This window comes from Drosophila guanche, unplaced genomic scaffold, assembly GCF_900245975.1.
Source record: "Drosophila guanche unplaced genomic scaffold, DGUA_6, whole genome shotgun sequence".
Lineage (NCBI taxonomy): Eukaryota > Metazoa > Arthropoda > Insecta > Diptera > Drosophilidae > Drosophila > Drosophila guanche.
The window spans coordinates 5,149,793-5,293,971 of NW_022995745.1; the positions used below are offsets into that span (position 1 = coordinate 5,149,793).

Genomic DNA, 144,179 nt, shown 5'->3' on the forward strand with positions numbered 1-144,179 from the left:
CCCCATGTAACGCAAGCCGCTTACGGGAACGTGTGTGTTTGACTCTCCCTCACTCCACTCTTTTCACTCTCTCTCCTGCTCCTTACTCTATCTCTAACTGTGTGTGTGTGCCCTGGGACATTGGCCGCACGTATGCAAATGTGGCTGCGGCCTGCGATATCTGGTATGAGCCGGCGGTCGCCTGGGTGGATGGGTGGCAGTGTGGCAGGGTGGCAGGGGGTGTTCGGTGCGACGTGCGATGTCAGACGGCAGTTGACAGCATGTTTATTTGTTTGCCTCAGCCTCCACCTACATGCGGCAGCATGCCACATGTGGCAAAGAGCTTCCCTGGCGAGTGTCCAGAGAGGTCTTTCAATGGCCTGCCTTCTTATTCAACCGACTTAATCGAGTGTGTGCGATGCTCTCGATAAGTGAATGCATTCATTCATTAGATGTGTGAATAGTTCCACAAAGCAGTTGCAAAAATACGAGCTGTCAGTATGCAAATTGCCGCAAATTGAGTGTTATAAGTGAGTCTATTTATTGGGTGTTTAAACTTGGCTGCAATCAGTTGAAAAAACTCAATGAAAAGCACTCCGACATATGCCAAGATCTGCCAGAGGTCAGCTAATCAGTATCAGCATTCCGTGGCATTGCTTTTGCAGCTTTTGGAGAATGTTTCTTAAAGCCATAATAAATGAATGTCTCTTGAATCCTTTACATCATCATAGAAACAGGTGGATTAGTAGATATTTGTATTAAAAGTATAACAGATTGGCGATTGTAAAATGTATTTCTTCGAAACGTTCAATGAATATTCAAAGAATTACTAAATTGCCGCTCCATTAACCCATTTCATGTGAGTATTTTGAGGTATTTAAAACTGCACTCATTACCTTGATTGGCCAGCACAAAGGATGTGCAAATGGAGCCATGAATTATTCAGGGTATCTGCATACATCTATGACTGCATTGGAATCTCAGATGCCAAAACGAAACGATACTCTCTGGCTGGCAGAGCTCCCACCCGTGGAGTTCAGAATGCAAATGGGCAGAATATCCCCCTACCCGCACCCATCCTTATGCACAGTTGAAATACGAACAATTCCCGAGTTTCTCTCTTTTGTTGACCTGGCGACGTGGCACAGGGACTGCCTCCACGGAGATATCTTGTGGCGCCACCGCCAACCCGCCTTCACACATGTCCACTCGTTGGTCCGACAAAATGCTGACTACAGGACATGCGCATCCTGCATTGTGAGTCTCATGTGAGTCTCTGCCTGGCCTGTCTGTGAGTGTGTGTCTGGAATGCGCCTCCAACTGTGTGTGTGAATTGTTGTTGGCTGTCAGGACTTTTGGTCCATTTAACATGTCTCATAATAATTGTGATTGGGGTTTATTTTGCATTCATTTGAATATGAATTAGCAACGTTTCGCATTTGAATATCCCAACAAGAATAGTTGTGAATAAGTGTGTCTGACTGTCTGTGTGTGTGTGTGTGTGTCATGGGTGGGTGGATTGGGGGTGGTTGGGTCATCGTTGAATGGACTGGAATAGAATAGAAATTTTGCCAATTTAGCTAAAAGGGATACGACCAGTGGACACTCACACTCGCACACACACACATGCGCAGACATCCTCGCAGCAGGACATTCTAGGTGTACGTGTGTGTGTGTGGCAGCTGGCCACGTGAGTCCTGAGTCTTGACTTGGGTGGTTGACACTCGTTAAGACGCAGAAAAACTATGCAACATTTTTTACTGTCAACCGCCCAACCGCCCAACTCCACCTCCCATGTCCCTCCTGCTCTTCTGCAGTACGGTAACCCAACAGATTTCCACTCGAAACTTTCCTCAAATTGAAAGGACACGAAGCGGCATGGCAGGGACAGGGGCAAAGGATTGCTTTGAGACAGCTCTTTCCGCCGTTCTTGCTGTCTTCTATGTCTCTTGTCTCTTGGTGGTGGAGAGAATTTACTGTTATTAATTAGTGCAAAACGGCCCTTGGGGGCCCCTTTCGGGTTGCCCTTCTTTTCAGTTTAGGGTTCGTGGCTCCGGGCTCCGGGCTCCGGGCTCCGGGCCAGCCCTATCCCTGTCATGTGGCTTTCCTGATTAAGGATATGCCCGGCTGTACGAGTAGAAGGTGCTGGCAGGCAGGGAGCTCAAATGATTTTTGCGGAATGTCTGGCCAGCCAAACGGGTGCCACATGAGTTGATTCATCTGTGAATGTTATTCACTTTCAATTGATTGTATTCAGTGAGTGAGAGTGAGTGGGATGTACATCAATCGGAATCGAAATTGAATTTATTAATTTCAGATTCAGAGATATGAGTACGATTATGAGTCCGATTCACAGGATTTTTACTGGCAAAACAAGCGGTCAAATGATGGCGGTCAAGTTTTTGTCTGTTAATCTGCGATCTCCAACGGATTGCAATGAGGATTTTCGCTCGAGGGTCTCTCCCTCAATGCAGTTCTCTGCCTTTAACCCAGTCCAATTTGCAGTGCTCTGGCCCCCTGTTGATTCTGTTTCGTTTGTATTGCGGTGAATTGTATCAACAAAATGACAGAAATTGTTTTAGAAAATTGCCCATCGCCCACTGGCAGCAGAAGGTACAAAGGACACGCACACAGGACACAGACTAGACACACACAGGCCAAATGGCAAATAGAGCGCATAAATATGATGAGAGCACTAGCAATAATTTCAGTGACTGTTTTTTCGTTGTTGCATTGTGTGTTGTGTGTGAGGCGGACAACGGGATATCAATCCGCAGATACATGCCCTTTCACACTGCACGCTGCATCCCTGCGGCCACCTATAACTATCCATATCTGTCCTCACCATCCCCTCTCTGACACTATCTGTTCAGGTTGTGCGTTTCCATCATTGGCAACACATTAGATCATAAATAAAATTAGAGCGCGCCGCTTCAGAGGCGACTCCTGTCCATTAGGAGCGCATCGATATCAGATACGCCCGGTGTCTATCCATCTCTCTCTCTCTCTCTCTGCCTGTCTGTCTGGCTGTGTGTGTGTGTGAATGGGTTGTGTAATATTGATTAAATTGGTGAAACAGTTTTTTTTTCTTTTTAAATTACTGTAAAATTTCGCACACTCACCCAAAAGGCACGAAGAGTGGTGGCTGTGCCCATGCCATGCCATGTGGATGTGTGGATGATATCCCATGTCCGTGTGTCACCCTTTCGGCCATTATCCATTCGATTGCTTGCTTCTGCTGCTGCTAATAATATTGACACAAAGGATACTTTCTGGTCGCGCACTCCACACAAAAAGGTATGACAGGGAAAAAAGCTGGAAAGCTGCTACAAAAAGGAGCAGGAGCAGGAGGAGGAGAATGAAATGCAACAGCAGCAGCAGCAGCAGCAGCAGCAGAGGAGGAGGAACGGCTTTGATCGGTGAAGTCAATTGTAACATCGAATTGTTCGCATTGATAGATTTTGATTTATTTGCAGTTATTTATAGGCCTTCAACTCTTTCTCTATATCTCCCCTCCCCTCCTCTCACCACCCCGCTCGACCACCGACCGATTCGCGTGAGTGTGTGTGTTTTTGGGATGACTCGACGGCTCATTGGACCCGTGAGTGAGTGAGTGAATGGGAGGTGAGTGGAACTTCAGTTGCGACATAAGATTATCCGTTCTTATCCTCGATTTTTGGTTTTTACCCTTTTAGTCGCATTGGACAGCACAGGATTCGATTCGCACAGGCACACACAGACAGGCAGGAGAGACAGACACTCAGCATGAACGTGCAGAAAGGATACGGCACCCACCAAGGTGGTCCACCTCACCCGATGCTACGTGCTGCACATGGTCCACATGACATCTGCATATTTCTCTTATATCTTCGTTTCTTCTGTCTCTTTTTTTTTTTCCTTTTCCCTGCTTTCTTTTTTGTTGCTTTCTATATTTTCCTTCAACTGCAACTCATTGCAGGCACATGACTCGCAGCGTGCGAGGGCTTTTCGTATAGTTTTGAAGGGGGGAAATGAATGTTAGAGTGAACTTTGAGTAGCACTACTGAGTACTGCAGAGATTGATCAGAGATCAATGGATAATCTCTTATATGCGCATTTTCTATAATATTTGAGTATATTTGAGGCGTTGTTTCAGTTACTCAATTTGTGGATAGTTCTCCCATGAATTTCTGCATAAACATTCGTTAAGTTTGTCTGCAAGGAATCAGTCTTGAAATTAAGTTTATGCATCTCAATTCCATTCAAACATTAGTCCAGACTTTATGCTTTATATGAATTTATTGACTCACAACTTTAATGAATTTAATTTGAAATAAAAGCTGTTCTCTTAGCTGTCTAATGTTTGCCTGTTCCTTGTCTATTATTCGTATTTTACGTTGCTTAAATCGAAACCAGAGTGCACAAGTACAATCCTTGATGTGCTGCCTAATCCACTGTGCATGATAATCTTCTTGTGAATTCTTGAGACTTCTCTCGGACGGCCTCTGCGATGTGCTCACTAATTGAAAATGCTCATGCAGCGCACCGCTCAGCGGCGGTATCTGTATCTGTGAGATGCTTTTTCTGCACTCGTATCTCGTGCATCTTTGTGGCTGTGGCTTTTCATCCTTCAGTCCCCTTCATCGGGGCAGGGGCAGGGACTGAGACTGAGACTGGGACTGGGACTGGTTCTGGGGCTGCCTTTTACGACTGACTGCTGGGCATGCAATGGAAATAAAAGAGCGGCATGGGCGTTGGGCGATGGGTCGTCGTCTGTCCAGCCTCGAAATGGGTTGCTCCTCCTCCTCCTCCATCCGACAGCTCGGGAGTTATCTCCACACATCATTCCCAGCTACATCTTCAGCTTTCTCCCTCTCTCTCTGTGTGTGTGTGCTTATTGCATATCCTTAAGGTAATCACATTCACAATATAATAAAACCATGTGGTGGCGTTTCTTTTTGCGTTTCAGCCCAGTGCCCGGTTCGCCCTTCAGTCACTCTGCACCTTCTGCCGCATCCTTTGGCGTCCTTTTTTGGTCTGCAGCGCTTTTGAATGGGTTGTCCTGGCCGAAACGGCCACAGGACTCGCCTGTTGTTTTTGTTTTATGTTTTTTGTATGCGCTGCTCTGCGGTGGTGTTCTCTGCTCCTTGGACCATCTTTTTTCTTTTCGTTTCGTTTCGTTTCGTTTCGTTTATTTTTTGGAAAAACTTTGTTGGTATCCCAGCTACAAGTCCCTTGGGCAGCATTTACCACCCCATTCACAGGCGGCCCTTGAAGACAACCCACGCACACACACACACACACACACAAACACACACACACACACACACACACACACACTTACAGATACACCTCGTTTGAAATTCTTATTCTCCAAAATGGACATATGGCCACTGGCCCACACTCACACTCGCACCCTCCAAATTGGGTGTGGGACTTCGCCCACTGTCTTATCCTCAGGACCAGCTCATTCTCATTCTCAGCTCTCCCACCCCATTCCTGCACCCACATCTATCAGTATCTCTCGCCTCTCTGTGTGTGGGTTTTAAAACCTTAAACAATTTTGGCAACGGCTTGCGAATAGACTGTAAATTGGGAAATTAATGGCCCCGTTACAGCTCGTGTATTGTTTTTTAAAGGGTTCTCCCTTCCGTTTTTTTTTCTCTCTCTCTCTCACTCTCTTCCTGTGGGTGTGAGGTGTTGGCCTGGGGGAGTGAGGCGTGTGTGGCAGGCAATGCCAATACTTGGGGCTTGCCTTAAGATGATCCAATAATGCACAAGTCGTTGCTTAGGGATTGCTGCCAAGAAATCAGGGAATCTAAGGGCCAACTACGTGGAATCTGCATGGAATAGTTGAAAGTGATTTTTCATTGTTTATAATTATAATGGCTAAGAACTAGCTTCTGCTGGAATAAACAATAAACACCGCTCCACACACGAGTTTTTGGTAAATTTATAATTATTTTATTTAAAAATATGAAGCTCCTCTTGCAAAGCTCCTAATTGGTTCTGATTTTCGGGTAATGAGCTCTCAGAGTTCTCTCGAGTTTTTTTAAAAGGAAACGGAACTGATGTGTCTCTTGCTTGACCAATATAATATGTTACCATTCAACTGGCCCTTCATTTAGTTGCTTTATTTATTTTTCTATAATACTTATTTGAGTACAAGTTATAAAACTTTGAAACGTACAACAACAATTTTTGGGTTAGTTTTTGTCTCGGGCAAAGTACATTCAAAAAGTTGCCGTTTGTCGCACAGTGTAATAAATGGAGTAAAATGTTGTGTAAGTATCTACAAATTTAGCAGAGCACTTGCTGTAAATATTTGTGTGTTCCGGTGCTTGATTCCGAACACAGTTTGAATACAACTGGTCTCCATTTGCAGGCGGATTTACTTATGGAAGGACCAATGTCCAGAAAAGTTTTCAAAAAATAGAAAGCAAAATGCTACTGACAAATGTAGAGATAGAGCGAGACACAGCTTATAGCTGAAGACATATAAATAAAGATATGGAAAGTTCCAGAAATATAAGGAGACATGAAGAAAAATGTGACGGCAGGGGAGGGGCGCAAATAAACAGCAAAACATAAAACAAAAAAAATAAAAATACAAAAAACAAAAATACAAAAAAAATTACAAAAAAAAAGTAAAATAATAACCCAAAGGAAAACAACATTTGCAGATATTTTTCCCCCTTTTTTTTGCCAGCCTCCCCATGGCGGTGATATTGGAACGGGAAAATTGTATGAGATGAGGGGCCGGACAGGGCAGGGCAGGACAGGACAGGATACGCACACAAACAAACCAACCGACAAGCAAACGAATAAATGAACGTAGATATATCCACCAGAGCCCAGTCCCCCAATCCCCCAATCCCCCAGTTCCCAGTGCTGTACCCTGGACCCCCATGCCCAGTACCGAAGCCCGAGCCCAAGTCCAGCCCCAATCCCATAACATTGGCAACATACAAGGCCATAAACTCACCCACACACGTACTCTATATGTGTGTATATGTATTTAGATCGAGTCAGGGTGATACATATTCAGATGCAAAAGAACGGACGATGGGCCCCTGGACCTTCCCTTTTTGGGGGGTGGAACTGCCAAACTGTGAACCGAAAGGATGGGGACAGAGGACAGGACAGGACAGGACAGGACGGGGGATAGCCCTGGCACAGTACAGGACGATGCAGGACCTTTTATATTTACATGTCTTAAAATTTTAAAAAGGACTCTGCCACACACACACCCACACACACACACACACACACACACACACTCATAGAGGAGCACCGGCAGTGGGGTTGGTGGCCTTGGCATCTGTTTTGCATGCACCGAGAAAAATAAAGCAAATCTTTTGTCTGATTTTTGCACATTTGCACAAACATAAATGAAAGATCTATAATCTAAAATTTAGCAGTTATTTCTCTCAGCCCAGAACAAAAGATGCAAGAAATCTAAAAAGAAAACTTCAGAATTGTGGGACTCAATTCTCAAAGAAACTAAAGACAGTGCCTGCTGCGCATTCAAACTACAATATTGCCTTCTTCTTTGCATATCCATCAACTCATCGTAATCATGGCTATATTTTTTCCAGTGTTGCATGAGAACCAGTACGAGTATTCGTGCGGCTTGCCTTTTTCGGGTGTAGTTTTGACAACCAAATTGTTGGCGTTGTTGTTGTTGTTTTTTTTTTTGTTTGGATGGAGGGGCGCTGGGTGGGTGGTACATTGTGTATGCATGTGTTTTGTGGTCCTTTTGGGTGCCACGGTCCAAGGAGTCAAGGGACACAACAAGATAGAGAGCAGAGAGCGAGCGAGTGAGGGTCCCAGGGTTTGCCTTGGTTCCGTTTCATTAGTTGGACTCTCGCTTTGGTACGTACACGTTTACCTTTTACTCCCAGCCAGCTGGCCTCGATGGGAGCTTCGCGCACACATGTGCAAAGGGATCCACTCACACATGGGAGAAGGATCCTTGGAGCCGGCTTGCGGCTCCGCCGAATGCCGAATTGGATTTATACGTGTATAATAAAAGTACTTGACGGGAGGGCCAAAACACTAAATGACTATAAAAAGCACTTTGAAGAGGGTCAAATGGAGATAAATTTGTATACACACACACACACACACACGTTCATATTTGTGTGTGTGTAAAGGACATGCGACTTTGCGGAAAGGATATTTGCTTGTATCTAATGTGTTTTTATTCTTGAGCTCGTTTTCGTCTTACATTTTTACGATTCGGCCGGTCACTTCGGACGGTTGCTTCGGACGAGGGTTAAGCAAACAAGCACACAAACACTACCACAAACACACTCGCAGTATCCAAATGTCCATGTCCTTCGTGGGGAGGAGAGGGTTGTTCTGTCACTGTGCTTGTGTGTGTGTGTGTTCTGGGGGTGTGGGTAGCGGCCGTCGAAGATGGGATATTTTATGGCAACTGTTAAAGCTTTTTGCGGCAACAAGCATTTTCTTTTTTCTCTTTCCTTCTTTTTGCCTTTTGATGTCACATGTCGGACCGACGGCGACCAATCCTCTAGATCCCCACCACCGACTCGGCCTTCCATTCCCATCATTCACTTATTTGAATAGCTGTCCCTGCCCCATCGTCCATTTCCCAATTTGGGTTCATTTCGCCATATGGGGGGAGATATGCTGGGATGGGCGGGCCGACCATTGAATGCCCTCGACCAAAACCGGTTAATGGGGATATTGGGCTCATTTGGAGACTCATTGAAACGCGATACACATCAGAGTTTTTCGGGGGAATTTCAATATGTAGAATAAGGCATTGACTCTGAGGAATATAGATCACACAGAACCTGTTAATCGATATTAGTTTTTGTAGTATTTTGTTTATTATTAACTCTGGCTAACTCTACTAATTCTGGCATGTATTTTAGTGTCTTTGGTTAAGTAGGTACTGAAATGATGAACCTTTTCACGGAAAGCCAAGTTATGATTATGATTAAATCGTAAGAGTAGAAAAACTCTACTGGCTCTAGCTCTGATTTCCTATCGGTTATAATCAAAAATATTTATTCAAGTAATAGTTTAAAATTATATTTAACATTTTGAAGTTCTGTTTCTCACATTCAATCAACATCGTACCACTCAGCTCAGTGTGGAGTTTAAGTTTTAGGGTTATTGACACTCCCCCCGAAATATACTAGGTCAGATGACCCAGCGGTTTCCCCACCATCCCAAATCCATCTGCCATATAACTCTTTGCCCACCGAGAGCTGTCCAGAGTCCTCTGGAGCACTCGTCGCGAAAGTGGAAGGCGCGAATGAAATTCGATACTTTTTACCATTGGCCATTGGGCTTTTTGCATCGATTTCTAATTGCGATCTGTCAATTATTTGCGAGAGTTATGGCCCAGAAAAGTTTTGGGACCAACCTCCCGCCGGGAATTGAGAACTGGACGGACAGGCTGTCCTGGCCGTGGCCGTGGCCCTGCCCCATCTGCCAAATGGGCAGCGTGGAAAATTGTGCAATTTTAATGCTTTTTTATGGCTTATAAAAAAGCAATAACAACATTGACAGCAATCCATTGAGACGGTGTGTCCGGGTGTGGGCATGCCTCATGGCTTATGCGTCTGAAACTCGATACGTTTCGACCTCCCCTCCACTCCACTCCACTCCACTCCACTCCACTCCACTTTACCTCACTCTCTCCACCTCTCAGCAGTTTTCCTCCTGTGAATGGTTTTCCCCTCGTTTGTTACTGTTTTTCGAGGTTGATTTTGACGGACAAACATGATTAATTTTAGCGTTGATTTGGAGAGCATTTGCCAGTTGTCCTTCAAGGAGAAAAGTGATCAATCATTTGAATTTTCCGTCGCCGACTTTTCCGCCGCTAATGAAAAGCCTAATTGGGGTTCTGCCATTTGGCCTTCTGTCCAGACGAGTCGAAAGTGCGTTGCCACTGACCAATGGTCAGGTCAGGTCGTAGAGTGTGTCTCAAGGACCCTCGCGGAACCCGTTTGCCCATCTTGAGGGGTTGATGCCCGTCTTGATTCTGCTTCTTGGGTCAGATGTTGCAAGATCACGTTCTCCTGGTCATCTTGATTAGCGCTGAGACAAAGTTCAATTCGATTAGGGGTGAAGTCGATGGCCAGATGACCAGCTGAATGGGAGTGGGGGAAGATCTTGGGGGGTTGCACGGACACATGCCCGACACAGACTCGTTCTCGTATTTTCTCCGATTTTTCTTGGCTTGAGATATTTTTTCGAAACGCAAACCCAAACGCAACCCTCACCGCGCAACGAATGTCCACAACTGAGGTTGTTTCTCAACTCTCCCGCCGATCGCGCAACGATCAGCGATCCGTTTTGACAGTCACGTCCCGAATATTACCGCCAGTCCACGTTGCCAGGGGTCACGCGGCAGTCAACTCCCCTATTTGATCGAAATCTCGCTTAGCCAATCGCACAGAGTCCCGCCAGAGCTAAGGGTGGCTCGGCGATCCTTGAAGCCGTTCCAGAAAATGCCAGACAGAGATGACTATAGAGTGAAGCCTCTAGGGGGTTGCAGCGAGAGAGCAGCCAATAGATCTGACATTTCAGGTAGAGTTTCATTTGCTTTGAGCATTTACATAATCGGATTATGTTACAGCGTCTGCCACACGATCGTTTGTGCAACATCTGCACTTAATTCATCAATTCAAATTTACATTCTGAAGAGTTGCAACAAAAACGAAACCCAACAGCTAGTTTGGTGTTTGCTAATCGATGGGTAGGCTGGGGGCAGGCATTTATTTGAAATCGAAACCCATATGAAAATTTGAAAGTACTTAGAGCAGACCCTTCTGTGGCGATATCTGAGTAGTCAGAGTAGTCCGAAGAGACGTATATCGAGTCTACTTTTCTTCTTGAATGTGATATCCTTATTTTAACAAAAATTCCATAGCCTATTTTTGTGGGGTGGCGTAGAGAATTCCCCTGCTTCCGGGTATGCCATATCAATGGGAATGGAACCTGAAATCATGCCTAGCATTCAAGATATTTGAATATCCTTGAGCTGGGCATCAAAGTGATGTGTGTGTGTGGAGTGTGAGGAAATGGCAAATGTTGTCTAGACCTAAAACAATGAAATTCTGAATATCTGTTTGTGATTTGTTTGGAATACTTTTTCCAACCCAATCCCCGTGCTCCTCCCCACACATGCACACTTCCGCCGCCTTGGAGTTGTTATTTAAATATTTTTCAAGTAGTCTCAAATTAATTTACACCCAATGCGCACACACACACACACACACACAGCTAAAGGCAGACACAGGACACACACATGCATGCCGTGAGTGCCATCAAGTGACAATTAGAAGGCAAAAAACACACACAGTAAGGACTCGCACAAAGACAGGAGGCCCCCACTCTTCGCACACACACGACACACGAGTGTCGCACACGGACACACATCCTTTTTGCGTGGAGAGACAGAGACAAAGGCATGCATGGCTACAGGATGGCTGCTGGGGAAAACAAAAGGTTAAATTCGCTTTCAAATGGTCAGAATCCTTTAATGAGTGTGAGTCTGGGCCCTGGGCCCTGGGCCCTTGGTCTGGGTGGATTTGGATTGTCGTGCTCTGCTCCGCTCCTGATGATGGCGGACAGGCAGGCGCACTGAGTGGGTGACCAACACAAAGGCAACGACTTTTCTTTCTCTCTCTAGCACTCTCACACTCTCAAACTCTTGATGTGTGCGTGCGTGTGTGTGTGTGAGTCGTCCTGCAAAAGGGTTATTGCTGGCGGCAAGTAAACACCACCGGCTATTCCACAGGCGGACACATGGACACACGGACACACAAAGTGCGGTCCATCGAGCCGTAAATCCACCCGCTGCCGCCATTGTGCCTGCCTCTGTTCTTGTCCCAGTATTGCTTTCTCCCTTACTCTTTGCCCAAGTCCTGTACACTGTGGGCTTTCACCCACGAAGCTGAACGGCGATTGTTGAATGACTTTCAAGATGTCCGTTGGCACTGGGATTACCAATAATTAGCCATGGACTTAGCTAATTTGGGATGTATTGTACGCATCCAATTTGAGGGCTTACCGGCAGCAATTGTTCCGATTGGATTGATCTACTCAGAGTCTGTCTCTCTGAATCCCTGAGAACTGTATCACTCAAGGTTCTTATGGTATATATTTGAAGTGAATTAATAGCCACGAATCCTGATGGATTTGCACGATATTTGATGGCCCTTCACTCAGGCAGCGGCTGGTGTTGGAGCTCCTGCTGCAGACTACAAGCGAATCGGTTTGAATTCAGATTTGGATATGGGTTTGGGTTTTTTGTTGGTGACTACTACGATAAGTGCAATGAGGAGAATATGTGGTGGTGGTGTTGCCAGTGGCAATCAGGTGAGCTTTGATCGCTTCTTGGCAATCGCATCCTCAACGGCACGCAGCTGCTTGAGCAACTCCTCTCTTCTTGAATGCTTGCCGCCGCCATCCTTATCCGTGTCTTTGTCCTTATCCTTATCCTTTTCCTTGATCTTATCCTTGATGGGGGAATGACCACGCTTGTTGTCCGTTTCGCCTGAGGGAATTGGTGATAACAGCGCAGACACACCCACCATTGTCGATGGCTTCTTAATCTCAATGGAAATCGGCGAACGCTTTTTGGTCGCTTGTTCAGCGGCTATACAAATTGAACAAAACATGATGTAAATTCTTCACTTTTCTCTGAGTAACTTTGAACTTACGCTTTTTAATTAATTTACGCTCATTGAGCGCCTTGTCTGTGGCCCGTACACGCTTCTGCGGCGACTCCAACGATGTGGTTGACGATGAAGACCCCGATTCTGAATCTGAATACGAGGTATCCGAGGAATCTTTGACCAAATCAGAACGGAAACTTAATTAAATCCATCGATTGTAGCTATTGCCATGACTAATACCTGATTCCGATGATGTGGAGCTGCGACCCCGTCTCCTCTTGTCGAACTTCTTGGGCGAAGGCGATGTTACCTTTTTCCGCTTCGAGACGGGACTGATACGCTTTTCCAGGCCAGCTCCTCTCTTGTAGGACGGTGAGGGGCTTGCCTCTGTGGATGGGCACAATAGAAACAGAATTTAGCACAACATTTTCCCCAAGCCCAGGCCCCAGGCCTTTCGGACGCCTGGCAGAGGCGGGCACCTTGTGCGAGCCACCGCCGCTGCTTCTCTGGAAAGTGATCTGCTTCAGTCTTAAAAGGGGAAACCTCTTAAGAGTGTCTGGCTGTATATTTGAACTGAGACACAATTATCGTTTGACCTGTTCGCGATTGCTAACCATTGACGCATTGCTGATGGCAAAGGAGGCCAACTTTTGCATCTCAAAGGAGTTGCTGTTTAGTTTCTGAATGAACTGTGGCAATGAACTGTGAGTCCCGCATCGATGATGGCCTGGACTTGTGACTCGTTGCCCAGAACTTGGACTAAATGTAGGACACCACCCCCAAGCTCCATTGCAATATTCGCTAAGGATTATGACAATCCCGAAAAGCGCCTCAACCCAACCTAACCTAACCTTCTACTGGAAGCCATAAGATAATCATTGGACTACTACTCTTAGGTGGGTTACATTATGTGAGCATTGCGTTTGGGGAATACTCGATGAAAGCTTCCAAATAAATCTGGCACTGCCGATGGCTGCTGCTCTTTCTCAAGGTACACAAATGGTATTCCAATATCATTTGGACAGTGGAAAATGTTTCGCTTTATGCAATTGGCATCGCAGTTGCGATGGGGGTTGGTGCCTCAACTTTATAATGAGAGCAAGGAACACACGCGTGCCTCAAAATATTTACACACAATGGGCCAAGGAAGCGGGCAGGGTAATGCCATCCGAGTGATCCGGGGATGGTGGATGCCAGGGGGATGTCGACTGCGGGCTGTGGGCTGTGGGCTGTGGGCTGGCCGTTGGTCGGCTGGCCGGTCATCCAGAATGTTGGCCTTTGGTAATTTGTTGAGCTTCAGCTTTAAATTCAGGACATTTGATGCTTTTTCCGTTTGTCGCATTTGCAACCCTCGTAGCAAACTTGTTTCTCCAGGGACTCTCGAGTGGGACGGGAACGGGAAGGGGAACGGGCCCGTCCCTGACTGGCAGGAAGGGAGCGGCTGTCATGGCGGACCAGGTCCAAAAGCAAGGATCAGAGCCAGAACACGACCAGGAAACCAGGCAAAGCGGTGATTGTTTTAAAACATTTCACGTTTCGATCGCCTTCCGTCTTCAGCTGCCAGAATGGGCATAAAGAGAGTCGGAAAGGGAATACGCATGGAAACAGGAACCAGCCATGGCCATGCCATGATAGAGACAGAGGCACAGGCACAGGCACAGGCACGCACGCGAAGATTAAAGGTTACCACTCGTGACCTTGCCGTAGCCTAAACAGAGTCCTGGAACAGGAGGCAGCCAGCAGCCAGCAGCAGAAAGCAGCAAGCAGCAAGCAGCTTGTGGCATGTACGTGCTCGTTGTCGGAGCCTCTAAGCCGGGGCCAACCCATTTGAGTGAGTCGTAAATCAAAATGAGCTGCATAAATGCCTACAAAATGTTTCAATGTTTTCGATTATGCCACCGCATCCCGATAAACATTTCGATAACGCCATGAACTCTGCTCTGGCCGTGGACATGGGCCGTGCGATCTGCCTTCTGCGATCAGTTTTATTTTTTACAATTTTCTATTATTAAGGGGCGGTATTTGCACATACTTATACTCCATACTTTTATTTAATTATTGCGTCGGAATATGGGGGATATTTGATGTAGAAAATTGGCCGTTACCGGACATGCAATTAAGTTTCCATCATTAGATGATTCTGTTTCAATTGAAGTGGAATTCTTTGGGCAGTTGTTGCAGCGTTTTGAAGCTGCATTTGAGTCTTCGTTTTCACTTAGCTTAAGCCTTCTGTCAGTACATGAGGCGTATGTCCTGCGAATTCCGAATTTTCTTATAGTTTTGTGACCACAAATATTCGGCATTCGATCTTCATGGCATTTACATCAGTGGTACATCAGCAGCATACATCAAAACTTAGAATTTCGCTTTGACTCGTCTGTGAGTTGTTTGTTGATTTTTGCAACTTTTCGGCAAATATTCAAAGCCTCTCCTCAAACCTCAAACCTTCTACACACAAACATACATAAGCTTCTATGTAAAAATATGCATATGTGTATGTGTGTATGTGGGTGGGTGGGTGTGTTTGTGCCCAGGGGCGCATTGCCAACCTAGTCAAATAAAACACTTTCTAAAATTTGACTTGGGCAGAAACCGCATTCATTACTCTTAGCCGAAGTGGCAAGTGGCAAAGGCAAGCCGGCAAGGATGCCCCACAGCCAGGAATTTACCGTTTTTAATCTCATTTCAAAAGTCCCTGCCACACACACACACACACACACACACACACACACACACACACACACAGAGACTGTGGGTGGGGCGGGGGGAATATGTGTAAATATGAGCATTGGTCCAAGTCGGCTAGTGCGGCAAATGGTTGATGGAAAAATAAGTTGCTGGTCGAGGGACGGGCTTTTGGTGTGGGCGGGGTCTGGCTGGGACTGGGGGCTGGCACTGGGGATAGATTGAAAATGATGGTCCGACAGATTTTGAAAATTACCAGCAACGGAGGCCAGAGGGCAGCCGACTGCCGACAGCCGTAGACAGGAGAGTCTTCGAGGCAAGTAGCGCCGGCTGCCAAAGGGTAGTAAACGAAACGAGAGGACAGAGCTGGGCAGGACAGGACAGGACATCTCCACATCCACATCCACATCCATATCCGCATCCACATTCACATCCACAGCCAAGTGGCTGGAGCAGCGGCGTTGCTGGTTTTCGTGGGGAAGGCGACCGCAGGACCTGAGCCTTGAGCCGGGTAAATATTTGTGGTTACCGAAAGGATACTTTTAGCTATGCGTAAATTCAGAAAGGCAAATTGGCAACTTCAGAGCTGCTGCCCCAATCTCCGTGTGTGTGTGCGGGGGTTGTGCTTGTGCTTGTGTGTGTGTGTGTGTGTGTGTGTGTGTGTGTGTGTGTGAAGATACAATATCTTCTGGCAGTGCGATTGCGTGGGGCATACAAACAAACACCAGGCAGGCCAGAGACACATGGGGCATGCCCCCTGGGCAGCCAAAAAACCCAAGACCCAAAACCCAGAACCCAAAAACCGAACCGAACCGAAAACGAAGCAGATTGAAATGGTTTCCCGACAATCCCCCGCTTGAACCCTGAACCCAGTTGCCCGTTTGCGTTGCTGATTTCATTAAGACGGTGACCAAATAAAATTTATTAATCCTAAGGCTAATAAATAGTGCGACATTAGCAAAAAGGCATCCAACCGCAGCCAGTCAGCCAGGCCCGGCCAACCGGTCCATGTAGGTCCTGCAGGTCCTGTCTCCTGCTTGCTGTGTGTCCTGTGTCCTGTATCGTGGTCCAGGCAACAGGGGTGGCTCTGTGGAACTTTTGCTGTGGAATTTAGCAGATTTTTGATGCTGTTTTTTTTGTTGGTGCAATTTGGTGGCAATTGTCCAGCATCAGTGAATAGCGGGGTGACGGGCTGTCGGGGTGTCGGGATCAGTGTTTGGGGTCACAGATCAAGCCAATTAACCCCACTGATCTCGGATGCTGCACAATCTCCACACCCAAAATGAGACAAAAAACAGGATCTCTTTTTTAACATCATTTTGAAGGGGAACTTTTGTTGGCTTTCGGCTCGTTGACCCTTTCATTTCAGGGGCAGGCCACAGCATCCCAACGCCCAACGCCCAAAATACTTCACATTTTCATGCCCATCCCAGGGGATAAGTCGAGTGTGGAATTTAATTAGTGTTCAAGTGCGCTAAGGGCTGGGGGGAGGAGCTAATGAGTTCTCAGGTGAGCGTGTGCCCTTCCCACGGACCCATACCCGTACGTGCCACAATGAAAATCGCAGCTCAAATCCATAAAAATTGCAACATGTGCTGCCGGCAAAGTTAGTGCCATAGGCACGAGCCATCCAAGTAAATTCTGTCCAAAATGTAACACTAATTTCGCAATTAGACTTTAATTAAGGCCCGCGACAATCGCTGTGGCCGTTGACAACCCTTTCTGTTTTTTTGTTCCTTTTCCTAATTCCCTCAAATGTTATCTCTTTGGGGGATTCTGTTTAAATTTTGTTTGGGTATCTTTTCTGCTTCTCCGAGTATCTCCTTCAATCTGAAAAAGTATTCGTGCAACAAAGTGCAACCAGCAGCAACAGTGAAGGCAACAATCCAAGAGTCCAGCAGGCGGCAAAGCTCTGCCGAGGTGTGTGTCTCTCCCACACTCCTTTGACGGCAGGTGGACAAATGGATTTTCCAAATAAGCGAAGCGATGCAGCAGCAGCAGCAGCAGCAGCGATGGGAGGGGAGGGCGGTGTAGTGGGGGACAATGGCAAAGCCAACTCCGGGATTGCATTCGTATTCGCGTTTTGTTGGAAAACTCCAAAGAACAACAGCAACACACCTATAAAAGGGCGGGGAGTTGGGCTGGGTGTTGCGGGGTGTTTGGGGGTTTGGGGGTTTGGGGGTTTGGGGGGCTGAAAAAGAATGCAAACAACCGAGTGAAAAGTTAGAGAAGTCATTGAATGTCAGCCATGCAGCAAGTGAACAGAGCGGGCAGGAGGGAGAGCTGGAGTGCCGTGGCATGGAGTGTGGCGTGGGCAGAGGGGCGAAAAGTTGCACTCTCCACTGGCCAGGTTTGCCGATGCTGGCGTGACAAAAAGGGGTTCGAGGGGGGGGAGGGGGCAGAGCTAGACATTCACACAGGAAAATCCCCACACACACACACATTACACTGGCTTAATGATTCTTTTATTCATTATTTCTCTTTTTTGCAACTCCACCTCGCTCGCTCTCTCTCTCTTCCACTCTTTACACTCTCTTTGTGCGTGTGTGTGGACAGTGATGCAAAGTTAGCCACTGCTGCTAGTGGCTGGGTAGTGGTAGTGGCAGTGGGGAGGAGGATGCCCTGGGGCAGGTCTTTGCTTTGGGCATTGCCCGGGTAACGCCTGGGAGCAGCTCCGCTTTGGGGCTCTTATTAACGAACCAGCGAGTGCGCGAACGAGCGTGCCATGTGTCCTGCATGTGTGTCCTGTGTGCATGTGTGGGTATGTGAGCGGGGCAAAGACAATGGGAGGACGGAGAGTGCACTTGCACTCCCCCCCACACACCCACACACCCACACACACGGCCAGGCAGACACACAGACAGCAAGACAAAATTTTGCTCGCACCGAAAAGGATGCATTGAAAGGGACCTCGACCATCCGCTCTCTCACTCTTTCACTCTACCCCCTGCCCGCTATCCCGCTTGCACGCTGCTCCTCCCTCGCCACGGCTCCACTCATTCGCTCTTTATACCGCCACAAAGGTTCATGGACAGTATGAGAGTCCTTAGCTGGCACAAAAGAAAGGCTTAAGTTTCCATTTGGTCTCTAGAGCACGATATCCAGCATCAGGACACACACACACACACACACACATCCCATGCATGTGCACATATGTACAGTTGTACATAATGGCCATGTGTGTGCCTGTGCCTCTGTCTGTGTCTGTGTCTGTGTCCTGCATGTTTTGGTGGAGCTATTACGTGGCCTCATGTGGAATGAGGGGTGGCCAGGGCCCATTGCCCATTGCCCGAACAGTGGCCGTAGTTAGAGCCAGGACCAGGACCAGGCGTCAGTCCGCGTCTGAGTCCGGGCTTGGGCTTGGATCCGGGTTGCCGCCGACGCCGCTTCCCTTCTCGCTCTCGCTCCCGCCTCTCATTTTGGTTTTTGGTTGCCTTTTGCTTGTGGTGGCAATGCGCGTGCATCCTTTACGGTTTGTTCATACCCTGCACTCGAGCCAATGCGTAGGTCAAGGGCATATCGGTTCTTCCTTGCGATACGTGACAGAAACACTCGGTAAAATAATCTGCCCTCAAATACAAATGCTTTACTTATCCTATGCATATCTGTGCAGCGATTCCTCTTGCAGGTTCAAATCATCTTTTAGCAATCTACAGAAATAAGGAATGAGCCTATTCGTTCAGCAAAAGCATAGAAACAGTTGAGATTCCATAAAAAACTCTTGTTTAATTAATAAAATGTCTCAAATAATAGGACTGACGATCTCTAATGCAACTCCTCCAAGTTGCATTCTCGAATTACTTATAGGGCATCCGATGGTTCGCAATTTTCATTTCAATTACTGGCGAATATGACTGTGCTCTGCCTTTGGAGCCGTAGACATTTGTTCTTTGACTTTCTTTGCTTTCCGGGTTAGACACCCACGTTGCCCATTCCCCTCTCTCGAGGCACTGCCTAACCAAGACCAAGATTCCTCATTCGCGTCTGTGCAGAACTTTGCGGTATCTTTCCAATGGCATTGGGAAGCCAAAGCCAAAGTCAAAGTCAGAGTCACAGTCAGAGTGAGAGTTGAAGACGAGACTTGTAGCCGTAGACGAAGACTTGTCTCTGAGACTGTTTTTATTGTTTTGTTTAAAAAACGAACAAAAACATGGAGAGTAAATGATGAAAACAATGCGAGGGAAGCGTGAAATTTTTGCGTATTCTTTTTTGTTTGTTTGTTTTTTGAGTAGTTGCGTGCTCGTTAGAGCTGAAGCTCTCGGGCATAGGATCTCCTCAGAGGATCTACGGGGCATTCACTCGTAGTATTTCTTCTCCCGGTGGAAGATGATGATGAAGACGACGATGCCGCCGCCGCCATGTTTGTTCAACTGTACGCTTATTGTCGGTCCCCGGGTGGGTGTCCATGCCAGTGCCAGTGCCAGTGGCAGTGGTCGCACACAGACGCCGCCATTTCCCCCGCTCCGGCAAGGGTTTCAATTAAAACATCACCCGCCCCGCCCGCCACTTTGAAATTATTCAAGTGGTCAGATGGTGTTGTTCATTATTTCTGTAGTTGTTTTTGTAATTGTGCACACTCGATGGGGTTGAAACGAGTTGCAAGGAAGCAAACACACACACACACACACACTCTTACAGACAAACGTACATCTAACCGTAAAGAGGAAAAGAGAAAGAGCTGTACGTCCTGTGCGTCCTGTGGGTCCGGATACCCAGACTCCGGTGCTGGGCAGAAGATATCCTCGCACTCGTACATGGCTGGCTACATCCGCTCGCTCGCTCGCATTCACATTGGTGGCTGGGCTGGCTGTTCTGGCTGTGCTGGCTGTGCTGGCTGCAGGAGTGCTTCAATTCGAACATAATAAATTAATTTATCATCAGAAAAGAATCTCTGCGAGCTAACAGTAAAAGTTTCACCCTTACGGCATGCGGCCACGCACACGCACACACTCATACGGGACGCATGTGTGCGTTACCCGTTATATATCACACACACACACACACACACACACACACGTACTTGAATTAGTCGTTGCAGGAACAAATGTCGCCCATCGCCTTCACACATCCTCCAACCAGGCATCAGGCTAAGAGCCAGCAGCCAGCAGCCAGAAGCCTCCTCCACACAGCCCCCACGAACCTCCAGCTGCCAAGAGAAAGCCACAGACCGAATCGCACTCCTTGTTTGGGGATGAGGTTTAAGGTCTGACGCCGGGCCCATGCAAATGGAGAATGAATAATGCGCACCAAGTGGGGTCCGCGTCCGCATTTGGCAAAGGAACTGTTATTAATTGCCCACCTTCAGTCGCTACACAACACTCTGCCAGGGGCCAATACATTCAATACTCTGCTCAACACTGCGTCGTGGTAGACATCCCATAAGACAATGATACAAGTCTGCGAGTAGAGGAAACGAAAAGAAACTTGAGTTAATTATCGAATTCAATTTAGACCTTCCCACAAGAAGTTGCTCCGAAAATGTGCCTTTCTCTCTATATCGGAATACACGATTATTCAATTAATATCTTACACATTTTTACATAGAATCTTTTCAAAACATAGCAGCAAAAATGCAATAGAAATTATTTCTCTAACGATATAAAATACTTTGTATCTTAATTTTATTTATGATATTATTGGATATAGGATTTAAATGAAAGAAAATAAATAACTTTGGGAATCAACTAAAAGTATTCAATTATAGAACTAAATTGAGGAGTTAATGCGCCTTTTTGTTACACTTTCCTACGTATAAAATTCAAACATATTTATACAGAATATACATTTTAGTAAGTAAATATAAGACAGTCCCATGCGCAGTGTAAAATGTGAGCAGATGTAGCACGATTCTGAGCTGACTAACGCGTTGAAAGAATCAGTGGAAAAGTAGTCTTGAAATATCTTTGTAAGAACAATAAATGAAAAATCATCTATTGACATTCTGAAGAGCATGTTAAGTATCAAAGGTATGTAATTCATATGGACTACGTTCGAAAAGTAACAACTACAACAAATACTCTTTGAGATGTTCTCTTGTATTCTTCACTGTTCCTGTAATTTGTGCATACTTACATCTGTTTCGAAAGTATTTTTAATGCATCAATAGACAGCATACAGCATACATGTTCTGAAGAATATTTCAGCATCCTCTCTACCAATATAATGCCTCTCTCTGTTACAACAGACAGACCAATTCGCATTCCCTTTTTGAAACGAGACTTGCTGCAGTCTCTTCCCCCACAGTACTTTTGGCTCACATAGACTGTGTATCATTCGATGGCAGTCCGTTTTTACTGCTAAAAGTTAGTTCGATTTCCATTTTCCTTGTGTTCCTTCTAAATTAAGGTGTTTATACAGATGAAAACGTCGAAATGGTTTTCGAGGGTATGTGATGCCTGTTACATGAGCTTGCACGGGCATAGCATACCTCTGCTCCATGCCAGAGTATCGTGTGTGTGGAAACTATTATTTGCAGACCCCTCCCACACACCCATATCCATGTGTGGGACCAACCCACACCACCTTTTGGTCAACTACCCCCTCCCTCCACAGCCAGCAGGCATTCCTCATGCGAGCAGTTGGCTGCTTGGCTCGATGTCCGTTTGCAACCACCCGCCTGGTGGCGAGGCAGTCGAACATGCTCGACAGCGAACCCCTGTCGGTATGTTTGAGCAGGTTCGCACTGCCCACTGGGCTTGTGGGCGGGAGGGTGTGTTGGTGTTTCAGCTTGGTCTTTGCTCTGTCTGCTGCTGTCGTTGGCAGCGCTGCCGACGCAGCATGTGTGAGGTTCGTTTCAACTCTGCTCGCAATCGTACATATGTACGTGCGACTTTGGATGCCAATTGAAGTTTCCGCACACATGAGAACTGTGTTGGGGCGGCCAGCGGCGTGGGGATTGGTCAGTGGCGCTGGTCGAGTGTGGCCGGCGTGGGTCAGTGGGGGACAGTGTGGCCAATGGCGTCAAGATTGGGTCACTCAACTTTCTCTCTATCGCTTTGAGGGCTGTAAGGCGGACACCAGCATGTGTGTGCGTGTGCGTTCAGAGAGCAAACGAACGGAAGAACAAATGTATGCACATATGCACGAGTGTGTGCGTTTGTTGAGAGCGACATCTGGTGGTTGCTTCCCCACGGTATGCAACCGTTTACGGTCGATCGCGAACGATCTCTGCTGCTGAGCTCTGCTGCTGCCTACTTTTAGGGTGTCTTGCTATAAAGTTTATGGCACCTCACCTGGAAAACGAAGAAAAATAAATAACACACATCTCGCTTACAGTTTTTGCAATTGTATTTTTGGTTTTTTTTCTGTTTTTGTTTTTTTTTCGTATTTTTGTAACACAGACAACTATTTTGTAATTATTAATTCTTAAATTTGTTTGTTTTTTTTTTCCATTTCGTATCCATTATTGTTACGTTCAAAAAATTACACACATTTGAAAAATATTTTTTTTTTGGTTTTTTTTATCGGATTTTCGTTTTTGGTTTATAAATTTGACTCCTCGGCTTCCCCATTGCTATTGCTCGGCCAAACTGACAACAACAATAACCCCCGTGCTGTTGCTCGGGTTTTTCCTTTTTACTTTCCTTTTAATCGTCTCTTTTTTTTTATATTTTTTGTCGCTTACGTGGGTTTTTTTTCGTTTATGTAGTATAAAGTTTTTTTGTTTGTATGTTTGTTTGGGTTTTTTTTTATAGCTACAATTAATTCTCTAAGATTTAATGATAGTTTTTAGTTTGCTTGCTGCCTATTTTTCGTTTCGTTTCGGTTTCGGTTTCGGTATCGGTATCGGTTTCCGTTTCAGCTTCATCCCGTTTCTCTCTCTGTGTTTTCTCGTTTCTCTCTGTGGCTATTTTCGTTTCGTTTTTCTGTGTGTGGAAATCAAATCAAAGTACAAATAAAAAGGATCCATGTGCTTCCTGTGTGGTGGAAGGGGGGTAGAAGGGGGTGGTTCAAATAAAACATAATTTGTATGGTTTTTTTTTGTAATAGTTTTTCATGGGTTTTTGTTTTTATTCAGTTTTCGCTTCATATACGTTCTATTTATATATCTATAGGTGTACTCGTATATCGGGGTATACTCTTGTCGGCTGTCTCTGAAACACAATGCATTAAACCTGGTTCCTTAAAGTTATCTCATCTCATTTCATCTCATCGTTATCGAATTCCATAAATTGTGCACGGTAAACTTCGTTGAGAATTGCAATGCAGCAAATCCCCGTGTTATTGCAGGGCCTTCGGGGTCCTGTCCTTCACGACTGGGACTCCCAACCATTGGCACTGCCATAGCAGGGGGATTTATTTTCTGTGTGTTGGTGGGGGGAGGGGACTGATGGGGTGGTTTTACGGGACAAACAAAGTGTTTAAACTAATGTCATTTGTTGTTGCCTTTGAATTTTGCTCACAAACATTTTCTTTCTACTAAAAAACAATCAATTAAATATTAATCAAAATTTGGATCTCAATCTTTTCCTTTTTTTTTTGTTTTTGGTTCAATCAAATAACGAAAATCAACAGCAAAAAAACAATTCATAAAAAAATCTCTCTCTCGTCCTCGTCCGTATTCTCTGAGTGTGTGTGTGTGTGTGTGTGTGTGTCGCCGTCTCTCTTCTGTCCGTGTCTTTCCGGTTCCGGTTGACCTTGTCTTTTACAGTAGGAAAACGCATCTCATTTCGTTCCTCAGTTCTTCAGTCTTCTAAAATCTAGTTGTTGTTTGTTTGTTGTTGCTTCGGTATTTTCTCGTTAATTGCTTTCCTTTCCTTACTTTTTGTTTTACTCTTTTTCCTTGCTTTCACTTGAAGTTTTACGTACAAATTTGTGTTCGCCTTTCAATCATTCGCATTCACATTCACATTCACATTTCTAATTTGCATTTCGCCTCAATTTCTTATGGGTTTTGGGGGCTTCCTTATCGTTTCTCTTGATTTTTCTTGTATGCTTTTCTTATGCTAAAATTGTTTAAAAAAAATTTGTGTTTTACATTTATATTTATTTATGTATGTAAAAAAATTTGATTATTTTTCGTTTTTTGTTTTCTTTAAATTACATTTAATAATAGAATTTATGTCTAGGCGCAAAAAAAGAATTATCGAAAATAAAGTAAACTAGTGGGGCACGGGACAGGGGGCAGGGTCAGGGTCAGGGTCTGGGTCAGGAGACTACTTCTGCTCAACGAAAATCGAATAAAATTAATAAACGACAATCGGGTGTCAGAAGTGGTGGAGGGTCGAAGAGTTTTTACAAGTGCTCGCCCCTTTCGGAGCTCTAGATTTACTACACAAAAATGTACATCGATAAACAAAAAAAAAAAAACATATCCTTCATTCGTTTCATACACAAACACACACGCATATCGCATATGCGATCTCCACTATACATATATAGTTATATATATATATATATATATATTATATATAATATTCATATTAAGTTAAGTTTTAGAGTATAATTTTTGCTTATTTTTGCGGCTCGCTGGGAGCCTGAATTTTTTGTCGTGGTTGATTTTTGTTTCTCGGTTACCCCTTTTTAGTTTTTTTGTTTTTTTGTTTAGTTTTTCCTTCTTTAAATGTAGTTGTAGTTGTGTGTGTGTGTGTGTGTTTTTTTTTTGTGGGGTTTTTCAGGGATTTTCTTGGTTTTTGGTTTTTGTTTCTCACCCTTTCTGCTCTTCATATACAAATCCATTAGCTTAGGCCTAAAAATACACTGGAAAATGTGTGTCCACACGATTACTGGCTACGCGATTATCCTCGCTCTCCTCCGCGATGACTTTCGATTATCCATCGTGAGCGATACATACATATAAATATACAATAAACTATCCATCTAGTTTTTAAATTACAAGCACAAAAAAATTGGGTGATACAAAAAAAAAAGAGATATTTCTATATATTTAGAGGGTAAGTACTTATGATTTCACTTTCGTTTCGTTTCGTTTCGTTTCGATTTGTTTTTTAGGGGTTGGAAAAAAAAATTGGAATCTTTAAAATTATATTACATAACGGTTATTGCTTTGGTATTAAATGCCTCTGGTCGTGTGTATGTGTGTGTGTTGCCTTTTTTGTTGTTGTTGTTGCTGTTGTTGTTGTTGTTGTGGTTGTCGCCTTCAAGGAGCTTGGCTGAGTGCAGCTGGCGGTGTCTCTCGTGGGGTGCGGTGGCATGGGGGCAATCTTTTTGTAAAAGTTGCAGGGTATCCGTGGCGGCTGCTGCTAACCGTAACTTGATGTCAACCTGGGGGCAAGGGATAGGGAAGGACTCTATATACACAGGACATGCAGTTGTGGACATCTTTAAAAGATGCGCGACATGATGCGACTGCGACTGCTGCTGCTCGCCAATTGGTGAAGCGTTGGCGGCGGTGCCGTTACCAGCGGACCCTGCAGCTGCAGCTGCGGATGGGGATGCGAGAGCGTTGGATGCTGATGTGGATGTGGATGTACCGCATGTAGTGGCAGTTGTTGCAAATGAGGGTGTTGGTGTGGATGCGAGTGTGGATGCGAGTGTGGGTGTTGGTGTGGCGCGCTGCTCCAGCTGCTAAAAAGTCATGCCTCCTCCTTCAGCGAAATGGGATGAGCGTTGAGGCTGGAGGATGCATTCGAGTCGTTGTCCCCGCTAACGCTGCCCGGCAGCGACAGGTTGTGGCCCCCAACGGAGACTCCAAACTGTGGCGGATAGCCGACAACGCCCATGGGGCAGCTGGGCGACAGCTGCGACTGCACGGGCATCTGCTGCTGCTGCTGCTGCGACTGCTGCTGCGACTGTTGGTGCTGCTGCTGCTGCTGCTGCTGTTGGGCGGCCTGGGCATGCTGGGCGGCTGCCTGGAGCTGCTGGGCGGCGGCTTGGGCCGCTTGGGCAGCGGCTACGGCATTGGCAGCGGCTGCCGCCTTGCCCTGATTCACCACACACTTGCGCATGTGCTTCTCGAGGGTGGAGGGGACGCTGAAGGGCATGTCGCAGAAGCGGCATCGATACACATCCTTGCCGGTGCGTCCGTGCGTCTTCATGTGGCGGGTAAGCTTCGAGCTCTGGGCACAGGCGTAGGAGCAGAGTTCGCACTTGTATGGCTTCTCGCCCGTGTGGCTGCGTCGGTGGACCGTCAGGTTGGAGCAGTTCTTGAACACCTTGCCGCAGAACTCGCAGGTGTCGTTGCGCTGGCGACTCTCCTTCTTGAGCAGCGGTCCCTGGATGAGCGCATTGGCGCCGCCCAGGCCCAGCGGCTTCAGCTTGAGGTTCTCGAAGAGCGCCTCGTTGCGGTGCAGGGCGGACATGCCCCACCAGTCGCCGCCGTCCATCTTCATGCGCTTGCTCAGCTCGAAGGGATTGGGGAAGGGATTGAAGAGCGGCACCTGGCCGGGCCCGTCCTGCGGCTGCTGGAACATGTTGCAGTTCTTGGCGAACTCATCGCGCAGTCGGAGGGCGGCCACGGGCAGGCCGTTCATCTTGTCAGCGCCACCCGCTCCCGAGCCAGAGCCCGGACCGGAGCTGCCGCCACGATTGTTGTTATCGACGGCGGCCGCGGCGGCTGCTGCAGCGGCGGCAGCTGCCACGGAGGCGGCCTCCTTGCGGCCAGACTCCTGCAGCGCCTGCTTGTACGCCTCACTGTACTGGGCAATGTTCGAGAGGCCGAACTTGTCCATCAGCTCGCCGACCAGGGAGGTGGCGCCCGAGCTGGTGGTCTTGGGGCTCTGGCTCTTGCCGTCGATGCGGTTGCTCACGCTGAGATCCTCGGCCTTGTAGTCCATGTCCTCGCAGTCATCCAGCTCGTCCTCGTCCTCGTCGTCGCCCTCGCCCTCGCCATCGGCATCGGGATCGATGTCACCATCGGGATCATTGTCCCCATCGGCGTCGCCCATCTCCTCCTCGGACTCATCCGGATTCGGATCCTCATCGTTGTCCGCCTCGTTCGTCTCCAGCGAGTCGGCATTGCTGCCATCGTCCGGGCCATCCTGTCCATCCTGATCGTCGCCAGGACTGCGATGCACCCGCATGTGCTTCATCAGCTTCTGGATGTGCGAGCACTCAAAGTCGCAGGCGGTGCACTTGTACGGCTTCTCGCCCGTGTGCGTCCTCTGGTGGATGATCAGATTGTTCTCGAAGCGGAATTTCTTGTCGCAGTAGCTGCACGCATAGCAGCTGGCCTGCTCCGCAGCGCCCCCTGCAGCTCCTGCTCCTGCTCCTGCTCCAACTCCCACCTGTCCCAGGTTGAGGCTGCCCTTCGATGGCGGCGTACTGGCCGACCGCGGCGTGCTTGCCAGCGCGAGGCCCAGGCTGCCCAGGCTGCCATTCTCGGAGCCCGCATCGCCGCCGCTCTTCTCGGGCGGTGTCAGCGAGTGGGGACGCTGGTGGTGGAGATGCTGCTGCTGGGGTATCTGGGAGGGCGATGGGCTCGCAAAGTGCGGCGATTGCTTCTGTCGAGGACTCGGCGAGCTCGAGTTAACAATGCTGCCAGCTCCAGGGCTTGTTGTGCCCGCAAGCTGACGCAATCGCTGCGAGTAAAAATCCATCTGCTGCGGTTCCAGCTTCAAGGAGCCACTTCCTCCTCCTCCACCCACCAGACCAGGCGTGGTGGCACCTCCCGACTGTTGTTGCTGCTGCTGCTGCTGCTGCTGCTGCTGCTGTTGTTGCTGCTGTTGCTGCTGCTGCTGGGAGCTGAGCGACGGCGGTGGCAGGGCGGCGGGTGGCACGGAGCCACGCTGGCTGCCGCTGCTGGAGCTCGAGGGCGGACGCGGCTCGCCACTGGCGACGGTAGGAACATTGGCGGACACCTGCCCGTTGGCATTGAACTGTGCCTGGGCGGCGGCGGCGGCTGCTGCCAGATTGAAGCCGTGATGCCGGAACTGTTCGCTCACCAGCTGCTCCATGCGATAGTGATCGGCGGGCGAGGGGCGGCCATGGCCGAACAGTGGCGCCACGCTAGGAACTACATTGCCCTGTGCCAGCGCCGGTGGCAGGGGCATGCGCAGCAGCTGGAACGGATTGGCATGCATCGCCTCTGGCGGTGCCAGCAGCGGATGATGCCGCATTCCGGCGGCCATTGCCGACGCCAGATTCTCACGCTGTTGCTGCTGCACTCGTTGCTGCTGCTGTTGCGCCGCCTGCTGCTGCTGTTGCAACTGCAATTGTTGTTGCTGCTGCTGCTGCTGCTGCTGCTGGGGGGACGAGGCGCTGATGCTGACATTGCCGCTGGCGTGGATGCTGCTGGTGCTGCTGTTGCTGCCGCCGCTCGTGTTGGCCAGCGATGCGGAGGATGTGGAACTGACGGAGGTGGACATGGAGACGGCGGCGACACCCGCTCCAGCGGGGCTGCTGCGCTTCAGCGCCGCCTCGGCGGGCTGCGGACTGACGCCAGCCGCAACGGCGGCAGCGGCTGCTGCAGCGGCTGCAGCTGCGGCCAAAGCGCTGTTGTTGAGGGCGGCGGGTGTGGCCACAGTGAGTGTGGCTGTGGCTGTGCCTGTGCCTGTGGCTGAGGCGCCACCAGTGGCCTCCACGTAGATCTTCACGCCGTGCGAGTGCTGGACATGCTGGATGAGGCGCCACGCGGATGTGTAGCGGGTCTTGCATGTGGAGCAAGTGTAATTGCTGGGCTCTGCAACGAGATGAAGGGGGAGAGGAGAGGAGAGGAGAGTACTGTGATTAGTGGCAGAGTCTAGACCGCAGAAATATTTGCAAATATTAATTATGTGTAAATTTGGGCAGGGTGTGGGAGGGGGGACATGTGTCTGCGATGCGGCGGAGATTGCCAATATTGCGGAGGATATTGCCACACCGACACGTGGGGCACGTCCTGCGTCCTATGTCCTGCGTGTAGTTTTCGTTGCGGTTTTGTCGCGACATTTGTAAATTTGCCATTAAACATGGGGCACGCTCGGCCACCACCCCGCAGCCACAGACAGCCCAACATGTCACATCCTGTGGCAAGTGGCAAGTGGCAAGTGGCAAGTGGCATGTCCTGCCAGGGGGACGCAACAGATGCGCCAGCGGGCAAAATGAGAATTTATGAAAAATGTAAAAATTTCTAATAAATAAAAATATATAAAAAGCGAAAGGCGCTTCCTAATCGAAGCCGAAATGGAACCACATGTCGCCAGGACATGGCGGTGGCCAAGGTGTTAATGCTCAACTATTGCCGCAGGGGGAGGGGCAAGGGGAAGGGGCGTTGGATGGGGGATGAGGGATGAGGGCAGCAACTACCCCCGAACGATGCGCGGCGACATTCTCTGCATTTAAATGACGCTTTAAAACGGTTTGCTGCCAGCAAGAAAAAAGGAAAATTCCCAAAAATATATAAAATAAAAATTGAAAGGAAGAGGTAGAGGAGGAGGAGGAGGAGGTAGAGCAGTAGTGGAAGGAGCAGCTGGAGTGGGGAAAAACGCCTGTCGCGCACGAGACACTGCCACGGGGTTAAGCAGGACACGCATTCTCCACACTTTTCCTTTTTTTTTTGTTGTATTATTTTTGTGTGTGTTTTTTATGACGTTACGCGCGGCAGAACGAAGAGCAAGAAGCCAGCAGGCAGCAGGCAGCAGGCAGCTTCCTCTGTCAAAGGTGAGGCATGTTGAACATGATTTTGTCGCGACCCTTTTCGTGTGTGTGTGTTGCGCAGAGGGGATCACAGGGATCACGGGGATCGACTGGCCCCGCATGCCTCCTGCCGCACGTAGCGTAGCAGGAAATGCAAATGAATCTGACAGACAATTCATCCTTCGGCTTCATCCCTTTATTATTGTGCCAAGGGGTTGCGCATGATCAGCAGCAGCAGCACACGATCCCTGCTCGCATATACGTATGTATAGACCATCATCATTATCATTATCGGCATAAAAAAAGAGGTAAAAGTTGTCGAAAAACATCGGGCATTTGATCCCCGATCAGAGCCCTTCTTCTGACCCGCGTAAAGCACGCGCCAAAGAGGATGCGCCTGCCTGGAAGGCGGGAAGGTGATGTGTTCCTTTGTTCAGCGAGTGCCACGAGCTCTGATTCTGTTGCTGTCAGCTGCTCATCTCAACTCAGAGCTGGGAACTCAAAACTCTGAACCAGAGACAATCCCTGGCTGCCTTTGCCGCTGCTTTGCTGGCGTGTGGAGTAGGAGGACCGACTCAAGTGACCGTAAGGCGGAAGCTGGTGGCAAACAAAGCCATCAAGTTGCCACAGGAAATGGCAAATTGACCGCCTGCTTGTCCGCTTGGTTGCCTGCCAGCACCCGCTCCCGCTCCCGCTACACGTTGCGTATGAGCGATGCGGAAAACGGCCAAAAAGGAGAAAAAAAAAAAGGGTTCCCCTGTAATGGGATAATTGTTGCAGCTTTGCCAACTGTCAGCATCCCGGGGGCCATGAACACATTTGCATGGCTCTTGCTGGGAGATGCGAGGCGAGGCGAGTCGACCTTTTGCTTAAGCCCTTGGCTGTATCCTTTTCCGCTTTTACTCTCTCCCCATGTGGCACCACAGACACAGACAAAAGGAGCCAGCAGCTCTAATCCTTTGAGGCCGAGGGAAGGACGTGAAATTGCATGAGCTCTGCGCATTAGCCATTGATTCGGAAGGAAAAAAGCAAGAGCAAGAGCAAGAGCCAGGGAGGGGAAAGGTACACTCTCTGTATGAGGGGATCCCATGTCCCGCGTGTCCCGGGGTCAGTTCTCTCTTTTTTTGTTGTTTAGATGACACTCTGGCTTAGTGCCAGCATGAGTCAATAATTGAATGGCCCGATGCTGTGGTTAAAGCCGCATCTATGCATCTCTCTGACCCTTAACCCTTTTGGCGACCTTCACTCGAGCCACTCGCTCCCACTCCTGCCACCATCACTGAGGGGGGTGCTGGGACGAGTGCTGATGGTGTTTCATTGTCATTGCGGTCGCGACATGCTGTGTGCCAGCGAAATTGATAATTAGCACTCACACTGCCACTCACATTTGCTGCTGTGACTCGCTGACAGGTGGAACAGCGAGGAACAACGTGGAAGAGCGTGGCAGAAAGGCAAAACAGGACATGTTGCAGCATTCGCAAGCGAATATCCATTTTGTTGACAGTTTGTTCGTTTTATTCATTCACGTTTTTTTCTGCTGTTTGTTGCTTTTTCTTTTTCTGTTGTCCAGGATCAGATCAGACGGACAGATGGATGGATGGATGGATGGATGGATGGATGGGTTGGCTGTTTGCCTGTTTGCCTGTTCGGTTGCCATGGCATGGCGTGCCCCTTGGCCTCGCTCACTCTCTCTCTCTCTCTCTCTGTCTCTTCACGTTTATAATTACCAAATGGCCAACAATGAATGGCCCTGGCAGGGGGGGTGGGCGTCAAAGGAGTTGGGTTGGACAGCCAACACAGCAAAATAAAACAGAAAAAATCAAAGAGAGAGAGAGAGAGAAAACAATGCGTAATTAACGCGGGGATCCCCCAGTTGTATCCTCTTCCCATCACTTCTAGCTGTTTTGTGTGTGTGTGTGTGTGTGTGTATCTGTGCGTCGGATGGCTGTCAGTTGTCGTTGGTCGTTTCGCTGCTCCTTCATCCATTGTCGGAGTCAAACAACTTTGTTGTATTGTCACTGACTTTTGTGTTTTGTTCTGTTGTGTTTTTTTTTTTTGTCGTGTTCGCAGAAAAGTTCAAGGGTTAAACTGCTGCTCGTCTGCTACAAGCTGAAGCTGAAGCTGCGTTGACCGTTGACCGTTGACCACTCTGCCACGCGACCGTTTACCTGTGCATCTCGATGCCTCTGACCTCTGACCCACGCAACGCACACAAAACACAAAACACAGAGAGCGCGAGCGAGATCATGGCACGTGTCCAGCTGCTAAAAGCTGACCCTTTCCCTCGCTGTTTCACTGTGATTCTTCGCCCGCTTTTGTGCGTATGTCAAGTCCAGTGTCCGCAGTGCCGCAGTGCCACAGTGCCACATCCTTTGTCCAGTCAAGTGGCCAGCATCCCCCTACCGTGGCACATTCCTTCGCCTGTCCAGGCGGCGTTCAAATTGCCCTCGAGGCACAATCTCACTGCTAGAGAGAAGCTTTGTTTTGTCCTCCACTCTCCGCTCCTTTGGTCGTGTATTTTTATTGCTGTCTTTGGCTTTTCATCATCATTTGCATTGAAATGTCAAAGTCAAAGGGTAAGGGCAGTGGCAGGGGCAGGGGCAGGGGCATGTTCATGGAAGTTCAACTGCAAATGGAAGATGACAGTGGGGGTTGCCCTTCGGGAAGCTTCGATTGTCCCTGTGTCCCTGTGTCCGAGTGTCCCTGCCTCTGCTGCTGCTGCTGCACTCTACTCTCACTCTCTCTCTCTCTCTCTATCAGAGAGTTGCTGCTGCTGCTGCTGCGCTTTGATGTCCGTCCATCCCAGTGGCCGCATCCGTATCCGCACTGCTTTCTGCTTCCTTCTTTTTTCACTCTCTGTTTTGCTTTTTTGTGTGCTTCTCGGACGTACTGCAGCTGCAGCTTATCGCTGAGGGCCCGCGGCCCGATCAGCATTGCGACTTATCCACTGTGCCGCCCCTTTGTGTGGCACACACATCAAACACATTTTTTGCCCAGCTCCGGCACATACAAAAATTGTTCCCCATCTCTCCGCTCTCTGGTCAAAACTGTCGCCCGCGAACTGGACTGGGTGGCACTTTGTGAATTTTAATTTTGCCACCCAAATATGCGGCAAGAATGGGCACGACACGCACAGGAGGGGGGGGGGGGGCAGTGTACTTTGTGGCATGAGGACACTCACCTGTGTGGACTGTGTTGGCCTCGGCATCGACCAGCTCCATTTTGGGCCGCTTTGCCAGAGGCTGGCAGTCGGCAACGGATTGCTCCTGCTCCTGCTCCTGCGATCCTGCGAGATGGGGCATATCCTCGTCAGGGGCATACGGCTCCTGCTTGACCTTGGGCGTGTGTGGATGCTGCTCCTCATCGAGCAGATCGCAGCTGCTGTCGCCGCCCGCCTGCCGCTCAATGGCCGCCGGACTGCCGCGCATCGATGCCTCGATGGTGGCTGCCGCCTCGCTGCTGTCCTTGGGCGTTGTGTTGTCGTTCTCTGTTGGGGGGGGAAAGAGCGGGAAGGAGCTGCGTCAGTACACAGAAGGAGCTGCAAGAAGGATTCTCCTTTGATGACTCACCGTCAACGAGGCGCTTGGGCGTGCTGCTGGCACCATCGGCCAGCAGATCCGCGGGACTTGGTGGCGGGGTGTGTATCCTGGAGCCGCTGGCTGTGCTGCTGGCTGCCGCCGCTGCAGCTGCTGCTGCGGCAACGGCCGCTGCTGTGGCAGCCGTGGCACCAGCACCACCACCACCACCACCGCCGCTGCTGACCACCACGGATGGTGCGGACTTGCGGCCTGTGATGGGTATGGCCGAGATCGAGGGCCGGCGATTGACGAGGCTCAGGGGTCGTCCCTCCTCCGCGTCACGGTCCATTTGAGGACCCTGCGTGGAGCACTGGCCATAGTTCTCCTTGTTGCACTGCAGCACCTTGTGCTGGATGAACTTGACAATGTCCGAGAGGGCGAATGCCTTCTGGCAGGCGCCGCACGTGAGAATGTCCTGTGCGGCAACCGCATCGTTCTCTGTGGAGTCAGAATCTGCAAGGAGGATGGGAATCGGCTTAATGGTTGCTCTCGCTACACTTTCAGTTCATAAATATTCCCCCAATTCCGCCAATTGGCCAGACCCGTTTTATGGCCCATCGAATGGTGGGCCATCAATTCTGGCTTAATTCCAGAACGAAGCAAAAGGAAAGGGAGCGAAAGGGAAGGGGAAGGCACACCAAAGGAGGATGCCATTTCGGCGGAATGTGGCATGTGGAATTGAATTTACTGTATCCTGTCTCCAAGCTATGGTGGGGATGGCGGGTTGCAAGGAGTTGTCTCTAATTTAGTTCCTTTGCTGCTTTGCCTCTTCATTTTGTCACTTTTATGGGGCCATGTCCTTTGGCGGCAGTTGCGAGACTTTAATAATCACAAGCACCAATTCTGATGCAATTTTCCAACTAATTTATCGACTGTTCACCGATAACAGACATATTTATCGATAGTTTCGTTTTGGTTAATTGCAAAAACTGAAACCAGGACAACCCTCCGCCTGCTGCAATTTATTTACATATGGACAGGGGGGAATCGCTCTGCCTCAGTCTTTGTGGCAGATAAGCAGACACGACATGCCGCATGCTGCATGCTGTAAGCAGTCTAAGTGGGGGAGGGCAGTGCCCTGTGTATGCACTTTAATTTATTTGCCTCTGAGCTGGGCCTTCCGCCTTCCGCCTTCTGCCTAAATGCCACAAACAACAATAAAAATGCTGAACGCTGAGCGGAGGGAAGGGGAACTTCAGCGGATTTCAGGCCGCACTATTTGCATACACATGTGTGTGGCAGAAGGGGCGCCAACAGTGGTTCGGTTCATAGATTTTGGTGGTGGGATCGATTGTGCATAGTTTTGCCCATAAATTCCAGTGGCTCAGCCCAAAATTGCTTCCTCCTGCAATTAATTCGAGGCGCAATGAACTGATTCTTGCCACTGGCACAGAAGCGACTGCTGTTGTCATGGCGACTTATCTGCCCCAGAAATTAGCAACACCAGCAACAGCAACAGCAACAGCAACGAAAACAAGGAAAGTCTCGCAATATATCCTGCGGCTGTCCTGGCAACTTTTGTGTGTGTGTTGGTTTTCATCGATGGAACTTGATTGACCGAACACAAAAACTTCTGGGCAGAGCCACAACCCAAATAGAACGAGGACACCAGCCCCCCGGGGGCCACCGTCCGTTTTGGCACAACAAAACTTCAAATCGAAATCTCACACAAGTTTTTCCATCTCCTTTGCTTTCCCTTTGTGGTGGAGAATATTTTTTATTGTTCCAAGATACACACATATATATTTATGGGTCTATGGGGTCTATGATTATAATGAGCTTTAATCAATGTCCAAAGGGGGAGGGAGCTATCGATGTCACACACTCAATTACCGCATGTCCTGTGTCCCACTGCCAATCAATTAGGAAATATATCTATGAATTATTGACTCCCTGTCGCGCCTGCCACTTGTCCTGCCTCCACCCTCATGGCTTATGGCTCATGGCTCATGGCTCATCCCTTGTCCATTTTTTATGTCCAGTTTGAAGCAATTTGCGGTTTGGCCCGTGGCCTCTCTGGGTTCCCTGGGTTCCCTGGGTTCCCTGGGTTCCCTGGGTTCGCCAAACAATAACTAATGCGCCCTAAGCATTTGATCATCTCTCATGGAACTTTGCCATTGTCCGTGACCGCACACACTGACTTTTTCCTCTCTCTCTCTCTCTCTCGCATATATATTTATTTTCCTTCGTTTTTTTGTTGTTATCAATTGATTGTTCGTCCCGTGCTCTATCCTGGAGGGGAGCTGACACGCATACATGTGACACGATGTTGTTTTCGGTAATTTTTGCTGATTGCCTGGGTCTGGCCACAAGTTTTCGCTTCATTTCGATTTGATTCGGTTTTCCTTTTTTTCTTAGGTTTTTTTTTGGTAAAAAAAAGAGAGAATATGTTTCCCTTTTTTGATGCTGATTATTATTGAATTTATTGATTGGCGATCATTGGCGTGAAATCGATGCGGCCTGCAATTGGCCCAGAGGACAGAGGCAGGGACCCGGCCTACCTGGTTGTTTTTCTACCTGCCAGCCGCACGTAGGCGTAGGCGTGGCCAGAGACAGTGAGATGGACACGCTGGCACAGTGGCACAGTGGCACAGTGGCAGGGGGGCGTTGCCTGCTATTTGCCTAAGCGATTAGATTAGATGTTTGTCCAGAGATTAGCCCGAAAGTAGGGGTTAAGGGTGGAGTCCATGAGGAGTCCATGAAAGAACAAAGACAGCAAAATACTTATTGACAGCCGCAACAGCAGCGACAGCAGTGGCATGCAATATTGCGCCGCCAGCTGAAGAGGGTAAGCCGTTAGAGCAGCTGGCCAGAGGAAAATAAAAGGTGAAAGGGTGGTGCTGCTGCTATTTGTGGAGCTGTCAAATGTCAGACAGCGGTGCTGACAGTCCGCCTGACACAAGTGTCAACAGCACCAGGACCAGGCCACTGCGAGCGAGAGTTTTTGTCTCTAAGCCAGAGCCGTGGCCAAAAGTCATAAATTGCATTAGCTTTTGGCATAGAGGGAAAACCCTTTTCTTTCATCTCCCTAATCGAAGCCAAAGCCGGCGACCCTTGACCAGATTGAATTGAGAGACGAAACATCAAATATATTTCCAGCAGAGTGTCATAACTGGTGGCTGTCGCATGGGGAAACGAGTATTTATTGTATTTATTGATGCTGTGTGATGTCATGGGCAAACTGCCTTTCCCCCCTGCTCCCTGCTCCCTGCTCCAGCCATTCCTTCGGGATATGTGTAATTAATTCATCCACCCTCTCGGCTAGCACGGGGATCCCCTTTTTGGCTGGATATATTTATAAATTGAAGTGCCGTCGATTTGTTAGCCGCGTCTCTCGGCTTAACCGAAATATTTACGAGCTGCTACTAGGGGGGGGGACCTGGGACAGGGACGAGGACGAGGCCCATTCACTGCATTAGATCCTGGATGGAGCAGCAGCCCTCAAAGTAGCACAATTAAGAATTAACATATTAATAGAAGTTTTGCGCAAATTATCAGCAACAAGAAAATATGAATCTCCCCATAGTCAGAGACACTCCTTCGGCTCCCTGCCTCCCTGCCTCCTTCCTTCCTTTCCTTCCTTCCTGTGTGTGTATTTTTGTTATTTATAACATTTTCATGTTATTGAGTGGCGAGTAGTTGGAGGCGTGGCGAACAGAAAACAGAAAACAATACGTTGATTGTGCTAATTTATGCCCCCATTCGTGGCACAATCCACACAAGCAGGACAGCAAGACAGCGTCGAAGGATTTGCTTTTATGGCCAAAAGGTTGTGTGGCAGGAGGCCTTGGCTGGTGGGGAGTGTGGGTAGGGGGCTCTATTCTAGTGTGTATAACGCCATAAAAACCAGGCAGAGAGCCGCAAGCCACATGCTCGTCGGCGCTGCTTTTAGGTGCTTCTGTCCGCAAGGGAAAGCCAGATGAAAAATGGCGTCACGGCCACAGCGAAAAACTGGACCAAGTATCGGATGGAGTCAGAGAAGGAAAAGGAATCGTAGCTCAAGTTTTGCTCCAGAATATGTTGGAGGCAATGGAGGGATAAACAACTTGCAACCACTTCAATCACTACAAAAATTTTGCCACACACAAAGGCAGCAAAAGCATTGATATCCGCGAATGGGAAACCAATTAATATATGACGCCAAGTGCTGCTCCACTTCGTTGTCTTTTGGGTTAAATAAAAACACAACAAAAGGCCCTCAGAAATGCTGTGTAAATATTCGAAAAAATGGGCCTCGGCCTGGGCCTGGTGTGTGTGGTTTTTGTTTTTTGCTGGCCAACTCATTTAAAAAACACCAAAAAACAAAAAACAAAAAAAGGTTAAACAAATTCGAAAATTCTATACGTTTTTTTTCTTGACAGATAACAACACACTGTGTGTGCGGGGGCGTTTGTGTGTGTGTGTGTGTGTGTGTGTGTCCATTACCCACACAAATAAGCAATAAGTTTACTTTTTTTCTTCTTATATTTTTCGGTATTTTGACAGTGACAAAGCGACGTCAGCAGCAGCAGCAGCAGCGCCACAGAGCGCGGGGCAGCTGGTAAAGTAAAGTCGACTTAATTTGTTTAAACAAATTACACACACACACACACACACACACACACACACATGTTTGTATGTATTATCAGCGGAATGGAAAGGTGTTTAGCAGCTGAAACTATAACAAACACAGCAGAGCAGGGGAGACTCCCCGTGCCAGTCCCAGAGAAACTCCCACATAAAGTACTGCCACTGCCCATATCCCGCCACAATGATTCCTGTTGTATGTTCCTCGCTCTCTCTCTCTCTCTCCCTCTCTCTCTCTCTCTTATCAACGGCAAAAGGCCCTTTGCAAAGTGTTTTAGCATACAAAAATTTGGTTTTATTTGCCCAATGTCCGCCCCGAGCTGTTCCGCTCCTCACAGCTGGAGCTCTGGTGCTGGTGCTGGTGCTGCTGCTGGAGCTGGAGCTGCAGTGGTGCTGCGGTTGAAGCGTTGTGGTCTGCTGTGGTTCAGTAGGGTGGCAAAAGAAGCGGTTAGCCAAAAGCTAGAGCGCTGACTGCTGATAACACCCGCATATGTGCGTTTGCCCCACGATTGCACGATTTGGGGTTTTGGGAGCGAAGAGGGAGAAGTGCGGACACAGGGCACACGGGTAAGGTAACGCGTATCTGGACAAACAAACAAGCAAACAAATGAACAGCCCAGCCAACGGACCCCGAACCCATACCCGTACCCGTACCCGTAAACGTAACCGTGGCTATGGGCATTGGGATATGCCATGCCGCCAGGTTGAGTGAATGAGCCATATGCAAATATGGGCGGCAGCGGTCGCGGCCTGGAATCAGGCATTAACATTATGGTACATGTGTTGTCGTGTGTGTGTGTGTGTGTGCGTGGGGCAAAGCTGGACACACATGGCCAACTGATAAGCCCAAAGGAAATGGGAACAAGGCAAAAGACACGACTACAAAAATGAAGTAAAAAAAAACAACCCAAAAATAAACCAAAAGAAATGCTCAATAAAATTAGGAATACAAAATTAAAATCACACAAATAAATAGGAAAATTCCTAGATTCCTGCACTTCCTAGACAACTCAACGATAGTTTTATGCAAATGAAAGTGCTGCAAAGCTAAGCCTCAGGACTGTACCGCTCTGGGGTGACGGGAGATCGCCAGAGCAGATTGCAGTCAATGTGCACTGCACCTTTGATGTGGCGACCATCTGTATCTGAGAATTCTGTGTCTGCTCTCCGGAGAGTGTTCTGGACATGGGTCTCTCAGCGAAAGGAACCGACTGGGCTCTGTTTGCCCAATGCCAATGCCACAGAATGTATCCATTGTTGTGCGTTGTGCGTTGTGCGTTGTGGCTGAGGTACTCTCATTTTTTCGTTGATAAGACATGTGGTTTGTGTAAGTTTTACTTTTTGTCGCTAAAATATTTGTATTTGTGTTTGTGTTGTGAGGCAAGGTGCTTCGAGGTGGCGGAGTGGGGCAGTGTGTGTGTTTTATTTCCCGAAAGTCAACGACAGCCAGAGCCACAGCCAGAGCTACAGCCACAGCCACGGACATATGTAAATAGCTGCGATCTATATACGAGTGTGTTTGTAGGTAGGCAGAGGGTACGGTAAGGTAAGGTTACCCCTCGCTTCTGCAATAAGTAGGTCTACGTACTCCCCATCGGCTCAGGCTGTGGGACCATGGATGTGTGTGGTTGTGGGTGCGGGCGTTGGCTTTTGCTGTTGTTGTTTCGCTTATCAAAAATTGTCCGCACATTTGCCTGTTGTATCTATTTGGGGAACCACAGAGGCAGAGAGACACAGAACAGAGTCAGAGTCAGAGACGTAGCACCGGCAAATGATTAAAGAGAGAGAGAACAGAACAGGAAGAAGAACACACGGAGCGAGTGGGGGAGTTGGTATGTTCCAAGAAATATTTCCAAGAAATTCTGCGGTTATCTGCGTCCGTGCTGGGGGACACGACGATACATGCGTTGTGTTTTTGTCGCTTATTGGGAAATGTTCTCGGACCGATATGATGGTATCGGACCTCCAGCCCCAGCAAGCCAATTCTTCACTGGAGCTCGTAGAACCCCCACATGGTAGGGCTATATTTTGATGGACACTTACGACTCAGCGAACGGAATCCATGATCCTCACTGATCGACAGCATTTTGTTGTACATTTTGTATGGCGGCTCCTTCTGCTCCACAAAAAAAAAAAGAAAAGCAACGAAGGATTTTCGTTTTGTCTTTTGTTTTTTGTGTTTTTTCCTTTTTGGATTGCTTTTCGTTCGATTAACACATCACAAATTGTTTTGTTTTTAATAATTATACAAAAAAAAAATTGTCTTAGTTGTTGAGGCACTGGGGGGGGGGGGGGGGGCACACGATCGTAGGTAATCCAATTGTCCTGCGTGTGGTGGGAGCTTTGAGCGAATGTCTCGTTTCGGAAACACTTTCACGGGCAGGCGACACGAATCGGTTTCAATCGGTTAACGGTTAACGGTTACGTTTCTGTTTGCCACAAGGATCTCAACTCTCCGTTTTTTCGAAGGAAGCGCATTTGGAAGGGCAGAGCGCGTGTGTTGTTGACCCCTCAGAGGCTTCACGTGGACTGACAATTCGATGTCTTCCTGTGACGGTCGTCCACACGGTCGAGTCGAGGTCTCAGTCTCGGTCTCGGTCTCAGTCCCAGTCCCAGTCCCTCAGGGCACGGTCCTTCCTCTCCCCACACCCCTCCGCTCTGCCCGTATGCGTGTCTGTGTGAGAGGCTGTGCTGCCGACGCTAACGCTAACGCTGACAGAGGCAGCAGCGGCAGCAGCATACGTTTTTTTTTTTATTGCTCTGGAAGTCCGGGGGCATCGGCAGAGGAGAGCGACAACAAAAAAAACGTGTGGTAGCCACCACTACACACACGCACACACATGCAGAGGGGTTGCTGCATGCCACTGCCACCGCTGCTGCTGCTGCTGCTGCTGCTGCCGCTACCTCTCTCTCTCACACTCTCTTTTGGCTGGGCATGTGTGCGTGCTGCGAGTGGACCTCAAGGAAACAGGGGGATGAAAACATCTTTGGACCGACTGGCCGTCGCTGTCAGCGCCAGCAGCGACTTCGACTTCGACTTCGACTTCAGCGTCGCTGCCCTGCGTTGGCGCTCTCTCTCTCTGTCTCTGTGCTCCCTGACCACCCCCCTCTCTCGGGAGTTACTATGCTCTACATATGAGGACCGTCCGTCTGCTAATCGCTGCCCAGAAAATTGAGTTGTTGCTGCAGCCATTAGACGACGGATGGTGGGGGAGCCACCACAGAGGGTTAAAAGAACTAACCCAGAAAAGAGTGACAGCGGCAGACAGAGAGGGAGGGAGAACGAGTTAAGAGACCAACATACAATGACCAATGGCAGTGGACGGCCACGGGCCAAGCCAAAAGGGCAGTTGTGCCCATCCATTGGGGATGGCCAGTGGCCACACGAAAGCAGATGGGGAAAGGCCTTCAACGGCACCCAATGGAACAGGCCAAATGTTCCATTTAGAGCTCTTCAATTAAATAAATCAGCTTGCAGTAGTTCAAAGAATCGTTGGGAACAGTTTTTCACATACAGCTATGAAAGCATCATCTAGATATATCTTCTGGATACCTCAATCTATCCTCAATCTAAATAACAATATCACTTGGGGCGTTATCTTATCTCATTGATGGTAGAGTCCAAGTCTTCTAGGACCTCCACTTCAAACTTCTAACTTTGGGATCATATTTTCCCATTCAAGATCATATGATAGCCTCAAAGAGCATCAGACATTTCCAACGTACATGGTTCAGTGAGCTATTTATGGAGACAATGCTCCACACAGATCCTGGACTGCTCTCTCTCTCTCTCTCTCTGCTTTGCTTGGGATATGCGCAGCAGCAGCCTCCCCTGAACCCCGGGGATCTTTTGTGTGGAATGCCGCATCTCGCGTCGCATCTCGCATCTCGCATCGCGGAAGCTGCGCAATAAGTGTGGCGACCAGCCCTTCTCCCGTGCTCAGTTCCCCTTCCACAGCGCCTTCTCCCATTTCCCTTTTCAGATCTCCTTGCTCTCATGTTCAACATTTTTTAAGAATAGATGCTGCCACAGAGAGGGGAAGACACAGAGTAATAGAGAGAGAAAGCCTCCTGTTGCCTCCTGCTTTTCCATTGTGGTGCTGGAAGGTGGCTTCTTCTTTTGCTTCTTTTAATCCTTCTTTTATTACTGCTTGGTCCATCTTTTACTGCGGGTCCCATTTGCCTTTAACAATTCTAATTCTTATATGAAATGATTCTTCAATTCGATTCTTTTGCTTTGTCTTATGTTTCTCCCAGGATCTAGCTTCTTCTGCCTAAGCTTTAATGGAACAATCCTTCCTCTTCCATCTCAACTGATTCACTTCATTTCTACTCTTTCTTCCCCAGCTTTTACTTCTTTTCCTGCCCTTTCTTCACCCCTTCCACATCGAATTCTTTCTGCTTCTCAAACCATTTTCTGGTTTCTTGTTCTTCCCCTTCAGTGCCTAATCCTTTCCCTTGTCAGGGGGTAAACGGTTTTTTGTGTGTTGTTTTTTGTTGTCCTGCCTGTCGATCGAGTTTTTTGCGCGCTCATTTGGCTTACCCCCGAGACGGGACGGCGGCGCCTGCGCAGATGCGAAGCGTGTAAAAGGATGCTGCTAATGTCCTGGCACTCCCTGCCGCGAGGAAGGAGCAGAAGCAGGAGAGCCTAGCATCGCGTCTCGGCCTTTGTGTCGTTTAATCAAACGCAATTCATCGCAGGACCAACGCCGGGAGCTGTAGGGAGGAACCCAGGAGTAGGGTGGGTGACAGCCCAGCACAGCGGCCCGCGTTCCTGTCGCTTGTCGCTTGTCGCCTTGCAATTATTTTTTATGCAATTTTTACCGATCGGCCGGCCGTTTCCTTAAAGTTTCCTTTTTTTATTTTCGCCTCCTTTTCCCATATTTCCTTTTGTTCTCGGCTTGTTTTTTCTCCTCCTTCCTGTGTGTGTGTGTGTGATTTTTTTTTGCAACCCCCGAAGGAGGTCTCTAAGGATCGTCGGGGACGAGTTTCTTGTGTGTTTTTCGTGTGTGCAAATTGTGCGCCCAGGTAGCCCTCGTCCTCTGACCAAGTCCTGTCCCCCGTGTGTGTGTGTGTGTGTGTGTGTGTGTGTGTGTAACGGCATTTTTTTTCTATGCAAATTTGGGTTGTCCCTCCCGTGATATTAATTTTTTATGCCCCTCGTGCAGTCCCGTTTCCGCATCTCCGCCCCACCCCAGAAGACGCATTTTTTTCTTATTGTTTTTTTTTGCTCGGGTCCTGAGAGGAAGTACCCGTTTTTTGTGTGTCAGTCGGCATTTGGGTTCCCTTTGGGTGGTGGCCAAAAGATTTTCCCAAGATATGAGGCCGCGGGTATGGGGTGCTCGATGTGTCACATGTGTGAGGCAGGCAAAGGAGGGTCCTGGACCGGAATGGGACTTTCGGAGTGGGAAAGCTGATGCTGCCGGCTGCCGACTGCCGGCTGCTGATGCTGATGCATTGATTACCGTCGCTTTTTTAATTCAATTCAAACAATGATGCAAAAAGGAAGATGGGAAGACAGGACTCACAGCCACCCCAGACCCAAGACGGGCAATTGTCGTTACCCTTACCCCATGCCACACGTTTTTTTGTCTCTTGTTTTTCTGTTTTTTTAAGCATATATTTTTTGTTGTATTTGAAAGTTGATCGCTGCATAAATTTCACTCTTTGTTCTCTCTGCCCAAGTTTTGGTTTAAATGAGCAAATCCTCATCATTTCGTTCAACGAAAATGCATTCGTTTTTAACGGAAAATTTATGAGCATGAACTGGAAAAAGGGTTACAGGCCCTACGTCCTGGCCTGTTCACCCATTGCTCCTTTTGCTCCTTTTGCTCCTTTTGCTTTTTTTCTGGTTAGTTGCGTGTTGCAGATAGACATCCATTCTGTGGTGATGGCCTTCGTCTCGAAGCGGATCTTTTTTGTGCATTTTTTGTTATTTTAAACCAAAAAAAAGAGCGGCATATGCAAATTTGAGATCTGAGGTTTAATCTGGCGGGTTACGGTAACGGTTTTTGGGAGTGAAACGGTTCAAAAGTTTACTGTCAGACAGGTTTTGAATAGACAGAATGCAAATGTTTGTTTGTACCGAAAGTTTCTCAATTTTCCTGAACCAATTATAGATCTGCAGCAAGAGTATCCAATAATCGCAGGAATTTCCTTCAAAAATGAATAAGGAGCGTAGATAAACCTCAAGCATATGCTAATGGCATCAATTTGCTGCACTTCACATGCATTTGCCACCTTTAAACAGTGCTCTGGAAGTGCATATTCGATGTTCAATCTGCTAATACCATCAGAGACATCAGAGATGGAAGCAGAGGGAAGGGAGACAGGGAGCTGGAACCTCTCTTGACCCACAAGAGAGAACCTGCGCTGGCAGGTTGTCTTCTACGTAGGACTCTATTGTTGTTGTGATTGGATTTGTCATCTTCACGCTTCTTGTCGGCCGAAATCAATCAGAGAGCCCAGGCCAGAGACACCTTCGAGAGGCAACGGCTGAAGCGCTGGAGGAGTGGGAGAAGACTTTGCTAATTCCCGAAAATAAAGTGAAACACGTCACACAACAACAACGAAGACCGATACACACACACACACACACAAAACAAGATCGTATAGATCGTACAGATCATGCATAATAACCCAGGGAAAGAGCAGAAGAAAAGAAGAAACTGAAATTATTATTACTTTTTTTTTTCTTTCATTTTTTTTTTTGACAATTATTGTTCAAGGTGCTCCTTTCACCGCACCTCAACCTCTGGCTGTGGCTCTGGCAAACGATGATGATGATGATGATGAAATGTTGTCGTTGGACGTGGACACAGGTCGGTCCCAAAAGGCCGGACAAAACGTGGGACGATGGCAGGGAGAGAGAGAAACACTCACACACACACATGGATTGGGCAGAAAATCAGATACAAAACACGCAGCAGCAGCAGCAGCAGCGATACAGATACAAAGGCTATCCCAAAGATGCGACCAGAAAGATATAACAAAACAGACACACACACACAGAGATACAGATACAGATACAGATACAGGCTGTGGGGCACTAAATAGCTGCACGTTGGACACTGGCACGGTGCGTCTTGGACATGCCAAACGATCGACAAGCGAGCGACAGAGGTCGCCCGGTTGGTCTCTGGGGAGCAGAGAGCTCTCCACGCAGATTGTGCAACACAACAGCAGTATGGCAGCAGAGGGAACAAAGCACCTTCTTGCCGGGGCAAGGCGACTCAACTCAACTCGACTCCAACGCCAACGCCAACGCAAACGCAAACGAAACTTTCTTCACTTTTGCGGCTTTTGTTGGCCCAGGTAGCAGGCAGGCAAACGGACTGGTGCGGAGTGGAGCGTATGAAGACAATTACTCAAGTGACATCTCCATCGCATCATCTGCCATCTGTGGGTGGGGGATCTCGGACCATGCGACGGACGTGCCCATGCCTCTCGCACACGGCTGTGTGCCCCATTTCGGATTTACGGCTTGGGGCGTCGCCGCTGTTGCCAGCTTCAGCCTCAGTCTCAGCCTCAGCCTCAATGCGGTTGTTCCCGTGCGGTACGTGTTTGGCATATTGAATGGCCATCCGTACATATGGATGTCCGTCAGTCAGTCAGTCTGCGTTCTCCGTTTTGTCATCTCTGAAAAGCCACAAAAGCGTAGAGAAATCATGGGAGCAGGCTCTCCTCTGGCATTTAGGTACATCTATTGGCTTGTTCTTGCGATAATCATGTGAATAAAATGAACCAAATTCTACTCCTTCGCAGCATCTGGGGCTGCAGTAAGGATTGCTATCTAATGGGCGTGGCATTGTCTAGTCCACCCACAAGACCGAGGCTCCGTAATGATTTATCCGCAATAAAGGTTTGCTATTGTTTTAGCCAACAGCCAGGGGATGGACACACGCACCAGAGGACGTCGTGCCAGCAGCTCTGTGCGGCGGCACTGACCAGGCCAAGACGCTGACAAAAGCAGCAACGCCCACGGCAGCAGCGGCCTCTCGTTTGTCGTCCAACAGTCACAACAGAAGCTGGAACAACAAAAACAAACGACAGACGACAGACGACACACTGCTAAGGGCACAGGGCACTCGGGAGGTAGGTTGCATCCTTCTCGTAATCATAAATAAATTGCATCTGTGGCAGGGGCAACAGCCATCATCATCATCATCATCATCAAAAGTGCGCAAGCCGACGAGCGGAGAGCCCTAAAGGCCAATGATGCGACAAGTGGCGCCTCGAGAGCTGCAGCTAGAAATATTTCACAAATAGAGCACAAAAACTAATCGAAAACCAACAGCAAATCGATAAGCAATAAGCAAAGCGAATTAATAGAACCCTCCAGAGATCCATTCAGCTGTTTCTCCACACAACTTTGAAGACTTATCCTACGATCGCAGCAATTCAATTTATGTCCAATCTCAGCCATCGGAATCCTCCCCTTAGACTCCTCTCCGCGCGGTTTCCCCACCAAATCATTAATCAAATTATTGGCAATCGAGTATCGATCGAGTGCTGTGCATCGGTTGCATATCGAATTGTCTTTGGCCCTCGGTTGCATTATTATGTCATGCCATGCCACATGCCATGCCACATGCGGGTGCATGCACCCAAAAAGGGTTAAACCCCGCACCCAACGAACCACTCCAAAATTATTAAGCTAATTTTCAGTTTTACAATTTAATTTGTTTGAGTTTCCACATGTCCCGCATATCAAGAAATTTATTACGACCCGTTGTCCCTGTCCCTGTCCCAGCCCCAGCCCCAGCCCCAGCCGTTGCGCATGCGTCGTCCCTCGTGCCTATCAATTGTCACCTTGGGGCGTGGCTATCTATCTATTTGGGCGTCTTATCGCTGGCCGAATGATTCAGTCAAGGCAAAGCCCGTGCCCGTGCCCGTGCAGCCGAAGTGGGTCAGGGAGCAGACGGCTTGGCTTGGACATGCGTCAGTGAGGCGCTGCTTCCGGCCAGACTCTGCCTCTGCCACTGCTTTTGCCTCTGCCTCATATTTCACGGCTGAGTAGCAGCGTGCTCCCCCTTCCCTTCGAGACACACAAATCCCGAGCATGGGGGGAGTAGGCTGAAGGCAGGGGAGGGCTTGTCTAAATTTGGCATTAATTGCTTGGAAAATGTCGCTCCAAAGAGGAGCCACCACCAGCACCAGCACCAGCACCGCCGACGCTCTCCCCCTGGTGCTCGTGCAGCGCAAACTTGGAATTGGAACTTGCAACTGCAACTGCAACGTCGTCGTCGTCGTCGTCGTCGTCTTGAGGACAATAAAAGTTCGTGAGAACTTGATGCTTATCGAACACTGAACTTGCAGACAATGCCAACCCAATGAAATGGCGAGTGGGCAGCGACAGTGGGGCTGAGGCTGAACAATCTGCAATGCAAGGAGTGGGGGCGGTAACAAAGGGGTGGGGGGGGGGGATGCATCCATTTCCCCGCTGCTGTGATTAGCCTGGAAAATAGGAAAATGGATCAAAATCAGAGTGCAACGAAATGAAATTTCCCACGAAAGGAACCAACTCCATCTCTCTCGCTATAGCTGCCCTGCCCTGCCCTGTCCTGCCCTGTCCTGTCCTGCCTGCCCCTTTCATTCGCCACGTCACTGTATCCTTTCTTTTTGTGTTTTTTTTTTGCACACACACACACACCTTTTCGCTCGCAGGACTCTCTTAGGTCGTTCGCCTTGCAGTCTCTCGCATTCGCACATTTTGCTGCGACAATCCTTAATCCTTTTTCTCACGCACCAAAAAACATTCAATAAAAAGCGAGAGCGAGAGAGGGAGAGAGTGAGTTCTCAAGGATCCTTCTCTCGATCGATGACACGTTGCAAATATTGGACAGGACACACAGCAGCAGCAGCAGCAGCATTGTCCTGGCGATTTTCGCCACAACGGAACGAAACCCTCAGACTGCGATCCAGGTAGCAGTAGCTGTGCCACATCTGCATCCTCATGCCTCAACAATGGCAACACGCAGCAAAATCTGAATCATGATCAATTCAATTATTGGTACTCCCCGATCGAAGGAATCGGAGGAGCCGAAGCCGAAGCCGAAGCCGAGGCCGTCACCTGCTGCTCGCCGGTCCATTCCGTTCCTCAGTTTTCCCATGACAAAATATATTCCGCGGACAGCTCTCCCCTCGCTCTAGCTCTCTCTCTCTCTCTCTCTCTTTCTGTTTTGGGAGGGAGACAGAGAGAGCTCCCATTGTCTGCGGGGCTAATCAAGTGGCTGCGGGACCAGACCAAGGGGCGATCTTTTCGCATTTCCCTCCTACGGGGCGCTGCATTGTGTCTGCATCTCTCTTCTTTTCTCTTTCTGCTGAAACATGAAGCGGCCAACAAGTGCTGCGAGTCCTGAGGCAGGACACAGGATGGACGATCGCTCGATGCATGTACACATGCGCTTAGTGTAATGGGATAAGCTGCTCTGCTCCCTTCACAAGTGCGCGACGATAATGAAATTTTATACTTGTTCCTGCCTCAGAACAGAGGCACAACAGAAGAAGCAGCAGCAGCAGCAGCAGCAGCAGAAACGAAATGGTATTTGGCTGTGGGAAATTGTGGGAAAATCTTTCGTTAATCCCTGCACTGATGAATTGTTCGATCGATTCGCAGGTGCATGCCCCATTGTTCCAAACGAATGCGAGAAACGAGAGCTCTCCTTCTCCGCTCCCAAGATTCCAAGAGATTGCTAGAGCAGGAGGACCCAGCAGATATCGAGGCGCTATCAAGGTTCGACTGCATTAAAGCTTAGGGAATGCCCAAAGAATTCTCCCAAAGAACATCACTGCGCAGTCTGTGATCTTTTTTTAGAAGGTGATCTTGACCGATCTTAACTGGAGTTAGATGCAGTTGTTTCACATACAATTCCTATAGATTCCCCCCTCGAGTACTTTCGAAGTTCCTTTCTTCGATCGGTGATCAGTTCTTTCTCAAGCAAAATCTATTCCCTTGGCTGGCCCGATCATTCATTACTCACTGGCTGGGATTGGGAGGGCGGCTGTTCTTGGGGCACTTGTGGCACTTGTGGAACCAGTGATCATTAGACGTGGGAACTCTGGGCGGACGCACAATGTGGTGCCCGTTGCGGCGCTGATGGTGCCGTTACCGTTAGAAGACTCACCTGCAACGAGAAGAAAAGAGCGAATTCAGCGCATAAATTATTAATTAAGAGTGGGATAAAAAAAAAAGCAAAACACAGAAAAGAAAAGAAAAGAAAACGAGCACCAGATTCCAGTGCAAATAAATTAGCAAAGCAAAGGAGCCCCTGAGAACGCCACGTGTGGCACACGCAAGAACCGTTCCACCACGGCATGAGCAACAGCAACATCAAATTCAACAGCACCAGTGACCAGTAATGACCCCCAAGGAAAGGGCCGACACCGCTTCACCATTCATGTGAATGCGGAATGAGGAATTTTTCACACTGCACTTGAGCAGTCGCTGGTGGTGGTGATCGGGTGGCGGTGGTGCCGCTGCTTCTTGCACGTCTCAAGGAAAACAAAAGAAGTTCGCATAACTGGAATTAAAGCAGCGCCCATCCACAGGTAACAGTAACAGAAACAACAACAAACGCCTCAAACGGCAGCCAAAAGGCAAGCCAAATAAGCGGATACCCTACATTGGTCTAAGCTGCAAATTTCCCCTAAGCGAAAGGATATTCCTTGGCATATTTGTTTACTATTTATGTTTTGATGATTCCAATTCGTATGCAAAACTGTGTCCTCTCACTTAGGAGACACTTGTACAGCGAATCAATGTCATTTTGATTAGATCTTTTCAGATGTACACAGAGAGGAGTGGCTTGAGTGTTTCTAGAATCATAATACCCTCTCTTTGGCAGGGTATACGCGACAGTAACTGAGTAGCACGACGGCCGGCTCGTGGGTAGCGCGAGTGCTAAATGGGCCACAGAGTGAAGGGAGAAGTGGAGTGTGGAGTGTGGAGTGTGGAGAGTCATGGAGTGTGGGGCTGCACATGCAATCGAATCTGCTGGAGTGGACACCACACACTCCCCCACAGTCCATGTTGCCACCTCCTACTCGTGTCACCTACTCCAAAAGCCTCAGCCCCAAAGTCAGTCACCCCGAAAACAGTCGCTCCCGAGATGGAGAAGCCGACGGCTGTGGTGGAGGAATGGAGAGCTGCTCCTCTCATCAGCGGAGACAATGGTGGGAATATTCTCATATTAAGAAATCGCGCGATCTTCAGCGCCAGATGTGTCCGTGTCCGTGTGTCCCCGTGTCCGTGTGTCCGTGTGTCCGTGTGACTTGTTGCGAGTGTTTGTATTTAGTGCAACGGCGCAGGTCAGCGCCAACGGTGCCTGCCCCAACAGTGGCAGTGGCAACAACACCAAATGTTCATGGCAAATTCGCAATGTGTCGTGGTCGTGCCACCGTTGTCATGTCCGAGAGTGTAACAAAGACCTCGACTGAGAATACCCCCAATGCCATTGCCTGCCTCCTCCTCCTCCTCCCCCACCCAACAACGAATGCCTCATGGCCCCAATTCTGTCGTTCCTTCCGCTGCTGCCACCACACCACGCTCCCTTTCCCGTTCCCATCCCCTCGTCGCCAGGTTGCGACGCCCCCGCCAAGTAGCGCGAATAAACATTCATGCAACTGCAGCAGCAGCAGCAGCAGCAACAACAATAATTGCATTACACATAAAAATAAATTGTAATGAACTTAGGGAAGAGCGAGGGACGACAACAGAAGAAGGAGGCAGCAGAAGAGACAGCGGCCAATGTGAAAATCGATGCGGAAGCATGCAACAAACAGCGGCATGGACCGGCAGCAGCAGCAGCAACCAGCAGAGAGGGCAACTACAGCTATAACAAATTTCACCTTAGCTTTGTTTTTGGGTCTAGGAATTTTCCACCAATTCGTCCAAACTGTAATTTGTTGTAATCCGCCAGAAGAGCATTTTCCCCCCCGGCGTTTGCTCCCATCCCTTTAGTTGTTGCTGGCAATAAATATATTTGAATACGAGTGCAACATGCGGCAGCAGCAACATTGAGGCGGAAAGAGCGCTCAAGAATTTCCATTGATGGAAGCCCAAGTGATGGATTGTTTTTTAGGAGGATTTAAATATCCAAAAGAAGGGTTTTAGGAAGTGAATTCACAAGTGTAAAAATTATAATTTGTTGAGTCGAAAGCTAAGAAGTTAAACGAATAAATTATGCTAAAATATAAAATATGAATTAAGACTAGTAAAAAGAAAACAAAAGCAATAGAAAATGTTTAATATAAGCAAGAAGGAAATGCCTTCAATCTGTTTGGGGATTTGTCGCGATGAAAATAAGTTGCGAATCTGCCACAACTAAAGAGCTATGAAAATGGGAAAGCAGCTTCCTTTATTTGGAAACAAATAAAAGTACTCTTTGGAAGTGGAATATAAATGAATGTGAGGAATGAATGAAGGAAACCGCAGATTCCACCCTCAACTGTGAAGCTGCACTGGAAAAGAGAACAAATCAAATTCCACTACACAATCCTTTGCATAGGTGGAGACTTTTGGGATTCATAAAGCTGTCAAAAGGCAAGTCCTGCCAGAGTCACACACACAATGTGGCATGTACGTGTATGTGCAGCCCATTCCGTACTCCCACTCGTATGTGGCATGGATTTGTGTGTGTGTGTGTTTGAGTCAATTAATTAGCCATGATTCTCACGACCTCAAATTAAGAGGAAAGCCCATAACAAATAGGAAAATCCAAGCAGCATGCAACAAGAGCAACATTCAGACGATGGGGGGGGGGGGGATGCCACTGGCGACGGATTGGGGGGGAGGCGACAATGGACAACGACGGACAATACAATGGGCCCTACAATGCCCCGCGGGGCAGACAGAGGGAGAGGTTAAAGAGTTAGCATCTTGCAGGCAGTTCAAGTTGCAAGTTGCAAGTTGCCAGTAGCAAGCGCCAAGCGCCATGTGGAATGGGAAGAAGCTGCCACTGCCACTGCCACTGCCACTGGCATTGGCACTGTGGGGATTTGGAATTGTATTTGGGAGATTTTTAGGGGAATGTCAGGCGGCTTTTGTAGGCGGCAGTGGGTGGGCGGGGAGAGTACCTGGAGATCTGATTTAAGCCCGAAATTAGGAATAATGGCAATGGCCTGCACATGACATCCTCTTCAGTTTCACCCCCCCCCCCCCCCCTGCACAGGGTGGGAAAGGGAAGGAGACGCCGTAGTCCGGAGTCCGAGTGGAGCGTTGACAGGCAGCAAATGCGAACAAGACAGCATCGCTACCCACAGCAGACAGTTGGCGGCACATAGATGGGACTGAGACTGGGACTGGGACTGAGACTGGTGCTGCTGGGGGCACAGTGAAATTATCTCACGGATAATCCGAACAACACGTTCAACCTTTTCTTCTCTCTTTCTCTTTCTCTCTCTGTTTTTCTTTTTCTTTTGATTTTTGTGTGTGTTTTTTTTTTGTGTTCATTGTGGAGCTCCGCCGTTTCTTGAGCGGATTCCCCCAAAGCGGAAGGCAGGGGCAAGTTCCGAGTGTGGGTGATGGGATCTCACCCTTTTCGAAAGGGGTGGGGGGGGGGGGGGTGTGTGGGTTGCAGACAGTCCATTTGAAACAATGGCAAAATGCACCTGACTGTGGCCTGGAATATCTCTCTCGCTCTCTCTGGCTCTCTGAAACATGCAGCAGAATCTGGGGCCCAAGCTGCAGCAGCATCCGAAGCTGCAATAAAACTGTAGCTAAAATGTTGAAGACGAAGCTGGAAAGTGTTTCAGCTACATGCCACAGCGACTTCGTCTCTGGCTCTGGCTCTGGCCCTGGCTCTAGCTTCAGCTCTGTGACTTCGACTCTCTGTGGTTGGTCGCTGCTTGGAAAACTGTTGCGGAAAAGTTATTTGCTGTTTGCTTAGCGGCAGTCGCAGCACCACCAAGAGAAAGGGTAACAGATTCCCACACTCCCAGCCGGATGGATGCGGGGGCGGCAGGCGGCAGGCGGCAGGAGGGCTGACACACCGCAAACGGTACTCCGGGGCCTGGCCCAGAGTGTTGACAACGACACAGAGACCATTGTGCCATGAATGGAGGTGGCATGAGGCAGTGTCTGTGTGTGTGCGGCTGATTGATGAATGTCAGCGCCCGAAAGTGTGTTTTGTGTGTGCGACATGGCAGTTGGGGGGCAGGTGTCATGGGAAGCCCTGCGAGCCCAGCGGCACTGAAGGTCACCCTTTGGAGTAGATCTTTGATTTAACCCCCTCCCCTACCCACCCCTTCAGGCACTCCATCAGAATATGTGGCACAAACCCTGAGAGAGGCGAGCGAGCGAGCGAGGGCTCCGCTTAGTGCCGCCACTTGAAGGCCTTCAAATATGTTGCAAAAGCAAACAAAAGCAAAGCGAACGTGCAACGTGCAGCGTGCAACATGCTGCAACCTGCTGCAGACACACTAACTGTACCATGCAGCGGCGGAGTAACCTACAAATAAAAAGGCAAGCATAAAGGCCCACAAATCGACAGAAAACATCCAAAAGTTGAAAGTTGAAGACGTCGCGTCTGCGGCTGAAGTATCTGCCAGATACGTAGATACTTGTACACTCGAGAAGACGCTCGCAGGCGGCAGCAGGCGGCATGCCCCAGAGGCAGACACACTCCGCGTGATCGACCGTGTGTCGATGGACAGATGGACATTGTACGAGGTGCCGGTTGCCGGTTGCCGGGGCACTGCCATCCATATGGATGAGCGAGCTCTGTTTGTATTACGTTTGAAAGTCATGTTGCAGAGATATTCAGCACAAAAACAAAAATGTATCTGCATATCTGCAACGGGGCACCTGTGCTGCTTGCCACCCGCTGCTGCTGCAGCAATCGCTCGTCGTCACTTGCATATCAATGTGGCCAAAAAAAGTATAAAATGTGACGTCTCTCGAAGCTGCACGATCAGAGACAGAGCTGGAGCTGGAGCTGGAGCTGGAGCTGGAGATGGAGAAAAAAACACACGGCCTAGTGCGTCCCTAAGTCTTCCCCCTCCAGCTTCCCTCTGCTGTCCCACAGTGACGCAATCGAGGACAAGACTGCATTATAGAATAAACAAAACAGCGAACGACCTGGGGCAGCGGCAGCATCGCATAGCGTAACATTGAAAGTGCAACATCGTGTTGGTTTCGTTCGCTCGAATACCCTGTAGGGGCAACCATGCTGAGACAGGGGATATGCTGAAGACCCCAGTGATACCCCACAGAAATCAAGAGAATAAAGACCTTTTGCTTATCCCTCAACTTCCGGCATCCCAGACATTGCTCAGTTCTGTTTACAAAACACCAAAATCTACTCCTACAGGATATGCCCCTAGTCGTTGGGTTCGCTTGTGGCATTCGTTGTCTTTTGGATCTGTTTTGTGACTACGACGACGACGACGACGTTTGCCGTCTGCGGTCGGGCAATTGAATTCATTGAATGCCCAGTCGTTTTGGGCCCGAGAGATACTTACAACCGATGCCTGGGTGCTGCCAGCCTGCTGCCTGATTTGCTCTTATGGCTTAAAATCAACCACAGGCAGCAGGCAGCAGGCAGCAGCCAGCAGCAATAGCAGCCACAACAGTCAGCGACAAAAGCATTCGACAGGCCGAAGACTGGGGGCCCCGGTACGCGGTTACTTTTGCAATTTGTATTAAGGATGATTCCCAGCCCAATGGGGCACACGGGGCACGTACGGGGAGGGGCAAGGGCAGATGAGGGACACGTCTGCGGTCTGTGCGAACAGCGCGCATTTAACTAAAGCTTCTCGGTAGCTCCGCTCCGCTCCACTGTCCTCTCCTCCTTGTTGCTCTCAACCAGAATACAAACCAATCCAATTTTCGGCTGCGCATTGACAACATTTGCATTTACACGCACTTGCCGCAAGTTGGACATGCCGCAAGCTTCACACTGACACGCTCCCACACACGCCCAGCCCTTGCTCTGTGGGTATCAATCGGATTTGAGGCATGAAAGAGAGTCCGGGCACAATGGGGCCTAAGCCAAGGGGCTGTATGGATGTGTAATGGCAGCAGACTAAGTAAGAGCATAAATTGTGTGTGTGGCAGCTTTACTGATTGTGCATTAGAGTTCTTATATGTATGTACATGCTATGAAGGTAATTGCCATCGATTATTAACGATTTCTCTTCGATTTGGCTCACTTGAGCCATCGAGCTGGAGGTACAAAAAATCAATCAATCGATGGAAAATATAATTAAAACAGTTTATAATCGATTTCCCTATAAGTACATTGATGTTTCTGTACATATTCACACAAATGAAACGATAAACTACTGGAAATACTCTTCCCCTTGCCGGTCTTGAAATATTCTCAATCAATTCCCACGCACACTCGTGCCCCATGGCATGCCCCTCACATAACAACTTGCCATAAACTCACGCCAAAGAGCTTCAGAAACGGAAGGAAGTAAGTGAGATGACAATTTCTCGCACTCTCGCCCTTGGCGCCACGCATTGACACCTTTCCCAATCAACTCAACTCGTGGCGGTGGGAAGGGAGGGTGTGCGGCAAAGTGTGTGCGGGGTGGTGCGGCATGCAGGTGAATTTCAGTGCAGCTGCGATTTGTTTCACTTAGTTTTGGCGTCATCGTTGCCCGTCGTCAGCCTCTCCCAGCCACTCAACTCACTCATCCTTCATGGAACATTGGGTTGGAAATTTGCGTACGACGGCGTCACTGGCATTTTGGGATTGTGTAAGACATGCACGCAACATTACCGCGACGGTGGCGCCCCAAACTGCTCCATGCCAGCCCCCTCCCCATGTACATATGTGCATAGATGTCGTGTAAGTCAGCCAATGACAACAGCAACTACAAAGAGAAAGAGGCACACACACAGAGTTCGGATGTCAGCTTGGATTTTTCGGGCTGCTGCTGCAAGTTAAATGCCATTCAAGCATCCATCCATCAATGCAGCAGAGTCCTGCACATCCATCCATCGCATAGTATCGCAACGTATCAGTGGAGCCGCAGTCAAGGCTACTAATTAGGTGAAACATTGCTCTACTCTGCCGCACTCCCTCTCCCCCCGCGCTGCTAATTAAGCGACCAACAACGAAACAGAGAGAGAGAGAGAGAGAGAGAGAGACTCAGCGCCAGTCCGACAGAACACCGCAGAACGTACACGAAATGAAAATTCTGCGTTTGCTGCTGCTGCTGCTGCTGCACGAAAATTCCAATCGGTTTCCCAGCCACAACATACAGGCAGATAGCCAGACAGCCAGACAGCTAGCCAGCCACTGACATCCACTGCTCGGACATTGACAATGCGCCCTCAGAGGTTTTTTTTTGTTTGGGATCGAATGCCGCGGACTGCCGGCTTGGCAGTAAGCAAACTATTGAGATGTCATCTGGATTCAAACACACCGACGAGCGACCGACGGAACGAAGAACCCACCGATGCCACAGAGAGAGTCACTTTGGGCAGGCTAACGAGCGGCTGGAGCAGTGGGATCTACTGGCCATGGCTCACCTTTGCTACTGGCATAATTAGAGGACCATCCCATCCCATCCCATCCCATGCCAGAGCCGAAACTCAACCTCAACCTGAGACTGAACTTCAATCTGGAAACATGTTGCGATTACACGCGTTGGCCATGTAATGGGGCCATGTTCGGATGTTGGGCTTGTTCTCCTCTGGAGCCCTCTCTGATCTCTGATTGAAATGCCAAAAACAACTGACGGCGATTATCCATGGACGGACCCTGGGAGCGCAACAGGCAACAGGCAAGAGGCAAGAGGCAACAGGCTTCAGGTACTCACCCGACCCACAGACCACGTCACAGATCATGGCTGGAAGAAGAACTCACCTGCAACAAAAAGAAAAGAATATTGTTATTTATTAGATGTTTATAAAGAATAATAACTAATATTGTTACTATATTTGTGGAATGAGATTGTTTTGAGTTAACAATTAAATAGTTTATTTATTAATTGAAATAGTGGAACCCAATGGAACTTTTGGCACAAGAAAAGAGTCTCTCTAGACAGGCTGAAGATGTGTGTGTGTGTTTTTTTTGTGGCTTCATTCAAATTCTCCCACGCATTCAGCTGGCCAGATCTCAACCCAGATCTCAGTGGATCCGAGATCTTCCAATCTCGAACAAAACAATTGAAAACTATGGTCGTCTCTGAGCGGTTCTATTCGGATGTGTTTGCTCTCTGTGGTTCTTGTGGTTCCTGTTTTTGCTCTCGACTGTTTTTGTTTGTGTTTGTGTTTGTGTTGCAATAAAATGAAACGTAAATGAAATCTATTGTATTCTATATGAATAATGAGACAATTTTAATAATTTATAGACAACTTTCGGTTAACCGCAGAGCAAGAGCCAGAGACACAGAGCACCAGAGACGACACAGACTCTCCATCTCCATCTCCATCTGCTATGGAGAGACAATGGAGGAGCCACACCACACCACACAGCACCACAAAAAGTTCGATGATCCTATGGAAAAGGGCCAGTAGAGAAGTCGGATATGGATATATGGTTTCCTTCTCTCTCTCTCTCTCTCGCAATCGTTGGGTTTTGTGTCTGTCTCCTGGAATCGTCGTTAGCCATGATAACAAATCGCGATTGGCATCGCTTCCGATCTATCCCCGACCAGCATCTAGACAAAGGTGAGAAAACTCTCGGGCCCCACCGACAATTCATTCATTCATTCAGTCATTCATTCAGGCACTCATTCATTGACCGCAAGAGCCACAGGCTGAGCCTGAGGCCCATGCCCATGAGGGCCCAGGGCCCAGGGCCCAGGGCCCAATCGTTTGTAATTGTATCTGTCGCAGCAATAAGTCAAAGTTGTCGCGCGGCTCTCGGTGGCTGCCACAGGAGCGGAGGAGCATGGCGCAGAGGCATGTGGCATGGACCCGTGGTCGGTCCATGGTTCGTAGCGTCTCAGTTACACGTCTCCTGGGTTACATGATCTCATGGCTTCCAGCCATTTGCCTGCTGCTGTTATTGTTTTATGGCTTGGCTATTAGCCAGCAGGAAGGGCTAATCTCTGCCAGCTTCTGGCGCGCTGGTCAGACGCTGCCAGCTCCTCGGGTTCGGGGCAATTAAATGGCTTCGCCCCCAAGCAGCACGATCCCCAACAGGAGCACAGGTGGGGCAGCGATAGAGAGGAAGAGATGACATTTATTTATAGAAGTGCATTGCGGTTGCAATCATTTGGAATTGCAGAATGGGAATGGAAATGGAAATGGAAAGCGAAATGCAATTGCAGAATTCTGTGACCGTTCAATGATTGAAATTCTGTAGAAATTGCCCCTAAGTGAAAGGATACATGCCTTTAAATAGTCGTGTAAATGCCAGGGTTCACCTTCCTGTCGAACTCTGAAATGTGGGCGGAGTCCCAGGCACACATCCCCTAGCTTACGGTGCGGCGGTCATTCGTGGACCCATTCGTCCAGTCTCCATTCCATTTCCGCTGCCCGCTTCGATTCCCGTTCCTGCCTCCCTCTCTCTCAGTGGAACCTTTAATTTCTCACGCTATTTGGGCTTCCACCCTCCACGTGGGTGTACATCCGTGCATCCCCCTTTTGGGCCCAAAATCAATAGCGCCCCAATCGTCGGGTTACGTTTCAGTGGGAGGGGTGGGGTGGGGTGGGGTCTTCCATGTGCTCGGGCCACGACTCGGACTCGAAGTTGGACTCGTCCTTGGACAGCCGGATGCGACACTTAAACGATGTGGCATGCCGATGGCAGAGAGCAGCACAGCGTAGGAGGTGCAGAAGTGGTGCTGAAACCGAGAGCTCGCCAGGGACGCAGGGACACAGGACACACACACAGACCAAATGTGGAGCCGATGACGTTGATAGTCCACGTAGCACAGTCAGATAGAGAGAGAGAGAGAGGGAGCGGATTGGAGTGGAGTGGAGATACATACATGGATACATATGTGCCTGTCGGCTGTGGCAAGGAGTCTGCTGGTTTGCAACAGCGAATGCTAAGCTTCCTTCATCCTCCCTCCACACTCTGGCCACCACTTGCTTCCGACTCACTCGACTCACTCGCTTCATGCCGAGGCAACAATAAAAAGTTGAATTTTGTTGATTTTATTTGCTTGGAAGGAGTTTTTGGTATCCTGGTCTGTGGCCTCCTGCCTGCCTGCCTGACTGCCTGCCTGCTGCTGTGGCAACTGTCTCTCTCTCCGGCAATCGCCCCAACTTGAACTTTATGCCGTTGCGGCTGAGTGATTCGTGTTGGAGTCGCCCTCTCCCTGCACTCCCCAGCCGCACATCGAAGTGGACCTTGGACGATGTCTGCAGGAATCGGAGTCGGAGTCGGAGTCGGAGTTGCCACAGAACTGAGGAGTCGTTGCTCCAGCTGCAGATGACTAGATAGCACGCGTCGTTTTTGCCACTTATTGGACAGTCTCCAGCAGCAGCAGCAGCAGCAGCAGCATCCGAGCAAGGACCAAGGACCTCGTCTGTTATGTATTCTGCTGGCCATGTCCTGGGCTCCTCTCTGTGTGTGTTTGTGGCATGCAGCATGTAGCCAGACTATGACTGCAATTTGGAGAACTTAACCGCAACTGGCAGCAGCAGGACACAGGGGGAGCACCGCAGGGCAGAACACAAATTGCGAACAAATGAAAGTAGCGAAAATGTTCGACTCCACAGACTCTTCGGACTCCAGCTCTGTCCCCCTGCCTGTCTGTCTGTCTGTGTCAGTACTGGCTCCTCCTTGGGTTTGCCTCTCTGTATCCTTCGTTGTGTCCTTCTCTCCCTACCATTTATGTGGTACATGTGTTTGGGTGTCTGTCCTCTGTCCTCTGTCGTTTGTTCTCCACTTGTGCCCTTCCTTTCCTCGTTTTGCCTTCAGCTTTCTTCTGTTCTGAGCCATCGCTTTTTGTTGGCTAGTTTAACTGGAGGTCAAGTGAGCGGTGGAATGGACAGCCACCCACCCACCCATTCGATCCGGATTTCGCACGAAAAGTGCTGACGCACACATACACTCGTGGGAGCGAGTCCTGGTCATTGCCACTCTCTGTCTCTCTCTCTCCCTCTCTCTCTGTCTCTGTCTCTGGGCGAGTTCTAGTCTCTGCCTCTGTGATAGGTTCAAATAATTGAAAATCGTAGAAAGTTTCTGCTCGAAATCAATAGAAGTATTTCTTACAGAGGATGGCAAATACGTGGATGTCTCTCCCTCTCTCCCTCTCTGTCTTTCGCTCCTTCTCTGCCTTGTGGGCTATTAGCCTTAGCCCTGTCATCCATTGGCTGCAGGCCACACATTCGCTGCTCCATGTGTGCCCCACCCTTGCTGGTAGCTGCTGCCATATTCAAATATGCGGTTTGGCACTCTTGAATTCTACAACAAATCGTTCAACGGACCGGGACCAGCAGCAGCAGCAGCAGCAGCCCAAACAGCACCAACAACAGGGCAGCCATAAATCACATACGCACTTATGCACTCACTCACTCAAACATTCACACACACACACTCATTCATATGCACTCACACTTGCACTTGCATTCATTTGCTCACTCAAACATTCAGTTTACCCTGTGGCGAAGGGTGTTGCTATTAGACGAAAGCTTTTGCTAAGCTAACAACAAAATATCGAAAATATATTGAGCGGATCCTGTAATTTCATTCTTTTTTTCTTTACATACATATCTCTCACAGTGTGGCTTAGCAGTCGCTATTTGTATCCATCCTATCCTTACGTGGCTTAACAGTTTCGCTTTCCATCTCTCTCCCAGTAAGGTTTAGCAGAACTCTCCCAGTGTGGCTTAGCAGTAAGGTCCCATTTCTGCCACACGAACGATGCACATTCCAGGGTACCCATTGGTTCGTCATGGCAGGCCCCTTCCGAGGGCACTTTCCTTCCTCATCTCGTTCACATTTGAGTTTGAATACCGCTCGGGCCTTGCATTTTCTTACACACAATTGTCTCTTTTCTTTGGGGCCTCGCACAATGCACACAAGGGCTGCTCGCTCCCCCCCCCCTCCCCTCAGGGGATGGTGCCTGGGGGCTGGGGCTGGGGCACGAGGCTTTTGTGAATTGGTGTCCAAGCGTTTTATGTTTCAATTATGCGCAACTTGGGCCCAACAATGGCGACTGTGTACAACCTCTACCCCTACCCCTCCATGCTGCTACTCCTGTGTTCGTGGAAATGATGATGCAAAGTGACTTTGGGCCCCGGACAAGGAGCAAAAGGATCTCCATGCTGCCTGCTCCATCACCATCTCCCAGCTGTATCTTTCTTCTTTGCATTTGCCTTTTACTGTGTGTGTTTGTTGATGCATATATTCCTGCAACATATGAATGTGAGTTGGTATGAAACACGCACAGGAAGTGGCTGTATGTGTGTGTGTGTGTGTGTGTGTGCAACGGTAATTTACATCCATTGTAAGGACTTTGCACTTTTGACTTCACTTCGGGGTCCAGTCCAGCACTCGTTCTGGACCCCAGCCAGAAGTAGGTGTCCGGAGCTCTTGGCAGCAGAATCACAGGATTTCCAGAATTCAATTGCGATTCAATTACGCCTCAGATCAGTATCCCTCTGGCTTCCCTTTTCCTCGAGGGGTGGACAACCCTTTTGCAATAAGTTTTTCAAGGGGACGGACAACCAATGCAGTGGCCCCGTCTCCCGCTGTGACGACCAGAGATTCTCAAAAGTTTCTTGAGAAATGTTTTATTTTTTTTCTCTTTTTTTGTTTCTTCATGGCGATTGCAAAATGGCGTCGTCTCGGCATTGATGCTGTGGCTGCTGCGCCGGCGCAGACGCAACAATGCGACGCCGGCGTCTTGGCCGAGCCCAGAGCGAGATGGAGATGGAGAGGCCGGAGACCGTAGAGACGGTTGAGACCGTTGGGCTTGGCTTTGTGCCGTTCCGTTCCGCTCTGCTCGCCTCTGCTCTGTTGTCCGCTGTTTTGTATTGTATTGTGCTTTCGGCTTGATATCAAGGTCTGGCCAATCAAAAAGTCCAACGCACACAAACCGAGCGGGAGAGCAAGCGAGCAAAGCGAGACAGAGAGAGCGAGACAGCTGACGTACAGCATACAGCACAGTCCAAGGAGTGGGGGTGGTATGGGGGGGCTTACCAACCGATCGACAGACAGACAGACAAACAGACAGACGGAGACAGGTGTGAAGCAGAGAGTCAAAAGCAATAACAAAATCGTAACACGGCGGCAGATAAGCCACACGAAGCAATCACCGATGGGAGGGGGGCTGTGTGGTGTGGTGGGAAAGAGCAGAAAAAACCTGCTCAATGCCGCCTCTTGCTTGCCTGCCAAATTCCAATTCCACTTCGGCTCGCGCTCACTCTCTCACTCGATCGCCACCGAAGCCACGAAGCCGCAAGATACGAAGATGATGACGCTCGCTTTGTGCCATCCCAGGGGCCAAGCGAAGCAACAACAAGACGAAAACGAAGCGTAACGAAAGCCGAACAAAACCGAAGCGAGCAGAGTTGGGTGTCGGTCGTCAGGTATGCCAGTGCCAGTGCCAGTGCCAGTGTGTGTGTGTGTGTGTGGGTAGGGCAGACCAAAGCTGGACAGAGGCTTAGGCAGAGGGGGATCGATCAAAAGCAGGGCAGACCAACCACACCATCACGGAAAACACACGACATGAATCTCCTCTACCCGTGACTGTTCCAGTGGGGGGGCTTCCGAGCAGTGGGAAAGTCACTGGCGAGAGGGCGGCAGCCAACGGCGAGCCACAGCCCCAAAGCCCCACAAAAGTAAATAAGTTATCAGTGGAATTGTAACTGGAAACTCTCCCGCTCTCGCTCTCTCTCTCTCTCACTCTTCTCTCTGGCACAAGAAAAGCAACAAAAAAATGAATGAATAAATAAAAGGGGAGGCGTCAACATCGCCAACAAAAGCAGCGTACAAGCAGCGGCAGCAACAACACACAATGAGCAAAAAAAAACGGTGAAGTGTTTGGAGGAGGAGGAGGAGAAGTGGAATAAGGTGGGCAGAAGTGCAGATCAGATGAACAAAGGGAGAAGGAGATGCAGATGCAGATGGGAGGAGGAAGAGGAAGAGGAAGAGGAAGCCAGCAGCAAACGTTGACAAAGATCACAGACGCAGAGCAGAGCGCGCCTTTGGAGACAGACTCTGGATGCAGACTGCAGAAGACAGAGCCAATTTACGCACACACATGTCAGAGTGGTATAGAGGGGGACATGGGTGTGCATGGGTGTACATAGGTGTGCATGTGTGTGTGTGTGACGCATGTGAATTAAGCGCAGCGAATGGCGAATGGCGATTGGCGAACGAGCGCGTGCCCCACCATATAAAATGATTCCCAATGCGAAACCGTGGAATGGGATGGGATGGGATGGGCAATAATATCAGACAATTACACGACAAATGTTCATATGTACATAAATGGGGGTATGTTTACATACATAAATATTCATATGTACATACATAGAAAATGTAGGTGAAGTAGGCCCAAGGGACAGGTGATGTTAGACATAGAAAATAAAAGTAGCGAATGGAAAAAGTATGAATACGCTCACTTTAGAGTGAGACTCAATGAATAAAAGCATGAAATGCCCTAGAAATAATAAGCGCCACTCCCCCCCACCTCGATCGTTCTACTCCTTAAAATCGAACTCGAACTCGAGTAAGACTCCGCCAAAGCCAACGCCGTGGCTCCTCCATCTGAGGCTGCATCTACCCAGTTCCATCTCCATCTGCCAGCCAGGCTCCAATTTAAGGTGTGCAATGGCAATGTGACAATGGCATCTTAATGATAATAATTATGCTGATAAGATGCGTGGGGCACAGAGGCAAAGGCAGAGACACACACACACACACACACAGGATGAAGGGAAGGGAGCTGGCATGGGCCCATGCCATGGGCCGATATAAATCGCTGGCAAACGGAAATGGGGAGTGCCATGGACCCGAGATCCATCCACATGCATTTGAAGGTGGGGTCTGCCCCTGCCCTGGCCCCTGCCCCACCCTCCCACTGCACACTGCTGGATGCGCGTCCCCTGGGCGCAGCACCAAGAAGACCAGACCTCAATCTGAGAAGCGTAGCTGTTCGTTTGGGGCCATGATTGATTTATTTATTTGAGCCACAGAGCAACGCACGCGTCGCAGCGCGCCGCCTCTTTGGATTTGGATTGGGATTGGGATTGGGATTGGGATTCGCATCTTGGTTTCGTTTTAAAATCAGTAATCATTGAATTAAATTATGCCACAGCTCAAAAACGAAGGCGAACAACAAAAAAGTACAGCGACCAGAAGAAAAAAAAAAAGACCCAAAAGAAATAACAAACAGAACCGCATCCATCTCCAGCACATAGCCATCCATCCGTCCGTCCAGGCAGCCGACGCGTCGGCCGCACCCACACCCACAAAACGACAGCAGCAATCACCGGTGTACCGGTATAAGTCTGAGGAGGAGTTGGTCACATGCCACGGCAACAACAGCAACAACAAGCACAGCTCATTGGCTGTGAAGTTTTTATTGAATTCGCTGCCAAAAACACCCACATGGGTGTCCCAACAAAATCCCACAGAGAAGAATCCATCCACAAGATCCACGTGAAATCTAAGACAACAACAAAAATATATCAAAAACCTAAAACCAACGAAAAACTGTAACCGATATACGGGAATCACAAAACAGTGCGTTTCGAATGTGTAAAACAGTTTACCATTCAAAACATAAATATTTGCAATAAATGCTCGAAATTAGCCGATTAAGTTGATGGAATTTCGATAGCTGAAAACGTTTATCCATTCACGATGTATATCAATCTTTGATAGCTGATTGAAACACTTTTTGTTCGACTTCAATCATTTATCTCCCGATATCTCACGAATTATAGCTGTGAAACGCACTGTACAAAACAGTGCCGGACCCAAGACCCACCTCTTCTCGCTGGGTGTGGACTCACTTTTGGGGTCCACCACCACGACCGATTGCGTGGGCCGTGCATCATTTTCAGTCTGTGGCCCAAAGACCTGGGGACCCCAGGCCCAAGCCACCGATGAGCTATTTATAAACGCAATGAATGAGCAAACGAATCAATGAATGAGTGAGTCCAAGTCGCAAATAATAATTGCTTGGCTCAATTAAAAAACAAGAAAAACCTCAGAGAAGAAGGAGATGAAGGTGGAGGTGGAGGTGGAGGTGGAGACGGAGGAGAGACAAGACCCGACGAGACGAGACCCCATGTAGACCAAAAAGACAAAAGGTTTACGTCCCATCATCATCATCATCATTCGCAGGGGCAGACTCTTCTTCAGAGATGATTCTCTTCCACGTCTTTAACGGGGACGGACGCTGGTTCCAACTTTAACTCTTTTTTTTTTTTTTTTCGTTTTGGTGGCTTTGTGGCATGACACTTGCGTAGGCGCTGGCCAAGCCCTTACAGATGGATCCTAATGAATGACTTCTCTCCCTGGGTCTAACTTTGGCTCTGAAACTAATCATACCGATGCCCCTCCGCCCTTCCTCCCTGTTGAGGAGTTATTTGATCTTGGCCTAATTTATGCAAAATAATTATGATTTTTTTTGCCATCATTTCGGTTGGGATATTTTGATTCGGGGATCTTCATGCGTTTCCGGTGTTTGAGCGAGTGTCGGATTCGCTTTTGGCACGTGCTCCGCGATTCCGGGTGCTAGCAGAGCGCAGAATTAGGGAAAAAATCAAGATAGAAGAACTGGAAATAAGAGCGGAAAATGCCATTGAAATGTGAATTCGCGCCTAGGCAAATGGGGAGGCGCGTGCGCAGGGGTAGGGCACTGACAGGATGCCATGCCCTGCCCCACCCCAGCCCAGCCCAGCCCAGCCAGTCATCAGATGTTGCCTCCACGAAGCATTTTGCGGTTTGTTTTGCTCGCCAGCTACGTGGCAAAGGAAAAGAGGAGAAGGAACTGCCGGCAAAGAAGGAATACACAATTGTGTTTACTTACAGACAGAGAGACAGAGAGACAGAGAGACACAGAGGGGGCGGAGGCGGGGCCACCCACTGGGAGCTATGACAAAGGTGCCAAGTTCTAGACACTGCAGCCACCAACCCAACCCTCCACCCACATTGTGAAAGTGAAAAGTTTGCCAAAGTGCGAGGCAAACGAACGGAAAAGCGACGCGGGCGGTGCTCCTGGTGGTCTCCTCGTTATCATACAACAACAACCAAAAGATGGGAAAATAATAAAAAGAGAAACGAAACGAGGAAAGGAAAGGAAAACCAAGAGAAAATCAAAGGAAAAGCAAAGGAAAATTAAGGAAATTCTGAAGAAAGCAAAAACGGATAAAAACACAAAAGAAAAATAAAACACATGCAAAGGGAAACAAACGAAAAAACATAAAAAAAACTGAAGGGCAGTAAAACGCGCAAAGAAAACGCGCGGAAAAGCCAAAAAGGACACGAAAAAGGACACAAATAATGCAAAGAATTTGCGTAGCAAAACAAAAGAGCGTTAAAAAAGATGGTGGATGGTGGGGCAGGGCGTACAAATATTCATTAACTTGTTGGCTTCTGTGGGTGGCGTGGCGTGGCACTGAGACATTTTTTTGTTCCCTTAACTCTAATTTTCATTCCATTGATGAAGGACATTTTCTATGCTGTAAGAAGTGTTTGGGAATTCAATTTCCAATCCGAAGTTCCACTCTTTGGACTGCTGTTGGACTGCTTAACTTTTGCTGTAGTTTTCATAGATTGATCTTTTCGACTCTTCAGCCTCTGGAGCCTCGTCTGAAATCCACTTATTCCACGTTTCATGCCAATCCAGCAGCTTTTGTTTTATCTCTCAACAATTTCCTTTGACAGATTTTGCTTTGATTGCAACGAACATTGCGTATACGCCACGGACTCTGGCTATTGGTAAACAGAACTCTTTATATTATGCATTAATTAAATGCATAGCCAGGCACCTTTTCCTTGTATTCATTCTTGGGCACTCATTCAATTCCTTTGGCATTCACACAGATTTTGTAGTGTCTATTGTGCCGCTGCCTGCCTTTTCTGCCCGCTAAAAAGGATCTTCTCCAGCAAATGTGCGCCAAGAAAAGGAGTTGCCAAAGCAAAGGGGCGGGGGCCAAGGCCTAGAATAGAACTGAAAACAAAGCAAAACAAAAGCCAAAAAGCGAATTGCGAAAACAAAAGCGGGAGCAAAACAATTCCAGAAAATATTATGAAGCTCCATCCACAAACAAACAAAAAGTGGCGGAGGTCCTCGGGGATACCAAAAAGCGGATGCACCTCGGCGTGGAACAGGAGTGGCGGCGAGGCGGAGACAACTCTCTGCCGCGTCAGTTGAAGACAGTTTTTGGACTCCCGGATGATGGGACTCCGAAGCATTCGAGCAACTCCCAGAGTCCGCCGCAGCGGAAGTAACTTGCTGGGCCGCTGTTGTGGCTGATTATGCTGCCAGTGGCAGTGTGGCAGGAACAGAGACGCTGTCTGGACTCCCGGCTGCTGCTGCTGCTCGCATATGAGTCCTGGCTGGCTGGCTGGCTGGCTGGCTGGCTCTGGCGTCTCTCCCGCAGCGACTAGCGCTCTCGCTCTTGCTCTCCCTTGGCGGAGCCGGAGACCCGTTTCAATTTGTACATCTTCTCCATGCAGCGTGCACCCCACCACCACTCTGTGCAGCAGTTTAATTATACATAAATACAAGAGTTGGCATTCAGCCCAGTCCCAGTCCCAGTCACAGTACTTGGCCTACACACTCCCCTTCCGCTTTTTTTGTTTGGTGGGGGAGCAGGGGGCATCCCAAACACTGTGGCCGCAGCTGGACAAAAGTTTGACGTCCACATGACGACACGTTGACACTGCGGGTGCACAGCCAGTGGCAGGAGGCAGGAGGCAGTTGCTGCTGCTGTTATTTGTTATAACAATTGCAAATGCCAAAAGCCCAAAAGCAGGAACAAGGAGCACCAGGAGCACCCATCGGTGGTCGGTGGTTGTCATGGCGCCGCCTGAAACAGCGGCAGGATAACAATAAAAAAACATCGACATGGAGGCAGTGGCAGGGGGCAGTGGCAGCAGCAGTGGCAGCGGTCTGGTCGCCTGGTCGGCCTGTCGGTCGCTTTCGCCCATTTAATGGACACTGTTTGGTCGATAATCAAATTAAAAGAAACGAAGCGAAAAAGGCACGGAAAACAACAGCAAAAATAGCAAATGCAAGGCACAGCCAGGCGCCAGGACGATGAAGAGGACGAGGACGGGGACGAGGACACGCCGCTCGACCATGAGATGCCCAACCTCCAGCACTCCAGCGGGGTTGTGGAAACGGTAGCGGAATCGGCATCGGTCATCGAATCGCTGGAGGTCAGGTGGGTTGCTGCAGGTGCAGGCCCTGCCCGACTTACAGCTGCAGCCAGGAACCGAACGAAAAAGGCAAAACGGACGCGTGCCGCTCGTTTGGCGCTGACCAGGAGGCACTGCCCAGGCTGCTAGTGCATTGAAGCCGAACGGCATGCCACGGGCCATGAATACACTCGTTTCGAGGCACACTCAAAGGGTTCAATGGGTGTCAAAGGGCATTGGAAATTGCTTAATTTAAACGTTCACAAATATTCGATTCGTTGTGTCTCCCACTCCAGCACGCTCTCCCACTCTCTGTAGAATTGTCACCCACTCCCCTATTATTTTGGGGCACTTCTCAATCACTTGTCGTACATGAACCAAAGACTTGTTCTCGGAAATTACTCATCAGTGAAGTACACACATCCCATTCCATTCCATTCCATCCCACCCATTCCGGTGCCCCAGCACCTGTGATAAGCGAGAGACCACAACCACCCTCCGTGCCATCCCTCCGTGCCCATAAACACCTGTGATAAGAGACAGTGAGGCAGAGAGGCAGAGGCCGTTTGGGCCACTGGGGTGACGGGCATGACGAAATGCTGTAAAATGTTCATCTGCCTCCAAAAGATTCCTCCAAAAAGATTCCCAGACCCCAAAGAAGACAACAAGAAAACCACAACAACAGCAAAAAAAAACCCAAACCAAGAACAAGAGAATCGAAAATCAAAATTGAAATTGTAGCAATTAATTATGATAGGACAGACCTAGCCCCAGCCACATCCTCTACCCCAACCCCACCTCTACCTGCTGCGGGAGTGTGGGAGGGAGGTTCGAACAACAGCAATTTTCGGGGAGCGATATCGATAAGGGGGGACAGCAAGCAGTCTTCTCAGAACCAGAACCAGAACCAGAACCAGACCTCAGGCCTTAGGTGGGTCCAAGCGATCGTCAGCTGTCGCTCTACTTTTTATCAAGAAAAAGCGCAACACTAAATGTGGCAAGTTGTGGGGAGGAGGGGGCGGTACTGGCTTGTTGCTTTTTGTTGACTTTGATTTGTAAAACAAATAAGCCATCCACAGAAAGCAACACAACAGCACACAACAAAAAGAACCGAAACAAACAACTTTGCGAGCAATTAAAATTGTTTTAAAAAAGAAAACTTTCGTGGGAGAAGGGGGGGTTGGTCCGTGACTCTCTCTCGCTCTCGCTCTCTCTCTCACTCTCTCTCTTTTCTCGACTGACCGAAGTGCGTCATTGTCCACTCCCGCTATCTAGATATCTATCCGATAACACTGTTTGCTCTCCACAACCCCCTCACTGACCCCCCCGCACTGGGCAAAAAGAAAAAAAAAGTGTGTGGAAAATCTGTGCAAAAAATGAAACCCCCAAAAGCAGAGCGAAACAATCCACAATATTTTTTATGGCGGACGGCTACAATCCATATTATGACAATGATATGGAGGGATACACCCATGTGCAGGCCCCGCACCGTGCCGTTATGTGCCGTACCGCTGCTTTATGGGTTTACGGCCACCTTGATTTCCCTTTGAAATAGCGACGGAGCTCCCCAAAAACGTTCCGAAATACCCTCGGCCATTGGGATAGGGCATTCGTGGAATCGAAACAAAATCAAAAAGGGTATGCTAGACTGGTTACTGACTTTACAGCCCAACAACGCCAATGCCACAAAAATCAGCAAAAGCCAAAAAAAGCGAAAAAAGCGAAACCAAAATGTGAAAAATCATGGCGGGACACACCTCGAACGAGCTGATGGACGGACTGGGCTCTGATTTAACGCATGGCGATATCGCTCAGCGATAACTCCCACTAGATACAAAACGAGAAAGACGAGGAGGGGAGGGGAAGTGCCGTTCCATATGGCACTCGTGGCAGGTGGGAAGGGTGCACTGATATGACAAAGTTTTTATTAGGTTCACATGAACCTGGGGATAATCTGTTATGGACAAAGTGGCAAACGATTTAACCAACAAGCACATTCATCGAACAAAGACGATAAATGATCGATTATCCATGGAGGTCACCGATTGCAGGTGTCTTTCTGCATGTCCAATGATTTGATTGTGGAAATTGGGTCAGAGACTGAAAATAGCAAGAGGCTTCCAGGATTCCAAAAAGAAATTCAAGTTATTCGCAGAAAATCTTCTCTTAAAGTGTAGATTAAGATACACCACAATCTATGGCTAAAAGTGAATGGAATGCGAATAAATGTCAAACTATGACAGGTGGTGACCCCGAAGCATAATAAATGCAGCTTTTCAATGAGTCAAGTTCCTCCCAAACCATTTGATTCTGAGTTGCAGTTGTTCCAGACAGCCCAAGGGCGATATGCAGATGACAGCTGGGAAAGCTTTCATCGTGCACCCAACCAGCAAGATGAACATCCAATTGGAATCACATTTCCTAGGAGTACATTCCACTGAGAATGTTTGAGTCTTTCCAAAGCAGCGCCACTTACCTTGTGCAATTCGGACCGCTGGCATTTTAATTCTCATTTTTCTTTCCAATTTCCAAAGATTTCCTTTTCCAGGCTGCGGACACTCCTACACACACACACACAGGGGGTGCCCCCCGCGACGGTCCTTATGTGTGCTGTCAATGCCAGAACTTGGATTTTCGAATTTCGAATTTCGAATTTCGATTCCTACCCACGATGGCCCGATGTTTGTTTTAAGCTTTTGTTTTGTTTTTCTTGTGATATTTGTTGCTTATTCCTTGTTCAAGGTCCCGTTACGGTTACGTTACTATTGCACTCGGTTACCTTTAGCTCATCCTTCAAGTTTCACAACAAAAAAAGGACACGCACTCACACATACAGGACGATACAATGCACACACACGCGCGCGTTAAATGCAGTTGGATCTTTGACTCCCTTTCCATATGTATGCGTATCCAGCTATGTAAGTATCCTTTGTGGGCTACTCCTGCGATGCCATCTTCGATCTTGTGACCTTGGCTTGGACGAAGGCAAAGGCGAAAGGGTCACTCTCTCTATTTGCTGCTGCTGCTGCTGCTGCTTCTTCCTTCCTGTATCCGCTTCCGTCTTTCTTCGTTTTAGGAACCGTTTCTCTTCTTATTGGCCTACTCCTTACTCTCCTCTTCACTCCTTTGCGGTGGTGCGGTTTCACGGGGGATTAATCTATTGCTGCTGCTGCTGCTGCTGCTGCTGTGTGTATATTTTTTCAGTTGGTAGTTTTTTTTGGTAGCGGCCTCTGAAAACAGTTGTTCGTTTCGTTTGTTTTATTTTTGCATTTGCATTTGCCACCCATATTGTCTGTCGGTGTGTCTGTGCCCCGTCTTTCACGTCTCTCGTCTATTAGATATCGCTACCCCTCCGGCAATAGGAGCTGGGAAACAGCTTTAACATTATTCCAATTGGAGTTGCTTTGATCCTCCTTCTCTGTTTTGGTTTCTTGTTTTCGTTTTCGTTTGTTTTGATTTCTTTCTGTTTTCACACTTGGTCACACTTGAAAAAAATTGCACTTCTTTTGTTGTTGTTGTTGTTGTTGTTGTTGTTGTTGTGGTTGTGTTGAATATTTTTTTTTAGAGGATGATATTACATTTAGAGAGAGGGTAGAAAAAATAGCTAATATTAGTTATTGTTTATTTATTGTTGCTGCTGCGGCGGGGCTCCAGTTGCGGCCTGCTGCTGCTGCTGCTACTGCTACTGCTGTTTGTGGCGCGACGGATGGCGGGAGCTTTTTTTGTCGTCGTCCGGTTTTTGTGTGGTGCTAACGGTAACGGCGGAAGTGAAGTACGCGACTGCTTTGCGACTGCTAGCGGCGAGCGCGTCTTCGCTGCGGCTGCGACTGTGGCGCTGTTCAGTTCAGCCTCTGCTTCTGCTGCCACGGCAATGTGCCGTTGTGTATGCGCGTGTGTGTGTGTTGTCCAACCAACAAAGCACAAAGCCCAACAACACACAACCGACAACCGTCGTCGAACTCCAACAGCACTCCAGCAACAATACCAACAACACCAGCCAAGGCGACAGCGAACGGCGAACGGCGGCGAACACGAACCTGGTCGTTGCAGACCGAAAAGCTTGACACGACGACTCTACGTTGCTGGTCGGTGTTAGCTAGTCTGTGCGTGTGTGAGGGTGAGCAAGAGCGAGAGAGCGAGAGCAGAGTGGCTCTGCTGCTGTTGCTGTGGCTGTGGCTGTTACTGCTGCTGCTTGGAAATAGTAGCTAGCTGGCTGTGTGTATGTGAGAGAGTGAGTTCGACTAAGCTCAAGCTAGTTAGAGGCAAAGGCGAACATGTCCGAACGCGTCGATGTCCTGCGAGCGACTGCGGACGCACACGTTCAGATAATTCAATTTTATTTAGGGTTTTGCACTTTAATGCCAATCTCAAAATTTGATTTTGGCTAAGCGATGCCGGCGTGGCGCAGCGTCAACGGCGACGCTGCGTTGGCCTGCCTGCCTGATGCTGCTGACGCCAACGCAGCAAGCTTTACCCTTGCGCCAGCCAGCCAGCCCTTTGATTGTGGTGGTTGTTGTTTTTGTTCGGTGGTGGGTTGGGGTTTGGGTTGGGTGGGTCGCCGCTGCCGCTGCTGTCGCTACTGCGTTTGCTTATTTGGTTTGCGCGCTGCCACTCGTTGGTCCGTTGGCCATCACACACATGTATGTGCGTATGTGGGGGTGGGTGGAGGTGCGAGGCAGTGCGAGCAAGCAGGCATGCGAGAATGCGAGTGAGGAGTGAGCCAGGTTCGACGCAGGCAGCGCGGGCAGCGAAGTCGCCGCTGATAACACACACCCGTAAACACACACATGCATGCATGTATGCTCTGGAGAAGGGGTCACTATTTGGATGGGTGGGATTGTTGGGTATATATGGCTGAGTCTGAAGCTGTGTCTGAGTATGGGTGGAACGGACAAGACTGGCCAGCAATTTGATTGTCCAGCAGTTTGATTGCAACCCCTGTGAATGCGGCTGCGTCGACTGCAGCGTCAACGACAACGGTGACAGCAAACGCAACGGCGACAGCGGCCGGCTTTTATGAATGAATCGAACAACAACAAAAACAACAACATACAAAAACAACAAATACAAAAAAAAAAAACTGAATTTAAAGCGCGCGCGCACCTTTCCGCGCCCAAAAATTAACAGCAGCCGCAACAGCCGCAGATTCAGAAATTCAGATTTAGCCTCTGCCTGGCGACGACGGCACTCACTCAAGAGAGGGAGAGAGTTAAAGGAAACTCAAGAGGCCGCTATAGACGCAAAATTTTCCCGGCTTTTCGCGCGGTTTTCCGTCGTGGAGCTGCTTCGTATTGGGGGCACGTCCTCGCCACGCGGATGCTCGGTTGCATCTAATCATTGGGGGGCCGCCGCAGCTGCAGCCAGAACCGAGCGCCAACCGAACTGAACAGCCGGCAACGCGGTTTGTTGTCGTGACGAGTGGATGGTGTGGTTGGTGGAGAGGCGATCGCAGCAGTAGTGGGCGGAGGGAGGGTGGTTGCATTGGATCAGTGGTGAATGAATCAATGAATGCTCTGGCATTCACTTGGGGCAAGCAAACACCTTCCCCCCCCACGCCACCCCTGCCACTGCCATCATCAGGTGGGGTCAACAATAATCAAAGCCTGGCCAGAGTGTAAGCGAGAGAGATATAGAGCTGGAGTTGGCTGTTGGTTCGCTGCGAGCCGCAACATCGAACAGGTTGCAAGGTGGCCCCCAAACTGGCCGCTGCGCTGACGTCGGCGTCCACGTCGCTGCAGCCATTAATGTCAGGCTGGCTCTTGATATGGGAAATCCAGCGCACACTCATATGTGTATTATTCGAGTGTAGGTGTGTGTGTTTCAGTGTGTGTGTGTGGTTGAGTTCTCGCTGAGGGGCCAAAAGTGAATGCGAGCTTTTGTTTTACTGTTAATTGTGAATAGTGACTGTGTGTGTGTGTGACTGTGTGTGTGTGTGAGTGGTCTCTGTGGGTGGAAGAGTGGAAGGGGGTGCATTCGGTGGGGTTTGGCGAGCACACACATGTGTTTATTGAGTGCGTATGAGTGTGTCCAGAGGCCCCTTACCGTGCACACGCATGATGCTTGCTTTCTCGTCGAGTGGTTGGGTGGGGGGGTTGGGTTGTTAAGTAGAGTCATGTCCACATCCATAGCATATATATTGGCGCTTATGTGCACCCACACATGCATATGCACACATGCACGCACACACACGACATTCACACACGAGCGTCGCACACGCGCGTTCGTCATCGATTGGCCGTCGGTGCTCTCGCATATTTGTTTGACAATCGCCGCCCCCTTTCGGCCCACACAGCCTCCCAGCCACAACCCCTCAACATTTCCCCCACCTGCTGCTGTCGCTGCTGCTGTGACTGCCGGCTACGACGCTGCCTCTCACGCCGTACAGGTAGCCAACCGACCGACCGACCGAGAGAGCGACTCTCTCTGCCGCTCAGTCAGCGTAGGCAGCGAGTGTTGACTGAGCGAGAGAGCAGCAGCAGCAGCAGCAGTTGCATTGCGAGAGGGAAAGCCTTCAGCAGGGGTGAGGGTACATGCCGAGAAAGCCGAGCCGAGCCAGAGCCAGAGCCAGAGACCGTGCCCGAGTCCCAGAGATAGAGAACGCGAGAGAAAACAATGTGTGCCACGACGATATCGCCGCCAAGGTGATGGCTGTTGGCGGGCTGCGTGGGCTGAAGGGGTGGCTGTGTGGCTGGCAGAGGGACGCGTAGGGCTTCTGCTGGGCAGTCGGATGGGGTTAAGTGTGCGGTAGAGCCATGGCTCTTATCAGTCGCCTCGCCAGCGCTGGCCCAGCCGGCACGGCGCGAGGACGCACGGAACGTGGAATCCACACGAAGACAGAGAGGAGACGGACTTTCCCAGAACACAAATCGTGAATGGGCTACGTGAATGTATCTATTCCCATCTATTGTTATCTATAAATAATTCATAAGGTTATCTAGAGCTTTGCTGAATTCAGATTTTGTTATGGAAATCTGTGAGTGTTTGAGCGAGTTACTCAATAGCAGACTTTCGATATTAGAAAGTTATTAGAGAGATAATCATGGAGTCAGGTCAGATCAAAATCAAAACAGAAATGTACTTTCAGTTACTTCACCTGCAAACCAGATGGAAAACTCCCTAAAATGCTTCACCAAACTTGAGCTAATTTCTGCAGCAAAGAAGAAAAAAACCATTTGAATAGCCCATCCCTAAATCGTTGAAACATTTGTGGAAGAAGACTTGCCATGTGCTAAGATCGAGTTATGTTCACTTTTGGATCGTCAAATAATATTCGCTTCTCCTGTTTACTGTTTGGTTGGTTATTCCGATTCGGCACGATCAAAGGGCAGCAATTACCATCGTGAATCCAAATCCAAGTGCGAGAAACCTTCGGAGCGCCTCAATTGCAGCACGCAATCAACAGCCTCACACATTCACGAGTGTGAATGCGAATCCGAATGCGAGTATATCCATTAAACATTCATCTCATTCGAATATGTGTACGGCTAAAGGTACCTATGGATGGATGGATGGATGGATGGATGGATAATGTATGCATATGGAGGCAGGGCTCTCTGGGGTATCGGCATCGGCATCGGCATCGATGGACGGCCTCTGCTCTAACCGATTCATTGTCGATTGTCGCCGTTGTCGGCAAGATGTGAGAAATATTGTTTCCATATTGTTTTTCTTGTGTTTATTTCTTGACAAAAAGCAGAAAAAACCGAAATAAAACAAAAACCGCGAGCAACAAAAACGAAAATTACAGAATTGCCGACAATTACCGCCTTGAGGGGCGGCGGCGGGCAATTCGCATGTGACATATGTGGCACAAGAAAGGGGCAAAAACGCAGCTTCAGCAAAAGTAGAGGAAGCGGCGCAAAGATGCTTGAGATTTAGAGTGCACTCCGGCAGTCCGCGGTGCAGTGGCACAAAACTGCAGCGCAAGGAAGTGCAACCACTGGCACAGAGACTGCCACAGCCACTGCCCCTGAAACTGCATCATTATGGCAGCTGAGGAGCTGCCATGAGATCCTGCGGCGTAGCCATGTCCAGCGAGCAGTAGAAGTGTCGACAAATTGGTTTGCCTCGACCTCCATCTGTAATCTGCAAAGCATCGACGTGGCCAAGAGTCAGCTCCAGATCTTGGCCAAGGGGCAGTAGCAGACTGGCAGACAGGCAGCAGGCCAGCGCAGGCAATCCATCCATCCATTAGCATTAAGGCCGATGCAGCCGCAGCAGCCACTGCGCGGCCTGGCCAAAAATGATTGCCGGTTGGCTAAGTGGCCATCCAGACATCCAACGATCGCAGCTCAATCGTTTGGCCAACGGCTGGCCATTATCACGGCTACCGGTTCTTGGGCCTGTGTCTGGTGTGTCTGTTCCTGGGTCCAGTCTTGCTGTATCCATGCCTATACCGCCATGGCCCCCGCAGTGATTGTGCCACCGCTGTCCGTGCCAGGCATCTGTGGGGCACCGCCAGCTATTAATTGTCGCGTGAACAGCTTTGTTAGATCGATTTGGGGGTCACATACACACTGTCCCGCTGTGTCAACCATTTGCTCATCCATCGGTTACTCAACCCAGCAACAGCAGAAACGACAGAAACCTGCCACCTGCCACTGCCACCCGTGGCACCATTTGTGGCACCGATTCTCAATGCCAGCGGCTGGCCGTTGATCGATTAAACGAGCCACTGACAGGCGGAGGTGGGACAGCAGAAGGATACGGGGCAGCAGCAGCAGCAGGACTCACAACCAAATGAGTTAATGTCACACCAGAATATCCAGGCAAGAAAGAGTTTTGTTTTTTTTTGCTTTTTGGGGGTCCATTCGTTCCATTCCCGTTGACATATTGTTGATTGACGCAATCCACGGAGGCCACAATCGGAATCGCAATCGCAGACCCAATCCCGGGGGTCGCGTAGCCATGGCTAACGGGCGGTCTTTGTGGTTTCGGTTATGGGCTGGCTGTGTGTTTGGTCGCTGGGTCTCGGTCTCTGGGCCGGCTGCTTCTTGTTGTTTCCGAGGACTAAACAAAGTTTATCGATTTAACAAGCAGCGGGCACCAGGCGCAGCACCAGCAGCAGCAGCAGCAGCAGCGAGCGGGCCAACAGAGTGCCACATTTTGATATAGTCTTCTTCTACGGCTCTCTGCTGTGGCCCCTGTCCCCAGCCCCTTTGTTTAGATGACCCAACAAACTCGAGCGTTGGCCAGGCAGGCCCAAGAGGGGGGCCAGGCCCGCGTGTCCTGGCCACCCAAGTGATCGATTATACATTCGATGGCCATGAAGGGGCGCCAACAACAAAACCGCTGCATGTCCTCATTGCCTTGCGGTGGTTGCTCCTGCGGACCCTTCAGCATTGTTGGCAGAGGAAATCACTGAAGAAATCAGTGAATAAATCGCTGATGGAATGTTAAGTATTCCTCGATTGGGAGCCTTCTTTCACATCTCTTCCATTTCAGTTCAGGTTGGGTTCTTCTCTAAATCTTTTCAAGTGTTCTCCTAGCTGCCGTTCAACGTTTTCCCAGCACAAGGACCTTCTGCTTACCCCCTTCGAGCTGTTGTTCGGCAAACATCTAAGTGGATCGAAGAAAACATTGCCAGGGCAAATGTTAATTGAACGCCGAGCACAAGTGCATCGAAGCCACTTGAATGCCGATGGGCAGTGTCCTCCCCCTGGCCACAGCAGTAATCGGAGACGAAACCGCTTCAGGGTTTCCCAGAGAGAGAGTGAAAGATTTTCCAACGGATTTTTCTTCTTATTTTTCGGGAACTCTTTTCACCGATCTTCGAGTGTGTAAATTCCGCTTCGGTTTTCAACTGCTTTGTGGTTAGCCCGGAGAGAGAGGTCCACTTCAGAGTCTGGATTGTGATTCTACTCCTACCCCCTACCCCCTACCCCTCTCCATCTCCCTCTCCCTCTCCCACAGATGCCGTTACTCAAGTGGCTTGTGGTGTCATCTCTTTTGCTCTCTTTCGACTGTGATGCGATCATCTTGAGGCGTCTGTGCCCTTCCCCGATCTCTCCCTACGCTCGACCATGTACACTGTCCAACTGTGACAATTATTCAGCGTTCTCTCTCTCTCTCTCTCTCTCATAAGGAGGGGGGGAAACAGTAGCATTTTTAGCCATAAATAAAAGCAGTGACAACTGAGCGAGGGGATGGTCTTTGGGGTCTTGAAATGCTCACTAAAACTGGGGAACAAAATAAAATAAAAATGGGAATGAAAATGAAAATATTTTGGAATTAATGGAATCTCAAGTGTGTCCACAAATGGAAGAACATTGACAAAAAGGCAAAAGACATGACATGATGGGGTCGGTGTCGGTCTTGGTCTTGCTCTTGGTCTTGGTCTCAGAGCAGAACACAGAGAGATCACAGCATTTCGTTTTGGATTGGGAATGGATTGTGGATTTGTGGATCGCGGACTGTTGGCTGTGGAGTGGAGTGGAGTGGAGTGTCATGGAGTACAGCCCCACGGCCAGTCGGTCGGTCGGTCCGTTCTGGCTGGCTGGCATCGCCTCATGGACAAACATATGGCAGACACATGGTGCCGAGACCCAACTCAGGGACTCTCTCTCTCTCTCTCTCTGTCGCTCTCTGAAGACCACATCGCGGGCGTAATGTTATTTTAAGTCTCTGCAATGTGCGGAGATCACACAGGGGACAGGCCTCAAAGATGGAACAAACTGCCAGCAGCCGCTGTGGCACTTCCAGTGGCAAGTCTTGGCATCGTTTTTGCTTTTGGTTTCATTTGACCAGCCCCCAACTCGGCTACGCAGACACTAACAGGGACAGGGACAGGGACAGGGAGAGTGACGGGGGTACAGGGAGAACTGTCGCTTCGTAGCAGGGGGTGAACTTGAAAATCTCATCGCTAATGTGCGAGCAAAGATATTTATACATTTTCCACATTTATTATTTATACGTTTTTGGTATTTTCTTCACTCTGAAATGTCAACTGCAAGTGCCAATAGGAATATGCCATCGTTTTGTGGTATCCCAAAGAAGGAAAGAATTGATTGCAGTGGAGATTCTGATAGGACCAAGACCTTTAACTTGGCTAAGGATTGTGCAAGAATTCTTTCAGCTTACAGGATCTTTGTTCTTTCTTGAAACAGCAATCGAAGAATCGTTTCAAAATATTTATGCAATAATAATTCTTAAGGAGAGTTTTCGTGGCGTAGGATCAGGCCTCCACCTAAGAGTTATCCAGCGGAAAAGTCGAACATTTCCCGTGGGTTTCGCGTTCCTTTTGCTGCGTGCTCTGGGAATGGGAACTGGAGCTGGGGCTGGAGCTGGAGCTGGAGCTGCAGCTGAATGGAGCAGCGAGTCACGATGCCACAGCCAAAACGGGGGAGCGGCACGGCACAGGGCCCAACTTTCGGGGTCTTTTGGTCTGCATTGATTTTGTCTTTGGGTTCATAGCGCTGGTATTAGCCCTGGTCTGGTTTGGTCTGGTCTGGTTGCCTGAGGTTTGTTCGCATATGCCGTAAGCGGGTTTATCTTAATTGCAATATCTGCCACGGGATGGGATATCTCTCGATGGCAATCTGCTGTGTTGTGTGTGTGTTTTTGGCGCATCATAGTGCACAATGCGAAAACTTATCTACCGCTTGGGCATAGAGTCTACTCCACACACACACAGAGACACACATTATTGTATCTCTCTCTCTCTCTCTCTCTCTCTCTCTCTCTGTGTGTGTCGCTTGATGATTCAGGCAGCGACTTGGGTTGGGGGAGATCTGGATGGAATGGAATGGGGTGTGTCATTGCAATAGATGATGCGAGTATGACAAATGAGAGAGGATCACACCGAGAGAGAGAGAGAGAGGGAGAACATTGAAATCTGGCAGCAGCTGTAAAGGAATACCTAAGGTTATACAAGAGTTCACCTCAAGATCGCTGGGTGCCCAAGCTCCCCCGATGCCCTTCGCCAGATTCTCTACTCTCTTGAGTACTTATTACATCTCAAAAGTCTTTTGTTTTCCTCTGTGTGGTGGTGTGGTGGTGTGGTGTTTGCTCTTTAGCTTAAGCGACGACAACCCACGCAGTCTGCTGGCTCTGGCTCTGCTGCTCTATGAATTCGAATGACTGTGGCCCCGGCCACAAAATCATCCACATAATGAATGAATTGCTCTGTGCCTTCTCGGTCTGGGACGGCGACTGTGCTGACTGGGTCTGGCCACAAATGACAAATGGGACTGGCAAAAAAATGCTGTTAAGGTGGCGCATGACACCACAACGCGAAGGCCTACTGGGCCTGGTCTCAGTCTGGTCCAAGTATTTAGTCGCCAAAAGTTGATTAAATACGCGCTCCTCCTATAGAGACATTGCCCATGCAGACAGCTCCTTCCTCTCTGTCAGCTTTTCTTTTTGGGGGATAACTTCCTGCTAGTCCTACACTCTTCCAGCAGCAATGCCACAAGATCGTTGTTGTCGTTTTCGTTGTCGTTGTCGTGGCCGTGCCCCTTATTGGTGTTGCTGGTGCTGGTGCTCCACATCAATGAATATCAAATGAGCTGCGGCTATGGCTGGGGCGTACCTGGCGTTATGTTATGTCTTGCTCTCCATTCGATGCCCCCGATATCCGCGATATCCACGATATCACTGCTGCATCTCCTGTCCCCTTCCCACAGCTCTGCCACACGCACTGATAGAGACAGAAGGCAGCAGAAAGAGACGTTTTGGGGAGACAAAGAGCGTAGGCCGGGACAATTTTGTACTTGTAAGCGATCGCACTTTGTGTGTCTTTTTGTTGTTGTTGTTTTTGGGTGTGCACACGCGCCCATGCCTCATGGGATAAGCATAGGTTGTGCCCCAGCGACGTCCCAATCCCAGTTCCAGTTCCACTTCCACTTCCAGACAAAGTCTGCCCATGCCCATGTTGGGCAATTGACGGGGCATGCCGGCCACGCCCAACTTTCCTGGTCATCAATGGCACAGAAGACAACGACGACGACGACGACGACGACGACGGCAACAACGACTTGGATGATGATGTTGCTGTTGCTGTTGCTCTTGCTGTTGGCTTGGGCCAAGATTTAGCTGGAATTGAGTTTAGGTTCTGGTTTCTGATGTACAATATTGTCATGCTCCAGCGGCCACAGCGACAACGTTGAAAACTAATCATATGGCACCGATATGCGTGTGTTTTTACTCACTGATTGAGCTTTCCCCTCTGCGTTTCAGCTGCCTTTAGTTTTGGGCAATTTCCCGCTTGAACGGACAACGGACAACGGACAGCGCAAAATTGAAAGTGAATCTGTTGGCACATCAGCCATCAGCTGGACATGCAGAAAGCCAGGGCATGGCCCATCTCTCTCTCCTATGCCCCGTGAGTCGACACTTTGCATTGAGATTTTGGATTAGTCATGCACACGGAACGGAACGGAACGAAACGGAACGGACATTGCCTAATCAATGGACCCAATGGATTGCCCAACGTGTGGCAGCTGTAAGATGGTGAACAGATCCTAGGACAAGGCAAAGCAAACGATATGTTTGCTGTGTCTGCTTGGTCTGTCTGCCGATCGATCGATCGATCCATCCGATCCAGCGATGACTTGCTCTGACAGCCAAGGCGGAGGTGTGGGCTCAGAGCAGCGCATTGCCAGTTGGTGGCCTCGACCCATGGGCTCATTATTTAAACGACGCTGCTTTGGCTGTTAAAAGTCATCAATAAAGCAACCGTAGGGGCTAGCCAAAGAGATGACCACCACCAGGGCCACACTCTGTGGACTGTGGACTGTGGACTGTGGGGACTGTCGACTGGGCTTGGCAAATGCAAATGTGAGTGGGTGGGCAGTGATCTTCTCAGATCTCTTGGGGATCTCTCCCTCTCCCTCTCTCTCTCTCGCTCGATCGCCAAACCGCACCCACAAGTACACACCACAACCCGAAGGCGGATGGGAGCAGTCACAGTCGCAGTCTCAATCTGAGAGGAGAGGCAGAGGGGCAGAGGGGCTGAGGGGCTGAGGGGCAGTGGGCCAGTGCAGACTGCCAGCTTGAGCTTGAAAGGAAGATACAGATTGTCGCCGAGATTTCATTGTAAGAGATTGAACAACTTCTGGCTACCGAGAGACACACTCGTAATGAAGTTCCTTCATCCATTAGCTAATGGACTTACTCCTGATGTCCATTGCCCCATTGCCCCCGAACGAAAGAAGTTCTAACTCAATTTGGGTCGAGGAGTACCTTGATATCAAAACAACCCCCCTGCCATCCAAAACCCTGTGCCGATAACCACACAAAAATTTCAAAAACAAAACTTGGCATTCTTTTTTTTTGTTTGGTTTTGTTTTTTTTTTTTTGCCGGCGGTGCTGGCCATTTGTGCGGGTCGCCGCTTTGCTCTGTACCTGACGACTGTTGGGGGCTTCGGCTTCGACTTTCCCTCTCCACCCCCTGCCACGAATGATTGCCACTGCCGCGCGCGGGTGTGCCTTTTCCATGTGGTTCACACTCGAGTGCCCACAATTAAAATACAGCATGTCCAACTGATAAGCCTTCCTGCGCAGTCTTTTCTTTTCCTTTTGCTTTTCCACTGCTTTTCCATGGCATGAGACCTCCCCCTGTTTGTCAAGGGAAAAGCACAACATAAGCATAAATAAAAATCAACGGCAACAACAGCAACCAAGCAAGGAAAACATTTCAGGGCGAAGCCGTAAATACACTTCCTATGGGTTAGGTTTGGGCGGTGGAAAAAAAAATACAAAATATATTAAATTTTAAAATTTAAAATACATATTAAAAATCCCACTTATTTGTACCTATTATTACAAAAATGTTGATTAAACAAATAACTCTTAGTTGTCATTATAAAATATTAATTTAAGTTAGCCCCAACATTTATATTTTTATTTCAAAAATAGAGATGGTTTCATGGGTGCTGGAAGTAATTGCAACAATGAATTGTCTGGTGATTTTATAGCTAAATAATTTAGTTTTATTTCGCTTAGTTTAAGTTTAAAATGGTCATCTAAATCTACTTTTGTTTTTATTTGCATTCCACTTGCAGCAATAATCAGTTGATAAAATACTTCAAAATACTTTCGTTTGTGCCACAAAAAATCCTAGCAGCCCCGCCACATGAAGGGTATTGCAAAACACACACAAAAAAAGAATTGAAATTGAAAAGTTTGCGCTTGAACACAAGAAAATTTAAAGGAGGACACGCACCACACATGACCAGGATACATCTCAACCTCCGGCCTGCATCCTGCGTCCTGCGTCCTGCGTCCTGTCCATGTCAACAGCCACTCAACTGCTGCCCCTGCCACTGTCCAGGGCCCACATTCAAAGAGTCTTTGAAAAGTTATGTGAACGCAAACAAAACTTTTAATTTGGCCAGTTTGAAAAGGTGAAAAGAAAATTCGTATGGCTGGTGGGGAGGTGGCCGTAAAGCAAGGCCGATAAGGCTGACCCCCGCCCAGAGGTGGGTGGAGGGGAAAGGAAAGGAAAGGAACTTAGCCCCTGGCCCCGTATGAAATATTTATGCCGGACTCTCGGATGTGTGGCATCAACATCCAAGCATATGGGCTGGGGGTGTCAGTGTAGTTGGATGGGGGTTGGAGCATCTGGAGCATCCCTAGGATGGACTTCAATCGGAGTTCTTTTTGTCTCCAGATCGATCAAAGCAGCTTCGATTGTCTGGCTGGCTGCTCGAGTTGTGTGGGCAGCAGAACATTGCAACTGAGGCAACATACATGCCACATAATGGGGCAAACTGCCACTGCTGCTGTTGCCTGTCTCTGGATGTGTGCCAAAGTGCAGTCAGAGAGCCAGAGCGGAAGTCATGACTAGCCAAACACGAAGCGATGAGATGAGGATGAGGATGAGGATGAGCATGAACCAGGAGCCAGCTCTAGCTGGAGGTAGAGCTCGAGGTGGTTACAGAGGGACAGGGGCCATGGATCTGCCGTGGATGACTGCGATGAGCACAGACTGAAATAAGAAAGTTCGTACATTATTTCGGGCAGACACCGAAAATTGCGCGACCGTATAATTTGTGCGCGTGAAAGTGAGAAAGGTCCCAATTACTTTGATGCCAGAGTTGTGGGCTCTTACAGTGCGCTACAGTGCGGTACATTCGTACATGTGCCCCACTAACTGAACTGACTGTGATCTGTGCTCTACTAAAAACAAAAAGAAGGAACGAGAGCCACATGGAAATTTGTCATAACCACGATTACGATTGCTTGCCACAGGACTTGCTTGCCCCAAGCACCACCAATGCGCTCTGCCGTGTCTGGTGTGAGCAGACACGAGCATGCTGCAGCAGCTTCGAGCTTGTGTCCTAATCGTGCCGCAGATAGATTCGTGAGTTTAGCATACATATGTCGGATGTAAATCATTTGACAATTCCGCAAACCCCACCGTGTGCTACCGTTTCGATGCTGCGCCACTGACACCTCCGCAGCTCTAGGCAAAAATAAAGTTTTTCTTTCTTCGAATGGATAGAGAGAGAGAGAGAGAGACTCTCGCCTGGCAGCTGCCTGGTGGGCGGTGGACAACGGCGCTGCTAACGAGACAAGGCTGCAATTAATTTATATCGATGGAGTCATTAATTATTGATATTTCGAATGCTTAGAAGATCCAAGAAGATCCAAGCTCCACAGGAACTTACAGTTGCAAATTGTTCATAATTTATTGAACTTTTAATGTCGATGGACGAGGCTCCCACTGCTGTCCCTGGCCATTATTAAATATTGCCGGGCATTTGATTGTGGCAACGTCGTGGCGGCTTACTCTCCTGCTGAATGGCCAACTGGAGCTGCTGCTCGCTGCTCCAGCTGTGGTTTTCGTGATTTATTTTTTAAGCAAATTGTCGCCAGCGAGCAGGCGGCTGGCAAAACTGTCGTCAAATGGCTGCCATGTAACGGGGCCACCGCGGGACTAGCGCATTCGGCATGGGGGTGGATGTTGTGGGGAAGGGGAGAACGGGGTGAATCGTGCATCGGCCAGGCAGAGGCATCTATGGAAGATTACCACCTCCCTGGACGGCTGCTCCTCGCCCTCGCCCTCGCCCTCGCCGGCGCTCTCTCCTTCTCCTGCCGTTGAGCAAATGTCGCATGTGATTTCCCAAACTGTTTCCACGCTCGCTGCCCACCGAAGGCAAACACAAATGTTTGCTTAAGACGGTGTGGGGCGGGAAGGGGACTGCTTGGGGGCCTGAGGACAGCCGCTGATTATCATCAAAAGATCGGAACTGAGCGAAAAGACAAACGAAGACGCTTCTCGTGTGAGTGGCTTCTCTCTCTCTCCCTCTGGCTCCTGCCGAGACCAAGCAGCAAGCACCACAATGCACTGAGAGAAATATTCATGGGTATTTTTGGGTATTTTTTGTACTCATCTGGAGAGATGGAGGAACATGCCTTTGGCTATCTTCCCAGTGTTTAATTGCTTTGATTTTCTTCCAGTGTACCTTTCGTTGCATGGCTGACTGTCACCGCTCTCCTCTCTCTCTCTCTCTCTCTCCCTCTCTCTCCACACTCTCCGCGTGGCAAATTAAAGTCCAAGTGCGAGTCAAATTATTTCTTTACAAGTGAGTTACTGTTTTCATTGCGGCTCTTAATGTAACTAACTGTTTAGAAATATTTATTATTACTCGTATTACTGCTGAGGCTCTTGGTTGCTGCCTGCCTGCCACCGTTTGTTGTAGGTGACGTTGCCTCGTTTAATGGGAATGATGTTGCTGTTGCTGTTGCTGTTGCTGTTTGACGTTGCCTGATGATGATGACGACTGCGACTACGACAATTATTAAAAATCACTCTTCGCCAGGCTAAGCGCATCTAACCGCCTCCAACCGCTAACCGCTAACCGCTAACCGGCAACGAGCCAGCTCTCTGCTCTCTCTCTCTCTCTCTCTCTCTCTCCAGATGGCCATGGCCCGATAAAGTAAGGTACAATTTGTATTTCTTTTATTTGCTTTACCAGAGATTAATGATAGAAGGAGTACGCGGCACTGCGTGTCCCCTAGACCGCAAAGCAAAATCTCCCCAAAGGGAAAGCGGCCAAGCAAAATGATCTGCTCGTATGTAGATCAGAAAGTCAGTGTCAACGGACATTTCGATGCCTTAACAAACGGATGCCAGAGCGTGCAGGATTCAAGATTGACCCAAAAGAATCAATTTACAGCTGAAAAAGTGACTACGAATACTCCAAAAACCCAACAGAAGTGAGCGTTGTCTTCCATTTATTCAAGTAATGAACTCTTCTTGGTATTCTTATTGAAACTTAAAGTGAGGAAAACCTTCTAGATGGCTTCCTGTAAATACTGCTGCCTGAAACCCTTCAAATATCGATTCAAACACTCGACTAAGGCTTTAAAAGTGTCTGCCAATCTGTGTTGATCTGGTGGGTGAACCATCTAATTTGGATTTCCAAGAGTCTCAGGCCCAGTGGCCAAAGCGGGGGCTAATTGCCAGTGCAATGACTTCCGCGACTCCACTCGAATGCAACTCACTTTACGCACACAGACAGATACACACACACACAAGCGAAATTGTCATATGCTCGTGGATGAGCGGACAGCGGACAGCGGACAGCGGACAACGGACAGTGGGCAGGGGCGCAAGAGCAAATCTACACACACACACACACATGTGTAGATACCGAGACGCAGATAACGCGAGTGCCAGTGGGGTGGGGCTGGGGGCGGGCGGGGGTTGTCTTGGCCGGGTCGGAACTGAGACTGGTCGTCGGTCGACTGTTTCGGGCTGGCTGGCTGGCTGGCTGGCTGGCTGGCTGCCCCCTTGTCGCTTTCGCGGCTCAGTTAATGTTAATGTTAATGTGCTCCAAAGTATTCTTGGCTATCTATCTGTGGCTCTTGTGCGTGCAATTGTGACCAGTGGGTTAAACCAATTTCACGCCGGTAAAGCGCCAAGAGCGTTGCAACCCCATCTATGGAGACAGAGGAGGCGATGAGAGAAGGCGGCGACAGAGACTGGTGTCATCTACCTTAGAGAGGCGATGGCAGTGGATGGCAGTGGATGGCAGTGGCGTCTGCGTGTAGTTTGTGTTCTGGCTAAATGTGCATGACGTACACTTTTTGGACGCGACTCTACGAATGTCGCCAACGAACGGCACACACTGATCTCTGGCGGCCTGGAACTACAGTGGAAGTTGAAGTTGAAGTTGGACCACAGACCAGAGCAAAGTGCTCTGCCTTTCAGTCAGTGGAGCGAGAAGAAGTTGTGGCTCTGGCCCGGGGTCCATTATCAACAGGGCGGGCGCTGGTCGCTGCTGGCGGCTGGCGGCAGGCGGCTGGCGGCTCCACTAAGTATTGTCAATGCCTCGATGGCATATGGTGTATGGCTTGGAGTGGCAGACAAAAGACAAAACGCAGAGAACTCATATTAGGCCATTAAATGAAGAGCGGCGATAAGAAAGTTCAGCGGAACTGAAGCGAGCAATTTCAGGCTTAGTTTAGTTTTAGTTTTAGTTTAGTTTCGTTTTTGTGTGTACTTGCAGCCGAGTGTAAGAGGAGGGACACAGCAGAGACAGGCAGAGAGTGTGCAGAGTTGCAGAGTGGGAGCCATGTGTGTCCACTATAGAAGTATCACGATTCGGCCTAACATGCATACACACATGTCGGAATATACCACATGGATACATGGATACTCGTAAAGCCAAAGCGCAGCTCGTCTCGCAGCGTGCTCGAGTCTAAGAAACATAATTTCCAGCCAAGGGGTTAGCAGCGGAGTGAGCACAGAGGAAGGAGACAGCAGAGACCAGGCTGAGATCTGGGGAAAGACCAGGCCAATCCAACAACCAGAGTCTGCAAGAGCCGCAGCCAGAGAACGGCTTAAACAATTTTATTGATTAATGAACCATAATTAGAGACATTTACAATGAGCCACAATAATTCTTCATTACCCAAAAAACCCCAAGCGAGATCGAACCATGCGCCACACGCTTCATACCCCAAGCAACAAGCAACAGCCAACATCCTCCTCCTCCTGCTCCTGCACCAACATACAGTGGTCATCCACAATGTGCAACAGTCGGTGGTGCAAGTCCAAGCTTGGCCAGCAACCACGAGCCACTACTGTGGCGAGGCCTGAGGCGACACCGCTACGCAGTTGCAGGTTACAGTTGCTGCCAGCTCCAGTCTCCCAGTCGCCGTTGCCCGTTCCACCCGCACTGCCAATCGCAGCATCACCTTCAGCCTCCAGCCTCCAGCCTCCATCTGCATTGTACAGCCTTCGCTTGATCGTGGCTCACGCGCACAACTCATTCAATTTCAGCACAGACACGATTCCAGCAGATCGCCTGGCCCCAGCTTCAGCTCCAGCTCCATCCACAGCCTCAGCCTCAGCCTCTACTCCATCTCCATCTGGGATCTGCTTGGATCAGCTCCACTTCAATGAATGAATTTGGCGTCTGCGTATTGCCAGCATTCGCATTCCCATTCTGCGTTGCTCTCTCTCTCTCTCTTTCTCACTCCTGCCTGGAACGTGTCAATCGAACACGACAAACAGGACGGACACGGGACGGACAGCTGAGCTTGGACGCACTCACCCAAGGAGTGAGCGGGGGGCAACCGCAACCGCAGCACCACCACTCTAATCACTTCCGACTACGAGTCCATAAATCCTCCTCTGCAGCAGCTCCTCCTCCGCCTTTACTGGGCTTTGCTCCACCTGTGCCTGTGCCTGCGCCTGTGCCTGTGCCTGCGCCTACTCCACTGGGAAAGGCGCTTTTCCCAGCCAAAACGAGACGCCAAGTGGTCAGCGGAGGGGCCTGAGTGTGGCATGCGGCGGTTGGTCAATTGAAAGCGTTGCAAGTTAAGTGATTAATCGCCAGAGTGTAGGCGATTTAGAGTGACAAATGTGGGAAGAATACGAGCGAAATGCCATAAATCTCAGCCAATAAATACCAACGATAACTTATCGATAAATATGTGTATTAGCGGGAATTGGAAATTAATAAAGGGAAATCGCAAGATTGGCGATTAATTTATGGTCTATCGATAACAGTTGATTATATCAAAAATGTATCTAAATATCGCAGTTTGCCAACGGATATTGAACTCGAGCTCGTAGCATTCAAGCATCTATCTGAGGATTGTTGCAAGTAAATAAATCGATATTCATTGGCTATCGATCATTTTCGATAACTCTATCTTAGAGAAAATCGTCAAATAATAGTTAATTGATAATTATCGATAATTATGTGTAACTCTGCAATCTCCTGCAGTGGCGCACAGATCATGGCAGAGCGTGGAATGGCTTAATTAAACTGCCAATGGGGCAGCAGACTCTTTGTGGCCCTTCTCTCACGCCTTTCTCTTCATGGCTCTGCACGCCCATCTCTTTTCAATTATTTATATGCGATTTGGTTTTAGTGTAGGCCGGCGATCGATTAGCGATCAGCAGAGACATCGCCACCGTTGGCTGGCTGGTCTCCGAGATGGCCGCTCGATAACCGCAGAGCCGCAGAGCCGCAGAGCCGCAGAGCCGAAGCTGCAGTTGCTGTGGCAGTGAGAGCCTCTTGCCACGGTGGAGACCAACCAATTTACTATGCATATTTATTTGGGAAAATAAGTAATCAATGGCGATGGCAATGGGAATGGGAATGGGAATACGCTTAGAAATGGAAATGAAAATGGAAATGGGCACAGGAAGCCAGCCGATAGTTGGTAGCTAAAACACGACACCCAATTGAGGAGCTTCCCCTCCCCGATCTCTCTCACCTAGCTTTTGCCACTCAACAAATGTATAAATAAATAAAAGCTGATTTATGTAATTTCACAAATTGCGAGCAGTTTGTGCCACAGAAAGAGAAACAGAAACGGCAACAGAAACAGCCACAGCCACAGCCTCCGCCTTAGCTTCCAGTTCGAGGCCCTGCTCCCATGATCCAAATCAATGGCAATTATTAGGCGGCCAGTAATCGTGTTGGGCTGACCAAGACAGCAACTGAGACTGAGACTGAAACTTCGACTGAGACTTCGACTGAGGCTTGGACTATGGCAGGCCTGACCCCCGTCTAAGGACGGGGACGGCCAGCAGGCAAATGGCTCAAAGGCAGTCAGGCAGCCACAGAGCAGAGCAGAGCAGAGCAGAGTCAAGTCGAGCCACAGCGCTCGCTTCGAGTGGCCAAAACAAAGAGACGACCCAGGCCCACGATGATGATGATGATGGCGCGGTGCGAAATTTAAATTTTCGCTCGAAACGCTTCTGGGGACATTGTCGCGGTTTGGCCCAAAAGAAAGACAGAGAAGGGGCAACGTTGGGACGGGAGGGGGGCAGAGACAGTTACAGGGAGTGGGGCAGGCACTTGCTCCAAAGCCAAAGCCAAAGCCAAAGCCAAAGCAAAGCCCAAGCGTCGGCGCAGACGTGGGAACTTACTTAGTTGTAGACCAAGTCCAAGCCTGCCTCATGGCAACTGCAACTGCAATCGCCAAGCGCTGCCCTGCCCTGCCTGCCGCCTGCCGCCTGCTGCCCCAACAAAACACTGAAAGAAAAATGAGGAAGTGCTTTGTGTTCATTATTTAGTTGCTGATTATTTTTGCCCATTTTCTGTCAGTGCAGTGTCTGCCCCGTGGGCTGAGCTGCACACAACAGGCTTGCCACAGAATATCGCGCACGAATTGAGGGGCAAAACAATGAAGGCGAAGCGCTAGCTGAAAACTGCCGCCACTGCCGCCACTGCCGCTGCTGCTGCCGTTGAGGTTGCTCCCAGTGGTGACTGCTGACTGCTGCCCACTCCCAGTAACCGCCAGCCACTGGCCTAAGAGCCATAGCCATAGCCATAGCCATAGCCAGTGCCAGTAATGCTGTTGGCCAGCCAACAATGGTTCGCAGCTATATGGCTCTATGGCTCTGTGGCTCTGTGGCTCTGTGGCTCTGCTGTGTGGGGATCGATTAAATTGGTCGCTAAAGGTCGAAATTAAATCACGAAATAATTGTTACACCAAATAAGTTCTTGCAAGTCTTCTTCCTATGCTGATGCTGATGCTGATGCTGAGCTGCCTGCTGACTGCCTACCTTCTTCATCGTGCTGGCACTGAACTGGCCTCTTGATCCATCTTCGCCTTGATGACCGTGTCCCCCGTGTCTCAGTGTTAGTCTTAGTCGCAGTCGCAGTCCATTCCCATTATGAGACAGTGATGCTCGAATTGCTGGACCCCGGTACAATGCCCTTATCGAGCCGCAAGACGCTGCAAGCTGCAAGCTGCAAGTTGCCAACCGGCAACAGAGGCATCAGTGGCAATCGAAGTGCTGGGAGCTCAGAGCTCGGAGCATTCAGCTAGCTGTAAAGGAGGAGGCAATGCAGCCCGCAGGCAATTACCTCGTGTCACAATAAATTGTTTCGCTCTCTTGCTTTTATTTGGTTTCTGTGTGTTTTGTGCGGCTGGGGGACAAATCCGAAAGAAGAGCGCTCACAAATCTTCCTCTTGTTTGACTTGCTGTGTAATATGTAAATTGAAAATGCTAAACGCCAGACACTAGTCCTAGATGCAGTCATACTTACCAGCAGATACAGATACAATCCGCCACAAATGCATTAACAATATCCACTATCCAACATCCAATAACTGCGGCCCCCAACTCAAGCTTCAGCCTCATTTTCAGCCACATCTTCAGTGCCAGCTCCATCTGTGTGTCGAATGGCCAGGCCGATCGGCCGAGCGCATCGGATTCGAGTCGGAGTCGGTCAGTGACTACTGGAATTTGGTAGCTGGCCCAGTAAGGACTTGTCATTGCGTGTTTTGCTTAACCCTTTTCTGTCATTTATTGTGTGAATGAAACAGTCCTGGGATGCCTTGGCCACAGATGCAAATTTATGCAAATTTCAACATATTTTAGCTGACATTTTATTTGATTTATCTACATATATTTAATGTTAATTTGTGCCAAAACATGTCCCTGCATAATTATGCAACTTTCAGCTAAAAAGTGTCAAAGAAATTCCCAAAACTGTTGACGCGCCATCGAGTATACATAGATTTTATTCTGTTGCTAGTCCATTGCTATTAGTTGATTAGTTCATAAATCTGTGACGGACTACAAGTGGAACCCTTCTCTTTGCCTTTCTCTTTGCTAATTGAAAACAAAAAAACGAAAAATATCAGTGGCAAATCTGTGAATATACACCCCCCACCACGAGGGGCAGGCACCCACCCCTTTGGGATCCTGCAGAATCGAATAGTAAGAGAGAGAGAGATACGATTGCTGGCCGTACAAATTGAGTTATTGTAATTGCACAAAACGTTCAAATCAATCTTCGGGCTCGCTCGCCTGCTCTCGCTCTCTTTCTCTCTTTTGGCCTCTCTGTGATGTGGCCACCACTCTCCATTTTGGTGTGGGGTGCTGTGGGGGTGTAAGGGAACCCAGTGCCACGACTTCTTGAGTGGCATGTGAACGAACGTCTTGCCGTTGCGGCTGCTGTCTTGCGAAATGCGACCATTCCATGCATCGTTGCCTGGGGAAGCTGCTGCTGCTGCTGCTGCTGCTGCTGCATATGGAGAGCTGATCAGAGCAGAGTCAACCCATGAGGGTCGGACATCGGACATCAGTTAGTGGGTGAATGATGCCACCGAAATCAAGGTGCAATGCAACCGAAAGTCAGCGCCAGCCCAGCCACTGAATGAGTGATTGTAAGCGAGTTGAGTTGGGGTCAGGTGATGGACGACTCCAGCTCCAGCTCCAACTGCAAACTGCAACTCCAACTGCAAACTTCGACGATGCAGGCAGTGGCAGTGGCAGCGTGCAATAGTTTTTGTTGTTGTTTTGTTTGCCATCTCCGCATGTTTGTAAATTACACACGATCATTAAAAGATTGTATTCATGTCGAGTTATTTCGCGCACTGCTCGGATGACCTACGAAATTGGTTCGTGGGGAGTAGCTCAGGCCCAAGGGGAGCTGCGATCGAGCTTCGGTTTGAGCTCGAAGTGCACCTCCATTGCAGGGTATTCCCCCTGGCCATACCCATTTCATGGACAATGTTCTCACTTGTTGCGGGGTTTCGGGTTGCATGTCGGTCGGGCATGAAGCGGCATCGCCTGTCATATGCGGCAGGCCAGGCTTTTGGCTTCGACTCTGACTATGACTCTCCGACTTGGGCCTTAATGGAGCAGCACAAGCGGCGTCTGTGGCAGGCAAAGCAATTGCAACGGCGGCCACATTAGCGCCACGAGGAAGCAATGACAGCAGGACGCAAGAGCGGCCGCGGGCGCGGGGGGCAACACCCGTTTTGGGGGGAGCCGCGACATACCACCACAGCAGAGAGGCAACAAGGTTGTTTGTCCGACATGATGATGAGTGTTTTAGGCGGCTCTGTGGAGCTGTAGTTTTAGGCTGGAGTCGTACAGGGGGCACAGGGGAACGAGCTACGATATAATCATGACTGCCCAAGATGTAGCCAAAAAGTTGCAGCTCAACGTTTGGCCGAAAGTCTCTGTGTCGTTGGATCTGAAGAGTGAAGCGATCTCGCATGTAAATGAGCATCGAAGCAACCAAAGAGCTGCAAGCCGATGCCTCATGCTGGATGCCTGATGCTAAAGTTGAGTTTGAAGTTGGCAACTGTCGAATATTCGATGATGATCGCTGATGCTGCTGATGCTGCTGCTGCTGCTGCAGATACAGATGATGATGATGATGATGATGATTGTTGGCTGGCTGGCTGGAGACGTTATTGTGCCAAGGTAAGAGATCGTTGCCAAATTGTTTTTCAGGCGAAAATTCTTAAAATAGAAGGTAAAAGGCATAAGCGGCAAGCAGCCGCCGAAGGACTTTTTTATGCCAGTCACTGCCGAAAATCGACACAAAACCTCTCGCCAGACGCCGTCCTACTAGACTACATAGAAAGAGACATGGCGAACAGCCCGGCAAAAAATCAGTTTCACAATCGCAAAAGTCGCAAGCTCCCAGCACCAATACTGCACGAGCATTGAGCAAAAGGTGAACTGCTCTCTGGGTGAAGGAATCCTTTGAATTGTCAAAATATTGTAAGCCATGCCAGAGACTCACTCACGAGTTTCCCCCCCGCTGCCGCTGCCGCTTGCCGTATCTGCTGGATAAATACCAAATGGATGTCCAGCCGAGCAATTGACACATTTGGCCACAGCAAACCGGCAAAGAGCTGCGAAAGATCTGGAAACTTGTAGCTGTGCCGCCTCTCTCAATTTGTCTTCCGAGTGCGAACTTGACTCGGACTCCAGGCTGGAGCGTGGGCCTACAGCGATAGGAGCGGAATTGTGGGAGCGATTGGACAATGACTGCGACGACTCGTCTTGGCCCGAGGGGGCAACAATCAGTTGGAAGAGGCGCAGCACCAGACACGCCGGGCCGGGGCAAGCCCACAAAATGTTCATAATTTTTAAGTTGTCAACGGGAGCGGCTTCTGCACTCAACGCCACAACGTTGGAGCCACAGAGCTAGAGCTAGAGCTAGAGCTAGTGCTAGTGCTAGTGCTAGAGCCATTGCCAGCCAATAAAAGCAATTGTGCCATTTGCTAGCTAATGTCTGGCCAAGTCCATGTTAAGAGACGCTCCTCAGTCAGCCAGAGAGTCAGTCAGTTAGTCAGAGAGTCAGTCAGTCAGTCAGTCAGTCGGCTGGTGGCTGTCCAAGCCTCTCGTCTGGCTGTGTGGGTAAATGCCATCATGTGCAGCATCGACTGGAGGGAGAGACCAAAGAGTCATCGTCAGCATTTCCTACTGCATCACGTTTTCGCCGGCTAGCCAGCAAAAGATTTTGACTTTTGATTGCCAGAAGAGAGGCGAAAAGCAGCAGCCAGCAGCCAGCAGCCAGCGCGAAGAAGAGCCAGGCAAATTTTCAGTCAACTCCAAAAAACAGAAAACAAAATAAAATACAGCAAGAAAACAAAAGCCTGACCGAAACGAAGCCACAGCTAAAGCCAAAAGCAAAAGCAAAACCAAACTGAACCCGACTGGCGACTGGTCATAGAACGATTCCAATTTCAATTCCAATTCATGACCGCTGGTCATGCCTCTGCCACTTGGGTGCTTGTCCACTCCACTCCACACTCCATACACTCGACCTGGCCAAAAAAGGGACAACCTGCTGGCCCTCGTCCTCGCTTGGTCTAGTCTCTCTGTGCAGAGACCAGCACTGCTCCCAGACTTGGTCTATTTGGAACACCATAAAGTTCAAGCAATTTGAACTTTTTTCCCTCCCTCCCTTTCCACCTTTCCTCTGTGCAGCACAGAGCGCAGGGAGAAGCTAACTGGCGAGTCGTGAAATTCACAGCAGTCACATTATGTGCTGCAGAACCCCAAAAAAGGGGGCACACGGGATGGGGCAGTGGCCAGAGAATGGCTGGACATGGACACAGAACAGACGAGACAGAAAGCTTCACAGCTGCAAGACAATTTCTCACCCAGATCAAGAATTACCAGAGCTACATGTAAGTTCTGATCCTCCTGCATTGGAATCACAATTAGTCGGTAGTCCTGCCATAGATCTTGCAGTTTAAGCAAATAGATTGTCAATAGATAGATAGATAGAGATAGAGATAGAGCGAGAGAAGAACGAGGGAGGCAGGGCTCTTGTAATCCCATCGAAACGATCTCACATATCTAATGGATTTGGCACACATTGCAATCTGCTCCGAAAGATGTCCCCAGATTCTATCTCATCCAACTAGTGCACAGCATGTGTGTCGATTGAGAACAAACAGAATGCGAGGATCACTGAGGATCACCGAGGATCTACGGGGATCACTTTGGCAAATAATATTACGTCCTCCTGCTGCTGCTGCTGCTGCTGCTGGTCCCCAATTAAAATCAATCACATTTTCGTTGGGCAACGGACCGAAGGATCTGCACCATAAGAAGATAAGCCATTGAAAAACGATCGTCATCAGATCAAATCCGAGCATCTTCATGTGGGCCCTGCGCATCCCATTCCCTGCTCCTACTCTTCTCTTTCCTTTCCTTTCTTTTCTTTTCTATTTTTGCTATTACTTTTTTACCGAGGAATAAAGAAAGGACGGCGTGCGAAAATGTATACAGAAAAAAACCATCAACCATGGAGCAGCCTTGTGCAAAGAGAGAGAGAGAGAGAGAGAGAGAGAGAGTGGAGTGGAGTGGAGTGGAGGGATCTAGGAAACCCTAGATCATTGTATAATATTTGTAAAAAATTGATGGAAAGAAAGAAAGAAGAATGGAGAGAACCGCTAGGCATTTGTTCCTCGAGTATGCAAGATCGTCCCACGTCCGGCGCGGGTCCGTTCTTCGATCCGCGCAGGATGTTGGTACCGCTATAAAAACCGATCCTGATCGTCTTAAGTTTCCTTTTCTATTCGCCATTCGCCTATTGAGGCCAGAGATAAAAGATGGAGGTGGATACTCATCCCCACTCAAGCACCGAGATCCTTTTTCTGTTGTTTTCAATCACAAAATAACTGTAAATGAAAGGAACTCGCTTGGCAGGCGGCCTGGGGATGAGTGTGGAGGGGTCAAAGCGGTCATGGGAGCGACCTGTCGAGCACCTCAGCGGAGAGACCTGCTGGAGGTTGGTTTTTACCCTCGACATGGGGCCAAATATTGTTTACTCCAGAGTGCCATTGCCATTCCGGACAGTCCCCAGGGAGCAGCCATCAATCTGCGGCTTGACCCTTGCGTGGGAATTATTATGATAATTATCATCGAAAACATTCGCTCTTTTGGCCAACAGAACAGACACCTGATTGGGAGGAAACGCCATGCGGCGTGAATGCCAATGAATGACGAGGACGAGGACGAGGACGAGGACGTGCAGCATGTGTGTTACAAATTTCCAATTGCTACGCTCAAACGGTGGGCAGAGTCGGGGAAAATGATGAACAGGTTTGTGCGCCGATTTCCGGTGATTTCCCACAGTCCAGTGCGGAGTCCCGCACCCGCATCACAAGTGCCACGGCGCAGGATCTCTCTCTCCATCTCTCCATCTCTCCATCTCTGTCTTAGTACCGTTGCTGATGCTGATCGCATTCGTATTCCTATGGCTGTGTGTGCATCTGTATCTGTGTCTTTGATCTATTATTCTATTTTCAGCGTGTTTACAAACACATCACAGCTCCGGCAGCAGCAGCAGCAGCAGCAGCAGCGCCAGGACCAGGACCCAAAGCCTGAAACTCGAATCTGAATCCGAAATAGAGGAACATTTTCTTACCTGTCGAGGGTTTTGAGGCCCATCTGGTACCGTTAAGCGTGTAGAGAGCGGTCAAAGGGCATCACTGAGGGGTTTGAGATTGTTCGTGGGACGTGGGACCAGGACGCAGCAGGACATCGCAGGTTGGTCTCATCATTGCACTTGGCAGTCGATTCATTTTTCGTGTCGACTGCGGTCAGTACACTTCCTGCTCCTCCCAGGACATTGGCCCTAATCTACTGTTCGTTCCGGAGAGCGGCTGCTGTTCATTGAAGAGCGTTGATGAGCGAAAATTGCTTAGCTCACGGCTGGCACATCGGAAGAGCCGACAATTCCCTACCAATTACAGACGGCAAAATCAAAAAAAAAGTAACAAAACTCCGAAATGGAAAGCAAAATAGAGGAGAGAAGAATAATAGAAAGGAATAAAAACCACAGCGACCAAGTGTCCAACAATTGATCCTTTTTTGCGGATCTACACCTTAATTGCTGTTGTCGGAGACCGAACCTGAGGGAAAACAAGAATGGGACAGGGGAAATGCCAAGCCAAATGGCGGAAAAAACTAATGAAATTTTCGGTGGAGTCAAACGTTTCGGTCATTCCAAATCAATTGACTGGACAAGACCCACACAACAGCAATAAGTCGGCAAAAATTGCATTGAACGGAAGGAGTTGATGGGATTTCCTCGGGCGGAAGACTAGATCGTGGCGCAAAATGAACTAATGAAGGTTTTCCGATACTAATTGCATGGAGATTATCGGTTAGGCAAGATGCCCAAAAGTATTAATCAACGGGCAAGCAGCAAAGGGAAGTGTAATTTACTGTAAAAGCAAACTAGGAATAGCTCCAAGAATAGCCACAAAAGTAATTTAAAGTTTGGTTTGATTTGGCAGCGATTCAAACTGTAATTATTCGAGTACTTTTACCTTTGACCTCTCATCACAAAGCCCTTGCAGGCTGGTCCACATAATATCTATTATATTATGAACTGCAGCCCAGTGCCTCGTAACACTCGTAATTATGCATAAAGGAAATATGAAAATCGAATCACACAGCGACCCCAGCGAGGCTCTCTCGTTTTTTATGTGATCCGTTGTGACCTGTGAACCCAATCTGAGTCAGGGTAAGGGCAAAGCTGCTGAACCCTGGTGCACAAAAAGCAGGGAATGGGGTGCGAAATAATATACGGAATTGACAATGCGGATGTGGATGCAGATGGGATCAGATAGAGTGGCGGGTCATTTGCGTTTCTGGCCATGGAGTTACCCTGAAGATGCGGCCGCCGAGTGCCACCCCACACCTCTCTCATGGCTCTCATGGCGATGCACCCCTTGCCCGCTGTACCCTTATGGCGTGTGTATGCAAAAGGACGCATGTAAATTAATAAATTACAGTCAACTAATGAAAGCGAAGGAGCGAAACGGAAGATGGGAAGTGCATTCACTCGCTCTCTCTCTCTCGCTCTCCAGCATGGAGTTATGTTTGCACAAACAAATATCTGCTGCTGCGGCTGTCCCTCTCCCTGTGTGACCGGGATGGATGGCCATGTCGAATGCCTATAAAAAATTGTCTACGACCTTTGTCTGCCATCCTCCGTTTTTTTTCTTTTTTCTATTAGTTCCGGTTTATTAGGGGTAAACTCTTTTTTGGCAGCCCTTTCACCATTTGGCAGGACACTGCACCACTTGGGACGAGGATGAATATTTTAAAATATTTACGAAAGAACCAACATGAGAATGGAATGGGCAGAAAGAGGCAGGAATCAATGCTGACAATGGATTGTCCCAGGCCATGCCAGCGAATGGGTTATTCAATATTCGCGGGTACAGGAAGTGGCGCATATCGCCCATGAGTGTGAGTGTGAATGTGAATGTGAGTACTGCATCTGCATCTGCATCTGCATCCATGGCTTGCAGCGCAGATTCTGTCGTGGGAATTGAAAAGCGCCGAAATAAATCAAAGTGCAGCAGCAGAAGCAGCGCCAGACCAATACAGATGCAGATACAGATACGAATACGGGATATATGAGCCGCAGATACATTTACAGAACTGCAGATCTCTCGGCGGCATCATTAGCAAGCGGATGCGCAGGCCTCGCTGCTCCACTCGAGAAATGTAAACCAAAAAGGGAGGGGAAGGGAAGTCGAAGCGGGGAGCCAACGCACCCAAATGGACACACATGTGTCATATGGTCCAACTGTACAATGGAGTGGGATGTGTCCATGATCTCCCCCAGAGAGAGAGAGAGAGAGGGAGGGAGAGGGAGGGAGAGCCCTGCAAAGTACATCCTCATTCCATCGTGTGTTTTCCATTACGCTCCCCATTTCCTTTGGCAGCATATCCTGCCTTTCAAAAAGGATCTTCCACAAGTAAACACACACCAAATGAAATATGATAACCGAACAAGCATACAAAAAACACAAAATAAATACATAAATAATTGAGTTATGTTTTGGGATATCGAAAGTGTTTTTTATGGCATTAAATATTTGCTGATTGAACAATTTCCTAAGCCCTTTTCGATCTGAACTTCTCTAGCATAAATAATAATAAACGCAAAATGAAGGCAGATAAATATGAGAATAAAATGCATTCAGTTCGTAGCTGTATCCAAATGGACGTTTGATAAACATAAATAAACAAATGAAAGCCAACAATGCACAAAAAATCGATTGAGATTGAGTTCCACATTCACATTCTAATTCAAGTGTGAAATTGCGATGAATTTTCTTGCCTCTGTGTGCCACACATCAGATGACATGTTGTCCGTCCCATTGCCAAGGTTATTTTGATTATCTAAGCTCAGCCTTCGACTCGCTTTCACGTTTCTATTGCATGTGTGTAACGGGATTATGTGAACAACAACAACAGCTAGTAGTCGTGAGGGGGGGGGAAGCGGAATGCAAAGTACAGTAACACAAATCGAAATGGACACTAAAAATAGCCACCCTCCGCGATGGCAGCGGCTGTGGCGCATCAATATCAGGGCAGGGACTACTCCGGGACCCATGGCTGAGGATGCGACTGAGAATCTGAATCTGAATCTGTGTTTTGGGCTGCGCTGCGGCTATCTTTTGCCAAGGGGGATGCTGCTGCCTAAAACGTTGGGCTAAATGAAACACTCACACACACACACAATCGAAATGACGTCAAGTAAACAGTGGAATAGCGCAGCAGTAATGTCAATGTCAAACGCACTCGCAGTCGCACTCTCTGGCTGCCTGCCTTACACAATGCCATTGACGTCGATGGCAGTGGCAATGTGCAATGTCGGGGCTTCCAGGCCTCTGTACCAGTTGAAGGCGTGCACATGTGCGTGGCCATGCAACGTGCAGATAGAGAGGATAGAGGATGTGCTGTGGCGTGGACACCGCCGCACAGGAGTCTCCAGCTTCCCCGCCCCACACTGCTAGACGTAAAACCATTTGCTCTGACGTGCACAACACAACCCCCAGATGTATGTAGCTGCTGTGCGAGTTGTCGCCTCAGTGGCATCCTCACTCACGGTCATCAGCAGCAGCAGCAGCAGCAGCAGCAGCAACAGCAACAGCATCGGAGAGACTGCATCCAGAGGTCGCATCATCTTCAACTCCAACGTCCACGCATCTGTGCTGGAGTTTCGAATTGAAGTTTGGAGTTGGAGAACTGCAGTCCGATGCGTCGGATGCGCATGTTTATTTTAGTCACTCCATCTTGGAGTGTGTCTGTGTGTGTGCAGCATCCCAGCATCCCAGCATCCCAGCATCCCACTGCAGTCATAAGAATCTATCTATTTTGGTACCAAAATGTTTCGAGGGATCTGCTCCCCCAACTCCATTGCACGCCCAATGCCAAAGTCAAGTTCAACGGCGATCGCAGCGGCCTCACTGCATGACGAAGTTTCCCATAATAGACTTTCCCAGCCATAAATGGTGGAGAGGCGTCAGCAGAAATGGGCGGATTTGTACCACTGGACTATCCTTGAAGATGCAACATAATTCTGTCAACAAAAAGTTCATTAATTCAAGCTCGGGGAAACCCTTTTTCAAGCTCCTCGACAAGACACAGCTGATGCAATGCATTTCCCCGTGGAAAATCATATTTTTTTGTTGGTCACTTTGCTGCTGCCTTCATTTGACTTTTGGGTAAAAGAATACCCACACACACACACAATGGGCACACACAGACAGGCAAACATCAAGAATGGTAGAACAAAGGACGAGGAACGAGGAACGAACCGTCAAATTGTTTTATTGGCATCTGACGCATTTTGGTGCGGCGATAAAATCAATTTGCCGCCCGCTAAGTCCTTCTCCAACTCCTGCCCCTGCCCGTGCCCATTCTAATTCCCATCCTGTGTCCGATGGTCCGAGGGTTTGATCTGCAATGTTATGGGTCGGTCTATGGTTGGTTTGGTTTGGTTTGGTTTGGTCCGACACTGACCCCGGGCGCGTGAGGGCCGTGAGGTATTTGCGTATGCAAAATTGACGCCGCATGCAACGTTCCACGCACGATTTGTCTAATCCATATTCAAATTGCAGGGACGGGACCCTCAAGCCCTCAAGCCCTCAAGCCCGGCAGCCGGCCGCTGTCCATTGAATCGAACACTCTGTTTGCGGTTCAGATTTATTTTTATTGAATGGCACCCAGCAAGGAAAAAATACAACAAAATAACAAAAATTAGCCAAAAGACTCGAGGGCTGAAAATGGCATTTGGGTTTTGTTTTCTGGGCTCTGTGTGCTGTGTGTTTGAGGCGGGGCAAAACTATCAGTTTTCTTTTTGAATTTGGTACACAGAGCTGCAAAATTGGGGCATAATCATGATGATAATCAACATCCTCTCTCTGTGACAGCTGTAATTATTGACTATTGCCTAGTATAAAATATAAGAATTTGAATGCCGGAGCATGGCTAAAGTACATAAATATATTTCCAAAATATAGCCACATTTACTTTTCAACAAAAAATAACTTCTGCTAACCACAAATTCTACGACAAAATTGCTTCAAAAATAGTTATTTCTGGCAGCTGATCAATGACCAAAATGTATCTTCACACAAGTCCTACGAAACTGTTGAAGCTGAGGACTAATTTATCGGCTGGACATGGTGTTTTTTTTTACCTTCTTGTTAACGGCTGCCAATGCAGTTCCATTATGGCAAAACTTCTGGCTGACACAGCTGCCTTTTGGCTCTGCTGCGGCCTGGAGTCTGCCCAGGACTAGATCCAATCCAACCCATTCCCCCTGCTGTACAGAGTCTTTTGTTGCTGGGTGGCCAGCAGCAGATCCAGAGCCAGGAGCAGAGGCCAGGATCCATTGTCCGCTGTTGCTGTGGCTGTGGCTGTGGCTGAGCCTGCAGGAGGCTGCCCAAGTCCAAGGCGAAGAGAGCTGCCGGGGATCCTGCGTCTGCGGCGAACGTGCAAAATGCCAGAAAATTGGTATAGGGATATCCCTATATGCCGATTTAATATTAAACATGCTGGCTCTTCTCGTTGCAGCCTTGCTTTTTGCGCCATCCATGCCATTCATTTTTTACGAGTATTTGCGTCGGGACAATGCCAGGCGAAAGGTCAGCGTTCGGTTTTTTCTTTATTTTCGTTTTTGCTTTCGATGTGCCTCATGTGTGTGTGTGTGTGCTGGCTCCTTTGTTTTGGAGATTTTTTGCGGTTTTTATGTAATCTCACGTTTGACGTATTGGTTTCAATGGCCCTGATCCGTCTGCCAGCATTGGGTGGTCCCTTCCCTGCTCCTTCTGCAACACGTTCCTACTCCAGCCAAGCCAAGCCACAGCACATCACATCACATCACAGCATGGCGGGGCATGGCATGGCCCTCATCTGTCCATCACATCGGAATCAATCAGCTCATGCATTGGCCCCTTTGTCCGGATACCAAAACATTCGACATGGCCGCACCACGCCGCTAATTAACGCAACGCAACGCAACGCAACGCAAGGCAAACTCCCCACAAACCCAATACAGAATCTCACAATACAGAGAGCCAAGCAAATGCAAATGCTTAACAACCATCGCCATCGCCATCACCATCGATGTGATGTGACACGGACGTTTTGTTGATATCGACAACGACATGGCAGTCGGTCACACAATCAGGCCCATTGTCTCTCTGCCGTATGCAAATTGCCCGGACAGCAGGGCCCAAATCATAAAACAATTGTCAGAGTCAGAGCACTTGTCAAGCGATTCGATGCGGATGATGACGATGACACCGACGCGGCATCACATTGTCCATGGCGGTCTGCAGAGTCTTCACCCCCATTGTCAGTGGTGGGAAAATGGAAAAATGTGTGTTCGGATACTCGAGGAAAACACAGAAAATTATGAAAATTATTGATGCTTTCTGAATCGAAGAACTTTGAATTTGGATTCAACTATTTCCTTGTTTTCTTACTGCTTTCTTGGCTATTCTTTGAGCTACTTAAATAATTGTTTCCTATACCCTAATGCTCAACTATGATCATAATTTTGGAGCTGCTACTCTACTAGGAGTAATGAAGATCCTAGTGGACTTTCCAGTGATATTCTTCATATTTTAGCAAGCGATCGATGCGCTGCTTAAGGCAATAAATTACGATTGACAACCCTTTGCTGGGGTGCTGCACGTGCAGCGTCTGTGTTGCAATGTTGGCTGTCGCTGCCGCGTTGAAAGACGCTTGAAATGGTGCGGCAAGATGTGATGTGTGCGTAGGAGATGGGAATAGAAATTGAGATTAAGATGGAGATGGAGATGCCCAGCTAGCGCCGACAGTCTGCGCAACTGCAACAGCAGCAGGATGTTTACCATTCTCAATTGAAATCTCAAGTTGCCACATCCCCCTGGTCAAAGCGGGGGTGGTTTCCCCTCTCTACCTCTCTGGATCCTTGAGCGAGTGGCAGACACACACATGTGCCGCGAGATCCCGTTCTATAAACACACGCTCCACCAGCCAGCCAGCACTCGATTGCCCTGCTCGCAGCCACAACTCCAGACTTCAAACTACAAACTACGGACTCCCCGACTTGAGCGTTTTATTTATGACATCTTGAGGCCCGCGACAGCGAACAGGGATCTCGGATTCCTTGGCGTTCCATTATGTTTAGAGAACATAGCCCACAACAAAAATGACTAACAACTCCACAGCGGTACAGTTGTGTGTGCAGTGCCCCATGAGAATGTGTTTTTTTAGGAATAAAATAAACACAAAAAAGTGACTGAAATTATGGAATATTTCATTGATTTGCAAGTTGAAATAAATTCGATTTCTGTATCCTGTAACCGGATACCGGATGAAATCCTTGAATAATTAGTTATTTGTGTCACATTTGAATTGAAGATCGCACCTCCGGTCAACCTCTGACCCTTGCCCTCTACAAATTCCATAGATCTTAAACAAATTCGAAGGAAATCCACACACACTTCTGCTGTGCCTTGACCAATTCTCGACCCCTTTTTCATTGCCAGCCTTTAACCATCCCTTTGCTTGCTGCATGCATACATATGTGTGTATGTATGTATGTATTTATGTATGTATTTACATATATTCTGATTTTCATGTGTGTGAGGAGCAGCAATGCGCCGGTTGTCCATGGAAACCACCCTTATTGGCAAACGCAAGCAATTCAAGGCTTCCAATTGGCATTTACGTTTGCGCGTGTCCAATAAGCAGACTGGCGCCATCTGGCTGCGAACGCTCGAAGCTTGCCTGGTCACCAGGTGGCGCATAGGTGCCGCAAGCACCACAAGCTGTGCAATAATTAATGCATGTCGAGTAAACAAGTGATAAAAGATCCGATTAAAGGAGAATTCAAATCAAGAGCATGGCATTTATGTGGCCGACACTTTCCCACAGTCTCCCACAGTGCAAAATCAACCAAAACAAAACGAGAAATGAACTAGCTCCAGCCCTGGCCTGACGATCGAGCGCCCAAAAGTATGCCCCACAAGATCGTTGCCATAATTAATGATATTTTTGCGCTCTGCTATAAAAAATAGCGAAGTAAAATCGAAGTAAGCGATCGACTTTTGTGTGCGGACAAAAGCAACTCACTGCAGGTGGGTGGTTGGGTGTCGAGGTGGAGGCCAGTTTCACTGCTTCTGTCAGAGACGAGACGACCATCCCCTAAACGGGAGTCCAAACGGCACATGTAAATACATAAGCCCACATCCCACATCCCCCCACATATATGTTTTGTATGTTTTGCGAGGTACATAAGAAAGAGTGTGATACAGACACACACCCACCCATAGGCCGAGCGAAACACTTACATACTGAGACGTCGACGGGGGCTGCCACCACCCTCGGTAGCCTTTTACATATGGCCAAAAACGTTGATGGGCACGGACCTGGGTCCGGGTTGGTTTTTGGTCTCGCTTTTTGCCAAATGCACACGACAAAGGACTTTAACCGAAATTGAGACGACTCTGGGATAATTTTTGCAAGTGGGTTGTGTCCATGGGGTGGGTGGTGGAGTGGCAGATTTGCTTGAGGGGGTGGCAATGGCGATGGTGGTGGCCGAGAGCTGGTCACACGGCCGAGTGGTGGGTTTGTTATTCATTTCGCGAATGTTTTTGCTTCCGATGCCCCGGTAATGGCAGTTGGAATGGCAGACAAGCCACCACCACCACCATTACCCCTTGGGTCCTGGCTCCCCCTCTTGCCACTTGCCCAAATGCCAGGCCAAGAATCGCCATCTCCTGCATCCCATCTGGATGAGAGCTTCGTCCCTGTGTCTGTGTCTGTGTCTGTGTCTGGCTCCTGTACCGCATTCGTGCAACAATGTTCGCGAAAAAAGGACATTTTATGTGTGCACCATAAAGGCATTAGCATTATCGCTCGTTATGTCCCATCGTCCCTTCCCTGCCACCGTCTCCCCCCCACCCCCAGGGGGCCGAGCGGCATATGCAAATGAGCGAAACCGAATGAAGGCAGCTCGCAAAAGCCATCAATATCCCGCCACCAGGGACAGGCGGCCGGGGAAGAGCGCAAATTCGAATCCAATAAAGTTAGGGAAACGGATCTGGACTAACGAGCGGATTGGCGAGACTCTCTCTCTCTCTCTCTCTCTCTCTCTCTGTCGGTCCAAGGGTTAACAGAGTCCGGCAGAGGGTTAAGCACCCAAAAAACTGTCATTCCAGGCGTAGTATTCCATACCAAAAACTCGCACGATGCAGTAAATCCATATCGAAAATGTTCACAAAAGTACAAGCAAAGTGGATCCTTATAGCCTGTCATCAAGGAAGCATTCAAACCACTTTTATGATCTTCATTCAAGCAACACCAAGGAGAAGCCTCTGTATTTTTCAGCTTAACAATGGCCTCAGCATCCATTGAACAATGATCAAATCCCAGAATGCAGAGCATCTGCCTCGGCGACTCGTGGCCCAGACTCACTGCGATGGTCGCTAATGCTGGCCAAAAGCTCCCCACTCCTTGCACCCCAACCCTGGCCAAGCCAACCCAACCCACACACATTGGCAACACTCTGTCTCGGTCTCTGTCTCTCCAGGGTCCAGGGTCCAGGACGAATGAACAGTGGAACGTGTGCTCCAAACTTCAACCAAGCGCAATGGAGCCGAAGTCTCTTTTCTCTTTTCGTGTATGTGTGATGTATGTGGGATGTGCACGTACATAACACACACACACACACACACACACACACACACACACGAACGTATATGTATACATATTTCGGTGTTCAGTGTTCGGTGTTCGGCGGGGGGACTCTCATACATAGATTTTATGTACTGGCAAGTTGCCAAAGCGCATTAATCTAACGACCACATCCGGGCACACACAAAGGCGGAGAGGCAGAAGCCAGGAGATGGGAGCCAGGAGACAGGAGCCAGGAGCTTGGTGCAGGCGACGAAGACCAAGATGAACCAAGCGAACGACAAGGACGACAACGAAGACATGGGAGGAGTGTGGGTTGGACTCCGCTTTTCCATCCACAGCTGCTTATCCTGTGACTGCGAGTGTCCCTATGCCATTGCTTATGCTTATGTCCTTCGCATATTTGTCATTTGGATGGGAAAGGGAAAGGGAAAGGGCATGGGAGCTCTACACTGCTGTGTGATGCTCTCGAGCATTTTGCAAAATTTTCCCGATTTCGCACAAAATCCAGGCAACGGTCTTCCACCCATAAGCACATACAAGCACACAGCGAGAGGACACATAGCGTGTGTATCTGTGTGTGTGTGTGTGTGTCGCAGTCCCAGTCCCAGTCCCAGTCGTCGTGTATTTCTGCAAATGTTCGACGGTGGCTTGTCCACGCCCCTGACGATGTGTTTGAGAATGTTTTGCATATCAAAAATATAAATCACTTGGCATCAGACCAAAGCCAACTGAAGGGAAACCCAACCGGGGAAGCCGGACCCCGGACTTGGGACTTGGGACTTGGGACCCGGACGCGCCACTCATTCCTTCTCCTTCCAGCTGATTTCATACGCAGAGGCAATGGCAATGGCAAAAGCAAAAGCAAAACCCATCCCAATCCCAATCCCATCCATCCACTTGTTTGCCCAGCAGCCACTTCACTCCCAAGGGGCAGCAGGGGCCAGCAGCAGGGGGAACTGGGTGCCACAGGCAGCATCCATCGAATGAGAATTTACCGTGAACTGCAAACTTTTTGCGAATGCTAAAAATTTACCCAGATTATTTTTGCCAGGCCACAGAGAGTTCGCCCCGGCCCAAGCCACACAGCGACAGAGCCACAGCCACAGCCACAGCCACAGCCAGAAAGTGGAGGATAGATATAGCGAGTGGCAAAAGCAACCACCTCAAACCACCCAGCCACCCACTTACTATATCCCCCAACCCCCCCCCCCCCCCCCCCCCCCCCCCCCCCCCCCCCCACACCACCACCACCAGCACCAGCACCACACTCCTCCCTCTCTTCATCCTCGGTTAGGCGCCTGTTTGAACACTTTTTGCCTCGAATGTTTCGGTTGGCAATTCGAATTCCGAAGCAGTACAGTTGAGTATGGAAAATGGAATTTTCCATGTATACACACACACACGAAGCAAGAGGATATGTGTGTGAGCCGCCATTGTGTATTGTACATGCGCACACACACTGGCACATACAGGAGGCACACACCCACCCACCCATCCACCCATCCACCCATTCACACACATGAACCACATCGATACACACAAAGTGAGACGAAGGAGTGGGGCTGGAATTGGAATTGCTTTTGTACGTGCTGTAGCCCCTCGTCGTATTGTATCTACGGCAGCTGAAGAGGTCAACAAATTGAAGTGGAAGATCAAGAATGTCCTCTAGATTATCATATCTTGTGGAGAACTAGGCAAAAACAAACCCAACCGAAGAGATCCTTCAAGCAAATCACATACATCTAAGGTGCTTGTCTCAAGTGGAACGAGAAGAGGCCAAGGCAGATAAATGATGGAAGTGATTCCAAGCAGCAGCGAAAGAAAATGAAAATAAATAACAAAATTATCATGAGAGTAGAAGTAATTTTGGATAAAGAATCAATCACATTCAGATATGAATCGACATGTTCCAGATCCAAATGTTGTTCAAAGGAGGCTCTGATAGAGCATCATACAGAAGCAGATGCAGCCACCAGAAGAGGTGTTTTCGAAGTTGAAGTGTGTCTCAACAAGATTATCAAATAATACAGCATTTTGTAGGTAGACAGTGGAGAAGGAAATCCAAGCAGAAACGAATCGAAAGCTCCATAATGGAATTGAAAGCACAAATATTTAGCTTGACTGACTTCATGCGTAAATCTATTTAATTATTGTTTCTGTAATCAGCTATTTAAGTAGTGTAAATTAAAACATTTATTTTGCATCAAGCTGTGAGTCCGATGGCTGGATGACTACCATTTTGTGCTGATATTTGTGCCCGAAAAATAGGGAAGGGGCAGGCAAACATTTTCACACAAAATTCAATGTGTTTCCACCCCGAAAAACGAGGCTGACCACACCCACCCCTGTGCATGTCCTGCGTGTTCTGACAGCGGACACGAGCCTAATCACCCAATATCCAGTCATATGTACGAATGTTTGTTTATCGGTGTGTGTGTGTGTGGGTTGTTCTTCGGGTTTGAATTTGACCAATGTGCTGGCTGCTGACTGCTGACTGCTGACTGCTGGCACTGCAGTCAGGATGCAGGCTACAGGATGTGCCTGTCTGGGCGATGGCGTCGACACGACCGGATTTTTGGGGAGGAAACTGCATAAATTCGCTGATGCTGATGCTGATGCTGTTGCTGTTGCTGTTGCTGCTGCTGCAAATGTGTTGCCAGCAAAGGAAATTCGCACTTAAATATTTCATCCGTTCGGAAGCTTGCGATCAAATTTATCAGCAAATGCATTTAAAGTTCGGCGGGGAATTGTACATTTGAACACTTTGAACTTTGAACAACTCCCCAGAGGATAAGAAACTTCTTAACTCAACTGAAAGGCTACATTTATGACTAGGAAGCCTTGAAACCCTACAAAATATACAAAAATTATTTACATTGCAGAAAATGTACTTTTAGTGTAAGAGATTTCATACAAATTGTCTGACTGACCCATTGGCTAGATGCTTTTCGCTCTCGTTGGCTTTGTGGAAAGTAATTAAGTCCATCAAACGCTTAACCTTTGACCCCGAAATGTGAGTAGCTACTCCACAAACTGATGGTTGCAGGGAGGCAGAGAAGAGAAACCCCAAAGAAAAAAACCCCACGAGTGCAGATACTGAAAGACAGACAACAATTCACAAGACTTTCTCGCGGAGAGAGGCAGAGAGTGAGGGAGAGAGAGAGAGAGCTGATAAATTATGCAGTGACCGCGGTGTGGGGGCTTTCTGTTCTGCAATTTTGCGAGTTCATTTTCCATTACAAGCAACTCCGACCCCGCCTGTCTGCAAGTCGCTCAACACTTTCACTTAGTCTTGGCAGAGCCATCAGAGCTGCCAACTTGTTGCACTCCCTCTCCCCCTCTCTCTCCCTTTGCCCTTTGCCCTTTGCCCATTCCCATTCCGTTCTTCTTTCCTTGTTCCTCCTTACTTGCCTTTTTCTCGCTTTTCTATTTGCATTTTTTTCTGTTAGCTGCTTCTCGTCTCATTTCAAATTATTTGCTTTAATGGCAGCGCCAACAAAGTCGTGAAGGTTGGCTGGGTGACAATGAAGGGAAGAACGACACGACTGAGCGCCCAATGAGCGGAGATGCGAAGATCCTCAGTGAGTAGATTTCTACCAAAACATTAAGATAAACTCAAATTTTGGGTCTCCCTCCAATGTAGGTGTCTATCCCCAAGATAATCCCGGATAAATGGCGTTAAACACACGGCAAGCCCTTCGATCCAACACAAAATCCGTTTGCCCAAAACACTGCGCCCCCCTCAGCAGGTCGTCGAAATAAAAAACTTTTTCATTACATTTCCCATTTCCGCATTAAAGAGCGATAAAGTGGGAGGAAGAGCAACAAGAAGATGAAGAGAAAGAGAGAGCGAGAGGAGGGGAGAACGAATTAAACTCTCAAGCGCGACGACCTTGAAAAATGCCAAACAAAAGCTGTAAGACGCGGGCCAAAACAGAAATAATAATCGTAATAATAATAAAAATGGCTGAAAAGAGCCAGCAAAATAAATCAGTCTGCCAGGTCCTGGTCCCATCCGCCCATCCGCCCAAGCACCCCACCCTCTGCCCAGCAGCACTCCGTGGCACTCATCCACGCATCCCCCACTTCCACTTCACCCTCACTTTTTCAGCTTAGCGTAATTTCTAACAGCAACAAGCGGAAAGAGAGTAAGAGAAAGAGCAGAAGAAGAAAAAAAACAAAACAAAGAAAACTGAAAAAAAACAAAACAAATTCTTGCAATTTTCGCTTTGCTCTCGAAGCATTTGATACTCTTTCATAACTATCAAATGGAGAACGCAATGCCAAGCGATTTGGAATAACTTTTGTTGAGATTCGAAGAAGAATTGTTTTATTAAAGCAGACACAAATGTTGTTGTATGCACAATCGATGGCATCGCAATAACTGAAATTGCTGCACTGCAAGTAAAAGTCTCATACAAATCGTTATACCCTTTGCTGCATAGGGCACGCAGCACATCCGCAGACGCTGGCTGCCTGGCAGGGGTACCAAGTGGGGCAGGAGGTGGTGCGCGGGGCTCGGCTCAATGTCGTCAATTAGAGACTCATTACGCTACCATTGCAGACGGCGGGCAGACTTAATTTTTTTCCTTCTCCGCCTCTCATGTTCTCTTTCCCACTCTCCTACTCTCTCTCTCTCTCTCTCTCTCTCTTGTCCTGCATTCTTTTATTGTTTCCTCTTTGTGCTTTTGTTGCTTTCTCCTCGCCTCCTAACATGCGCCTTTCTTTTATTTTTCGAATAAGATGAGGAGTGTACAAAAAAAATGGTTTCATTCATGAAAAAGAAAGCATCCAGGAACTTGGACAACTTTTGGTGTTTCCCCAAGTGGGTCTTTTTTTCTTCTCATTTATGCCGCCGTATAGTTACGTAAGCGTCTAAATTGCGGGGGCGAGAGGGAGAGAAGGCCCGACCACTGACAGTGGAGTGAAAGTAAAGCAGTAAAACTACTGCTGGATGGTGTTATTTATCCCAAAGAGAATTTTCATTTCAACATCTTCCTGATGTTGATAAACAATCACCAGTTTATTCATTAAATATATTCGGCATGAACGTCATCCTTATTAATTTATTGCAATTTTTACAAGCTGTTTTATTCCCACTGTTTTTAGGACATTTTCTGTAGATCCACCCTGAGAATCAACTCGCCAAACAACTTCAATTAAGAATGCTTGCCTTTGCCTTTGCCCCACAACCAAAACCAAAACCAAATCCTCTGAACAATCAAATGAGAGAAGGATGTTTTTTTAATGAACTCAATTAAATTTATCCGCTGAATATCGCTTTCCTGCCACGGTGCAAGGCCGTTTGCTGGTGCCAGTGCCGTCGTCGTCGTCGTCGTCGCGGCCTCAGACTGTAAATAGATGGAAAATTGTGGCATTTAAAATTAAAATTCAAATTGAGACTTGACTTGGCAAGGACGTGCCAGACACCCCGCCCTGCCACACTCCGCACCGCCCTACGCCCCCACCCTGTCTCGCCTTTCCACTCGTTTTCTATTTGCATTTCGCTTTTCTTTTACACAATTTTTATTTTTTTTCTGTTACGAGTTTTTGTGTCGCGCTTTTTTCGAGGTGGTAACGAGCGGGTGGAAGCTGGGAGCTGGGAGCTGGGAGCATGGTGTAAAAGAGAGCAACTTGTTGCGGCAGCCAGCAACTGTTGCTGCCGGCAAAGTTTCGGTGACCTTCAATTGAGGGACTGGCAATGGCAGTGGGACTGGGACGGGGACTGACTGCCGGCCAGGCCANCGCGAGGCGCACGACGAAAGGCAACAGGGCGCAAAGCAACAGGTGGGCGGCGCTGCCACCCCAACGCCCGCCCGGCCCCCCCCCCCCACCTCCCCCCCCCCCCCCCCCCCAATTCCCCGCGAATAATTTATGCCGAGCAGCGTGTTCGGAGGACACTTGAGACGCGCCGGGTGACCAGCCGACTCGGGGTCGCTCGCAAAAATGTTAAATAGTTGTACCCCATGCCCAAAACTAGGGACAAGCACAGGGACAGGGACAGGGACAGAGATGGATGGATGGTTGGATGGACGAGTACGAATATGTAATTGCGATTTTGGGTTGCTTCTCGGCTGGCTATTGATTCAGAGAGCAGCAAATGGCGTGAAGACCACTTGAATAATTTAAATGTTCATTCTGAAGCAATCCTCAATGAGGATGTGAAGAAGAGTGCGTCTGCGAATGCGGATGCTGATTGGTGGTGGTGGTCGAGCAGCCCAGCTGGATTTAGGATTCAGGATTCAGGATTCAGCTGTTGCTCGAGAGCGCCTTCCACTATCGATGATCCTGGCAGGCGACAGTGTGTGAAGAAGTTCCTCATTTCATCTAGCCCCTAAGTGGCAGAACGGACGCAAACTCCTCATGTGCTCATCCTCATCTACGTCGCGATAAGCAACCGCTGCCTGGTTGGCATTGGAATACATTAGCCGAAAATTGATTGTCACTCAGGGAGGCACACACTTTGTGTGTGGGCCCAATGCAGTTTGATGTGAGAAAATAAATTCGAGCGAAAGTCTAGAATAAGCTGGAAATTGTAGGAAACGTTTGCGACACTTGCAGAAAGAGTCTTATGAAAATTCCACTTAACTGGAATATAATTTCTTCCTTGAGCTCTTCACCAAGGCAAAGCTGCATCCACGGGATTACTACTGCACATGCAACAAATGTCTCACAGATTCACAGAAGACTCTCATGGCACTACAAACCAAAACTCAACACAAATTTCTTGCTAATGCAAAAATAATGATGTATTTTTGGCCCAGGAAGTGCTCGAATGCAACTCCCTGAATTGCTGAACTGCTTGAAGTGCAACGTAATCCCCCCTGGCGTGCTCAATTAAAAACATTTTAACTGGCTCTTTGGAAATACTTAAAAATACTTATTATCAGAGCTTACAAGTTTTATTCAGCAAAGTCCTTTCCTCCACACACACACACACATGTTTCCCGCCGTTTCGATTCAGTTTTGATTAGATAAGGATGAGACGTGCCCCTGATATGGGATATGGGATACGCGAGGAGCAGAGGTAATAATTTCTACGCTGTTTATGCAGCATGTGTCATGTTACACACTCTCTCTCGATCTCTCTCTCTCTTCCTCTCCCTCTCTGTGCCCTTTCCAACACATGGCTGTGGGATGGGGAAACCTCATCGCTGCCAATTTGCATGGGTAATAATTTTCCGGCGGCAGGCACCGGGGCACTGTCGCGAACCGTTACATTTCGGTCGCCGCTGCTGCCGCCGCTGCCACTGCCACTGCCGCTGCTGCCTGTCAATCGCTCTCAAAGGGAAATTTATACCTTTTTCGAATTTTAATTAAATGGTCGACATCTCTTTCGTCTCGTCTCTTCTCGTCTCGTCTCCGCTTGTCCCGTCTCTTCTCTTACGCTCTGTCGTCTGTTTGCATATTGCGATTTTTCCTACACGCGCACTCGCTTCAGGGGAAAAAGGGCTGCACTTGGATGGCAGGATATAGGGTAGAGCGAATGTAAATGTGAGCTGCCTTCCTTCTAATTGCGGCACACACATCTACGCGCAGAAGGAGGAAATCCAGAAGGGTTTTCCACACACAAACACAGAGAGAGAGAGAGAGAGAGAGAAGGACGACACACATCTTTGGTCGTAATCCTTTGGGCGATGCGATGCGATGCATTCGAGATAATTGACGGCGAGGAAAAATTTACATGCACTTCCCGATTCCGGTTCAGATTCTGCTTTTGCTTCCGATTCCCATCCCTCTTTTTGGGCACCCCTTTGACAGCCTCTCCGTGTGGTTTTCTTTTTCCTTTTCTTTTTTTTTTGCATTGAGCATGTAATTTGATTACGAACCCGAGAAGATGACGACGCTGGCAGGAGCTAACGAAGCAACAACCCGCCTCGATGCAGGTGAGGCCGTAAATTTCCCAGGATCTTGGGACTGCACCCCGTCCGGAGGCCATTCGGGGCATGCAAAGTATCCCCGATTGTGTGCAAATTATTATGCAGTTTTGCCAAATGCAAAGAAGGCCAGCGGTAGGGTACATTTTGCAGATCTACTTTTGTTCGCACGATCAGCGATCCGTGGCTTAGGATGGGGTTAAGCGAAAGAAGCTTACGGACCAGTGATTGACAGCAAAGGATTCCGGGAAGGGATCAACATGGGAAAGACATTCCAATGGCATAAAATGTCTCGGAAATATCTTGGAAATATTTTGCAAATTATTTAGGAGGTTAAATTGAACAATTTGCGTATCACCTCCACCGGAACATTTTACAAATTTCGAGCTCAAATAATGTTATCCGAAGTTCACGCGGTTTTCCCATTCTCAGTCGGTTCATCCGTAAAATTCCACCATGAGGCAAAATATTTAAATTCCTCCCCCATCGATTATCTTCGCCATAGATTGTCCCACATTTGTTGAGCAAATGCGTTGCAAAATGCAGCTGTGATTCGTGTTAATTATATTGATTACTCGCACAATCAATCTGCAAATTGCCGAACGCAATCAATTTAAAGTTGAAAAACTGTTTGCCCGCCAGCAGACGCCTCACCAGCAGCACAAAGTATAGCCAGGACTTTCGTTGCCTGTCAAAGCATCTCTGAACCCAACTGTAATTGAAAACTGTACCTTCTCGCACACACACACACGCAGAGAGAGAGACTGAGGGAGAGTGGAGGACAGAGTGGGTGGGGAGCAGAGCTCATACATCACACGTCAGCGAAATGTATTGACTTTTAGCATGCCCAACCCACCCACTGGGTCCCTAGGGCCACTGTGCAGGGGACACCCGTATGTACATACAAACATCATTTGTTGAGCCAGCGAAAACTCACTTCATTTGCTCAAAGTTGGCGCCATTAACATATTGGAATCGATTTGGCCAGCACAAAGACAGCAGCAGAGCGAAAGAAAGAGTCGGAGAGAGAGAACGAAAAGGAACCGCTGAGTGAAAGAGGGAGCCTGTGCATATGTGGACTTAATTAAGAGCCAACTCCGAACACACACACACACACAGCCACAGACACTCGTATGTGACCCTCTGGTCAGAACGCCCTTTTCTGTATGCTACGAAATGCACACATAAGCCACCCACACACACAGACACACACACACATATGCTCACATATTGGCAAGATGGCCGCTCGGCTCGGGTACGATGTGAGGCGGTGAGCGGAGTTCTTCTCTTCATTTGCCAGCATCAAAACTAATTTATGCGAACACTGTTGGTTGTCAGGGGATGTGTGGGTAGGGGACAGGGGGTGTAGGATAGGGAGTAGCTGGTAGGGGGTGCCCACTGATTGTCTGTATATGAATGTACATATGTATGTAAATAAATGTATGAACATCCATGCATGCACAGAAAGAGAGGCTTAATCACGTAGTTGCTTAGCCTGGGAACTTCCCATAAAGGATGCCTTATATACAGACCCACACTCCCACTCCACACACACACACACACGCATGCATAAAATATGTGTGTGTGTGTGCGTGTGTGTGTGCGATGGTCGGCCATTAAGGCAACGCATCAATTTTCCCTAAACGAAATAGGCAAAAAGCCGAACAACCACCCACCCAGCACCTCGACCTCATCCTGCCTCATCCTGCCTCATCCTGCCTCATTCTCAATCTCCAGCAGCAAACATGAGGGCGACTAAGTGGCCAAACAACGACAGCGACGTCGACAGCAGCAGAGCAGTCAGCAAGCAGCAACGTTGGCGCACCCTTTTACCCAAAAAACCTGCGCGCAGCAGCACCATTTGGTTCGTGTCGGTTGGGTGGCTGAGGTGTGGTGTGGTGTGGTGTGGGTGGCTGGGGGGTAGGTCATTGAGTGGTTGTGGACCGCTCTGCTCTATGTGTGTGTGTGTGTGGGGCAGAGATTCTATCCCCAGAAGTGACAGCACATAAATACATATACACATGTCCTGCTCGCACATGTGTGAGTGGATGGGTGAATGAGTGGGGGCTGTATACCGGGGGGTGCGAGCGAGTGAGTGAGTGAGTGAGAGAGTTCGTTTTTAAGGGAAGCAAAATGTATTGCTCATCGAAGGCTATCGAATGTGGTCGTCGTCTTCGTCGTCGTCGCCGTTCGTCCTCTCAGGCTGTCGTCTCTCGTCTGTCGTCGAACAATGGCTCTCTGCCATGGCGCCGCTGCTGCCGCTGCTGCAGCTGGACGAACATGTTGCGTCGCGTTTTGTGTGGTGTCCATTTCCGTGTGTGTGCTCGCAAAAACACACTCCAACACACACACACACACACACACACGCTCAAATGTCCTTTCGTGTGTTGTCTCCCACATGCGCGCGGCATCGTTGTTGCTGTCTGTCTCCCTGTGGCCCATTCTTTCCCGCTGTACCGCACCGTACCGTACCGCTGTCTGTCAGTCTGTCTCGGCCAGTCGCTTCGTGTTTTATTGCTCGCGACCTGCGTACACGAAGATGGTGACTCTTACACACACACACACACACACAGCCACATGTTCCCCCCCCCCACACACATGTGCATATGGGAGCATTGAGTATTGGAAGCGGCAGCCCCAAAAACCAACACACACTCATACAGGGGCATACACACACACACATAAGTATGCATTCTCCCCCCTCCCTCGCACGCATGGCACATGTGTGTGTGTGTGTGTGTGTGTGTGTGTATCTATGTTTCTGTGGAGTTGTGCTTTCTGCTTTCTGTATTCGCTTTTTTGCACATTTTGAACTTTCGCTTGCTCCATCTCGCTCGCCATCATCGTATCTTTAATTGAAGGACTTTTGCGCAGCTTACACACACACACACACACGCAGACACACGAAAACACACACACGGACAGATACACATATGACTCTGCTCTGTTTTCTCTCACTCACTCAACTCATTCGTTGGCTCACTCTGGCCTTAGTCGTGGTCCTCGTTCTCGTTCTGGTCCCTGGTCCCTGGTCCCTGGTCCATGGCAGTGGCTATGTGAAGAATGAAGCAAATGAATATCTTATGCTTATAATGGTCGCCCAGGCGACAACGTCAGGCTGCACTGCAAGAAAATGAAAGCTCAAAGTGCGAATCAGAGAACTTTCAAAGAAACTACCGAAGATCAAGTTTTTCTGAAAATTAAAATATGTTTTTGTCATTGAAGATTGTTGGTAAAAAAGGGAATTTGTTGCAGGAAGGCGAAGAAATTTATATTTTCCTGGTGGTATACTCGTTCCCACAACATTAAAGAGTCTCTGATTGAATAAATTGTTTTGGGCTAAGAAAAATTTGATTAATATCGTATACGGATAAGTATAAATAAGTAGAATATTTCGAGCTGCAAGGGTCCATGAAGCATGGTCCTCATTTCTAGTTCTAAAGTCTTTTTGGCAATTAATGAATGGCTGAGATGAGAGATTAATTATTTCAAAGCCCTTCTGGAGATGTTCAACAAATGTTAGACTGATATTTGCTGGCATAAATATATTTCAATATCAAATGCCAGTCAATTGTTTTAAGTGCAGTTTGAATTGGACGTGGGTATATGATGTCCTGAGAAGCAGAGTGGAGTGAAGTGGAGTGAGGAGCGAGGTGGAGAAAGGAGGAAAGCCAAAAGGGAGGCGAGAGATTGGATGGAGGGAGGCGTGGAGCAGAGTGGAGCATGTGAAGCAGCTGTGGGAGGCAGCAACACTGGCGAGTAGCCCTTTGACTACACATTCCCCATCGCTCTCTTTCGCTCTCGCTCTCTCTCTCTCTCTCTCTCTCTCTGTCTTTCTCCACCCACACATATTGTCTTGTCCCTTTCTATGTATGTCCTGCGGCTGAGCTTGTGTATGTGTATTCATACATATGTGTGAGAGTTGGAAATGGAAATGGAGAGCACTTTGAGCATATGCACATTTCGTACTATCGGCAGCGGCCAACAACATCAGAGACAGAGAGAGAGAGAGAGAGAGAGAGAGAGCTACACACATGTATGTACATATATACGAATGCGGGCGAGGAGCACAGGGACAGGGGGTGGCTTTTTGGGTGGTGAGGGGTGGCTAGGGATGGTGGACCATACACTGGGCTGGGCAGAACTGAAGCTTATGTAAGCCAATACATACACAATGCGCGATATTTATGTGAATACAGCCACATACGAGTGTACGTGTGTGTGTGTGTGATTCCGACTAAATGAATGCATGTGTGTGTGTGTGTGAGGGCGATTCATTCGCTATGCAAGAGCATAAGTTTTCGCATAGATTCACATATCGTGAGTCGCACTCTTTTGCCATTGGGGGCCACGCTCCAAAAGCAATCGAATTTTTGAGTATGGTGGAATATCGAAAGGTATTTCTCTAATTCATTATAGAACTATAACAGATACATACACTTAGTTCTATCTGAACAGTACAGGAAATATTCTTTGAGCCAATTGATTCGAATTTATTCGATTTATAAATGCCAGATAAATGCTTAGATGCTCTGAGGAGCATAGGAGCAAAGGATACTAAATAAACCAATAATTAGTCTGTTAAAAGTAATGGCCATCACTCGTAATCATTAATTTACTTGAATATTAGTTCTAATAATACATTCTAATAGTTCTAATAATATAAATAGATAGTTCTACACGACAGTAAGAAACATAATTACAATTATACTTGAAATATAATATTATATTTTATTATTTCAAAACAATTATCAGTTCATTTTTTAGTTTGTTTTAAATCATGGCAGGGATTCTTAACAATTAATAAACTACTTGGATATAGTATGGATTTGTGGGGATTTCTGGGGTTGGTCCATTGATCATTTCCATTTACATCGATGTATGCAGAGCGCCTCAGGCCTCAAGAGGGAGAGGAGTCACTGAGTGGAATAAATTCACCCATCGATGGCATATCTGAGGCCGTGATAAATTAGCCGATGGAGTCGTGTCTTATCGCTGGCATCGCGGCAGCCAGCAGTCGAGAGTGCACTTTACACCTTCAGCAAGGGCAAACAATCGGCGTGGAATCTCAAAATTGCCAAAATGAATCTTGAAGCAACCCAAACCCGAGCCTCGAGCGAGCCTTAAAATGCAGTGCCGGAAAAGCTGACTGAATCTGCTGGCGGGTTGTTACGAAACCAAATGGAAAATTGGATTTGCGCGTGGGTATTTGTGTTTGTATTGTAACAAGGGTTATACATATATAAATGTATATAATTCATATGTATGCAAAGTAGGTAGCAACCGGATGTGCAATTTGAATGCCAAATCCCGATGCGTGAGCACTGTAATTTGAATATTCAAATTTGCCATTGCCATTTGCCGACAAAAAAATAAATCATATACCTTCCATGTACACTTATGTCGAGCGCGAATCAATTATTTGCCAAAATGATGGAAATTCGAATGCAAGCAAAACTGCATCTGGAGGGGGAGAGAGGGAGCGGGAGAAGGGGTTCGCATCCGCATCGTGTATTGTGTGCAATGTTGCAAAAGGATAACAGCAACTGCGAATTTGCATATTTATTGATTGAGAAAGGGGAAGCAGACAGAGTCTGGGGCAGGGATAGAGGCGAGGCAGTCTCTGGGACAGGGTCGAAAAGGTTTAATGACAAGGCATTTGCCGTGCCCCTGTGCCCCTGTGCGTGTGTGTGTGCGAGAGAGTGTGACAACATCCTGGGACCCGAGTCCTGCCGTCAGAGAAATGCAAATTATAATGCCAGCGATCTGCGCTGCCTTCTGGCTCCTGCTTCTTCCTGCAACTCTGCATCATTATAATCTTTTATTCTTACTCTTTTTTTTTTTTTGTATTTTCAGTTTTCGGTTTTCAATGCATTCCCGGGGTGGGACATGGGCGGAGGGGGGCGCCAGCGAAACGGTTTAATCCCAATAGAAAAACGAAATGAAAACAACAAAACCAAAAAACACATACCTAATATGCAAATTTGCATAAGTTTCCATTCCGCTGTTGATATTGAAAAACTGCGAATTCGCTCAGAACAGATGTCCTGCGTACAGGACGATGCGTGCGTGCGTGCCTGCAAAAATGGAACTGTCAAATGGGTTTGAAACTGGAACTGAAACTGAAACTGAAACTGTAACTGTAGGTGAAACAGAAACTGAAACGAATTCCCGCAGTTGAAGGGAATCCTTCCCGCAAAAAGGTGGCCCACAGGAGCCAGTTGTGAACAGAGCCCAAAGGATAACGCAGCTTCGAAAGAGGAACATTATCTAAAGAGTGTTGAAAGAGTGAGTTAAATTTGTCTTAAATGCAAGTAATTGATTCCGTAGATCTAGTCATAATAATCGAAGGATTCTTTCAATCAAAAATCGATCTAAATGAATGCCAGGAACTGGCTATAGCTCTAGCCAGATGTGTGCGGGACACACACCGAGATGTTGCTTTATGACTTATGAAACACGAAATAACAGCCACAGGATGCAGACATAATTCTGTTATATATGTGCACAGATACTCTAGATACTCTTTACCATTCCGTGGTACGCGTAACTCTGCAGCAACTGCAAATGCGAACTCTGCGCTCAAGTAACTTCATTATCCTGTGAATGAATCCAACTCTAACCCTATCACTCGCACAATGACTGTCAGGAGAGCGTCAAGCGAATGCCAAGACGTCATGGGGGCATGCAACGATCGCTGCGGCTGCGAGTCAGAGCTCACAGCGAACGTCTTCAGGCTCCAAGGCAGCAAAGGGTTTTGAGTGCCGTGAAAGGGTGCTGCGTCAAGGACGACGGGAACAAGGACTCGGCCTGAATTAATGAATCGTGTGACGGGGCAGGCAGGCCACACGGCCAGACAGCGGGACAGCGTGGCAATGCTTGATTGACACGTTGACAGTCGCTCGCTCGGACGTTCGCGGACGAGAGAAAAAGCACAGCCGGTCTGTGCCCCGGATCCGAGTCCGGAACCCGTTGCGTCAGCGATCCTTCGCCCTGATTGTTTTCGCTCTCTCTCTGTTTTTTCCCCCCTGCTGCTGAATTGTTTTAATGCCTAAAATAGTCAGCGCCGAATTACGACGATGTCTCCGCGAACGAGTCCGGGAGCATGTCCTGCTGCGATCGCATCAGCAAAATGCAAAACGCAAAACGCAAATCGCAAAACATTTCGGAATATGTCAAGCAAGGAGCACAGGCCTTGAACTCATTGTGGTTTGCCCTGGAATGGGTTGCCTTTTGGTCCTGCAGGGAAGTCAAGAATGCAAAAAATATAAGCAGAAATTGTCTGAGAGTTTCTTGCATGGATTTCGAGGGGTATCCTCAAGTTACTGCCCAACGATCAAGCTATCTCTAGCCATTGTTTAGTTTCGAAGTGTCAACCAATATCCATTGATTATGCCATCGAATTCAATCCTGAAGCGATCGCATTTAAAGCCAGATTCGTGGCAAACGAGTAGGAATCGGAATCCAGGCTTAACCGCTGGCACCGCCGCCGCGAACTTGTCCGTCGTTGTTTTAATAAATTAAATTCCGGAAAATCCACAGGAAGTCTGTCTGTGCATTTTTGCTTTCTGTCTCTCCCCCGTTTGCTGACACTGCAGCCCCACAGTGGCAGCCATTCATTCTATCACTTCCTGGCTGCTGCAGCAGCAGCCACAGAGCCAGGCGCATGCCAACACGGACTTAATTTCATTTAAGGACTCGCCCACTCGTGGATACTGCAGAAGAAGCGTAGCAGCGGAAGCCGGGCATAAAATAAATGTAATAAAAGACAAATACAAATGCCCCAGAAGCAGAATCATTCCGCAGTCAAAGTCAACGTCCCATTCTCAACAAGTGTCGCTTCCAAGCACAAAAACTAAACTCCCATCCAATAGGAGAGAGAATTCCCCCCCCTGGGAACACGTGCCCCTGCCCAACAGCATGTGTGACCATGTGCCAAGTGGTCACGAAGGTCACTGCCCAAGCGATTTCTGGGTTAATTTTATGAAAAATGAAAAATTAATTGAGAAATAATGTTGACAAGCGCTGACCACCACCGGAGTAAGCAACAGCAGAGAAGGGAGACCCGAGCAGACCCCCTGCCTGCAGTGTCAATGGGCCGTCTAATCCCAATTTCGATGCCATGGGAAGGCCTCGCTGTTCGCCTTATCGAACGGGAACGTCTTCGCCACGTGCTGCTGCTGACCGTTGGTCAAAAGTTAAGTCGGAAGCCAAGGCAAGGCAAGGCAAGGCAAGGCGATTGCGCCATTTTGTTGGCGAGAGGTGAACACGCCTCAGTCGGGGCCGACAACATGGTCAACTCGACTGGCAACAAACGAAAGGTCAGCCATCATCATTATCACGCTTATAAACAGGCCCAGCCAGGGGTCCACGGTCCACGGTCCAGTTCTCCAGCTCTCTGTAGTCCTTCTCGAGCAACCCCTTGGAAACGCTTTTCAGCTGCCTAAGGTATGATTTTTGCTGGGGGTTGACATCCCCCGATGAGCACATCAGGGCGAGCAATTGGTATGCAAATTGAAGTAAACTTCTTTCGATCGTTGTGCGTTTAATGAATTTGTACCGGTTCCAATGACCGGGGGTTGGTCTGCCGGGGTTCAGCTCATCTCATCTCATTTCCGGGGTGAACGAGCGCATGACCAGTGGTCAACTTGATTAGTGACCAGGCCCCGAGGTCGAGTCAGTACGAGTCCGAGTCCAAGTCAGGGGCAACGGGGCAACGGGGCAACGGGGCTGCTCCCTGCATATAATGAAGCGTGCTAGAGCATGGGAGTGATCTCTTTGGTAAAAACATTGAATTTTTCACATTAAACAGAACATAAATCACAGAATTAATGGTGGAACAACCCCCCTCGGCTACAGCAGGCACAGGCACAGGCATAGGTCCCGAGTGGGCTGGGCACACGATCAAAACATGGTTGCCATAATATGCTGAAAATATTTGACTTACTGCTTACATCCTTATGCGGAATGAATTATTATTGAATTGGTCATCATCATTGGGCAGGACATGGCAAAAGACAGCAGCAAGGGGTAGTGCCAGCGGTAGGATTAGGCGTAGGGGTTGGGCATTACTCTATGGCATTTCTCAATGGCTTGTTGTCACTAAATATTGTGGGCTCCCATGGCTGTCATATTTCATTGGATTCAATTGAAAACATCAAAGATATGCAGGCAGATATATGTAAATGTAAATGAACTCCATTTGCCGCAGCATTTCCAATTAATCTCTTCTATAATCACCAATCGAGTGACATTACACAGCTTTTTTGGGCTGCAGATTTTGATGTAATATAGCTAAGAGATTCCGCTTTCAGTCGTAGAGACTTCAGAGACTTGTCCACTTTTCTATGTCTAATAATTGTTTCAGAACAACAATGGCAAAGGAATCGCTCCAGCTGTTTGAGACGAATTTAATCACAATTGACACGAGTTTTAGGGAATTTTTGATAATCCTTACTTAAAATTGTAGTTCATTGTGCTTCCCAGAGGAATGTTTCTTGCTTGAATTTCTTTGAATTTCTGTATATCCAAAATTGTATTCAATTTGTCTCCAATTCTTGTGCAAGTTTGTGCATTCAATCAATCCCATTTCTATTCATTTGCCTGCACAAACTCAAGCTAATCCGCGGTGTAAATTAGGGATCTCCGCTAGGAGATCTCCCTGTCTAGACTCTCCAGAGCTGCGCTTGGAGCCATCCATCCATTCATCCATCCATCCATCGTTGTCGACCGCATTATTCTTACATTCAGAATTTGCATTCAGTTTCACCGCGGACCGTGCATTTTGCATTGCTCCCATGACAAATGCTGTTGACATTTGAACTAAAACCGTTTTCTTATAATATGGCAAATAATAATCCCTAGCCAGATGCTTAACGTAGGTGGAGGAGGAAGCACGGAAACTATGCCACTGACAGGGCTTATGCGTACTTTCCGCCTCAGCTGGTTGAACTGCTTGCGTCAGGGGCCTCCCTCGCCCTCCACCCTACTGCCTCCTCCTGCCGAGCAGGAGCTGAGCTCTTTTTATTTACCAAAGCGAATGGCAAACAAGGAGCAGGAGCACACACACACACACACACACAGACACACAAAATGTAATCCCAGCGAAAAGTAAATTGTATTTCAGAGCAAACTTGTTGATGTACAAATGTATGTACAGATGTACCCACGTGCGTATGGGCTGGAGCACCCTACATCGGGCAGCAAGGTACATCGATTACCTGACCACAAAAATCTAACAAGAAATTAAAGTTATCCCAAGTCCTACACACACATATTGTGGAGATTTCCCTAGGGGAAATTTCCATGGGTCCCAGGGTAGGGTATTCCTTCGGGCTTTAATGCCCGAACGTCGTCCCGCTTAAGCCACAGAATGTTGCTTGCATCTAAAACTAAATCCTCATCACGGATATGAGCAAGACAATGGCAAAGAACGACTGAATTAGAGGGGAATTACTTCTAAGCAAAGACAGCAGCAGCCATACCAAGTGCATGTTAAGCAACCTTTTCAGATTTTACATTTTCCAGGGCAACAAACCACAAGACAGCGAAGGATCTACGGGGTACATGGGTTAGTTCTATGGAAATCCAAGATCAATTAGCTAAAGGATAAATACTCAAAGAGAGTTCTCATCTAATGCAACATATCTTAGACATAAAATGTCATAGATGGTGAAACTTCGTTGCCATATTGCATCCTGTCATACAAAGATTTCCCTCTTTCCAAACTCTAACGGAACGGAAAAGCATGTAAATGGGGACAGGGAACAGTTTTTCAAGTGCCTACACTGAGCGCAAACATTTGCATTTTTAAAAAAGATTTTCGTCATAAGAAGATATCGAAAGCAAAAAGAAAGCAACCAGAAATTCCGCTTAGTGTAGCCGTCTTTTAAGGTTCTGCTCTCCATGGCCTCATCAGGACCAATGGTACATTTGCCGTGGCACTCCGTCCGTCCGTTCGTCTGTCCGTCCGTCCGGCAGTTTGTCCGTTTTCGCCATCTCCGCTGTTACTCAAACCACTCCAAGCAGCGGCCCGACTCCAGCTCCAGCTCCAAGTTCCAAGCGCCAAACCCAACCCCACAGTGGCTCTTCCGTTCACTTGATGTTTTCAGGAGCGGAGCTCACAAAGTCGATAAATATGTATACACATGTATGTACATATAGGTACATACACATGTATGTATGTATTCGTGTGTGGTGTGTGTGTGGGTGAGTCAAGTCGCAAGTTGCGAGTTGCGAGTTGAGTTGCTTGATTCGCTATGGCAACCAAAGGCTGAGCAGCTCCTGTTCCTGACTTCGCAGCACCCCGGCTGCTCCCCAGCTGCTCTTCCTGCTACAGCTGCACATGTCAGACTCGAACTTTTAACAGAAAGACTGTGTCGTCTGCTTCCGCCAGGGCCATCCCTGCCACCATGCTCTTCCTGCTCTGCCCGAAACGACAACGTTTGAGCGGAATATGTGAGGGCCATAGTCACTATCCGTTTGCCTAACGACACACCAATGCTGTCCGCCCGCCCACCATCATCAACCTACATGCTCTGCATGCTCTGCTCCTCCATCTTCAACATTCTCCATTTTCTCTCCTCCATCTGGCCCCTTTCCAACAAATTCAAACGTTTGACAGTCCCCGATTTCTCTCTGCATCCAATAACAATGTGTTCGAGTGGCTCTCCTCCTTCTCTCTCTCTCTCTCTTCTTATGCTTTGGTTGAGTTCATTGTTACTTAAAATGTGGCTTGACATCCACATATATCAGTCAGGGTTTATTAGAGCCACAGCATCTTAGACAGCATCGCAGGAAGTCAGAAGAAACCAGATTGGATCTAGCTTGCCTATCAGTACAAGATATTCATACGAAAGGCTGCGAAAGAGAAGGGACTATAAGACCTACTAGTGGACAGTCAGCCCTTTCCTTAAGTGTTCTAATCTCAGGCACATCTATCGAGCAAACAATCAAGTGGAAGAATGGAAGGCGAGAAAGGACTCATCGGAATGGCATCACACGCGAAAGTTCAGCCAGGAGCAAGTCGAAATCAAATGAAATGAAACAGAACTAAAAGACATAATATGACACTTTTCAAAATGTTAGTTCGAATTTTCGTTTTTCGTTTTTCGTTTTATTTTAGTTTTACTCAGAGCGAGGGACACACACATACATGTGAAGGCTTAAAAAGGATTTTAGATCCTATTTTGCCATGGCTGAAACCGTACAGGGACCGTACGTCGGTCGGTTTGCCACCGCACAAATTTCCAAACTTTTCCCACACACACACACACACACACACACACACACACAGAGAGCGAGAAAAAAAATGCCAGAGGCGTGCACACACAGGGGAAAATTTTCATTTGTGTGCGCATGTGTGTGTCTTTGTGATTTGAATTAAACTTTTGCAGCAGCCACACACGCACACAAATGCACTCGCAGAAAATCAAAGGAGAGTCGCAGAGCAGCAACATGAAGAGAGAGAGAGAGAGTAATTTAAAACTGCAGTTTTCTAGCTGATCGAAAAAGAACAACCCAAGACTTTCACTGTTTGTTTTCTCTGAGTGTATGTACATACGAATCTCACTGCAGACAACAAAAGGTCTAATGCCAGAGGATGGGAAGCCATGTATGTGTGAGTGTGTGAGTGTGTGAGTGTGTGTGTGTGTGTGTAGATGTGAAAGGACACAGACTTGGATGGACGACGGAATGAAACTTGCTCGTGGCTCCTCCATATACATACACATGTTTGGGAGTCACCCCACATTCGCATCCACTCAACCCTTTGTGCTTTCTACTTTTCGGGAAGTTTTGCCTCAAAGCTTTGTTGTCTTTAGCTTTGTGGGTGGAGTGGGAGGTCAGAAGAGTACATGTGTGCTACACATGTACATAAATATGTACATATAAATATGTATGTGGGAAAAACTTGAAGAATTTTAGTGAAAAAACCGAAAGGAAGCTTTTGTGACAGCCTGTGGTCTGCTGGCGACATTTAAACATTTATTTTGCTTACGTATATTTCTCCTGAATAGCAACCCAGCAGCCCAGCAGTGCTGGAAATATATGTATTAACCCGTTCACCATAAATATAAGCCCGCAAACAGCCGAGCCGAGGGCTGCCCCCCTGCCGGGGGGCTGTTTCATTTCATTTGTAACCCCAAAATAGCCAAAAATCGTTTCCTCCTTTTATGTGCAGAAGGGTCCAGCTGTAGCCCGTACCACCTACCGCTTACCCCTTGCCCGCACCAAATGTTGGTTCTATTTCTATTTCCATTTTTGGGATGGATGGTCGGAGGAAATCAATAATCCCAGCGCACCTGATTCAATGCCGCAAGAGTCTTGCTTTGGTCATTTCGACCATAACTGTACCAGCATTAACCCTCCAACACAACCACCATGCACACACACACACACACACACACACACTGTGACAGAAGATGTCCACAGACATTGAAGCAAATCGGAGGGAGAGAAGGTGGAACCTGGGAGAAGGTAAATGAAGCAACTCAGACGCATAAACAACTCCAGACGAGGGGAATCAGTACTATCAGGACTATTTTCGGACGGTAATGGTTTACAGAGGGGGTTGTAGCCGTTGGGTTAAGGGTAGTGGACGGGCCAGGCCAGGCCAGAGGTTTGGGGCTCATATTTTACCCTTACCGTCGGACCAAGGACATGGCCATCGATAGACTTTTGTGGTTTGAGGCTTGGGCAGTGGGTGGAAGGAAGGGAGGGATGTGGTAGATAAGTAATAAATATTCCACGTCAGCTCCAAAGGAACTTTACCAGCAATTTTCCACCCTCCCCCCTACCTTCTTCCCATAAACAAACTTCGGCGTGTCCGAAGTTTTTCTGTGTGACGCGACCACGAAAAGCGGTAACAATAAATACACGCCCCGTCATCCTTTACCTTCTGCAGCTCCTGGCCAGCCAACTGTCTGTCCTTCCTGCTCCTGGCTGTGGTCCTGCGCATGGACAGCGCTTGGAGTTCGCCAAGTTAGCCCTCGGACTTTGGACCCACACAAAAATAGCGACTGAGAAGACCAAACGCAGATTACGCTGCGGCAGGATGGGGGTCGAGTCTCGACTGCGTCTCGAATTCGCCCTTGAATCATTTCAATTTGAAGTAAATTGACATTACATTGCCACGGGTGGCAGGGCCCTCAGCCTGGGGGCAAGACTGAAGCGCGGCTGATGGCTGGCTGGCTGGCTGGCAGTTGGAAGATGGAAGATGGCTTGTGGAAACTCAATAACTATCAAGGTTTCAGCGGTAGTAGGAGGCGAGGGCAAAAAGCGAATCGAAGACGATGGCAAAGACTCTCGGCCAAGGGCCAGCCACGCGTTGACAGCCAGCCAGCCAGCATTCCCAGTCTGGGGAATTGGTCAGGAGGGTTGTCCAGGCAATGCGGATAAGGCAAAGCCCACAGGATGGATGGACGGATGGACGGATGGATGGATGCGGATGGTGGAGTACAATTCTTGGGGTGGCCAGACGCGACAACGACGCCATGCAGCAAACAAACAATCCCAATTCCAGTTCCAGCACCAGTTCCAGTTCCACTCCCAAGCACAGACAGACTCACACCCAGAGCCAGAGCCAAAAGCATTTTGATTCAACTTCTGTCCAGACACGCACACACCTACAGTAGGAGTGGGAGTGGCAGTGGCAGTGGGAGGGAGATGCCGCACACGAATGCTTATTCAAAATGGCTGCCCAGACCAAAGACCTTTGTCCAGCAAAAGATATGCTGCTGGTGGTGGGTGGCAAAAGGACACTGGACAAAGGGCGCCATACCTGCTGAGAGATGTGCAAAAGATGCAAAAGGAAAGGAAGGGCAGAAGGGCGCCCCAGGATTCAGCATGTGGAATGTTACTTTGCATTGAACTTGGAGCAAATGTTGCCATAATTAAGAGTATATTTGAGGCTCCCAATACTCTCTCTCTCTCTGGCACTCTGTCACTTCTAGGCACAGCCAAAGATTTTTAATTGAAAAAAACTACTCAAAAATCAAATGAATATTATTTTTTAAGCCTGAATTTCAATATAAACTCTACCAATAAACTCTACTCATTCTCAAACTATATTTAGATGCAGCTTAAAAGGTGTGTGCGCCATGTCCTGAGTTATTGCTTCCGAGTCGAAGCTCTTTGGCTCTTTGGAAAACATTCCAAAATTACAAGTGGGGAATTTTGGGTCTCTTCCTGCTTGTAGGTAGAGCACTTTGGTGTGTCTATTTGCTCCCTAATCTCTTTGTTTAGTTAACATAATGGATACAGTAAGACGAAATTCATGTTCCTGGCTTAGATCCCTGTCCCAGACCCATTCCCCCCATACCCCATTACCCCGTGCCCATCACCATTCACATTTGCTCAAAAGAAAGGGTTGCGCAGCAATCTTTGGTTTCTTGATTAAAAAAGTAATTAGAAAACTAAATGAAAGTTTTACGCAATGAGAGAAGAGAAGAGAGAGCGCGTGTATGCTGTGCAGATGAAGGGTGGAGCAAGTGGAGTGTGTGTCGAGTGTGGAGTGTGTGTGGAGCTGTTTTGGAGAGATTTTTGGGCGAATATGGGTAAATAATGTAAACTGAAAATGACTGTACATAGTTATTCACACTCGCACACGCATTCTCCTATGTGTGTGTGTGTGTGTGTGTGTGAGAGCCTTTTGTTCTTGCAGCCCAGCCTCATACGCGTAGCATGGTTGGGGTGGGGAGGAGCAGGGCAGGACCATGCATCACCCCTTTCGTTTTTGGGTGAGGAATGTGTCCTGTAGGGTTCACTACATAACCAAATGAACACCCACCCACACACAGATACATACACACATACATGTGTGTGTTTGCATTTCTGTTGTATAATGGCGCGGGGGTTGGGCTCATTTCTCGGCTGAGTTTTGGGTTCGAGTTTGGGTTGGTCACATATGAATCGCGTGTGTGCTGCGGTGCGGTGCGGTGTGGTGTGGTGTGGGCAGGGGTGGCGTGTGTGGCACATACACATATTCACACGCTGATGCCACAGCCACTCCTGCCACTCGTGCCACTGCCGCTTCCTGGCGCAATAAATGTTTTCGAATGTCATTTGCTGCAAAGATGGCGACCATTAATATGGAACGAAAGGATTTGTTTTAATTTTGTTGCCCGTAGCGAAACGACTCGCACATGCAGGGGTGTGGCGTGTGTGTGTGTGTGTGTTGGGTTGAACAATAGTTGTTGTTTGTGTATGGGGAGTGCTCAAGTTGCAAACAATTTGGTGGCAACGTCTTTGCCATATGTGAAAATTACAAGCTCCCCGAACAGGAGCCACAATTCATTTACACACAGACACAGACACAGACGCAGACTCTCGCATGATGTACATAGAATATGATACATATACACCGTTATGTACAGATGTACAGATTGGGGCTTACATATGTAAGTTTTGTGGAGCTCGCAGGCGCCTTAGATTGAGTAATTAAATGGCAAAAATGTTGAATTGCATCGCCCGCATCCCCATCAAAGTTTACTCACACAATGGTTAGCATTGCCATCACTCCATGTACTCCGGGGGGGACTCTAGGGAGAGCTCACGGCATGGCATTGGTGTGGGAAAGCAGCTACTAAACAGGATATAAGCCAACTCTAATATTTGCACCATCTATGGCAAGGCGTGGCTTGTACTGAGAAGTGAGGCATGCTGTCTAGGGGCTACTACATTATGAATAGGACTCCATTCGTACCCAATCCCAGCCCAATCTGGCAACAAGTAAGAAAAGTACAGATAGATGGGGAGGCTTAAGGTGCGAACAGAGAAGGAGCTAAGCAGTTCACAAATTGCATTTAATTTGTTGCCGCATAACAGAAAGAAAGAATCATTTTGAATTGTTTCTCAAGTCTCAGGTTTAGTTCTAGCTATCCACGTTTGTAGTGCCAATCAATAAGGTAATTTATCATAGAATGAAACACTCTTGAGATTGTACAAAGTTCATGGCAACAAAGATGTCTGCTGGCAGGCACACTTAAGTTAATCATAATACCTAAAGGATACAAAATTCAACATTCTAGTCATTGTATTTATGAAAATTCCGCACACTCCGGCTCGCATGTATCCGAAATGCATATTAATGGATTTTCTGCACACTTGCGACTTGAGACAAGGGGCAGGGGCAAACATGAGGAGCTCCTCAGTAAAGTGTCCTGGGGATGTTTCTTTTGGGGCTTAAGATGTGGACGTTACCCCGGCAACGGCCTCCAGTCTACAGTCTCCGCTTTTTGGTGCGTGCCCGCTGTCCCAGAACGGATATTTGTGTTGTCATATCAAAGTCCCATATGCCCCCGTAAACGGCTCGGCGTTTGCAAAGTGTCATCAAGGCCTAGGGGGCGAATCGCTTGATGCCATCAAATAAAGCCATGCCCAAAACACACACACACACACACACACAGCCGGAGATATGAGTATATAGGAAGAGAGAGACGAACGGACACATAAAGGCAAAAGGAATAAACGAGATGTGATAATAAAATACAAAACCAATAAAGGAAAGAGCTCTTTACACTTCACTTGCTTACCAAGAGTCGTTCGGGCACATCAACAGCCAGTCAGGACCCCTCCCCACCCCTTCCACATGTACACCCACTGCCCCTTTCCCAGGAGCGACAGCTGGGTGCAAAGACTTCCGCCGCATGTCAAAAATTGAGAAAAGCCTAAGGTTATTTCAATGAATTCATGGCAGTCGAACCATCGCCAGGAGCCAAAGGGACAAAGGGGGGGAGCGGGGAAGCATCGCAATGGGATGGCGGCAGGCAGTGGATCATCATTTTTTATTTTCCGCCTGAGCCCCGGCAACCGCCGAGCAACCGAATGTGGAAAAGTAAGTACCCAACTCGGCCAAATGGCAATAATGGCTGCCACCCACCCAAACCACCACTTTCTCCCTTAAGTGTCTGTGTGTGGGTGTGTTTGTGTGTTACTTTTATTTTCGCTATCAGCCATTTAACAACATCAACAGCACACACGTCTCTCTCTCTGCCATCACATGCAAAAGATACATATTCATATGTCACCTCCACCTCTCCACACTCAACCCTCCGTCCGACCGTCTATCCCTCCGCTGAGTTGTCCGTCCTTCAACTGTCAAGCTTAGTGATGCCTGCCAGCCAGCCAGCCAGCCAAGCAGCCCCAGTCAGGGATAGATACAACATTTTGTTTGTTTATTTTAATAACCAGATCCAAGGATGTCTAAGCCAAGTGAGTCCACGGGTAAATTGCCTCAGTTTTATATGGAAAAACCTCATCACAAATGTGGCAGCTAATGATTATCCTAGAACACAGAAAGAGTACTCTGGATCAAACGTATTTGAGTACTCCAACGCATTTCAATTTGTTATCCAGGAACAATTATTCTCTGTCATTTAGAACAAAGAATCAAAGTGCAAAAATAAGCCCAAGATTAATTTACATGAATTTTCACACTTGGGGTATGTAATCCAAGAACTTTCATCATTAAAGACAATATTCTTGATGTTGGAAAATATAAATAGATGCTTCATGGATGCATGGATGTTCGTCGCTTCTCTGCTTAAGCACCTGTGAAATATTCTCCTATTGTTAGTCAATTCTTGTGCTACATTTTTAATGTATTATTTAATTATAAGAAAAACAACTAAAAAAGATTGGCTTTATTGGAAGTTTTTGTTCTAGATTAAATTAATAATTATGCACACAAATGAGATCTAAAATTAGGAGGCTCTCCCTCGAAAGTAGTCAACAGTGTAAAGGGAATCTCAAGCTAGAGTGCTCCATCACAAGAAATACAAGTTTTTCATTGTATTAATACCTAAGCATCAAATTTGGAAACTCCTTGATGGGCTTTGTTTAATTGTTTCCTTGTTTGCATCTGCAATTTCTGACAGTAAATAAGTAAAACTTAAAAAATTATATTTGTATATGCAGTTATTGAGTACAGAAAGGTGCAGAGGGTACAAATATAAATAAAATTGATATGTTTTTGGATCACTCTGCAATTTCCACAAGCACTCATTAATCTGTTCATTTTTCTTCTTGCTTTTTTTATGCCTTTGAAGAATTCTTTGCCACAGAAATTAGGCAGCCACTTACCCACCTGTCCACCAGGTGCGGGGCCAGTGCCAAATATCCAATGCCCCAACTCGATTTATTCCGCACACCATTAAACCATCCAAAATTGGCACAACTGGTGGCCCAGGCACCCAGGCACCCATTGGCACCCACTGTAGGTGCCTGCCGTAGCCACCGCTCCCCCATGAAGAGTTTGTCAGTTGCTCCGTTTGACCTGCTGCTCCCTCCTCTTCTCCTGTTACTGTTCCACCAGCTGAAGGGGTGTTTACCTTTAACGCGTGTTGTACATGGGATATGTCGGCTGGTGTCGGAGTGGGGGGTGGGTTTTGCCCTGTCCGCTGCTGCCAGTTGCCTGGGCAGCAGGCTGGCACTTTGCAACAATTTTTTGGAATACATTATATATGCAAAGTATTCGTGAATTGGTTTTTTCGCTTATCCAACTGCCAATTTTCTATATTGTATGTGTAAGTGAGTGTGTGTCTGTGTGTGTATGTGTGTGTGCTTGAGCCGCCTGTCGGAGTTATCTTATGGCAATTTCGCAAAGAGGGCGCTCCGGCAGCCAGCTTATGGCCCATTTTGCACATCTTTCACGACACCAATCCACATGCCACACGCCGCACCACCTTCAACTCCCCACTTTAGCCTACAGCGCATCAGCCATACACCCACCCCGCTTCCCCTCTGCTCACGTCAATATCGCCTGTTATTTCAAATGGGTTTCGTTTCTCAATGTTGTTGTTGTTGTTGTTGTTGTTGTTGTTTCTTGCGTTATTGTTACGCTTACGATTTGCAAAAAAAAAAAACACAAACACAAACAGGGGAGGGAGAAGAAAAATTTAACGACAAAGGGGCAAGGGGCATGGGGATGGGGATGGGGATGGGCAGAGGTGAGGTGGAACGCCCTAAATCCCAAATAAGAGCAAAAAGAGGACTTGGTGCGGAAGCCAAAGATAACATTTGTGCACAACTCTCTGGTGTCATTTCCATGCACATGCCAATTGATGTGTTTTTACTTTCACCAAACCACCCAAAGCAACCAACCAACCAACCATCCAGTCAGCAGTCAGCAGTCAGCAGTCACTGCCACCCTCTCCCACTCATCCTTAGAGCCCTGGCAACTGCCAACAACAGCGGGACAGAACCAGAAGCAGAAGCAGAAGACCAGAAGCTGAAGATTAAGACCAGTCAGCGGTGCTAGAACTACGAATTTGGGATACCCTTCAAGGGTACTCAACGTACTCAAAGGGATTTTAAGTACTTTAGCTCTCTACTCACAGCAGTTTCCAATTGTAATTATAATTTATAACTCATTCGTTGAGTGTCAAAGTGAATGCGGCACGCGGGTGCACCGCTGGCAGTCACCTCATGCAAAGATTTACCTTCGCTGTCGCTGTTGTAGCTTCAGGATGCCAAAGCACGCAGCATCAGCATCCACATCATCATCAATATCTGCTTCAGCATTGGCAGCAAACAAAATCCTAGCAAACAGCAACAGCAGAACCCACGCACACAATTACAATTACAATCTGAACCACATTTATGCGTCCGTTGCGGATTACTTTTCTTCGCGATAATAATGCCAAGTAGTTGGGCGTTGGGAGTAGCAGAAGCTCCGACCGATGAATACATAAAATCGATTACTCAATAACCCATGGCTGATGGGTCAAGTGAGAGAGAGAGAGAGAGGGAGAGAGGGAGATTGAACTGCCAGATGGGAGTCCATCGAATCGAATCGAATGGAATGGAATCCATCGATAAGTCAGCAACTGCTTTCGAGCCAGCGAGCACTTCACATGTTGTGTATGCAAGGGAGCAAATGAAAACTCAATTGATTTATGATACTTTTGAAGTGTGCTCAACTGCTCTCCCTCGCTGGAGTCACGCTTAGATTTATTGCCTTTAACATTTTCGGTGCGCTAACAAGTTCTGTTCTGGCCAAGAGCGGAGGCTGGCCCCAGCATGGGTGTGGGTTGGGTATGTTCGAGCGCCTCTGTTGATGTGTGCATACAAAGCGAGTGCATAAATGCTAACGAACTAACTAACCCATGGACTCCACACCAATCCCCCCCATCACTGACTCTTCCTGAATGTGTGTGTGTGTACTTATAAACGTCGTCCTCAATCACATGTCAAGCAACACGCTTTGCGGTGTTTCATTTTTGTTGCGGGAGAGACAGAGACTGTCATGGGGACAGTCAGCGGGCAAATACTTGTACATATGAGGTACACACACACACACACACACACGCAGAGGGAAAAGGCAAGGAGAGATAGAGAATGGGGTAAGAGTATGTAAAAGCAATACTTATATGCCACGGCTGTATGTATGTATACACTCGTACTGCTCTTTTGTCCTAGTTGGGTCCTCGCTAACCGCAGCTATCCAACCATCCAGCACCAGTCCCTGTGTCTGTCCCTCTGTATCCCTCTTGTTCCTCCTATCCAAATCCCCACAGCAGCAGCAGACCCGGTCCCATGGCGCCAGAGCGACTCGAACGTAGGACAGTGCTGAGCATTCCTGTCGCTTCCACTCATGTAAGCAAAAATACTCGCAAAAAAACACAAAAAAACAAACAGAAAACGTCGTCCGCCGGCAAGGCTCAGGACCAGACACACACACACAGATGGCATTTGCAGCACCTGGATGGACGGGTGGCTGCCATTTCTTGCAAAAAAATAAAATAAAATAAATATATCCAAGCCGAAGCAAAGCTGCGAAGCCCCAAGCCCATATTTACCCCATTGGAGATGGTAGCGTGAGAAGGTGGTTGGACATTTCTTGAGTGCTTTCGTGAGTGTCCTTTGAATGTCCTACCAGCACACACACACACACACACGTACACATAGTAGACTGACAACAACAACAACTGAGAGAGAAGCACCTTCTGAGCCAGCACCTGTCTGGGCTCACCCCCTCTCTAGGCTTCTACAGCAAAATTCGTGAGTGGGTCCGTGCTTTCATTCGCCTGCTCTTGGCCATCGAACACGAGCACTGTCCTCTATGTGTCCTACCATCCCACACATGCCACCCCCTTTGGCGTGTACGAGTATGTGGCATGGGGGCTGGAGGGACAACTTTGAGTGCCAGACAGCGCGACCGGCAGCAACAATGAGTGGAGATCTTTGGTGGGGAATGGTGAATGGGCTGTGGGCTGTGGGATGTGCGGTGCTGGGTGCTGGGTGCAGTGTGTGTGACTGCCAGGACGGGTGATTGTGGGGTGGGGTCGTGGTGTTGAGCAAATTGAGTGGGCGAGGAATTAAAATTTCAACATGACTGCCGCCATGATGCTTCGCTGGCCACACACACACACACACACACACACACAGATACAAATACACATGTGAAGCATCTCATATGCGAGGACGTTGGTTGTGGTGGGTTGGGGGGTTGACAGCGGGGTGGGTTTTTGGCATTTGCTGTCACACACACACACACACCCGCATATATAGCCACCCACACACACACACACACACACACCGAGGAATACATATATGGTGGGGGATTATGTGTGTGTGAATGGGTCTACTTTCACAGTAAGTATCCAGTGAACCGTTAGGACGCTGCCTTCTCCCGGCAGCCATGATGTCTTTTGTGGCCATCAGGGATGTTCGCTCACTTTGTGTGTGTGTGTGTGTGTGTGTGTGCTCCACCACTGTCCTTGCTGCCGTCCAACCACCCACAATCTCCAACCATTAGTTGTCTCCAGCTCTGCTTTTGTGTGGGGGCTTCGTGGGTGGAATGTGTTTGGGTTTGCTCTTTCCCTCCCCCTCGGGGCACGACAATGACGCTCTCTGTGTGTGTGCGTGTGTGTCGATATGCCAAAAATGTAACTTTAAATTGATTGCATTTCTTTGTAGCTCCCCTAGCCTTGATGATGATGATGATGATGATGATGATGATGATGCGTGGGCAAGTTCATTTTATGTATTACCTCTGTGCCACAACTGAGCAAACACATTCAGCAAATGCCTCCCCAAAGGTTACCCCCACACACGCGCTCCCATCTGCAGAGCCAAAACCAAACTATTCGCACGCTTTGTGTTGGATCAAACACATTCCATGCCTGAACTGTTGGGCCAAAATTGCATCTGAGAGGATAGATGGCATAGAGGAATTCTCACAAGCCCACAAAAGGGTTCGAACTATGCACGCAGCTCAAGAATTTGGATTTTGAATATATTATGCATCAGGAATACTTTCGGGCAAATTTCGCATCCAAAATAAACTTAACCAGTTGTAATCTTATTTATGCAAGAAAGATGTGCCAAAAACTGAAAGAAAATCAATGATAAAATAAAAGAAAGAAAGAAAAGCAAATAAAGAAAACAAAGCTATGCTGAAGCTTTGCCAAGCTTGAGACAATCGCCAATAGATTATTATGGCATATTCGTTGATCTTCAAAATAAATACTTAGTTACACATTTAATTGTTTCTTTTTGTTATATTTTGTCATCAGTGTATTTTCCTTTCCGTTTTCTGCAATAACTAAAACCAAGAATTTGCCAAACTAATCCCCAACTGGGGCTGAAAACTCAATGCAAATTACATTTTGCGAATGCATCTCCCGCTGAGATTGAGTGAAAGCCGCCGCTGCATTCTCTTTATGGGTTTCTCCCTCTCCCTCTCCCTCTCCCCACTCCACTGCACTCTAGTTTGTGTCTGTCGGTGGCACAGACACGTGCAACGGTAGCGGGCATGCCATCCAATTAATTATACGTGCGCAAATACCTTAATCCGCAGATTCGCAATCAAAATTCGAGAGTCGAGCCGCTGCCGCTGCCGCTGCTGGCTCTGTGCCCTGGAAACAGATACAAAAACCAACACGAATATGCAAACAACACACACATACAGAGAGACAGAGAGCAGATACATGAGGGTCTCATCAGTGGGTCTGTGGTTGTTGGTGTGGCAAAGGGAAGGGGGTTAGGGTCGAGCGTCAGACCTCGGCAAAGGGTCGTGTCTCCGGTCGCATCTCCTTGGTGTCTGCAGCCAGGGCCTAACAAGGGATATTCCCGTGATTTGGTCCTCTTCATTTGCGGTGGATTGGCCCAACAGTCCAACCCTTTCGTTAAGAGCCTCGTCCTGACTGCCGAGGAGCCGCCTAATGATTGATTTGCTTGCATATGAAAACAGATTTACCTAATCATACACACACACACACAAAGTGTCTTGGAAAGGGAGATACTCGTATGTGAATGGTTATGCCATTCCATGGACTCCATGGAGTGGATAACATTTGTTTTCCTAGTGAGATGCTCTAAGAAATATTCCTTAAATATTATTGGAGTATTTATGAGCTAAGAAACCAAATTGTAGTTTCAATTGGCTTAGCCAACAATCAAATCTGTTCCATTTACAGTCCCTAAAAGCAGCTAATATTGTGCTGCATTTCAGCAAAGATTTTTCTAAATAAATCTCATTGCTGCACTGAATAAATACAACTAAAAATGTATCAAACTCTTAACCCATTAAATGTTTCATTTTGGCATACTTGAAATCATAAAATCCATAAAACATAACGACTGCTTTCGGCATATTTTTCAATCGGAAGTGGCTCATGCGACAGTTACATTTTTATGTACATAAATGTAAATATATGTATCCTTTATGGCTGCACACATGCAAAGATATATAGGGACAGCTACAGGTACAGATAACAAAGTGTGCAGAGCCAATTTCGATACGCAATCAATAATTCTAATCAAGTGCGATTGGCAATAGTCCTTTCCCGTTCCCGTTCCCGTTCCCGTTGCTGTGGCATAAAAATTGTGTGGCAGGCAGATTCCTTTTGTTGGCCCCGTGACTTTACTTGCGTGAATCGTGAAACGTAGGGGCCCATAAATATCTATCAACTGTCGTCTGCTGCTGCTGCTGCTGCTCTATGTATCTCTGTGCGACATGACCGTAAAAAACATCGTTTGTCCATGGGGGTGCCACGCCACTCGGCGGTGCAAAAAAAAAAAACCAAAAGAGAAAAGGGTAACAGCAAACGCCATCAAACTGCCATCGTTTCGGTATGTAAATCAACTTTCATTGTTCGACAGAATCACATTTGAATGCTTACAAAATAATAAATTATCAAACAAAAAAACAGGAGAAAAGAGAAACGCAGCATAAGGCTGCCACACAGGCAGAGGCAAAAATTGCAATTGCAAAATCGAAAAGCAACAACAAAAAAAAAGATATTGTGTTACCCCTTAACCCCTGGGCACCCAGGAACCCAACCCAACCCCACAGAGAACCGAATCGAAGAGAGCCAGAAGCAGGACCAGGACCAGGACCATCCATCCCGTGGCAGGAGCAATCAGAAATACGCATCCTGACATTTGCATGCTGCGCGGGTCCTTGCAGGGTCAGGGGTTGGGCACAAAAGGGGTAGGCTAGGGGTAGGGGTAGGGGTAAGGGTAAGGGCAGGGTAGGGTGTCGCTCTAATGGAAATTTGACACACAAATCTCATATATGGTAAAAACAAAAAAAGTTCCACAAAAAGTATGCAAAGAGTGTGAGAGAATGAAATGCAAAATGCGCATTTGTATCTTTTGTGCGCGATGTATCTTCCCATCTATCTGTCTCTGTATCTGTATCTGTATCTATCCATCCATCGATGCTGTCTATCCGCGATCCGCCCGTTCGGCGTTCGGCGTTCTGCATTCGACATTCAACATTAGAGGGGATTGCGGCCAGGGCGATGCATAAATCGCAATGTTGCCAAAATGGGATAACAACCTCGGATAAACATGACACCCAACTGTCAATAGATATTTCGCGGTTCCTTCCATTATGTTGCACACGCACACGAATGGCAATGGAAATGGAAATGAGTATGGTATGGTGGGGAGGGTGTACGTCTGTGTGTGCCACAAATGGATGAGCATGCAGCTATTTGATTTATGTCAAAATTCAAACGAGCTACTCCTTTCAGCTCGAAACCCCTTCGCCCATCCACATGCCGTCCGTGTGTTGTTCTGCTCTCGGTCGATGCTTTTTTTTTGGTGTCTCTTTGGAGGAGAAGGCTGTAAGCGGCGGCGCACAGCACAGATTCTTATCATTAATCAGGGGCTTCGTCAATAAATGTCAGCCTTGTGAAATTTCAATTTCACACCGAAACAACCTCGACATTTACCAATTGACGAAATTGCCAATTGTCAGTGGTGCCATCTGAATGCTATCTCCCGGATCCTATCGCGCGACGAAGCGGCAAGAATCGCACTCTCGGGTTGACATCTTTATTGGGCCCAGACAACAAAAGCACCCAAAGTGGTAATGGTAATTCCTGTACACTAAATATAAGTATTCTCTCTAGATCTTTGCCTACTGGAAACAGCATTAAAATATATTGAAATATATTTTATACACAGCTTAAAACTGTCACTGAAGATCTTTATATTTTTGTAAGAAAGTAAAGTTGCTTGTAAATAAGAATTTGTATTGAATTTGGCTTTCATAATTAGTTTTTCTATATTTATAGTATAATTTCTCATTAGAGGAACAACTCCAAACAGATAACTTCTCTTCTATCTCTTATCTGTGTTCAAAAATACTCGAATATTTAAATTGATATTTAATCAATTTATTTGTAATATTTGGCTCCACTTGGGCATCCTTGATTGAGTTCATTCAACTTGTAGCAATGACTGTTACCATGGCAAACTGCTTTTCTAATTAATCATTTGAAAGCAGCAGCTGAAATGAATGTAAATACATGTTGAGGCACGGCCACTGGGCCACACACTGGGCCACACCCTTTTGAGCCAATACGAAGGAGCCAGGACATGCTGGCTCACATGGCTCACACATGAGCGACTGACAGAGAGAGAGAGAGCGAGAGACAGAGAGAGAGAGAGAGAGAGTGGAGTACTGGGTGGCCACCCCACATTATTGAACACATAGGAGACAATCGCCCCAGCAGCAACCCACAACGCCCAGCCCCACCAGGCTGCTAGCCACAATTGCGAAACTGTCGGGTTGCGTTTGGGGGCTTTGCAATTAGGAGGAGCCACGAAGTCCTTGCCTCGTCCTCGCATCGGTCGTCGTCTAAGCAATGTGCCGTCTGTACAGGGAGGAGAACATGGGGGCCATCGCTATATACTCGCCGTACAGCACTCGCACTCAACCATAAACTTTGGTCGCCAGCAACGCAGCAGCTTCAGCTTCCAGTTAAATTACCACACATGCCACGCCTATGCCACCCACAGCAGCCCACTGCCCAACACACACATATATTTGTACATGCTGAAATTTGTGTGTGTGTGTGTGTGTCGCCAATTAAAAGCGGCATTAGAGCAGAGAAAGAGCTAGGAGCCAGGCCAAGTGCCCCATGAAGATCCACCGAAAATTCCCAAGAACACAAGTGGGATTTGAGTTTGGGGTTTCGGGTTTCGGGATTTCGGTATTTCGGGGATGGGGGGCTGGTGCTCTGGGGCATATGCAGATTCTTCAAACCATAAATTGCTGAACCGAGAACTTCAACACAACACAAAAGTTCCAGCAGCAAAGGAGCAATAACGGAGACAGGCAGCAGGAGTCAGGCAAGGGTGATCCACATCCGGCAGCATTCGCTAATGAATGCCCCAAAAATGGGTGGCACGGGCTGGCAAGGTTGCCGCGTATATCAGGTGGCCTTCCCAAACTAGTATTTGAACATATACCCCACCCAACCACACAGCTCGAGGGCAAAACAGTCACGATGCGTCCAATCGAAGCCAAGTTCTGAGCACGCCCCGAATGGAGCAGGGGCAAGGGGATGCATGGATCCATCCATAGATGAGTAGAATGGCTGAATGGTAAATATGTACATACATGTGCTGCAGTACATGCGATTATGTATCGTGTATTGTTGGGATCTTATTTACTGAACTCAACAAAGCACAAATAATTAACCCAACTAATAATAATAATTATGTTGATGTGAGTCAGAAATCAAATGAAAATATGCAACGAATAATTGAATAATATCTAGAGAAATAAACTGAAAGGTCATAGCAGATGTCAAAGGAGCTAGAAGCTTATTCTATGGATAGAGTTTCGATGGGCAATGTGGATAGACATGGGCAATCCTACAACGAATGTAGAAGGCACTTCGATAGCTTAAACTTACTTAAAGAATGGGCAACGTGTGGTAGTAGAACAGATGGGAAAATCGCGTTCTAAATTTGGATCTGCTTGAGTAATTGAAGTTTAGATTGCTTGAGCATAATCCCTAAGCATCTCACAGCATCAAACAGCTGAGGAACGCAGATCAATTGTATTTTTGGGTAGTTCTAATGGACGATTCCTCAATGAGCCGCTGAAGACAAACAATCATAAGAAAGTTTTCCCATATAATATGTAAATATTTATGTAATTATGTACATATGTATGAATCCTCCACCTGTCGTCCTGCACCCGAATGATTGATGTGGCCAGTGTCCGACTGGTGTTCGGGCTCAGCTCTGTTTAGCAGCAGCAGCAACCCTAAGCCATACATGTACAGAGATACATTAGCCCATATATGTATGTATGTATATAAGGGATGCCAACCCCCTCTCTCAAACATGGCACTCCCCCACGAAAGCTTGAAATTGAAAAGATAAACTTTTGCATGGCCAAAAACAACTGACAGAAGAACCCAACTGAACGGAACTGAATGGGGAAGCAGAAGGCCCCACGGAAGCCCAAAGCAAAGGACACACCTGCTCCCCCCTGCTGATGCTTTACATAAGACACACACATATGTACAATACATACATGTGTGTGTGTGTGTGTGTGTGTGAGAGTAGAAGAGCCATCCATGAGTGCTCGTTGAATGTATTGACGCTGGCAATCGGTTTCGGCGGGTCGGTCTCTGCGCGTGTTTTCCACTTGGGCTTTTGCAATGCCACTGATAACAATTCCACACACACACACACAACACACACATGTGTGTAAGTATATGTGTGTGGCACATGATAAATGACAATGGGCCAGGAACAGAGAGAGAGACAGCTAGAGACAGAGACAGAGAGAGAGAGAGAGACGACGACGACGAAGAGTTGTCGGCCCCAACTACCCGACAGCTAAATCAACAGAGAAATCAACCCCCAACCAGAGCCCCGACATGCACGAAGACCAGCACCAGGACCAAGCATTAATAAAACTTTGGCTGCCTGTGTCCCATGTCCTGCTCCTGCACCTACAACCCCCCCATCACAGACACTAAACTGATACTCAATTATCCACACCCAAGCCCACACACACGTCGAAAGAGACAGAGAGAGAGAGAAAGAAAGCAAACGAGTGGGAGGATGTGCATATGTATGTGTGTACTGTCATATGTATTGTGTCTGAGTGTGTGTGTGTGTGTGTTCGTGTATCCTAGCAGCCATTGCCATTGCCATCGCAC

General features: G+C 48.2%; 1 protein-coding gene across 3 annotated transcripts; it reads right to left on the reverse strand.

Annotated features, from left to right (window-relative positions):
• Positions 1-25,397: 25,397 nt before the first annotated feature.
• LOC117580937 (transcription factor hamlet) lies at positions 25,398-72,356 on the reverse strand. 3 transcript variants are annotated; one of them, XM_034267718.1, is made up of 5 exons: positions 70,676-72,356; positions 48,946-49,089; positions 33,389-33,850; positions 33,001-33,306; positions 25,398-28,884 (listed from the first exon to the last, which is right to left on the reverse strand). In XM_034267718.1, the coding sequence occupies exons 1-5, from the start codon at positions 70,710-70,712 to the stop codon at positions 25,841-25,843; spliced, it is 3,993 nt and encodes a 1,330-aa protein (XP_034123609.1). In that variant the 5' UTR covers positions 70,713-72,356; the 3' UTR covers positions 25,398-25,840. The 3 variants fall into 3 exon arrangements, with proteins under 3 accessions (XP_034123609.1, XP_034123611.1, XP_034123610.1); XM_034267720.1 differs by lacking the exon at positions 48,946-49,089; XM_034267719.1 differs by lacking the exons at positions 48,946-49,089; positions 70,676-72,356 and adding an exon at positions 40,007-40,103.
• Between the last annotated feature and the right edge of the window lie 71,823 nt (positions 72,357-144,179).

Excerpts from the sequence above, each read along its gene's own strand:
- LOC117580937 (XM_034267718.1), bottom strand. The coding sequence starts at position 70,712 with ATGAGAATTAAAATGCCAGCGGTCCGAATTGCACAAG. Across the intron at positions 33,851-48,945 it reads CGCCCTCCCAATCCCAGCCA|ATTCTGACTCCACAGAGAAC; the intron begins GTGAGTAATGAA and ends TCCTCCTTGCAG. Across the intron at positions 28,885-33,000 it reads GGCCAACACAGTCCACACAG|AGCCCAGCAATTACACTTGC; the intron begins GTGAGTGTCCTC and ends ATCTCGTTGCAG.